Source organism: Lytechinus pictus, chromosome 1, assembly GCF_037042905.1.
Source record: "Lytechinus pictus isolate F3 Inbred chromosome 1, Lp3.0, whole genome shotgun sequence".
Taxonomy (NCBI): Eukaryota; Metazoa; Echinodermata; class Echinoidea; order Temnopleuroida; family Toxopneustidae; genus Lytechinus; species Lytechinus pictus.
In genome coordinates this window covers 32,322,190-32,466,368 of record NC_087245.1, presented here as the reverse complement: position 1 = coordinate 32,466,368, position 144,179 = coordinate 32,322,190, and the positions used below count along the sequence as shown (strand labels likewise).

The following is a 144,179-nucleotide window of genomic DNA, read 5'->3' as shown; positions in this document are numbered from 1 at the left end:
CAGTGTTACGGCGCAAGTTCAAAGATTCCAGGTAATTTACATCACTGCGGAATTCGACCTAATGAACTTGATTGTAAGCACACCTGTGCTCCAACAGCGACAAGATATATCACACAAATTTTGAGTTTCGCAAGGAAATGCGAAATATTACACTGGAGAGTCTATCAGGGCCCGTTCCAGATTTCATGAGCGATTAAGATATTTAAGAGGAATATATAAGAAATGACAAATCCGTAGCCTAAACAGTCGTGAAAGCATTCATTTCGATTTTGTTATTAATGGTATCCCTTGAGCGCGCGAACTCGCCAAGTTTACGATCTCACGCAGACCTGATCGTGACATCACAGAATCTATGATTATACGAGGTCGTGTGAGGAGAAATCACTTCAGTCCTGTGAAGTGGGAGTGTTCAGACAATAGTTTCTGACGATACCTCGTCAAGGATACTCTTCAAAGCTCTATCTCATCATCGGACGTTTCCAGCAAGGAGGCAAGAATTGCCCAATCGACGAACTGCAACTGACATTAAACGATTGAGAACTGACTTAATTAAGGAAGAGAAAAGCGCAGAAGACCAAATTTGTTTAATCGTCTGCGGTCAAATATTTATTCAAAATTACGACCTGATCAAGAACTTCGCCATTTAAACAACCTTTATTCAAGTTCGGTTACAGCGATGCAGATTCAATTCCAAGGATCATTATGACTTTTATGAGATAATCGAAATCCGGAGTCAGTGCCAGCTGCTAGAGATAGTTTGATATCTAAATGTATATGATTTCAGAGGCTCTTTGTTATTGTGTTGTGCATATTAATAATGATTAGATCGGAATGAACTCTTGGATAAAGTTTTAATTGCGAGTGAGTAATGCGACAATGTGACAATCGCATCTTGGTACACAGACCGACAGCTGCTCATTAAGGTCAACTCTCAACAGAATTGCTTGCATATCAATACACATTGGACGGATATGCTGTTAATGAGCGCTTGAATTTGAATTATTGGATTGAAAATTAAGTGCAGTGCAAGTGCAACACCCTTTTGAGTAGGCCATTTTTCACGATTGTAATGTCTCTCGTGCTGTTCATTACTGAAGAAAACACATTTGATGATTCCAGCTTGATCACAAACTGCTGATAGAATCTTCGATCATCGGACAGAGTAATATATATATCAATATTTCAAGCGTTGGATTGTGGTGAGTGCGATCGGAGCAGACGACATCGGCATGGAGTCAAGTCCGCTGCAGATCAGAGCAGGGGGGTTCTCTTCCGGCTACTGGGTTGCTTTGGCAACCATTCTTCTCCTTCAAGGTGAGACTCCTAACCTGTCCGAAGGGGGCGGGGGGGGGGTCAATTCCATAAAGCTGTTCGTAAAGTTATTCACGACTTTACGAACGTTTTGAAAATGTGTTAAGGGGTTAAATCATATTCTCGGTCATAGTTTCCGTCAGCTGACGTTTATATCAGCATGCGAAGTTGATAATTCATTTTATTTAAAATAAAGGATATTACATCTAACGCGGAGAAGGTTTCCCGGGGAAGGTTTACGGTTCACCATGTGTAATATGAAGAAGGGAAGGAAATACAGGCAGAAAGATTGAAATGGAAAGACGAGAGAGGCTGAAAAGAAGAAGACGGACAGTCAACCTGCTCGAAACGTCGAGTAACCTCTCTTCACTTCATCCTGCTAATACTCAAACCATCGCTATATACTCGAGCCATATTCAGCTAATCTCATCTGGTTTAAAGTCCTTTTCAGGACTTCACTCACTTTCAAGAAAAGAATACTTCTAATTTCTTCTTTTCATCCTATCTCGTCTTTTTCATTTCAATCTTTCTGCCTGTATTTCCTTCACTTCTTCATATTACACATGGTGAACCGTAGACCTTCTCTACGTTATAAACTCCACCATGCAAACCTACAAAGATCATCTGATATTACATCTATTCCCACTTGATTGCAAAAAAAGAGTTGTGATCAAACACAACTTGATTTTCGACCAATGAAATACATGCTAACCCCAGGTACAGGCGCCGGTTTTTTTTTTTTTTTTGGGGGGGGGAGGGGGGTAGTTGCGTTCAATTGTAATTCTTTCTGCAATTAACCCAATGGAAATGTTCCCATGAAGTATAGGAGAACGGGGCTCCATTGCATAAAAGCTACCATTATGGTAACTTTGCCATCCAGTGGTAACTTGCATGCAATCCTTGATTTTGATTGGTTGGTGATCAGCGTTACCATGGAAATTACCATTGCATGGCAAAGTTACCATGATCATGATGATAGTTACTTATATGCAACGGGCCCCAGGTACTAATCGTTCTTGAGAGTCAAGACCCAAGAGCCAATGATTAATTTTTGTAATGCAGGCCAGGGCCAGGGAACATTTCACGAAAAAGACTTGTCGACAGTTATCATAGTAGCATTGCTTGTCCGCCAATCAAAATGAAGGAAATCTGTCAGACTTGACAGTCTCGGGTTAAAAATGTTGATAAACACTCTCCTGACTGTGCTACAGAGGACACTCGGGCGACGACCCCCTATGATTTTGCAAGAAGTTAAAAAGAGGAGGGGGGAAGAAATTGAAAAATAAAACAATAGTTAGAATCCTCTCTGCAACTTTTTTTCTTGTTGCTATGAAAGGCAAGTCTCTGCTGAGTTTGAGAGTTCTCAAGAACATGCATCTTTGTCTCAAAAGTACGTATGAAAAAAAAAAATGTTTGGTACAGGAAATAAACTCGCTTTATATTCAATGCAATAATGAATTGAATTAATTCCCGGGATTATTTCCGACTAAAGGTCTTTGAACCCGTTAAAGACTACACCCGCATAATATAACGTGTGATCAGATTTCCTCACTCGTGGACTGAACACGCATAGGTCTATTTTTATGCGGGCTGGGAAAATCAAAATGAAGTCCAAAGTCCACTTTCAGACTTTTTATTTCACTAATTATTTCATGAATAAACATGATTCCTTGATGGTTGTACATTTCATGAAGTTGTATGTTTTGTTTTGTTTTACTTTGAAATGATAACGATTTGGGATAGAAAAGTCAGTTTCAAAGCCATTATATTTCATCTTGAACTGGCATCGATTTACATGAATTTGTGTATTCTCATTCAGCCTACTCTATAAAGATGAAGGCATCTATAATGATACCAACGGTGTACTTGTGCGCAGATAAATTGTTTTGTTTGAAGGCCAGGTTCATCCCAGATATTGATTCAGTTAAATCAATAACGTAAAATGAAACCAAGCAGTAAAGTTTTCACCGAAAACGTGAAGAGAAAAGACATCTTTAGGCATTTTGAACTATGGCTTTCGTCAGTCATTCATTGCATAGCATGAATGCATGCATAGTAAAGTGATAACATTTTGGGGTTTTTAGTTTTGATGAATGAATGATGCCATGGATATTATTGAATTTCACGACTAAGTACTACATTAATTTTATCACGTTTATGGTGTGGATGGCAAAACGCCCTATTTTCTAGTGCAAGTATGTAGCTATTTAACAAGAAAAACCCCTACCAAAATGAAATATCTCTGATTTTCTTATCTTTGTTTATTTATTGGGAGTATATAAACCACTTATTATGTATGAAATGGGCTGATGATTTCTTGATGTAATTTGTAGCTTTGTGATATGTAATCACAAGATTTGTATAAGCTATTATTTTTTTAAACAGAAATGGGTAAAAAAATGAATGCAGTGAGGTCGATATCAATACCAACATTAAAATGTCGTTACCCTTTTCAAGTTTTTTAGACCGTATGAAAATTCACAGATTCATAAGGGGTGGGAGATGGTACTCTTATATTGGTTCAATTGAAATCATATTAATACTAGTAGTCGACTTAAACTTTAAAGTAGCCCGTAGGCTTGAGGTAGTCTTAACATGCGAGACCCCTCTGCGTGATTCAAAGTAATGGAGGTCGATCAGTAACAGTTATAGCATATTACTGAGACAGTATAGTATAGACATGGACCTACAACAAGGTTCATGGTAGGCCTATATCGCCGTGATAGGTCCATGGTTTCATGAAGCTGTTCGTAAGTTACGAGCAACTTAACGAACGACTGGTGATCCTTTCTTAGGAACTGAATGTGAACACCAACGGAAATCTGGTGTGTATCGTTTACACAAGACAATGTTTACCAGTCGATCGTAAAGTCGCTCGTAACTTACGAACATCTCTATGAAACAGCCCCTGGAATCAATAACCTTCAAAATAATGCATTTTTATATTCTATGTAATATGAAACTGTCTGTGAAATTTCACAAGTTTTCTCCTTTTGGGGGGGGGGGTGGGGGAGTGGGAGATGATAATTTAGTGGTTCAAACCAGGGAGTTCCCTGTTCAAACTGTCTGAAAGTCAAAGTGATTGTACTTGGACTTGAACTTTAAAGGAGCCAATAGGCATGAGGTAGTCTGAAGAATCGAGACCCCGCTGAGTGGCTAAATTGAAGTCCGGTATGGCATAGCTGAGATACCGCAGGGGTTGTGTCCCATACCACTTGAGCACTGATCTCTCAATTACGTAGAACCATCTTCCAACACAAGAGGTGTGGTTGACAAGCAATCAAGGGATTGCCCCCCCCCCCCTTCTCTAAATTGATTTAAGTTAGAAGCTTTGTTTGTTTGTATTTGAGGTCGCTCCTACAGTTGTTGGTTCATTTGTTGTTGTTTTTTTCATGCATGGTGATGATTTTTTATTTGTTCAATTTTTGTTTCGTCAAATCATGTTGGCACATAGTCCCCTCTCCTTTTTAAAGTTATTTGTGATCTGGAGATGCCCGTGATAAGGTCCATCGTGATCATAAACGCCTCCTTTGTTAATCACCCCTTCCCCATGCACCCACATACACCCCCCACACACACACACAATTTTAGAAAAAATAGATGTCTTTTTTAATAGCACAATAAGGTTTACAGCACTACTTGACAATATTGGCTCACAAGGAATGTATTATAGAAATTACATGTCATTTACGAAAGTATTAGCCAATTTCATGCTGTTTCACAATGCTGATGATAATGATGATATTGATAATAATCATATTATTATTCATAATGATAAATATGATGATAATGATAGTAAAGTAGTAGAAGTAATGATGATAATACTGATTTATCATGATAATAGAAAATTGACAACAATAATAAAACATTAATAATCACAATTACAATCATTATAGTAATAATGATATGGTGATGATAATTAAAATGAATAATACATGTGTGTGTTGGTGTATTATGAGTTCAATGATCTCTGCTTTGTAAATAATAACCAATAAGCTTATAATTCTCGCTACACTCTAAAAACATTGAGTAGAATTTTACCCAATATTGGGTATTAAGGGAACATGCATGTTTGCTGAGTATGTTTTTACCCCACATTGGGCTATTTCAACGCAACATTGCGTAAAATTTACAAAATATATTTTTACTCAACCAAAATGCATGTTCCCATTTTACCCAGTATTGGGTTAACTTTTTTTAGAGTGTAATGTCGTTTTGACATCGCTTAAAAATTCTCTTCTGTATGTGGCCAATTGTTTACCATGAAACATAAACCAAAGAATCGTAAATTAAACCACTCATGAGTCGTCTTGATAAAATATTCTGGCTACGATATCATTATCCGAATAAGTTGGGATTTTTAATTACTTTCGGATATAGATAGATCATCATGGTGCAACAGTGAAAGTTCTACTGTTTCTTATATTTCATAAACATAAAGTGTAATAATAACAAAGACCGCCTCGAATACGTAGATTGATTAGGAGATTTGATATATCAACATCGTATATATTTTTCCGTTTCGAAAGTTCACTATAATCATTAAGGAAAAGGCGTCAGCGTTTTAAAAATGAAAACTTTATGTTTGTTTGTTTTATCATGACGTCCGAAACTTCCATTAGTCCAGTATAGTTTCGAGTCGATGATGTATGATTTAGCACATTCCTGTCAGAGTGAGATGGTGGACAAGTATTGATGGAATGAGATTTCAATCTTTCAAGAGTGATTTTTTACCTTTTTGGAGTGAAAGTGTAAAAAAAAAAGGGTAAAAAATCACTCTTGAAAGATTGAAATCTCAATCGATCAGGACTGGTCCCTCAAGTTCTCACTCTGAGAGGAGTGTGATTATGGACCAGATTAGCTCCTTTAATACTACAATTCATTTAACATTATTCAGGCCATATTCTGGTTCCTATCCATCTTGACATCATTATATGTCTTTTGTCATGTTTGTATGTCTCCCTAAATTGCAACTTGGCATCTCAGTGTGCAGAAATTCAAAGTGTGTCATGTCCCAGTCGTGGGAGGTGGCTATACAGTAGCTTAGCTCCTCGCCGTTACCCCCCCCCCCCCTTTCGACCCTTTGGAGACTAATGATAATGTTTAGGGTGGGATTTTGGGGTGAGATACACCCCCCCCCCTTTCTCCACCTCCCCCCTCTCTCTCTCGCTCTCTCCCTCTCTCCTCCATTTTTTTTTGTTCTCTTGCTCTCTTCTTTCTTTGTCGCATCTCAATTACGAAATCATTTCCCGTATTAATTGGATTTGTCAGTTCGCATAAACCCATTTTATCACCCGGTGATATTGTAAACATACGTCTAGAGCGGTATAATCAATCCAGAGTTGGAGGAGCGAGCCGTACACTGCAAAGACTCCGGTGTTGATTTAACACCAGCCCGGAATCTATATATGTCCACACCAGAGAAGTATTGAAACAACACCAGTTTGGAATCGAACCGATGCTGTTTTAATAATAATTGGTGTTGTGTAAACACCTATCTGGTGTTAGACCAAAACGAAACTGGTGTTGTTTAACACTTCTCTGGTGTGGACATAATAGATTCCGGGCTGGTGTTAAATCAACACCAAAGTTTTTGCAGTGTAGAGAGAATTTGGAAAACGTGCCCCTTTGCCTTCTTTATCATTTCCGCTTTTCATTAAAACACATTCATCGTCAAGGTAAACTTCCACTCTAAACTAATTATGATATAAACAGTTTTATTGTACTTTTACCAGTTATTTAACGAATATTTTGTTCAAATCATAAATTTATGCAGTAGAGAGGATGTGCAAAGGTATATGTCTATAATTAAGGTCATATAGCATTGTTAAACATTATTACCAAGCATTGAAGGGGAAGTTCAACCTGACAAAAAGTTTGTATTTACATTGCCCCAAAAAATATATATATTGGCGAATATATATTTCCTACATGTCGTATGGTAAAAATTAATGAAATTTCATTTTCTCAGAAAATTGAAAATGATTCTTAATGTACCTTCAGTATATCAATAGACAAATCATTTCACACCCGTTCCCAAAACAAAACAAAAATAAGTCATCGCGAACCATAAAAAAATGAAATTTATGCATTTTACATAACATAATATATGGGGCAGCTGCTCGTTCATGACGTCACAAATCCGAAGCTTAAAACTGTAAAAACTATTATAATCTTTAATGGATTTTCCTCAAACCTTCACCAATATTTTTTTTCTGCTATTCTTACAACAAACTTTTCTTCAGGGTGAACTTCCCTTTTAAGTAACCGTCTGGTTTCCATGGTTAAAGGGACTTGCACTAATTTAACATTGTCTTTTGAACTTTCTCTTTACTTGCAATTCAAAGTTTCAATATTCTTTAGAAAGGAATAAAGTTAAGAAGCTACATGGGAGGTATGGTAGCCTCAAACCATATCTCCCCAGCTACATTCCGAAAATACGTTCGTTCATCCGTATTTAGATATATCCATAGTCGAATGTTTCCTCAAGCTGTTTTCTTTTATACTCCATAATTCCTGATTTAGAGGACCTCTCACCGGAAGATGTTTTTTTTACTCTTCAATGTATACGAGGACCGGGAGATAAATTAATATAAAGAAAGAGACAGCAGTCATTATTGTAGGTCCTGCCTGGCATTGCGTGCGAGAGGTTCATCAAATTTTCATGTACACAGACGAACATGATTTAGGCATATGGTCATGTTGTGTTTGATAACAGAAAGACCGTAAATCTTTCATCGGCGCTTAATAATTTCTTTATTATATTACTGATAATAAAAGATTGACTTATGGGATAAGTCGGATGAAAAGAAATACTTGTTTATTCAATGGATCTGTAATTGTTCTATTCTCAGTATGCATGAACTATAAGTGTTATAATTAGGGATATTATTTTTTCATTCTTAGAATTCGATCATAACTTGCGCCTATATGTCTGCCAAGACTTTTGTAAGCTCTTATGTTCTCCAAAAAAATGGGTTTGCCAAGATTTTGACAAAGTAATATATAATGAAACCGCTTTACTCATGTATAGATGTATAAGATTCAACAATTTGTCGTATAAACTGATACTGATTGTACATTTTAAAGGTCTTGGGTTGATTTCATGACGAATTCACCGACAGGAAAACATACTTAATCGTAAATTGAATCACTAGAAACAATTTAGTTTTGGATCAAACAATATTCACAGAAATCTATCTCCGTTGAAGGCCAAATAAAATGGTTTTCGAATGGAATTTGGGACTTGTAGATTTATGAAACTGTCATTCTGTTTAGTTCTCTTATATATATTAAACATCGAAAGGAAAGTTAATGATTATTTACCATGATAAAATGTGAGACTATCTGGGGAATACTTACGGAAGCTATAATATCCATGCATGGTATCGGAAAACAATTTCATTATATATTGTCTTTTGGGGGAATAATGCAACTATTCTTTCGAAAGATGGCAAGAATTGGCAAGTCACTGTTCACTTTTCGTTGAACCCTTTCCACCCAATATTAAACCTATCGTATTTCGAATGTGGTGACGGAGTCAGCGAATCGATTAGATATGATAAAAATCTGAAAACACCTATTACAGTCTTTGCGTCACATATCTGACGATGACTCGAGTTTAAGATCAGATTAATCGATTCGCGATCTTTAATGTGAACTGGGCAAACGCTCGTTTTCCCGCCTCATTTAGAGACTTGTTAATCTATCATGCAGGTCTTTCCTCTTAGTAATAATGGGTTGATGGACGCAGTGGTTATGACAAATGAAACCATGCGGGCCGGTCATAATTATTTGGGAATTGATAAGTATCGATCAAATAAAGAGAGGGGTGAAACTTAGTTAATAGGGAGAGAGTGGGAGTCAGAGGTCGAAAGATAGACAGACCACGGAGATAAATGAACAGACAGGGGCTAATTAGAGAGAAGAATGGAGTGAGTAATAAGAGAGACGGAAAGATAGAGTGTATGTTCGTGTGAGGGTGTGGGTGTGTGTGTGTGTGAGAGAGATAGAAAGAGAGAGGGGGGAGAGAAAGATTTAGGGGGACACGAATTAAATAGATCGTTAATTTTTTTTACCAACGTATCATGTATATGTCAACCAAATAATATCCAATATGTATGCGCTAAATGACGCCTCGCGTTTCATAATTTTGTGGGGGTAAAGAATTGTTCTTTTTCTCAAACCCCACACTTTTGTGTTCATGAATTATAAATCAGTATATATTTGCATTTTACCTTCTTTTCCTATAAGTGTAAAATTGAATTACCCTGTAATATTGATGCATTAAAGTAAGCATTGGTTAAGGAAAAGTGATAATGAAAGCATAGATAAAAATAGATAGAGATTAATGAATTGCAAAATGAATAAAAGAAAACCCATTCTATAAACACACGCTCAATAGACATGTGACAAAACATTTTATTGCATAGTAACTAGCAATCTTTTATAACCTTGAATATTATACATCACGATAATTCGGTACTAATTTGTGTAATATAAGCAGATAAGGTCAATGCATGTTTGCAATGAGTCATGATCAAGTCGACGTCTTGAGTACAAAATGGAGACTTCTGATCGCATTTCTTAAAATATATAGGCCTTCAGTGCACTGCACTGTGTAGCAATTATGGGTTATACATTACACCATCTGATCCATGATTTGATCAAAATGCAGAATAGCTCAGAGACAGACCCTGCTTTTGCCATTGGGGTTTATTTTGGGTGGTGTTAATAAAGGCTGAAGTTTTAACTATACTCTTAGTTTTTTTTTACAAACTCGCCCAAAGAGCGGGAAGAGCGAGCCAAAATCGTAGGATATCTTATGTATTTTTAGTGGTTGATTACCACGAACAAGATGCGTATTTAGCCAAACAATTAAGCCGAACGCGAATCACGAGCTAAAATTTTTGATATGCTGACATTAACAAGGGACATTTAAAAGGACTGTGGCAGGGACATATGAAAGGATGTTATCTTACTAATCAAATAATGTATGCGCGAAGCACGAACTGATATTTTTTGATATTCAGACCTGAAAAGGGGACACTTCAGAGACTCATTTCTTAAATTTACGCAAATGATACGTGTTTCACAAAACGAATTATAAATATAGATATATAACTGCTCGTTATGAGTAATCCTTTTGGGGGAAAACTTTCATTTTTCAGTGCAAATTTCAACAAACAAACAAATGGTTAAAATCAACTTTCATTACAATATGGCCTTGCTAACAGTGTCATTGCGAGGAAATAATAATTGTTTGCGGTCATAAGTTTTGAGGGAGTTTTTTCATGACTGATGAGCATTTTTAACTGTACATAATGTATATATACTTAACATACGTAAATAGGGTAATGTGTATGATTCATTGTATGAATTAGACTATATAATAGACATGACAACTCTATATTATGAAGGACGTTATCACATACTGTAAAAAAAAAACAACACTGTTTGCTATAAGAATCACACAGTAGGTGTTTAAACAGTTTAAACCAGTGTTTAAAATCTTAAACAATAAAGTTTAATTTCTAATATTTAATTCTCAATAAATTAAGCATGGTTGTTGAGACTGTTAAACAACTACTCTGCGATTCATGTAGTAAATAGCGTTTTTACTATAAAAACCACTTATAAAGTCACATTCATCCAAATCCAGCATATATTATATTGCGAAGCACCTATCAGAGTTAAATAAAATAGATATACATGTATATTAATATTTATTTATATTCTAAAAAGTTTAAATGATGAACTAAAGTTCAAGATATTTGAAATTAAAATAGAGGTGTTAGGTGGTGTATGACAGAGTGACTGAGCTCACGCTTAGTCATTTGAGTCGCGAGGAAGTGAAGTGAGCGAGATTTTTTTTTAAATACGAAATGCTCATTCTATTTTAGATTTTGACAGTATGTTTAGAAAATAATATCACTATTTCGCTTTTCCGTTTTCTTCTCTTTCTATTCCCTCTTTTCCACTTCTGCCTTCATCTGCACGCCAGTGACTCCTCGCATACGCATAAAATAAAAATAAGGCGTACTTTAATGAGCAGAACCCTTTAATCATAGCTATTAGTAAACACAGTGGAAGTCTCGACCCCTTCTCTGAGTTGGCCGCGTTCCATCAGCTCACGCAGGCATGGGGCTGTGGGTGATTATCGAGTATTACCAATTGTTTGGATAAGAAGAAGACCGTGTACTTGAGAGTAATGACAATTTTAAAGGGAATTGATTACAGGTGCAAAATGGGCATAAATACAGTCATTATAGCCCTTATAAGCCTACAGGTATGCTTTTTGTACATTACTATGCTTATCCACGGCATTTTTCTCTACGATATTTTATAGATCCTTGTCCTTAACATGTTTAAAGCCCTAGCTTCTAAAGCTTTGTTAAATGGCCAGTAATGGAATTATACTCCAGTATCGTCCAACATTTGAATATTACAAAGATTTAGTGGTCATTGAAATTCAGTAATTGGATAAAAGAAAGCTACAGAAGGAGTTATGTCCTAAAATTCTCAGCCCTTTCCTTGTTTGAGAAGGGGATTTATACAAGCAAGACAATAAAATATTCTAACAATATAACTTGAGATGATTTCTTCATAGAGAGAAAAAAAACCGTTACAGAGTATATACATCACCCATTATTATACCATGCATATCCAATTGCAGACCATTAAGGGTTATTTTTTGAAGCTCGAATTTCTACAAATATAATGATAGCATACAAATATTATGGATGTTAACACTACAAACGAAATGCCTCCAACACTACAAACATACACATCTTTGTCAATGAACGTGTACAAAAACGTTAAAATGACCATCATAACTATGATTTTTGTTTACAAGGTCGCCTTCAACCTCAAATCATTCTGCGGCCCCTGTTATACAATATCACTCATTTATGTTGAAAGTTTGGCTGACCTTAATAATGACTGATAACCGAAATCGCAATTGGATGTATACAGTTACGACCCTACGATTAATACATTGAATATTTCCTAGAAAGTTTTATCTTTCTTATCTGAATGGATTAAAAGAGTGTAAACAGAACAGACCTACTTTTATGCATTGAAGATTAATGTTTTCTTTATGATTTTATTTTTCGTCAAGGTGACACCCCATGTCCTGTTTTATATATATATATATATATATTTATAAATGTGTGAAGTTATACATGTACTACAGCTTTTATATATATATATATTATATATTATATCCTACATAGATTGAATCCTGTATAGTGATTGGTTCAAGTAGCATCATGTGACCGAATATATTTCAACTATGATGTTGCGTGACGTCAGACCTCGATATATTTTTGGATATACCAATATTATGACGTCATTATTTCACAAAACTGGATATCTCGGCGCACCGGCTTGCGCGCTCTCTCTCCCGGGCGCGCAAGTCCAGCGCGATGCGTCAGCGCAGACACTAATCTGCGTTCTGCTGAGCGCGGTGGCTCGGAGAAAAGTAGGTAATTCAACGCAAGTAACCGGAATTTGCAAGCTCAGCGCATAGATTTTGGTTATAAATTATTAAAAGTAGGATATAAAACAAATATATCAGGCGTTTCATTCGAAAGCATAGTGGGAATTATTAATCCTCGGTTGGACTGGCAAAACTACTATATTTCCCTCGGGGCTTCGCCCCTCGGGGAAAAATAGTAATTGCCAGACCAACCTCGGATAAATAATTCCACTATACTTTCTCAAAGCCTGATATATTTGTTTACTATATATATTATATACTATATATTATATATTATATATATATATTATATTATATATATATACTACAGCTTTTATATATATATATATATATAATATGTATGTATGTATGTATATTTGATCACATATAAACATGAGTTTGATAAGTATTCCCTTTTGGATTGTGTAAATGTCTGAAATTTAGTTCAGTATTATTTCAAAGGATCAGTTTCAGTATTATTTCAAAGGAAATGTTTCCTAGGTAATTGGTTATATACCAGCTTGGCGTTTACCAGCAAAATGCTGTCCTGCCGAGTTCCTGCTAGTCTACAAATGTAGACCCACATCTGAAATGTGTGTACCACAGCTGATTCAAGGAGTCTGCATAGCAGACTAGGTCTACTGTGGCTGCAGATGTGAAATGGCTCGCTTCGCTCGCCCTTTTTTAGAGAAGCAAAAAATAAAAAGATGGGATGGGATGAGCGCTATAGCAAACACACAGTGGAGTGGACTGGTATGGATTGTCGCCCAAAAGGGACAAAAACAAAGGTATACACTTGAACAATGGTCAGAAGCTTACATGAATGAAGGTTTTTTTTATTCTTTTTTTTTACAAAATTTATTGTACCTCTTTCAACCTCAATTCCAAAGGAGATGATGTATGCATTATGTGGTAGCATTCACCCCATGGTACTAAGTGTGTACAATTTTAAGCCCAAAAGGGAGGGCACATGCTCCCCCTCCTCCCTTCCCCCATCGATCCACTCCTGTCCTGTGTTTTTGAGTGATGGTGTTAATGGCGCTCAGCATGACAATAAAGGAAGTCAAAAAATTTTATTGTGTATTCACTTATACAGTATTCATAAAAAAATAAACGTTAATTTTCATTATGTGAAGTAAATTGCAGGTTTTCCAAAGGGAAAATAATAGCAAAATCACATTTTCAAGCAGGTAAGAAATCCGAAAGTCTTAAGCATGTTGAATGCCACTCCTCTGAGCTTATGCTTAATGGTTTTTTATCATTAATGTGTCATCTTAATGGTAATTCCATCTTTAATAAATAATAATTCGATAACTACGTAATTACTTTAGCAGCTCTACGTACCTAATCCAATCTCTCCGGGAAGCTAATTGGATAATCATAGATTAACATCAAAATCTAGACCAAATAGACAAAATATTGTCATGGTTGTAGAAAACGGGGAAATGTGAAAATTATGAAGATAAGGCGACAACAAGCTTCTATAGGTACGACATTATAATCGCGTCTTTTCGGAGACGTAGCTCGGTAGGGGCTTTTAAACTTTAACTGGCAATTTTTGTCCAATTTTTTTTCTCAAACTGTTCGAATGGTGTGTATATCTCATATAATGTTCTTATAGTATTGATATATAATAAGAGCATATTCCAAATCTATATACTTATATGTTGAATGCGTTCCATCTTCAAAGTCTATTTATGTTTCCGATATTCCGTATCTTTAAGTATAATATTGACGATTGCGACAGCAGCAGTGGCAACATTATTAACATCATTATCATCATTGCCATTACAACAGCAACAGCGTCATCACTTTCATCACGACAGCAAACTGCAGCAGCAGCATCGTCGTCAATATAACATCATCAAAATTGTAATAACCATCATCACCATTATTATCTTTGTCGTCGTCCTCATCATCATTAACATAATCATCACCATTTTCATCATCATCATCATCGTCGTCACCACGATCATCACCATTTTCATCATCATCATCATCATCACCGTTTTCACCATCAGCAGCAGCAGCACCTCAATCATCATAATCATCGATATCTTCATAATTATCATCATCACCACCATCATCATCATCATCGTAATCATCATCATTCTCACAACAGTCCTTCCCCTCATCTTCACCATCATCGTCATCATGCTCTCTAGTCGAACTGCAGGTCGATGTCGGAGATCATCATCATTATCATTCCCCTCATCGTCATCACCATCGTTTTCATCATCATCATTGTCACCATATTCAGAACATTACTCCTCCTCACAACAGTCTTCCTCATCTGCACCATCATCACCACCATGCTCTTTAGTCGAACTGTAGGTTGATGTCGGAGATCATCATCGTCATCATCATCATTATCATCATATCATTCCTCCTTCTTATAACAGTCCTTCCCCTCATCTTCACCATCATCACCACCATGATCTCTAGTCGAACTGTAGGTTGATGTCGGAAATCATCATCATTATCATCACCATCATCGTTATCATCACCGTCAGCATCATCATCGTTATCATCTTCACCACCATGCTCTCTAGTCGAAGTGAATAGGTCGATGTCGGAGAACATCATCATCATTATCATCACCGTCATCATCGTCATCACCATCGTTTTCATCATCATCATCATCGTCACCATATTCAGAACATTCCTCCTCCTCACAACAGTCCTCCTCATCTGCACCATCATCACCACCATGCTCTCTAGTCATCACTATCTTTATCAACATCATCATCATCATCAACATCATCACTATCATCATCATCACCGTCATCACTATCGGTATCAACATCATCATCATTATCATGACATTTCTCCTCCTCACAACAGTCCTCCTCCCCCATTTTCACCATCATCACCACCTAGTCGAACTTTAGGTCGATGTCGGAGAACCAGGGAGATGCTATCCCGCGTATGTGACTGATACCGGGAAGAGACAGGATGATTAGGATGCCGCTGATAGATTGAATTTTTCACGTCTAAATCACAAACCAGCTTTCGAACTGTCGCTTCGGATTCACCCCGAATGCAGGATGAAGACCTTACAAGATGTTCGAATGTGGTGAAGAATGCGACAAGCAGAACTTGTCGATATTGCAGTACCGTCTGTTCCTTGCCCGGCAAAAGGTCCTTAACATTATGTTGATAACCCTTTTCTAGCAAGCAGATGATAACAATCATTTTTTGGCAAGCTCAGGATGTTTCATGCCAGCACGATGAAAAGCTATTTAAGCATCATTTGAAGATGAAATTTAGGGTACCGTTACCATGGAAACAATGAAGAATGGTGATGATGAGCATTATGATGAGTAAGGAGATGATGACACGATCCTCGGGAGAATGAAATAGAGAGAGGTAATGAAGGTTCTTTTCGATGTCACCATCCTGGAGAATATATTATGGCTTGGCCCCTCACGTACCTTGGTGAGCTCTTAACAATGAAATCACCTAACCTAAAGGCTTGCCTTTACTTTGTCATTTATTGTTGTGCCTAAACTCTGGAATAGTCCCCTTACCTCAATTGGAAATGCACTATGGCTAAACAGAGCTGGTTTGGGTTGAATACTATTTTTTCAACAAAACTTTGCCAGAATTCCTTTATCCTTCCATGTCACGTTATGAAGTGCCAAATCGCCCCAATGACAGGCTCGGTCGCTTCGATCCCTCCTTTCGAGTTTCTTTCAGAAAATATGCGTCCCCTCCCCTCCCTCCCCCGAAAGAAGCTTCTGCATACGACCATTAAATGGGTCGCCTGTCTATTTGTTTAAATTCAAAATGAAACTTTACCATTTTCAAAAAAGTTGTAAGTTGTAATGTGTTTTTGCAGAGATAATAAGAAAGGTTTTTCGTATCTTGTTAATTTTCGTTTCCTGTATACTTGCTACGCATTGCATTTCCATTAATATATTGCGCAATATGAATTTGCAACCATTATGATTATCATAATTATGACGCTAAAATGAATTACCTGAAATTAATTCATGTGAATGCTCTAATGTGCAAAAAAGGCGATTTTATCATGAATGCTCTTGTTTAATGTATTTCTCGTTTCTGTTGGAAGGTCGGCCAAAAATGCAAAAGTCATTACACCCTAGCTTCTATTCCTGCTCCCTGTTCTAACCTATTTTGTTGAAAAAAAATACCCATCTTTCAGTGCAAGATAAATCTAATCGTTCTACGTTCTTCGATATTTTTTCTTACTCTTTTTCTTCTTAAACGTCTGTTTATAATGATTTCATGCATGATGGGTAATCCTTTTATGTACTTCAATAATGAACCACCCTTATTTCAAGAGTATATTGGATTAGAGAGACACCCTAAGTGCACTGAGTCCCCCCCCCCCCCCCCACCACCACCACCACCACCATCTCCCTCCCCGCACTCTCTCCCTCTCTTTCTCTGCCTCTCGGCTTCCAATTACATCTCCCTGGTTGCTGCGTTGTTTTTATTATCATTAATATATGACATACAGACTGGGGGCTTTCGAATCGGGGCACTGTCCCCATCCTCCAAAAAGGGTACTTTAACAACCGGGGAGGGGACTTCAAAAAAACTCTCGCAAAATTAGATTTTCAATTAAAAAAAAAAACTATTTTGCTTGCTTGCTTTGCTCGCTTACGCCTATTTTGAAAAAAAAAACCCTACACCATGTTTTAACACTATAAACGTTTGTAAGGCATTACGCCATGATACATAGTTTGGGGTTAGCTGATTGATGATTTATAGTTGGATGCAAAAATATGATTGAGATAGAATTATACAATGAAAATCATGAGCACTGCTGACGTGACTGTGTTTTTTTCCCCCGGTGTAATTATTTCTTACAAATTATTGTGAGATTACATTGCGGAAGAAACTGAAGACAGCATGAATGCCGATAATCTCGTGCAATAAAGTTTTGGGATCATGGAAAAGAAAAAAAAAATCTGTCAAATTTAATCATCACGTCTATCTTCTCTTCTTAGAGCTGACTGTTTTGTACAATTTTGAAAGGGTTGCTCATACTGCTTCACCCGAGACAATATCACTCTTACAATAAGTTCATCACCTTAAAATTGCGCTTTGGGCCAGGATTATGTGCAATGAATCGCGAAAGGTGAAAGGGTAGGGCTATACAGTACATGAACTGTGTATTGTGGACCCCTTAAGGACGTTCCACAGTTAAAGTGAAATCCATGTCATTTTCACCAAACTTTGCACATATATACTTTAGAACCTTAATATTCGAAATATGCAAAAATTAACATAGGTCCATGTGCTTGATTTTTTGCTATAGAGCTTCAAAGTTCACCCAATTTGATGTTCTTAAGAATTGCGCATTCAAAATAATTTGGCATTTTTAGACCGCCCAAGATTACTACAATGAGTTTAAACCTCCATTACTCAGTCAAAATACATGAAAAAGTCATCAAATTTCGCAAGAGAGTTAATAATTGTATCGTTAGAATGGAGAATCTATTAATAGTGCTATTTGTTTGCAATTTTAAGTTTAACAGCACTGTCAGTTCTTAAAAATGGCGTAAAAGATAACAAAATCCCAATCTAAAAAATGTAAAATTTCAGTAACAAACTACAAACGTACAATAAATGCTGCACTTTATTCAAAATCCATGTCATTTTCACCAAAATTTGCAGAGTTGTAGAGGAAGGTATACCTAAGAGGTACAAACATTAAAAAATAGGGGTTCATGTGCTTGTTTTTAAACTATCAGCATTTTTATTAGAGCAAATGTGCTTTTTAAAACACCAAAAATGGGCCGAATGCTTAGTATCTATGTGAAGAAAAAATCAAAACCACTCTACCATTTATTCAAACTCGGGGTAATATTCGTGATTCTTGGCAGCACTGCAGAGTAAAGTATTTTTAAATTGTAGAGAATATTTTTTTGAATGGTCCATGGAATAATTCAAATTTTTTGCTTCATGAAATAACGCATCGGATCTGCAGTTAAAGTGCAGAAGATGAGAAAAATCAGCTCATACCCGCAGCTAATTAATCACCTGTTCATCCATTGTGACGTCAGCGCGCAGAGTGTAAACTATGCGCAGATCATAATGCGCACAAATATAACTGTGGAACGTCCTTAAAGTGGCGGATTTAGCATGATTGTTGAGGGTGGAAACACGATTCGCTCGCTGCGAAAAGGGTATTAGAAATCGGGATGCGGTATGAAAATGCATTCATCAAATTGCTATATGCTCAGTAAAAAGGGAGGGGACAGTTTGCCTCAACCCTTGCTCGGGATCCGCCGCTGGTGATTTAAGAAGTCCTGGTATTCACTCCTCGGTAATATTGAATGGGCCATCATTCATTCCATTTGATCCATTGCTCTATGCCAATATTACGTGCATGTATGTGATTCCTTCAGCACCACCCAGCCATGTAACGACGTTTCACACGATCCTATAGACGGATAGAAAACATAAAATGGAAAATAAATCTTTTCCGGGATAGCACATAATGGATGAAATTATTTTGAATACCAACAGGCAAATTATGATATTCGGGATGACTTTTATGTTGTTTAAGCCACATCTTATTCTTCATCCGATAGAATAACTTCTAATAATGCCCGTTTGACTTAAAGAGCAAATATAAATCAGCGGGTTTGTATATATATAGCACCACTTCAATCCCTCCACTATACAAATCTGACCAGGTTCCTATCCCATAATCCAACATTCTGATCAGTGTAGTCTTGTTTTATAGACTTAAATGGATTTGACGCCTTAAAGAAATCACATTTGTTATTATTTTGTGTAAAATTTTTATAACGTACTAATTCACAACCATGATACACAGCAAAAACTGTGGTGTTAACCGATGTACATAGAGGACCACACCAGTTATTTCACACTGGTGTTAAATTTAAAGTGTTAGTTTAACACCTGTAAGTGTTATTACAACACATTTGGTTGTTACATATACACTCTTTGGTGTTATGTTCAATCTCTAGGGCGTAATTTTAACACCTCAGGGTGTGGTCCTCTATTAACTCCAACTGGTGTCAGTTTTAACACCACAGTTTTTACATTGTACATTTATACCGAAATGACCATCCCCCTTATTGCATTTTGTGTAAGAATGGACCGGATGTCCAAACATATGAAATGGAAGGAAATCGTTGTATTCCAACCTTTGCTTGTTTCTTTTTTATCCACGTTTTTATTTCAATGAAATAGTATGAAATTACTGCATTTTCTGCTGCATCCGCATGTGTCCCAAATTGGACGTGTAACTGACGGACTAAACAGACTTCGTTGAAGAAAACATCCGACAAGTCATTTTATGACCCCCTCCCCCCCCCCCCCCCAATGAAATCGAATTACGCGAATCGTACCTCAGTTGAGGTACCCAACACTCAGAACATTCTGATTCCACATGTGAAAGTAAGTTCAGATGTGATAGATATGAACATCATATACAGAAACAATGCTTGGATGAATTCCAAAAGTGAAATGATTCAGATTCATATTATCGAGTCATAAAAACAATGGATATTTGCCCTCCGATGGCAGTTTAATATTTCAGACATAAAAACTTGACAAATATTAAACATTGAAAGAAATAAACGTGTATTGGAATGTGAATATTAAAATGTGTTGCAATACATGTATGTCTAATGTTATAGTACTTACAAAAGGAGTAGTCTTGTCTATTTCGCGTTTTATGTTTTAAGGCCACCGCACACCTTACGACCCGACCAGTCGCCGACTGGCTTGCGACTGGGTGAGGGGAGATGTGACGTCACAGCGCATGTCAGCTTCAGAGTCGCAGACCGGTCAGAGACAAGTCGCAAGGAAAATTGGAAGGATTTGACATGTCGAATCCTTATGACTGGATCGCAAGCTCAATCCAAATTCCAGCCAATCAGACAACAGAGTTGCACGACGCGTATGTGATAAACAACGCGCATACGCAGTAGTAAACGCATTCTCTTTGTTGTTATGCCAAAAAGCAAAAAGCGCATGCGTGAGTCGCAAATCGGATCGCAAGGTGTGCGGTGTCGTGGCTTATGACTACCTTGCGATTCATCTCCCTTCTCTCAGTCGCAAGCCAGTCGCCGACCAGTCGGGTCGTAAGGTGTGCGGTGGCCTTAAGAAAGAGAGAGAGAGAATGATATACAAAATGTGATCATCATCTTTTTTTTTCTTTTTTGAGGAAGAGAGACAAAGAACAAAAAGTCAAGTTTGGAGAGATAATACATTTTTGTTTGATCTTTTCATTTTTTGATTTTCAAATGATTTTACCACTCCACTCATCCAAACCCCACCCCCAGCAATCCAGGATCTACATCTGGCGTTATAAACTTTCATATCGCCACACTTATAACTCACTAAAATTAGATTTAAAACTAAATCTTGTAGAATGAAATTTCATTATGGTTGATTAATAATTCTTAATCTAATATTTGTTTGTTCTCTAAAAACAGGCGCTTAGATTAATTTTTAATCTATTCAAGATAAAGTGCATCTACTTGTTATTTTTTTAAACTCCCACTATTATGATGGTGCTTCTGATATACTAGTAGGTAAGGACGTTACTCGATATTGATTAAAAATACTGGTTGTATCAGTGTTCACTTTAACGCACGCAAATTCAGCTTATTCGTCATGTTTTATTGATATAGCGATCGAACAATATGTGTTTTTTATTTTCATTTTCCACCCTACAAACAAATAGACCTTACTTTTGTTAAGTAAAAGTTTCCGTTATTTTTTTTTATCAAATTTATATTTAGGGGATGCTAAATATAAAATAAATTTATTAAAAAAATACTGTATATTGTCTAAGATGTTTGAGGTGTTTTTTTTTTGGTGGGGGTTGCTTTGTTAGTTTTGTTAATTTATTTTTAATTTCTACATCCATTGTTACAGTTGGCACTCTTTATTCCATGAATGAAGGAATGAATCACGGATTGACCTGAGCCCCCCCCCCAAAAAAAAAAAATAATAATAATAATGATAGTAAACAAACAGATAATTTAAATGATAATGATAGTATATAAATGAATAAATTATTTTAAAAGAAAAAATGTTAGAAGCAAAAAGCAGTTTCTCCTTAACATAAAAATTAACAAACTTCAGTAAAATAATAAAGACAATTTTTTGAAATTAGGGGGCTTGGACCACCTTGGGCCCCCACCTCACCTGACTCCGCGCCTGTATTCCATGGAATATTAGACATTACACCCATACTGGACAATATTCCCTGTCTATTCCTCCTAAATATAGACATCATAACTTGATTGTTTCCGCGCCTCCAGTATTGATGGACTTCACCTTACGCTCTGGTAAATGCTATTATTATTTATATCAGGCAGCACAGAGTGCGTTGAACCAGGGTTGACCCAGATGTTTAATAGTTAAAAGGAGGTGTATGTAATTTTTTTTATTTTAAAGAAAACAAAACAAGAAACGGAAGAAAATACGTATGGGGCAAGAAAATGTATGATATGACTTGTGAATTTTTAAATAGCATAGAAGGGAGAGGAAAAGTTTGAGGAGAGTGATTTCCGAAAAGGAATCGGTCTTAAAGTGTTGTTAGATTACATTAATGATGTTTATTTATAATAAAATTGATAGGAGATGGGAATATATCCACCCCGTGACGCATATACAAACATGAATGGGGTGTGGTCTTTATATTTCCAACTATAAAGTGATAGTTTTTGTATCAGCAATAAGCTAAGTGCAAGTTTTAATAAAAAGTTCTTGCTGATAAAACACCCATTTTCATTTTCATAACAGCCCTTTCCATTCTCATCACCGCCTTTAGTAAATGAAAGTTTATTTAAGTGTATAGTGCGAGAAAATATTTCATACTGTTAGTTGCTTGATTTCCTACTAATTACTTAGTTTTTAGTGTTATATTTTATAGTGATATAAGTATTCCCTTATTATTGGTGATATTTATAAACGAATTGTTCTCGCAATTGTCTACGTGCAGCCCCACATGATAAAGTTCGTTTCGCTCGCTCGAATATCCATAGCTTTAACTGGTAACCATGTTTACAGATTTTAAAAGAAAAGAACTAATTCGTAATAGGATTAACTTCTAATCGCTTTGAGTAAAATAACTTAAATACGATAGCTCAGAGAGTATCTTGTATAGAGATAGCCTAGAATTCGGGATAAGCCTCTCGTTTTTTTGTTGTTGGGGGGGGGGGTCAGCTCAATACTATTATCACCTCAGACACTGCCGTCAGAGGCAACAAAAACTCTTCTAAACCAGGGCCGCCCCATTTCACAAATAGTAACAATAAATTTCATATCAAACTCAAATTGCTGTCAATCGTAGGCGATGTGAATTCTAGATCAATGCCAATTTGAGTTTGATTCGAATCCATCCGCATCTCTCGCAACACTTTGTATATTCATGGATGAGAGTCTCCTCATTGCTTGTCATAATGATTTTCAAAATAACACGGAACCCTCATTTTATTACTAGAATATTGAAGCTTCATATAAGAAAAATCGAGATTTCGGGGGGGGGGGGGATTATCCGTCGTCGTCACCGTCATTGAGCTTAGAACACATCCGAGAGGAAGCCGAATTTGTTTTGAAAGAAATCAGTCGTCATCAGGTGATCAAATTTAGAAATCATTACCGACAAAACAACCGAGCTCACGGAAGAATATTACGGTAAATTTACCAAAAAATGTAGAGAGGTAATTTCTAAAAACTGTTAAAGGTTCCAACCAACACCGAGGAAATTTCGATCAGAGAAACCCTCGGCAAATATATACCCTGGGTATGAGAATCGCAGTCATATTTATGACGTCATCAAACTTCTGAGTAATGCTGGGACAAACTGAGAAAAAAAAACAATCCAGAGCTACCCTGGATGGGAGAAATGCAGTCATATTCATGACATCACAATTGCTTCCGAATGAACCTGAAACAGAATACTGTGACCCCCGCCGATCCACCTCCCAAGAATTCTGTTCGACACTCGCGTTTATCATCCCATCTCGCGTATCTCCGAGATGTGATATCAGAAGTATGATAACTCATAAAACGGTTCTTTTCAGTTCATTGCCCATCGCTAGGGATAGCAGATATCAGAAAATAGACTTAGAATTACCTTTTAGCTGCATTCCAATAATTGAGAAAGAGAAATAGGATGACGTTGCACTCCATATAAATCGCAAAAATGATTGTTGAGTAAGTTGAGTCGCGTACCTTTTATTTGTCACTGTTTCTTAAACTGAAATTGCATCACATTGCATGCATGTGATTAACATTCAATATAGAATACAATTATAGCAAACCGGTAATTTGTCACTTGCGAATTTCCGGAATAATATACGTGTATTGTTATAAGAGTGTTAAGGTCTTTTATTTTCTATTATTGTCTATCGTGATCCTGACTCTAAAAGACATAGACACCGAGAAGAAAAAGCTGAGCGGAATCTGTTAAAGAAGAATTACATTTTGACTGAGGAGATTGTGATGTGCCTATATGATCTGCAAATGATTGCTTTTCCGTGAAAAGTATTTGTAAAGTCATGGGCCATATGCCCCTTTTGAAATACTTTTTGTGATATTTCTTTTTGCAACATCACTTTAGCACGTATATGCATATTTCAAATATATCTCATCAAGGATATCATAATTATCATGTTTTATGATGTCAACCATGGGCTGCGATTTCGTTGGATTTTGGTCCCGGGTGGTGGGGGAGACGACCCACTCCTCACATAAGCTGCTGTACACAATTCGAAACTCGAGGGGGTAAACGTCCCCCCACCCCCCCTCCCCGATCTACGCCCATGATCTCAACCTACCCAATATGTCATATCTCTATCTCTCTTTACATAAATTATCAGTGGCGTAATGGGCCAACAAATTTGAGGGGGCCATACATGGCGTATGGGGCAAAATTTCTTAAAGGCTGCGAGCGAGTAAAAATTTAAATTTTTAAATACTTTTTTTTTCAAATATATTACATAATATTCAGAGAATAATATTATATTTCACCCTTTTTTGTTTCTTTTATTTTCGTTTTTTTTTCTTGGTTGTGAATTTTTGGAGCGGGGGGTCCATATCCCCATCTGTACGCCAATGTATAAAAGCCGAAAAAAAACCATTAAAATCCTTTCTCCTATTTTTAAGAGAAAATTTGCCAAGGCCGCGCGTGACTAAGCCACACTGAACGAAAAAGGTTGACAGGTTCACATAATTTGACTGATCCTCTCATGAACTTCAAGTCACCTCCAGTCATAGCGATCACTCAATCAAACAAGACACCCATATTATCAAACCCCAAAACAAAAGATAATAAAAGATGAGAACAGATACTGTGCTGAAGTGAAAATTTTCATCAAAATTTCATTAGGCTACCGGAATGGATATTTTTTGGAAGCGCGTGTGCGAGATCCCCTTGGAATACGTCACCCCGTGAAAATAGCTTTCCTTCCATCTTGTCCTGACGCAAGTGAAGATTTTAATGATTATGATTGATAAAATGGAATCATTGACGAGAACTTTGCAGGTAGATAAAAATACAATTTAGGTCTTGAATCATATCTGGTAAAATGATCTCAGTTTAATGCACGTCATGTTTAATTATGAGTATTAGAATCAAGGAGGAGAAGGTTAATCAGGGGCACAACTGGCACGTTCGCCCACTTGACTCAAAGTTGTACCTGGACCTATTCTGTATTTAAAGGGATGGTCCAGGCTGGAGATTTTTATATCTTAATAAATAGAGTAAAATTCACAGAGCAAAATGCTGAAAATTTCATCAAAATCGGATAACAAATAACAAAGTTATTGAATTTTAAAGATTTGCATTATTCCGGTGAAACAGTTCTAGGCATGTCTTTATGAATATTCATTAGGTGGGCTGATGATGTCATATCCCCACTTGTTCTTTTGTATTTTATTATATGAAATTAGGTTTATTCAAAAAATTTCTATCAAGAACTAAAACAATTGGATTGACAACTGATTAAGTACATCGGCTATTTATTGCTGCAACTTATTTCATCATCATGGAGACACATCATTTATACATTTATGAAAAATGAAACAATTATGATTTCATGTAATAACTTAAAAAAGAGAAAAGTGGGGATGTGACATCATCAGCCCATCTAATAAATATTCATGAAGACATGCCTAGAACTGTTCCGCCGGAATAATGCAAATCTATAAAATTCAATAAATTCGTTATTTGTTATCCGATTTTGATTAAATTTTCAGCATTTTGCTCTGTGAATTTTATTTCATTTATTTAGATATAAACATCTTCAGCCCGGAGTATCCTTTTAATGACGTCATTTTATTCGAATGTCGATATTGTACAGAACTGACCCCTGTCAACATGAAGCGCTGAAACTTTCCGTGGGGCGACTCTTGGGACTCATGTTTATCAAGTTTTCTGATCTTTGGATAGATGGCAATCGACCTGCGTGACAGTTTACGTGCAAACCATCTCTGCAATATCTAATTAGAATATTCGGATGAACTGTTTTCTATTTTATTCGATCAGTGCCTTTTGGAAACGCGTATTTAGGAGATGAGAGGGTATCTAACTTCCCTTCAATGCCAAGTGGATACAGCCTTCCTCACCCCCTCTTTTATCTGTTTCATGTCCCATCCGTATCAGTCAAGTCTAGGAGCGATGGCCCACTTTTCTTCTCAAAGTCATCTCTAGAACTGTAACCCTAATGTAGAGCGGTCAATGACGTGTTTTATGTTTCACTTCATTTGTCTGTAACACAAAGAGCTAAAAGCAATCTTACCATCAGTGTCATATAATCTTTGCAGTCTAGTTTTAGCAGTTTTTGACTGAACTATTGATTTGCCAACTACAGTGGTGGCGAGACCCTCGAAAACCCGTTGTCCCGAAAGGGGGGGGGGGGGGTTCGTGGTTTCTCCCTCACACTCTTCGTATAACGCGTATAGGCAACAATTTTTTTTAATGTGCAGAACACTATATCTTTATTAATAGACTTACGATTGATGTAAACAGGAAGATTAAGCATATGTTGTAAAATCTACTAGAGGACCAAGTCTATAGCATCACAAAACTTCCGTCTTTAAAAACCTTAAATTAGTGTACTTGGGAGGGTCCATTAAGCCCCCCCCCCCCCCCCCTGCTCCAATTTCAAAATGTTAATAGGTCCCAGACACATGACACCAAAGATACCAATCACTTTCTCCACGAGGTTAAGAATAATGTTTTATTTTCCTCTGACCATATTATCATTGATTTGTAAATAATACAAAGAAAAGGAACAAATACCGGAACTTATTGGCAGGAACGACGTTCTTCAGTTTCACGAGCATGACTATGAGAATAATGTGCAATGTTTGCTAAACATCACCGCAACTTAATTCTGTTAATCTTTTAATGTTTTGCAATCTTATCAAATAGGTTGGTATATTGTTGCATGATGTTATATGAAGTGTATTTATTATACATGGATCGAATAATAATTGCAGAGATGATAACATTCTGATCAGGAATGTAATCTGATAATGTTGTGGGATACAATGTTATCGTCGATATCTTTCCTGTCTGAAATGTGCCCAGGGGCCCAAATCTCATATGAATCGGTACCCGGACTGACCTGGAGGCCTGTACCCCTCAGCCACCACCTTTGTTTTACCTTCTAAACGATTTACTTAAAAAATATATATATAATTTTAAGTTTAATGGTTTCCATTTTCTGTTTCTTTGATGAAAAAAAACATATCAATATTTTTGTGAGGGTTTTTTTTCAGCCAGAATTCGTGGCGAACTTTGCCATACGCTCACTTGCCATAATTGTCCAATATACAATTTATGACATTTTAAGAAGTAATAGACTTATATAGTACATAATTTATGAAAGTGGGCAAGAACTACTAACCACCTCCCTTTAGACAGATATTGCCCTCACATTTCAATTATTCAGACCAAACCGGCAGGACAACAAAGACATTTCAAAATCAACAATTCGTGTAAATGGACAACAATTATATGTTATCGAAGTTTAAATTAGTGTGCAATATTTTGCTTAAAATACATTTACAGTGGTTATAATTATGCACGCCGTCATGAATATGCAATAGGTCGGCTGATTGCGTCGTGTCCTTACTTTCCATTTACTTCTGTTATTACATTACAAAATTGTATTCACGTGTGTACGATATGTCTCCATTGTAACAAAATAAGTTACTGCAAACGGTTGTCTTGCGCACTAATTCGTAGTCAATCTTTTTTTCTTAGGACAGACTTCAAATTATGTAAATGACTTGTACTAAAACGCAAAAAAGCGTGGGGATGTGACATCATCATCTTGAGTGTTGCATTTTCATTAATACCTGCATAGAACCGTTTCACAAAAGTAATGCAAAATTTTAAAATTTCATAACTTGTTATTCCCTGACCCGATGAATTTTCAGTCTTTTGTATCTCTATCTGTTTGAATCATGTCATTTTCAGACTTGAGTATCTCTTTAATTACCAACATTTATGCTCTTACATTATTTAAAATGCTCTTTCCAAAAGTATGTATTGAAGAAACCACCCCGTCCAAAGAAATAAGTATATTGTTGACTTTCCGTGAATGAACAATTTACCATCGATCATACGTGAAAAGAAACCTGAAATAAATATCCCTTATCATTTTTTCATTAAAAAAACTGCATGATAATGAACAATAGAGGGCATTCTCACAAATTGCCAGATCCTGATCAGTGGCGAAGAAGGCAGAGATTTCAATTAGAATACGAGCATGACCAATTATATTGTATGTGTAAACACGGAGAAACGGTCATAATATGATTAATTGCTTCCCGGAACATACCATAGTCAGGCATAATTATCTTCTCATTTCCGTCTAATTTGATAATCCATTACTTCGTCTAGACAAGTGCATGTAATGTCTCGAATCGATATATTTTTCAGAGCTCCGGCATCTCTGTATCACTTTAGTAAGTAAGATGGGAATATTCATGTATAGCTTTCCAGATATTTATTTTCCTAACATGTCCTAAATTCAGCAGAACTAGAGAGATACTGATTTTAATCAAGCTAGGTCACCAAATTGAGATAATCGTTACCAAAATAAGGTTTGATTTTACGAAGTGTGGTATCAGTCCAAAGATTTTGATGGGGGTTGAATGTTCCAGCTATTTAGGCCTAGAGAAAAGATCGTTAAGAAAAAGAAATGCATTTGATGAAGTCAATTATAACTTGGTTTTCTTTATCTTGGATGGTCTGAGAAAGACCCTTTACCCCTTTTCACACACCCACCCACACACACACACACACCCTCGCTCGCACCCTCCCTCACACACACACACACACCCGTACACATAAATTCAATCCATGCACGGCATGAATGATTTTGTTTCGGTAGGATTATCCTCTTTGCATTCTTGCTATTTCCTAATAAATGAACTTGGGATGACAATCGGGGGATATTCAGCTGAAATGTCCATACGTTTTTCAGGTGTCGGGATGAGGGTGTGCGTGTGGGTGCGATTGTGTTAGGGTGCGCGCGCGCGTGTGTGTTTGCTTTATTTGAAAATCATCCCTTTTTAAAGAATTCTGGAAAGGAATATCATCACTATCGATTTCTTTCAATCCCAGATGGGGATACTTGGCCGTAAGAATTCACGGGGATTCTTTCCGAAACATGCAAATATTATTAGGCCTACAGTGACGAGAAAGCTTCTCACATTCATGACGTTAGCTAAATGATAGGAAACTTTATCAGTCGCGACGGGGACGGATTCAACAACATAGAAAATCTATTGTCAAAAGCCCTTCATACATGTATAACAACAAAACAGTCTTTGTCGAAGATTGGTGAATTAAAACAGCAGTTTCGTTCTTGACTCTGGACAAACGACATATTTGCAATTTTTCGTCAGCTCAGGATCGTGCGACGATCAGCTGTCCCAGTTCACCAAGTTTTGACAAACACCTCTCAGCTGTTCATTGTCATTTGATGGTCAATTTCAATTGATTTCCTATGTTGTAGAATGTGGAAACCCGCCTATACCACGACCACACACATCTTATCCTCTTGTAGTGTGAGAGATTGTTGATGTCGATCTATTGAGCTATCTGTTTATTTGGTCAGTTTGAATGAACCGTGACATCGGCTTGGTGACCTTAATATCCAGCTATCGAAATGTCGAGGTCGATTTCATTATAACTGATTGACGCCCCCCCCCCTTTTTTTCTATCTATTTCTATTTGACATTATCCCACTCTTGATCTTTAGTTTCTCGTGAATTTATTAAGTTTTAATATAGAAATTAAATGATCACGATAGATTTTATCTCAAGTATAAAGTTTCCTAGCCAAAAGTTACACCACTATCGTGTTATCAAGCTTTAGAAATCTTAGAATCAAAGACTTCATGTCGGTAATAATATTTATTCTTCATCACTCGCCTCGACTTCAACTGACGTCATCAGATGGCGCTTGCGAACCGATTATCAATCCATGTCTTAACGATTTGATATGGAAAGTGTTCCCGAAACGAACACGATGGATCACTTTTCGCTGGATCCTTCATCCAAATTAAACTCCCCATCCCCGCCAATATCCCAGGCAAGGAGTATTATTCAGGTATCAGCAAACAGTCAATATTGCCCGGTATGTTACATTGATTGATGGCGAGGCGTGTGTGTGTATTTGTACAAATCTTTTTGACGTCTAGGTATTTATTGAAGACGCGGTTGGCAGAACATGTCGACTGAGTCTTAAAACGACCAAATAAACGACTCGTGCTTTTAATAAACTATTGCATGTGAGATCAAAGGAAGGTGATGCATGTGACCCGCCAAATTACATGAATTCCAATTCAGCAACAGCACGAATGAAATGTGACATGACCTTGTAAAATATTGAAATAAATAACAATTTGCCTAGATAATTGACCTGTCTTTTTTAAAACAAATATCGATTATTTTAGTTTGTGCGTCGATTAGCCGACATGATACCTGGGGGGGGGGGGGGGTTCTGATTCAAAATGAGAGGGTTCTGTTGCCTTTTGACAATATTTTAGGAGAATCTCACTTTTTTCATAAAAAAATAATGTAAAAATTATAGGCCAATATGGGAAAATCCTATAGGCTGCTTTGAATATCGATTTGGACTGAAACGTTGATGAAAAGGAAGGCGATTTTGACGCTCACGCATGCGCAGGAACCATGCTCTTTATAAAAAAAAATCGTCCTTAACCAGTCCAGTTTTTTTTTCAGCTCGCGCTACGCGCTCGCTCTATTTGATTAGTGAGAAATGTATTATATTATTGAGTCACTGCAAAATGATGTCCTGAACAATTAATTAAAAGTTTCAACTCGAGCTTGCACGAATTGCTTAGTTATTTACGCATTATTCATATAAAGTGTCTAAAATGTCTAGTTTTAAGATTTTCAGCTCGTGCTTCGCATCAATTGTTTGGTTAATACATCCATCCACTTCATGGTTACAATTGCGTTTTCAAGACGAAATATGCAAATGTTCATCTCGCGCTTGGTGCTCGCAGCGATTGTTTGGTTAATCTATCAATCCTCATCGTGGTTGCAATCGAGTTTTCAGGTCGAAATGTATTTTTTTCTGCTCGCGCTTCGCGCTCACATTTTTGGATTAATGAGATAAATTATATCAATGGATCACTGCGAACTGTCTTTAACATGTCTTTTTACAGGCCAGTACATTAAACATTTCAGCTCGCGCTTCGCGCTCGCATAATATTTATTTAATATTGAGGCCACATGAAATACTTTATCTCGTTTCTAAGAATGAACATTAATAGGACTAACCCCAAAAAAATCTGATATGGGCGGCCGCGACGGGAAAATGTGAATGAAAATATCCCCCCCCCCCCTATCGATTAAAGCTGGAACTGCCTTTACATGACGAAAGAAAATGTGACTAAGGAGAATGAGGAACTTCATCATGACACATGGTCTTCGGACGTCGGTAATCGGTGCCGATACTTGTCGGTAATCAGGGCCTCCACCCCCCCCCCCCGGAAAAGTCCTAGCGACGCCCCTGCACACTGTCTTTCTAAACAAAGTGGTCTTATCTTCACTGCGTGGGCACAATGTGAACATGCTGTTACAAATGAATTTCACAGCGTTACTAGTTTCTTTCTTTCTTTATGTTTAAAGTGAATATAGAGTTGTCATTCTGACATAGTGAAGTAGTAAAATGTGTGAACCGTTTCACTGTGTGGCAACTACTCTGTGATACCAGGGAGTTGTGACACATTGTGTTCACACCGTGTTCTTATAGCTGGCTATATTAACACACTGTTAACTGTGTTTCTTTCGGGTGGGGATTTTAATTCGAGATTTAGAGAGGGCGCCACTCCATATCTTCCAACAAGACCCATTTTTATTCAAAATATAATTCGATTATCAAATGTCTGACATCTCTTGATACTTCGGTTTTCATTCAGTAATTTTTTGTTCTTTTATATTTTTATGCTTATGGAAAGTATGAAAAGAATGCACCTGCCACGATTAGGCCTTCTCTGGTCAATAGGCCTACCGCTCTTCTCCCTTTTCGCCATCACATCCATGATTTTAATAGTTTGAAATTAGACTGCACGAAGGAAAATTCAACAACACTTTTGGCGCATTCAGTGACATAAACAAAGTGACCCTCATGTTAATACCTGATCAAATTCATCTTCTCCTGATTACGTAATATATTGCAACTCATCATGATCTCATTCGGCAGCAAGGTTGTCCTCATTTTCCCCTTTCTTGTTTATAGGGGTTGTTAAATGAGTCATAAGGTCGCAAACACCTGCTGTAATTCTGTCAAACTTTTTCATTTTTATTTCTCTCTACTCTCGACTCAACAACCGTCAACATGCAAGTTTTTTGTAAGGTTGATTATAAATCACCAAAACGGGAGTATAGCTAGGCCAATCAGTATCTTGATGTGCACAAATGGCAAGTGCAATTATTTAATGACTTGATATGTGAATGGAATATTGTAAAATTTGTTCCTAATTCTCTTCATCAGTACTGCTCTTCACCTTCAGATTGCTCGTATTCCAGATACGATCGAGAAGGTGAATATTTTTTTTTATTATTCATCTTTTCCCCGATTGGTTAAAAGTTCATGTGGCATAAATCAAGTCCCCTTGCATTTTGGCCTACTCCCAGCGGTAAATTGCCAATTCGTCTACTGCCACCCCGTCACCGCACCACGTGGTCTACCTTCATTTTTACCTTCAGTAAAGTCACTAAGAGCACATACCGCCTTCGCTAGGGAATTCGATTTCAAATCACAGTTTTCGAGTGAGAGTGTGAAAGGTCCGATGATTCTAAAGAGGAATTGCAATCATCAATATGATGATTCAAGATTCACCTGTGAAAAGGCCCATAGACAGACCACATAATCTTCTCTTCACCAGTGCAGAACACTATTATCATAATCATCACTACTTGTCTTCACAAGTCACCATCACACTTCACCATCAACACCATTGATCACCGTCAACAGCAACACACTTCATCTTTCCCCAAATAAACGTGAAAATAAACCAATTTTCAAAATGGAATATAGTTGCTGTTGTGGCAAAAAATACGTTTGTAATAATTAAAATCGATTTTTTTTTTAAAAGGGGAATATAATATGATTTATTATAGGATCTATACGATAAGAGCGTAGGACTAATTTTCTTTTTAAAAGTATGAAATTCTCAATTTGTATCGTGCTAAATCAATCAGTGCCAATCACCATTTTTCATAATCAGTCATTATCGGTGCCCACCATGAAAGAATCACCGTCAAATTGACAAAACTTCCAGACCAAGTTCTCATTACGCAGTCACATTTACCAAACACACAAGATCGGTTGTTTAATACTGAACAGTCTAGATTTAGATTTGAATCTAAGTCTAATAGCTCGGTCACATTTGCTCTACGGCGGGCGTACGACGAGTCGAAAACAGCCGTTTTATCCATTTTCATTCAAACCACCTCTCTGTAGCCGGTACAAAAAATGTTCACGGCTGAATTCGACTCACCGTACGGCAGCCGTAGAGCAAATGTGACCGAGGTATAAGAGATATGAATTCAAATTCATTTCGGTGAACTTGAACAAAATTAAAATTTAATATTTGAGACTTTATTCTAAATCTAAACTGGTAACTAATCGACAGCCCATCTCCAAGTTATCCAAGTCCTCGTCATTTAGAGTAAACGCGCACACGTTGAAAGAGTCTGACATAAGCTAAACAATCCCCTTCATTATTCATACATCGCATCACTAAACTAAAATACATAAAACTATTAAAACACACGAGAAATAATGAGTACTGAATCAGTAATACTGCATACATAGTACTGCTTGGTTTTTTTTGCACTCTTATGTTGAGAAGTGCAGTTGATTTTCTTTTTTTTTTCGTATATTTTTATAGTTACAAAATATATTTAGTGTCCATATCAAACAAAAATATGCATAATCCAAGTTAAAACGCGCGTTTTTATCATTATGTATCATAGATTATTCTTTTTTTTAAGATTATAATGCAATCATAAGTTTTATCTAAAGCAATTTACTTATAAATATATATAAAGATACAAAATCGTGTGCTTTTGCAAGAATGTTATTCCGTTGTATCACGGATTGGCTCAAAGAAATTTTAGTTGAACAAAATTAGTGAACTAAAGGGAACTATTTTTTATTAAGTTAGAATAAGTTTGGATGTTGATTTTTTACCCTCATTATCAACCTCGGATCCAGAAGATAATGTCAACCTTTTCTCACAACAGTTCTCTCTCTTTACTTTTGCCCAAGTTGAGGCAGGTTCAGGACATATTTGATTTTATTTTCTTTAACAAATTGGTAAACATGGTAAAGTGGTCACCAATATGGGCAAAGAAATCGACATTATGTCGAGTGTTTGAGCAATTGATAACCATAATGGGACTATTATCGGAGATCGATAGCTAGATAATTCCTGATCAACCTAACTGTTCCAGAATTTTCCCATTTAATAAAGGTGACCCACTTTACCCACCCCGTTATTGTGCTCAACAGAAGTAAAACGAAAAGACGAGTTGTTTAGAAGCATTTCCTGTGAACGATGGATGGGCCAGACTCATCGTATTCCTGCTTGCTGATCCACATCTGTTGGAAGGTTGAGAGAGAGGCAAGGATAGAGCCTCCGATCCATACAGAATATTTCCTCTCAGGAGGAGCGATGATCTTGATCTTCATGGTTGGCGGGGCAAGAGCGCTGATCTCCCTCTGCATCCTGTCTGCGATTCCTGGGAACATGGTGGAGCCTCCAGACAGGACAGTATTGGCGTACAGATCCTTACGGATGTCAACATCGCACTTCATGATGCTGTTGTAGCAGGTCTCGTGGATGCCAGCAGATTCCATTCCAATGAAGGATGGCTGCAAGAGAGTCTCTGGGCAACGGAATCGCTCGTTGCCGATGGTGATGACCTGTCCATCGGGAAGCTCGTAGCTCTTCTCGAGGGAGGAGGATGAGGCAGCAGTCAGCATCTCCTGCTCGAAGTCAAGGGCGACGTAGCATAGCTTCTCCTTGACGTCACGAACGATTTCACGCTCAGCTATAATGGAAAAAATAGAAAAATTATATTAATTTTACTTTTAAAATGCAAACAATCTTATTTTTAACATTATTTCGATATTTTGTTAATAATATTTAGAAACTACATGCACATATGTTCTGCACATTATGCTATGCCCAATCATACAATTTTCATGTCAGTTTTGAACAAATTCAACTTGGTTGTTCTTTCCTTTTTACTTAAAAACTTATCTTCTCGCAATAAATTTCCTATTAACGTAATTTTAAGTCGAAATAAAGAGAAATTAGTTCACGTCTTACCAGTGGTTGTGAAAGTGTAGCCACGCTCGGTGAGGATCTTCATCAGGTAGTCGGTGAGATCACGTCCAGCCAAGTCCAGACGGATGATGGCATGGGGAAGGGCGTAACCCTCGTAGATGGGAACGGTGTGGGAAACGCCGTCACCAGAGTCGAAAACGATACCAGTGGTACGACCAGAGGCGTAGAGAGAAAGCACGGCCTGGATGGCGACGTACATGGCGGGTGAGTTGAAGGTCTCAAACATGATCTGCAAAAAAACAAAAGAATTGGTATGTTCCCATTAAATCGATTGTTTTCATTAGAGTTATCAAGATTTGTTTATTACCTCGATCGTTTCTTTGTTCTAAATACCTTTAATAAATCTATTGATAATTGATTGCGGTTTAACGACACTCGCTAGTACCAACTCAATTGTTACATTATTCCGCAATTTTGCCTTAAATACTGTGTCAGAAAATGACATCTTATTCTTACCTGTGTCATCTTTTCCCTGTTGGCCTTGGGGTTGAGGGGAGCCTCGGTTAGGAGGACGGGGTGCTCTTCTGGGGCAACACGGAGCTCATTGTAGAAGGTATGATGCCAGATCTTCTCCATATCGTCCCAGTTGGTGACAATACCGTGCTCGATGGGGTACTTCAGGGTGAGGATACCTCTCTTGCTCTGGGCCTCGTCTCCAACATAGCTGTCCTTCTGTCCCATACCGACCATGACACCCTGGTGACGGGGCCTACCAACGATGGATGGAAAGACAGCCCTTGGGGCATCGTCTCCGGCGAATCCGGCCTTCACCATACCGGATCCGTTGTCGATGACAAGAGCGCTAACATCGTCGTCACACATAATTGTTTGTTTTCTTTATTTCACTGAAAGAAAAAAGGAAAATATGAAAGGTTAACTCAAAAAATATAATAATCTAAATGGCAAAATCATGTACTATCATTCATTACTTCAAATTGGAAATTTAAAACAAGTTTCCCAATTTATTGGAGCAGCGATTGGAACCAGCAACTAGACGCCAATCCCAGGGACCCACGTCAGAACATGCACCGCACCCACCAGCGCTTAGCCTTTAAAACAAGGCCCTTTATTTCTGGTGATATTTATATCACATACCTACCGACTGGAAATAAAGACTATTGGCAAAAAAGGCGAGTGAGTGCGAGGATTTCGAATTCAGTCACAGGGCCTTTAAGACCCGGATTTAGATTTCTTACGTTAACCATCGTTTCCGAATCCGAATCGCTACCTGATCTGAGCGTATTGCTCGCATCAGTGAACCCTGTATAAGCCTGTGCCACAGAAGCGAAATCGGTCCCATGACGTCGTAGACACTGACGGTGTGGATTGGCGCATCGGCATTCATACATTCACGTCTTCACCAGAATCCAAAAGGCCTCACGACTAAAGTCGTTCACTCTCGCGCTCACTCGGGTATCTCTAATTCTCCTCGTCTGCCGCTAATCTCGTCTCAGTCGGGGTCTCAGCCTTTGTTTGACGAGGAATAGAGCCAAGTCGTGAAGCCTTGTCAAAAGGCTAACCAGCGCCACTGATCTGAATACTATATGGGTGGGCGGTGAAGCGTCGCGGACTGAAGCCATCAGTGTCCGCCATCTTGGGACCATCAACACAGCGGAATAGGCCGTTTATTTTTTACGTAGTGAACGGGCTTGCAATGCCTTTTTCCGTGTTTTTGGCTTTTAGCTTGGCAGAAAATAAAACCCGATATCATTTTGACAAGGCTATATGCCCCTCCTCCATACGCATATCTTTTATTGCTCAAATAGTTATGAATCTTTTTTATAGAAGCCTTAATTTATGAGCCCGTTTTACTGTATTTATTATAGGGTTATCGCTCCCTTCTTTCTTCCCCTGCTCTTCACTTCATTTGTTAATTTTCAGATCAGTGACCAGCGCCCGCCTACGCACAACGAACAGGTTGCTCGCGCATGAGCGCTATTACATTGAGCATGCGTGTTTGAATGATTCTCATGCCACGCCCCTTATCTGGCTGGGCACCGTTGAATCGTGGACCATGGTTGAATGACCTCTTTGGAAAAACCACTTATGCGTGCAAAATAATGCGGGGATCCGCCTTCCAACCTAGCTTCCTACTACCCAGGAAGGGATCCAGGGAAAACGGTTTTGCAATATGTAGACTTGTAACGGTTGAAAAGATGGGTGCGCTTTTGTTGTTGCCTCTGCCTCCAACATAATTAGCGAATTATAATCCTGAAGGAATTTATATCTAGAAAAGCTTTTGATGTTATCTAAGCCTACATTGAATGAATATGGGAATGACTAAATAACAATGTCTAACACAAACCTAGGGCCAAAGATCTTAGACCTACTAATCGTTATTAGTGAATTACATATAATTGTCATGCATCATACACAGTACATATATCGTCGGCTTCAAAAGTACAAGACGAAAATGAGGTGCGATCAAACCAGCTGAAGGTAATATAAACTTGGATGCAACACAATTGATTTAAATTTCAATAAATTTTATAAATGATTCGTTCGAAAATTATAAAATTATATATGACACAGTCGTAGATAAATCGTCAAACATTAAATCTTCAATGTTTCTACAAGTACACTAAGTGATAAAGCTACAGAACGCAGCCACACAAGTGCCACACCCTATTCTACAATCCGGAAGTAACATTTACATCCATATATTTCCGCAATTTTGTATCTTCCCACAAAGATTGAATAAAAAATCTCACTTATTCAGGTTTGCGATTGAAAATTCAACAAATTTATTTAAAAAAAAACGATCTCAAAACACAATCCGGACTTTGGCAGAAGCGGCAAACCTTCGGATGGTTGAGCGCGTAGAAGCGTGCACAGTGATACGCAATTGAGGAGGCGTGGCACATTCTTGTTCGCATCGAACGGGTACATGGGTGTGTCCCCACATGACGTGCAAAAACCGAGCAAAGACATGAAAGATCTAGCTCAAATAAGACAGGCATGTCGATCATTAACTTATAATACATTTCTTACAGACATACGTATACAATATATTTTCAAAAAGTACAGATTTAAGCAATGGCATACATGACTGATAGAAAACTTCTACGATAACCGTCGCTGATAAAGTGTGAGGCATTGGAGCCAAATATCGAAGTAACAATATCCATGTAAGGAATAACCACTGACTTGCGTTGACAATCAACTTGCCCTATGCGTGCGATGTGAGTAAAATAACATCCCCTAATAGAGCTAAGGAAATGGTAGGAAATTCTCACAAGACTTACCGAAAAGAGAGAGAGAGAATAGGTTACACCACCTGTGTGTTTGCTGGTTCGAAGTTGAAATGATGCTCAGATGAAGAAAAAGCAGCAAACAAGTATTGTAATAAAGATCACAAATTTGGACGCATCGTACGCCTCGGCGCATTAATCGCCTCAGAAAAATACCCGGCATTTTTCTCCCTTGAATGCATCACTGATCTGAAAACTATCAGATCAGTGCAGTGGAATGCATTCGTACAAGTGGCCGATTTAAAGGGATGGTCCGGGCTGAAAATATTTATATCTAGATAAATAAAGTAAATTCGCAGAGCAAAATGCTGAAAATTTCATCAAAATCGGATAGCAAATAACGAAGTGATTGAATTTTAAATTTTATCAATAATTATTTTGTGAAAACAGTTATATGCACATCGTCATGAATATTCATTAGGTGGGCTGATGATGTCATATCCCCACTTTCCCTTTTCCTATGTTATTACATGAAATTCATAATTTTTTCACTTTTTTCATACACGCGTAAATGATGTGTCTCCATTATGATGAAATAAGTTGCGGCAATAAATAACTAATTCACTTAATCGGTTGTCAATCCAATTGTTTTAGTTCTTGGTAGAAAATTTTTGAATAAACCTAATTTCATATAATAAAATACAAAAAAAGAAGTGGGGATATGACATCATTAGCCCACCTAATGAATATTCATGAAGGCATGCCTAAAACTGTTTCACCGGAATAATTGAATTTATTACCAAATATCACTGTCAGGTACAATTACATGGAATAGTACATCACATATAAACAAAACATTTGGTAATTGGAGCTAACATAATAGCAAGATGCTAATCGAGGTTAGCCCCAAATAATGTCATTATCATAATTAAAACAATAATTTTAACTAAATCTCAATATTGTACATCAAATTCAGTACTTTTTCAACTTATTACTATTGCAGAAAATTGCGATCATTTTTAGTGAACATATCACTATTTACAAGAAAAAATATCTTAATTATTCACAAAATCTTTATATAGAATTATTTGTTTTCAGGCAGTATTTACCATTCCAAATTAATTATAATCTTCCAGTATCATAAGTTTTATAATGTAAATCTTTAAAATTCAATAACTGTGTTATTTATTTTCTGATTTTGATCAAATTTTGATCATTTTGCTCTTTGAATTTTACTCTATTTATTGAGATATAAGAGGCCGGGGCGAACATCAGGGCATTTTTTAATCTCGAGCCCGAGCAACTGACCGGCCGATGAAAACTATGCGCTAGCAAACCGTACAGTAGCAAGGCGTTTTGAGCGTGCCTACAATTATTTGACCGCCATTTCTTGAAATATATGATTTTATGCAAAGTCGTTATTCTGTAATAAAAGGTTCAGGTGATGATGAAGACTTAATATTTTGCCGATATTATCGATATCAAACAATGTCGCAGACTTGGAAGACAGAATTGCCATCGTGAAACGGAAAGCGCTAATTTGTCGCCAATCTTCCTATCTCGGAAGAATGGTCCTAGGACGTTCCTACGTATCGCTCATCTCGTCATGCAACAGGCCCCTGGATAAGCTGGTCCTACCTGGTATTTTGTTTTCAGACCTATCTGACCATTTCCCCATTTTCGAATTTTCAACGAACTCTTTTCCACCACGGTACCACACCCATTTGAATAATAAACGTTAAACACCAAATAGACTTTAAGTCATTGTGTGAAGATTTAGCATCTGATCCTCTGTGAACCATATCCAATCTCAGCGTAACTTACGATACTTTTATTGAGGGTTTGAAAGATATTATTTCCAAGCATTCAAGGATATCATCCCGTAAAGATAGAATAAGAGCACCCCAAAAACCCTGGATTACAAAAGGCATTCTTAAATCCATTTGTAGGAAGGAACGCTTATGTAAGCTGTATTCAAAACTGAAAACCCATAACATAAAAAAATTCACATCCTATAAAAACAAACTTATTCATATTATACGTGTCTCTAAAAACTATTTTGCTGCAAAACTCAAATCGAATTGTCATGACTTAAAGGAAACTTGGAAAATACTGAACAGCCTGCTCGGTAAAGAAAGATCGAAGCTTCATTCATCCGTAAAGATGGCATGTGGCTCACTGAACAGAAATCAATTGCGAATGCTTTTAACTCTTGTTTTTTGTTAAAGCTTGTTGTTTTGATAATCCGAGGTCCATTGGATATTTTCGTGATTATTAAAAACCAGTGAAACTCATTCTTTTCTTCTTTCACATATACAGACAGAAACGAAATTTTGAAGTTATCTTGCTCTTTAAAGAATAAACATTCATGTGGGGTTGATGAGATATGTCACCATATCTTGTAAAAAAAAATGATTAATAGTTGAACCTTTACCCCATGTGTTTGATTAATCCTTTCAATCTGGAATGTTTCCATAATCAATGAGTGTTTCAAGAGTTATACCCCCATTAAAAAAGGGTGTCAAAAACGATTTATCAAACTATCGTCCAATATCATTGCTGTCGACCTTTTCCAAGATTCTAGAAAAATTGATGTACAATCGATTATTTACTTTCCTCAATAAACATTCAATTATTTTTCTGAGGAATTTGGATTTAGAAAATGTTATTTTGCAAAGTCAGCTTTGTTTTTGCTTCTGAACTTCTGTAGAAATTTTACGAAAAGAAAGAGATAGCTTTGAGGTATACGTTGGACATGGCAAAGCATTCGATTGTCTGGATCACCAAAATCTTATTTTTAAAAAATGTTGTTTTTTCATAGAATTAGAGTTATTCCCCTTTTTATACGACAAGGTTTGCCTCAAAGTAGTATCCTGGACCGCTAGTATTTTTGTTGTTTATAAACGACATTGTTGAATATTCAAAGAAATTACATTATGTATTATATGCTGACGACACGAACCTATTGTATTCACACTCTTAAAAATGTTGGACAACATTACTGTCCACACAACAATTGGTTAAAACCTTATCCAATTCTGGGTGGTTTTAAACCAATAATGTGTGCTTTGAGGGAAAATTGTACAGCATTGGTTGAAAACTACCCAGAGTTGGAAAAAAAATTAAGCAATTGTTGTGTGGACAGTATGTTGCCCAACATTTTAAGCGTGTGCAGGTAAAACATTTAAAGACTTGATTTCTGAAGCAAATGTCGAACTGCAGAAGATTGCTAATTGGTTTTATGGCAAATAAATTAAAATTTATGAAACGAAAACCAAACTTATGATTTTTAATTTTGGCAGAAAAATGATACTTTTATTGAAGATATAACTTTGAAATTGAACAGCAAATATATCGACCAAGTTCAATTTGCAAATTTCTTAATAGGGATAACAAACTTTCATGGGGAAAATATATTGAAATAATTTCCAAGAAGATTCGATGTAATGTTGGTGTTATGTGTGAACTATGAAATTTTTAACAATTTTTCTTCCATGCTTTCTTTGTATCATACACTTGTATATCCGAACTTATTGTATTGTAATCTTGTATGGGAAAGAACATTTTGATAAAGTTTTATAACCCCTTTTCATACTTCAAAAACGGGTTATTCATTTATGCTGCAACGCCACCTTCAGGGCACATACATCTCCATTGTTTAAATCCTTGAAATTACTTAAATTTGCCGATATTCTTTCCCAAGGCACATATTTATTCATGTATAAACTAAAATATTATATGTGACCACATACATAGGCGGATCCAGCTTTTTGCGAAAGGGGGGGCGCACTGCCGAGCGGCGCACAAATTTTTGCACTTCACCGGCGCCATAAAAGAAAATGTTGAAAAAGGTGTATATATATAAATATATATGTATATATATATATATATATATATACATATATATATTCATATATATCTATATGACTCATGAGATAGAGACACATCTCACCAACAAATTAATGCGAGCGCGAAGCGCGAGCTGAAATTTGTATAGTATACTGACCTGAAAAAAGGAAAAAGGTGCCTGTTTGGGACTGTTTGTAGTAACTCATGAGGAGGATACATATCTCACTACACAGATAATGCGAGTGCCGAGGGCGAGCTAAAATTTCTTTATATTCTGACCAGAAAGGTTTATATTGTAAGCATTTTGGTACCAATGATTAAGATGGGTATCTAAAAAAACAATAGATGCGAGCGCGAAGCGCGAGCTAAAAATTTTGATATTTCGATCTGAAAAAATGACAGTTTAATGGACGTTTTTAATAGAGAACAAGATTATATCCAACAAAAGATTATTGCAAATTGAAGCGGGAGTTCTTCTGATTAGAACTGAAAACGGGACATTCTATTCACATATATTTCATCATGAAAAGTATGGGGTTTTGCTACAGAAATGATGCGAGTGCGAAGCGCGAGCTGAAATTTTTTATATTCCAATCTGAAAAGCGGACAATAAGCACGATTTTAAATAAAGAACGAGTTGTGTAGCTCTATCTCACTTGCTGATTTCTGTGTAACATTACCATCTTATTTTATTTTTGCACATGCGGAACTATTGGGGGAGGGCAAAACGATATGTTTGCCCCCCAAACCCAATATTTTCATTGGTGGGGCGATCGCCCCTGCCCCCCCCCCCCGGATCGACGCCACTGCATATACAATGATACTACAAGTCATCATGAAATATTTGTAATACATCACCAATCCAGGTTTATATATTATCATTCAATTTTCATGTACATGATGTTTATGCCTATATACAGACTTATATATTGTGATGTTTTTCACTAAATCTAATGCAATTTGTAATGATGAGTAATTTTTATCTAATTACTTTGATGAACCTGGATATAATGCTTATGAGCTGAATTCAGAAAGAGATCTTTCAAGACAGAGCTTTGGAAAAAGTTCTTCAGTTTTATAGGTATCGTTATCTTTGTTTTAAACTTCTTCCTGAGTGATCAGATGAATGATATTTAACTTAATGGAAGATGAAAATAAATCAAATTTTGTGGCGTAAACATTTAAACGTTAAAACGAAGGTATTGACAAACTGTATTTATACATTGAAAATGATGTTTAGTGGTTTAAGGTCTAACGAATATACGTCTGCATGGTTGCGTAATTATACACTCCCGGTATAAGCAACGTTTTGGACTAAAATATCGAATCATCTTCATAAAACACTAGAGTAGCTGTCTTACACTAAAGGCCATAGAGGTGGCACAATGTGGAATGTGTAAAGAAAAAAAGTGACTGACCTTTTTTTACTAAAGCATTGGAAAATAAGATCAAAATTAAAGGATTTGCTCTACACTTTTGTATGATTCTGGGATTTCTTAAAATAACAAATTAAAGATTTCATGACATCTGTGGGCAACTGTCCCGCCCCAGTACACTCTGTAAGGGCATGCGATAAGCTTTGTTATTCGTTATGACCATTCAACAATAAAATGTATAACCAGCTAGGTGCCGCTGATCATTCTTGACCGGCGCCGATGATTTGGTTGGCAATAGGCCCTTCTTCATTATTCTACCGGCGCCTATTTATTGGAGCCAGGGGACGCTGATCATTCTTGACCGGCGCCGATTTAAATTTAGGTGGCGCCGGTTAAGACAAAGGCAGCGCCGATTTGTCTTGACCGGCGCCGATTTAAACAAGTAGTGCTGATTATTTTTACAGACATCACGTAAGATTCAGGCAGCGGCAATTCATAATCGACTTGCGCCGATTTAGAACCAGGAGGCGCCGATTATTCTTGACTAGCGCCGATTTGGATTTAGGTGGAGCTGATTATTCTTGATCGGCGCCGGTTAAGAACTCAGGCAGCGTCGATTTTTCTTTACCGGATCCGATTTATTACCAGATGGCGTCGATTATTCTTGTCCGGCGCCGATTTAGATTTAGGTGGCGCTGATTATCCTTGATTGGCGCCGGTTCTGGCAGTGTCGATTTTTCTTGACTTGCGCCGATTTATAATCAGATGGCGCCGAATATTCTTTTCCGGCGCCGATTTAGATTTAGGCGGCGCTGATTATCCTTAATCGGCGCCCGGCGGTTAAGAACTCAGGCAGCGTCGATTTTTCTTTACCGGCGCCGATTTATAACCGAATGGCGCCGATTATTCTTGTCCAGCACCGATTTAGATTTAGGTGGCGCTGATTATCCTTGTTTGGCGCCGGTTCTGGCAGTGTCGATTTTTCTTGACTTGCGCCGATTTCTAACCAAATAGCGCTGATTATTCTTGTCCGGCGCCGATTTAGATTTAGGTGGCGCTGACTATTCTTAATTGGCACCAGTTATATGCAGGCAGCGCACTGCTACCGGCGAAGTTGTTGGAAAAAAGGTAGTTTTCTTTTCTTTCCTTTATTTTTATTTTTTCAAGCGGCGCCTTTTCTTTCTTTTACTTTTTTTTTTGAGCGGCGCCGCTCAAATATTAGGGGGGGCGCGCGCCCCTTGCGCCACCCCCCTGGATCCGCCGATGACATAGTTTTTATGACAGTTTTCGTTTGAATTCCGATTATCACACAATTAATGCAAGAAAAAAGGTGACTTTCGTCTTCCAAAATTTTCAAATTATTTTGTATATAATAGATCAATTAAATTTCAGGGATCAAAAATTTGAATTCTCTAAACAGTAATTTAAAGGGTACTACGAATTACATTTCATTTAAAAATGAATTAAAGAGCACAATACTTGCCACTTATTGATAATATTGAAACTATTTTTAATGATTCTGATGATTTCTTTAATGTTCGTTAATTCTTAATTCTTCTGATGAATTTATTGTTATATTTCTATTGCTATTTATTTTATATTTTATGTATCTAATTTTATTGTATTCTCATTGTATTTCATTATTTTGTATGTTGAGGGTTGTTTGTTTACAAGTTTTTAACTTTTTTGTTAGCAATCCTGGTATTTCATGCACTACATTGATTATATCAATGATTGTATCTTGATTTTATACCAAATAAATGTTAATCTGAATCTACATGAGACTAAAAAGGGAAATATGAAAGGCTGCGTGTAAAAAGGCGAATTAATTTATTTTATTCGTCAGGTATCCAATTTGTCTTTTTGTTACCGCTTTTTTTTTCATTCATCTTCTTAACACCAATCTAACAATTGTCAATGATTAAAAGCAATCTCACACCGGCTCCCGGTTCATGTCAAGCCCAAAACAAACAAGGCTCTTTATTACAAATCAACTTAAAATTAGAAATAAAAGTGGTGGGGGGACAAGATGAAACTGTTACTTCTATTTTAATTAACTGATCGAATCGATAGTTTGAATTTGGAGAAATTTTTTTTTGCTCATGATAATTATTCCACTACCTTTAGATGGAAAGCCTGTACCTATACGTCATGAAAATGAGTATTAGCAAACACAATGGAAATAAGTGGCATCATAATAGGAAAAAAGTAACAGTTTAATTTGAGGCGGATTTGAGGATATATATTACAGCTAGCACTCAATTTACTTAGTAAAGTTTATAAAAGACATCACTAATGTTTTCCAAATAGGCCTATAGTAGTTTTGTAATATTTTTATACTCGTATATTCCTATTCGTTTAAAGTTTTTAACACTTTTATAATGGGGCCTATATATCTCAAACTTTCACAGTTTTAAAAAAAGTGGATAGAGAAAGAAGTGAAATTGATAGGGGAGGAAGTGCACAGTTGATAGTCGAATAATTTTTTGTTTAAATGAGCGTAGTCCTGAAAAAGACGGTAAACCAGAAAAGGTTGAAGAGTTGAAGAGGCTTGAGTAGTTGATAGATGAGTAGGCCTACTCTTGCTCTGCATTCCATTCGCCGACATAGCATCTTCTCATTTATCCAATAATCCAACTACTCAAGCCTCTTTAACTCTTTAACCTTTTCTGTTTTACAGTCATTTTCAGAACTACACACATTTTCAAGAAATATTATTCTAGGACCTACTCTCAATCTTCCAATTTCTCGCCTAACAACTTTACTTCTTCGGAAGAAGTAAAATTGATAGGCGAGAAATTGGAAGATTGAGAGTAGGTCCTAGAATAATATATGACGACCTCGAGATGGTATGGTTTTTGGGCTTGACAGCTATGACATAGATTCCATATGTTGCTCGAGTAACTAGCGTTCACGCGCGTTAGTGATATCGGGTCCGGTCGGAGCGTTTCTGGGCGACCGCGCGTTTGTTAGCCGGCACAGCCAGCATGTATTGGGGAAACCACTTTCAATTTGCCATTTGGTTTTAGCCTGAAATGTATTCATTAAAAGGTTAAACATTATCACACTGTAATAAGATGGAAAAGGGGCTTATCAAAGATATGTTTCACAGAGGGACATGTTCGTCAAAAGACGCGAGGCTTATAGTCCAAGAGCATTAGGCCAAAATAGGCTTAAGAAAGGAAATTTCAGGTAACACGCTGATTTTTTCAGGATAGGTCCAGGAATATGTATAGCATAACATACTAAAAGTCCTCATATATCCTCCTTGAGGGTTTTCCGTAATCCAAGATGGCGTCCAAAATGGCCGCCATTACAGAAAATGGCCATAACGCTCTCATTATCCGACCTAGACATCAAATTTTGGTGCTTATTCCATGGTTTAAAGGTGTAAAAAGTGCTATTGACACAGGTTAGAGTGAACATAAGCAGACCAGTATACCTAAAAATCCAAGATGGCATCTAAAATGGCCGCCAAAGCCTAAAAATCCACAATTCATTTATTGCTTAGTATCTTTAATTCTGTTTCTATTCAATGGTTTTAAGGGTCAAGTAGTACATTTGGACAAGTGACATGGTCAAGTATGTCCAAAAATCCAAGATTGCTTCCAAAAATGGGGTCTTAAATGGCTTCTATTACTTACAAATGGACATAGTACATTTGATATCTTCCAGCTGGATATACGATTGTGGTGTCTAACCATGGTTTGAAGGGTCAAATAATACATTAGGACAGGTCTAAAAGACACTCAGTGGTCCAGTATGTCCAAAAATCCAAGACGACGTCCAAAAATGGAGTCTAAATTGACTACTGTTACTAAAAATTTACATACTTCATTAAAAATCCACCCGAGAGATATGATTGTGGTGTCTAAACTATTGTTTAAAGGGTCAAATAAATACACCAGGACATGTAAAAAGGACCGCTAGTGGTCCAGTATGTCCAAAAATCCAAGATGGCTTCCAAAAATGGTGTCTAAATTGACTGCTGCTGCTGAAAAATTGACATACTTCATTAAGAATCCACCCGAGAGATATGATTGTTGTGTCTAAAACCATGGTTTAACGGGTCAAATAATACATTACGAGAAGATAAAAGGACACTCAGAGGTCCAGTATGTCCAAAAATCAAAGATGGCTGCCAAAAATGGAGTCTAAAGTGGCTGCTATTACTTACAAAGGGACATTATTATAGTTTACATCCGCGTGAGAGATATTACTAATATTTTGGTGTCTATAGTTTCAGGAGTCAAATAATATTTTGGGACCCCTCACAATGATATGTAATTGTCCATTTTGCATTAAAATCCAAGAGGGCTTCCAAAATGCCGTGTAACTCCATTTACTTAAAAACGGTCATACTTCATATCCACCTGTGAGAAGTGAATTGGCAAATATAGGACAAGTAACAATGATGTTCAGCTTTTCATTATGTGCAAAAATCCGGTGCCAGGTAAAAATGGCAGAGGTAATAATGGCAGAGGTGAAAATGGCAGAGGTAAAAATGGCAGAGGTGAAAATGGCAGAGGTAAAAATGGCAGAAGTAAAAATGGCAGAGGTAATAATGGCAGAGGTAAAAATGGCAGAGGTAAAAATGGCAGAGGTAAAATGGCAGAGGTAAAAATGGCAGAAGTAAAAATGGCAGAGGTAATAATGGCAGAGGTAAAATGGCAGGGGTTATAATGGGAGAGGTAAAAATGACAGCTCTAGGTAAAATATGGCAAGTCTTAAACCCCCATGCAATGAATTGTCAAAAAAGCCCCCGCATGTAAAATCCTGAAGATTTTTCCACATTTTCACATTGGTACAGATCCATTTAAGCAAATGACGATATAACTGTCGAAAAATATTTCCGCTTGAGTGAGCACCACTTACTTTTGAAAAGTTAGTGAAAAATGGGGTGCTGGTTTAAAAAAAAAAAAAGCCGAGAAAAAAAAGTTTTCACTCCAAAATGAAAGGGGATTTGGTGAAGGGGGAAAACGACACAAAAAAATATTTCAACTAAATGAAGTTCTTTTAGGTCAGAAAAAGAATTACAACAAAAATAATAACAATTAGATAATATACAATGTTTTTTCTTCTGTTTGAAAAATAACAGAGATTTGTATCAAATCTCTACATTTTAGTATACCAAGCTAATTACCAAGAGGGTGCTGCTCATGGTGTACAAAATACCCAACAGTACTTCCGCTTCCAAGGGTTATGACCATCAAAGCGTTTATAGCATATTGGATGCAGTGGTAAAGTTTCAGGGTCTTCTTTTATGCAAAGAATCTGAACCAGACGGTCCCCCTCGATCGACCCCAAATTGGTTTACCAGTCAAAGCAAGATTATTATTAATTTTAATAATCAGTTTCATATTCAGTGCCAAGCCTGGGAACGCATGCTTATTGTCATTCAATTATTTAAAAAGAATAGCACAGACGACATTACATATAAGGACACAATATTTAACCACAATCATTCGTGACAATTTCAACGTCTAAGCTTTCCCCGCTATGTTCTATATGTTTTTCCCCGCCCCCTAACCCTCTCTGTCTCTCCACCTCTCTTATGTCTACTCTTCCTCCTTTTTGCATCGGTAAACCTGGCGAAACTTTAGATATAAAAAAAACAGCCAGACAAAAAGGAATGTTATAAAATGATGAATGAGAATAGTGCAGTTTCATTTTGCTCCTGATAAATTGAATGAAAAAATATCTGTCGTTTGATTTCTTTTTGAAAAGCGTTCACGGTACACCTCCAACGAATTCGTAAATAGCATTGTTAGGCCGATGAAGACATAATGATGATGAAATGCCTAACCGTGACAAGCACTTATTTAATGTATGTACATGCGGGGGCTTTTTGACAATTCATTGCATGGGGGTTTAAGACTGGCCATATTTTAACTAGAGCTGTCATTTTTACCTCTCCCATTATAACCCCTGCCATTTTACCTCTGCCAATATTACCTCTGCCATTTTTACCTCTGTCATTTTTACCTCTGCCATTTTTACCTCTGCCATTTTTTCCTCTGCCATTTTTACCTCTGCCATTTTTACCTCTGCCAATATTACCTCTGCCATTTCTACCTCTGCCATTTTTACACCGAGCCAAAAATCCAAGAGGGTAAAATAAAAATAAAAAAATGCCTGCTGTTACCTGTTCCTGAAACCATAAGTCATAGGATCAGTTTTCCCCAATGCATTTAAGCGTTGATACCGCAATTATTCCTCACAGGTGGATATTTTATGAATTAACACTTTTTTCAAGTGATGGGAGTTATTAAGACGCTGTTCATTAAGACGCCGTTTTGGAAGCCATCTGGGATTTTTAGGCAAAATGGACAACTGCATATCATTGCTAACAGTCAAAAAATATTATTTGACCCTTGAAAACATAGTATAGACACCACAATCATATCTCTCAGGTGGATTTTTAATGAATTTGTAATTTTTTTCAGTCACAGCAGTCAATTAAGATTTTATATTTGGAAGCCATCTTGGATTTTTGGACATACTGGACCACTGGCTGTCCTTGTAACTTGTGGCAATATATTATTTGGCTCTATAAATCATGGTTTTCACACCAAAAATCATATCTGCCAGGCAGATATTAAATGAACAATGTCCATTAGTATGTACAAACAGCCATTTCAAACTCCATTTTTAGAAGCCGTCTTCGATTCTTGGACATACTTGACCACTGACTGTCCTTTTAACTTTTCCTAATGTATTATTTGACCCTTTAAACCACAGTATAGACACCACAATCATATCTCTCAGGTGGATTTTTAATGAAGTATGTCCATTTTCAGTAACAACAGTTAATTTAGACTCCATTTTTTAAAGCCATTTTGGATTTTTGGACATGTAGGACCACTGACTGTCCTTTGAACTTTCATAATATATTATTTGACCCTTTAGACAATCGTTTTGACACCAAAATCATATATCCCAGGCACATATCAAAATAATGAACTATGTCCATTTGTAAGTAAAAGCATCCATTTTAGACCCCATTTTTGGAAGCCATCTTGGATTTTATGACATAATGCATTATTAGACCCTTTAGACCCCAACATATCATCTCCCAGGTAGATGATAAACTATCTCAATTTAGACTCCATTTTTACAAGCCATCTTCGATTTTTATGTCAATTTTTCAGTAACAGCAGTAAATTTAAACTCCATTTTTTTAAGAAATCTTTGATTTTTTTACGTACTGGACCACTGACTGTCCTTTTAACCTGTCCTAATGTATCATTTGACCCTTTAAACCATGGTTTAGATACCACAATCATATATCTCCAGCAGATATTAAATGTACTATGTCCATTTGTAAGTAATAGCAACAATTTAAGACCCCATTTTTGGAAGCAATCTTGGATTGTTGGACATACTTGACCACTGACTGTCCTTGTAACTTGTCCAAATGTACTACTTGACCCTTAACACCACTGGATAGAAACAAAATTAAAGATACTAACATTAGTAATCGATAAATTGTGGATTTTCAGGCTTTAGCGGCCATTTTAGACGCCATCTTGGAATTCAAGATATACTGGTCTGCCTATGTTCACTCTAACCAGTATCAATAGTTCTTTTTACACCTTTAAACCATGAAATATGCACCAAAATTGGATGTCTAGGGTGGATGACGAGTGGGTTATGTCAATTTTCTGTGAATGGCGGCCATTTTGGACGCCATCTTGGATTGCGGAAAACCCTCAAGGAGGATATATAAGGACTTTTAGTATGTTATTCTAGACATATTTCTGGACCTATCCTGAAAAAAATCAGCTTGTTACCAAAAATTTCCATGTTACACCTAATGCTCTTGGCCTATTACTATGATAATGTAATTGCCCCGTCAGGGGCGAAATTTTTTCATTTTTGACAATGGAAATGACAATTTTTAGGCAGAAAAGTGCCTTCATCGTTTACTTTTGTCCTTAAATAATTTATAATTTTTCTACTTTTAGGCGGGCACATTGGGGGGGGGGGCAAAATCTCGTTTTACCCCCCACAATTTTATTTGGGGGGGGGGGGCAAGTGCTCCCCCCTGCCCCCCCCCCCCCCCCCCCCGCTTCCGGCGCCCTTGGTGGTGTTTCTGACATTATTTCAATACTTTGTTTTCATCGCACTGAGGAAAGTGCTGCGTCGTTAGGTAGGCGGATGTGACGTCACTCCGTCCCGCCTATACTCGCAGTTCTTTTTAACTTCTTCGGAGCAGGGTTGTTTACGAATTGCAAATTATCAAGCGTTACATTCGATCTCTCCATTTTTGTATTGTATCGTATTTTCCTTTCAGTTTTCGCCAAAGGTTTTAAATATGGCTCGAGCATTTTTACTTTCCATCATAGATTCCAACGTGATCTTATGTCGATGCATGAATTAATACTTGTAACTACATATTCAGAAAGTCGTATGTTATCATAATGTTCAAAGCGTCGTTATGTGCACATGCAGTGTGATCTTTTTCACATTATCCTTTTCGTGGGAAGGAGGAATTAAAAGATAAAACATAATTAAATGAATCTATAAATATGGAACTTAGTATTATACATTGGGATGCATTTTTTAAAAAAATGTGCTATATAGGCCTACAGAAGATTTATCAGTTAGCAGTTAGCTTGACTACTCCTTACATTCCCTCTCGCGACCTTAGATCTGCTAGTTCATCCTTACTTGCTGTACCACAATCTCATAATTCATGGGGATCGATCATTTCAACATGCCGGGCCACTCTTATGGAATAAACTTCCAAAAGAAACCCGCAATATTTCTTGTCTCACCATTTTCAAAAGTTCTCTGAAAACCTGGTTATTCACACAAGCTTTGAAGTAATTATTACCCCCCCCCCAGAAGGTTTCCTTTTTCTTATTTTCTTTTCTATATCGCGCCATGAACATTTTTTTAATGGATACTGGCGCATTACAAATGTTCACATTTTTATTATTATTATCAGCTCGCCTCGCTATTAACTATATTCCTTTTCAAATGTTGAAATGAATAATACATTATACCTCATACAGTACAACTTCTCACCCTCTCTCTCTCTCTCTCTCTCTCTTTCTCTCTCTCCTGGGGCATATAGCTAATGGGGGCCGGGGCAGGGTGAACAACTATGTATGAAATGAATGGGATTTTGGGGGAAGAAAAAGAAGATTGCGGAACAGGAATAATTCCGCAACACGAGAACAAGGTGTCGCCATTTGGCGTCAATGCAGTAGAGAAAGAAAATTCAGACGAAATAAAAATTCAGCTCAATTACCACTTAACTATCAGCTGATTTGTTGAACTCATTTTGATGGTAGATTCCCAGCAACCGTATTATTTACACGACGTGAATTGTAGAAAGACACTATACCTCAAAGCTCATCGAACCTTATTATGCCCCCTTTCGCTTCTTTGAGATTCGCAATTAAAACTATCAGACCATCCCAAATCCTCTACCTAATCCTGCATCAACAATAAACTGTCAAGAAAAAGGTACCTGCAGTGAAATTAAAGGCGCCTCATTGTGCAATTTTGAGTGAGCCAATCTCGGTAAAATCGAATTTTCAGGGTGTATTTGTTACCTCAGATTTCATTTGCATTTCATGTTTTTCATGATCATTTTCACTATCATCATCATCATTATGATAATCATCACGATTATTATCACCATTGCAATAATCACTTAAATATATGCATAAATTTATTCCCATGATGATCAAGTTATCAAGGAGATCTTATTTAAATAATACAGACAGCGGCGTAACAGGGGTCGGTGGCCAGGGGGGGGGGGGGGCAAGAGCCAAAAATTTCGCGGTCATATCATGGCATGAACAGGCGTAATGGTGTAATGAGGCGACTACTTTGAGAAGGCCAGATATTGTGTATCGGGCAGAATTTATTTTTAGAAAAAAAAATGCGAGCGAGCAAAAGTTTTGACCTAAAATCCAATTTTGTGATAGATTTTGACATGATATCCAGAGAACAATATATTTCACATGTCTTCTCTCTTTAGATTCCTTTGTTGGTCGGTACGCCACTGTGAACAGGATTCTTTGCGGCAGTAGCGTGAAGAGTAAAATAAAACGATGGGCGCAGTATAGCACATGTTCTAAAGGCTGCTTTAAATAAGTCCCGAGCGAAGCGAGCGAGAAAAAAAATCACCTTTTCATGAGAATCTACTTTTGAGCTATATATTCAGTAAATAAAATCATATGCTACACTTTTCCGTTGCTTTTCTTTCCTCCTTTTTTTTTAATTGTTTGTAGAACTTTTTGGGGCCATGGCCCAACCCTTCCATACGCGGTGCTGTGCGGTTGGGATCATGGGCGGAGCCCCCGGAACTTCTTGATATCAAAGCCATTTAAACCTCGCAGTTTGCCGCTATTTTAATCAAATTGCGGGCATATACAGAATATAGCTTTTACACAACACATTTATTTAACCCAGTTGCGTTTTGAGGGGGGCAAAACAGCAATGTGGGGAAAATTTGTAAAAAGTCGCCAGCGTGCAAAGAGAGATTTTTCCATTATATTAAGCAAATTCATTGTTTCCATTCATTTCATTATACGTTGTGTCGTATAATTTCTTTAATTCCTCTTGGGTGTGGAACCAAGACCCCCCCCCCCCTCGCCTGTATGCCAGTGATTGAACGTGGTTGAACATGGGCGTTGTAGAGCCATTTGAAGGTTATAAATGAAGAGCCCCTACTGTGTGGGGTCTGGGGCAAAGGTATAGCTTATTTGAATAACATTTATCGAGCTTATATCACAATGTTGTATAATATGCAGTCCTTTTTTCTTCCCGCTCTTTAATTTCAATCATCGGCAGCCCGGTCATGTTATTTTTTTTTCTTGTCCCTTTTCTTTGTTTTCCAATTTAGCTTAACTAATTACATTCTACCTTCGTTTCCCGCTACTGTTTGCCATTTTGTCATCTTTTCCCACCGTGCTATTGCATTACATATGGCCTATTTCAGAATGATTTGTTCTTTCTCAAATGTTCTTCTTTCGTACATTTTCCCGCTTTCCTTCCTTTTCCATTAAAAAAAGTTTGTTCTTCGTTTTCTTTTCACTTTTTTCTTTCCCTTTCCTTTTCCCCCTTCTCAATCCTTTTTCTCCTTTCCTTTTCCCTTTCCTCCCCCTTTCCCTTTCTTTCTCCCTCCTTTTTTTTTCTTTTTCCCGTTTTTCTTTTATTTTCCCGGTGAAATCCGCCAGGGGGGGCAACTTGCCCCCCTCCCCCCCCGCCTGTTACGTACGCCACTGAATACAGATAGACACTATACCTCAAAGCTCACCGAAGTTTTTTAATGCCCCCTTAAAGGTCAAGTCCACCCAGGAAAATGCTGACTTGAATAAATAGAGAAAAATCAAACTAACATAGTGCTGAAAAATTCATTAAAATCGGATTTAAAATAAGAAAGTTATGACATTTTAAAGGACAAGTCCACCCCAACAAAAAGTTGATTTTAATAAAAAGAAAAAAATCCAACAAGCATAACACTGAAAATTTCATCAAAATCGGATGTAAAATAAGAAAGTTATGACATTTTAAAATTTTGCTTAATTTCACGAAACAGTTATATGCACATCCTGGAGGGTATGCAAATGAGGAGACTGATGACGTCATCGACTCACTATTTATTTTGTATTTTATTATATGAAATAGGGAATATTCTATTTTTCTCCTCATTGTCAAGTGAATAAACGATTAATTCCCCCTGAACATGTGCACGGAATGAGCATTGTATAATACTATATGATTCAGTCAAGTTGGTTCTTATTGTCAAATCTATCAAAAATATGAAATATTGTATGCCGATTTGATGAAAGTTTTAGTGTTATGCTTGTTGGATTTTTCTCTTTTTATTCAACTTTTTGTTGGGGTGGAGTTGTCCTTTAAAGTTTCGCTTATTTTTCACAAAACATTGATATGCACAACTAGGTAAGGGTGACTCAGTCGTTGATGTCCATCAGTCTCTATTTTTTTATTGTTGGTTATTATTGTTTATATATATGTATATGTATATATATATATATTTACATATGGTTGTTTTATCGTCCAACTTAATGGAAATGCATTTTGTTTACATGCAAACATACAAATTACAACAGATTAAAAAAATATACATAAATCACGGAGAAACAAATACAAAATATTGGTGTGCACTTAATCCATATTCATTCTTATACATAAATTGATTACAAGAGTATAATGAGATCATTAATCATTTAATTAATTTTCATTTTTTATTACTTGAAGCATAATTCACATATAAATTCACAACTCTACTTTGGCCATTACCACGTTGACGATGATATTATTATTGTTTATTACTCTAGTTGCTGGTGCTATTATTATTCATTATCATTATTTATTATTACTCTTACTACTACTATAATCACTCCTTACATTTGTGTCAGTTGTTTGTGTTTATAAGGAGACATGGAAGGCACGAATGAAGGATAAGAGCAATTCTGTAATTTGATTACTTGTTCTCTATTTAATGGTTCAGAAGTCGAATTTAAGTTTCAAGTTTATTTTCAATTCTACAAAACATTATACACGTCATCAAAGAAGTAACAATGAATTAGCAATAATCAGAATGCAGAACTGAGATGAACTATATATTTAAAAGCACAACCTGTAAGACAGATCACATGTGAAACATATATACAGTGCAAAGATACATAAGAAAAGTAACATACAGTACGGAGCAGTGAGTTCAGATGCGCACGTTGGACACGCCCACTAACACCATCGGGCCCAGACCAGTCTTTTCTTGGGTTGACATTGTAATTGTAACTGACAAAAGTAATTGGTGATTTGAAATAATGTAATTTAATTGAAAAGTAATTGTAGTTGAAAATTTCTTCAATTACGTAATTGTAATTGAAATAAGTAATTGAGCCCCGGCCAACCCTGATTATCAAGTCTTATCCCGGGGTTTCTAATATATCTTATGCTAAAATGATGAATAGTATATACATCCAAGAATTTGATAAATGACAAGCATACTAATGATTGTTTTCTTTCTCATTACTCTTTCACAGTTTTACGTGTAGCACCATTTGAAGCAGACAACCACGGTAGAGAATTTGTGTTCGCAATACCACCAAATTACGTTGGTGATCTGAGTCGACCTACTGTTGGCATAATGGTAATGGCCGCTTCAGCCAACGTCACTTCCGTTACGGTCACAGTGCCCTTGAGGAATGTGGGTTTCAACTTCTCCGTGGAACCTGGATCTGCACCATATGACCTTGTGCTTTCTCCCGACCTTGCCGGCACAACCGGTGAAGCAAGGGTAGCAAACACTACAATTGTAGTGAGGTCTGACTATGATGTCTCAGTATCAGCTTACAATTACAAAGCTTACACCATGGCGATGTTCGCTGTGATACCCACCAAGCATATGGGAAAGGAATACTTTATCGCGACTGTAACCCAACCAAGTGGGGGCGTTGTTTTGATGTCAGCATTTGACGAACCCACAGAGGTGTCTATAACACTAACTGGTAGTGTTGGATTTGATGGCCAATGGTATTCTCCTGGAAGTGTACTTGTATATGTCTTGAAGCCATATCAAACATTCCAACTTGAACCCCTGCGTGACGATATCATCGGAACAAGGATAACAGCTAATGCATCGATTACGGTGACCAGTGGGGGTCTTTGTTCTTTCGTGCCAAATAACAATGGCCGTTGCGACCAAATTGCTGAACAGCTAATATCCTTCGACCGCTGGGGACATTCATTTCTGCTGAGCCCGTTCGTCAATCGGCTGTCCGGATACCAATACCAAATCGTTGCCGGTAGGGACAACACGAGAATATCTCTTGGGTCTCACGAAATAGTCCTGAACATGGGAGAGCATTATCTAGGGGGAGTTACCAGTCAGATCATGACTTCGGTATCGGCATCCAACCCGGTGATGGTAATGCAATACTCCAAAGGAACGACCACAGACCTAAAGCAGGGTGATCCAGCAATGCTCTTAGTCACCCCTTGGGAGCAATATGTTTCACATGTGGAATTTCCTGTATTGGACCTCCCCGCAGCAGGGATATCTACTGTATATGTCGGTGTGATATCTGAATGCAATGCATCTCAGAACATAGAGTTTGGCAACCATAAATATAATGAGGTAAGTGATATCTAAACACAATCCATAATTCTGGAATGACCAGATGGGCAGGAAAGGATTTTTTTCCTTCATGAAGGCAAGGCCATACGAGTCCTATAGTACTCAGAACATCCCAGAAGTTTTTCTTTGCACACGCATGTTTTTCTTTATTGAAATTGAAGACAGAATCCATATGCATCAAATAATGAAACTCCTAAGACTTGGTGGAACTGTCACTTGTTATTATGAAACCCAAACACCAGGTAGTCTTATTTACTGTGGATGTGGCTCAATTGAAGTTGATTGACCAGAACTCATTCAGCAGAAATTAAGATTATTAAGATTAAGAATTAAGAATCTGATTAATGCATATACAAGACTCTGTAAAAAAAAAATGGTTTACCAAATTCGAAGACAGCACTTGTGCTCCCCTTCAGGTCAGTTATCAAGTGACACTCAGTGTACTGCTAATAAACCATGGAGCTACCTCCATGAATAAACCAAGTGTTGTAACAATCTGATAGACCAAATTATTAACTTCAATGAACTGATTCATGGAATTCCCTATACTAAGGCCTCCCTGCTGGAAAGAACACACAGTCAATACAATGTGTTCTTAAAGTCAACACACAGTCAACTGTATGAATACAGTGTGACCACAGGTTGAACACAGTGTGTCCTCACTGTGAACATAATGTGGGCACAGTGTTTAAGGTGTATATCATACACAGTTGTAACACAGTCAAACATTTCTCACTGTGTGACTTTACTTATTCACTGTGTGATAATAGCACACACACTGGTCACATCGACATGTAGTAGGAAAACTACTCTAGCAACTCTATGAAATTCATTTGTCACAGTGTGTTCACATAGTGCCCACATATTGAAGATATGAACCATTCTCTGAAGAAGAGAGCCACTGGCCTTCATTCACAGTGTGTTCATAGAGCAGGGGTGTGAGTTTTCAGATTTTTATCTGATTTCAGATATTTTTTGGTTTGATTTTCAGCTTAATTTCAGTATATTTTTGGTTTTCCTCTGTACAAAAAGTATGGGAGCTCTTTTTATTCAGACTTTTTCAACACTCTTCAGCTTTTTTCAGATCTTTTTATTTGTGACCACTCACACCCCTGATAGAGTTCCACACCATGAAGATTTTCACTCTGTGGATTTGTTCAGCACTGTATGATGTAATTTTTTGTGTAAAAATCTCTTCCATATTTCCAGAAAATGGGTAAATGGCCTCTGTTGTTTTTCATAGATAACCAGTATTGTCACGTCCAAATATTATGATGATGATAAATGTGATGGGTTGATGTCAAGGTGCAGTCATTCATGCCAGAAAGAATCAGTTTTTCAACACTATGTTTTTACATATTTTGGTCACACTGTGTCCACAGTCATTCCACTGTAATAACTTAAAACATGTTCTCAAACTGTGGCACACTTTTTTACAATTTAATAACACATAGTGACTTATATGATATTAAATAACATTAATAACACAAAGTGACAAAAGTAAAGAGAACCCCACTTGATCATAGTGGAATGTTGAATGTCTATTTGAACACAGTGTGATTAATATTATTTTCCACTCTGTTTATGTCACTGTGAATTTTTCACACTGTTGGCATACATACTCTACTACAGTGTGAAAACATGTTCCAATTGTTATCACACTGTGTTTCACAGTGTGGTGATTTTTTTTTCTGATACGGTTACATGCATGTTTCCAGTTAGGTTTTTCTCGTCTTCATTGTTTTACATTACAACCCCATATAAACATCTGAGTAAAAAAAATTTGCCTATGGTTTTTGCTTTCTTATCAACTCAATGAATTAGGTCCCATGGATCATCGAGTACGATTACGTAACAAGCGACAACCGACAGATCTGCAATCGTTGGGCAACCGTAGAGGGCGGTAGTCATGTATTTCAAAGTGTTTCAGCAGAGGAGGCATTATTTACTGTCATCGTTTACGGGGTTGGAGAACGCTTGGGTTACCTGTACAATGCCGGTTTTAGTATGCATCCAATAACATGCATCGATCTGAGTCCTGCACCACCACACCAGGCTGTTGAAGTACCCTGTTCAAGTCTGCGCAGAAGTAAGTCGCAGTGTTTTCCGCAGTGGTGGGGTTGGATTTATCTGTAAACATTACTGTCATATCTGAAGGCATATTTTTTAGACCATTGTACTAAATCCATTAGAAAAAGAGATAATGAGATAGACACATGTTGTGGCTTAAATATAAAAATAGTTCGTACTACTATTAGTTATCGCAAAATAAAACGGATTGATACTGCGATACAGTTACTCCAAGTCTTAAAAGCCAACAATGGAAAAACTTTGGTGTTTAAAACTGACAGTAGTTGGTGTCCATATAGGACCACACCATGAAGTATTAGAATTACACCCTAGAGATTGAAAATAATGCCAAAGAGTGTATAAGTAACATCCAAATGTGTTGTAATAATCCCCATAGCTATTGAAATAACACCAAACATTTAACACTGGAGCGGTACAGTTTTTGCTCTGAAGTCATAGATATTGGAAAAAACCATGAGGTATATTCAACAGCCGGCAAATATGTTTGTGTTTATGTATATTTACTGGGCTCCGTTGACTATTCAACCATTGCGTATTGAAATATATTGATCTTTTTGCCACCTACAGGGACATGTCCTTGGGAAAGAACTGAGTCATTTCATGGACCGCTAATATGGAGTGAAGCCACCGAGAATACCAGAGTTCCATCAAATGTTGTATGTCCATTCAACACTCTTAAAGGTTTGTACTACAGTTAAATGCCATACTCAGTAATGCAAAAAGTATTTATCATTCAAGACATAGGTTTGGAATGCAATTGGATTGGATGCGAAATAAATCTTTCACTGCAGTTTATTGTTTAATTCAAAACGATCTGAAGTGCCTCGCCCAATCAAAATCAAGGAAAGTAGTCAGATCGGACAACTTTTCAAACGTAAATGTTGACGAAGCACTCCCCGCCAAGAAAAGTTGTCGTATACAATAACTTTCAAACATAAATGTTGATGAAACATGCTCCTTGGAACTGCCCTTTTCATTTGCAGGCTATCACATCTTGAAATTGAATTCATCGGTCAGATGATTGAAAAAAGAATATTAAGGGTACATAAGATGATATCAAAACACACTAAATTAGATAACAAATATATTTTTGTTTACAGCTGGCCAACCGGTAGCAGAACGACAATGCCATGGTAACCGTAGAAAGGATGCCTATTGGGGAGAAGTGAGTGTACAAGAGTGTGGAGAACGCACAGCTGAGATACAACCAACAGACCTTGCAAAGGTAAAGCTTCCATAAAAAGTACATTATGATAATCATTAATTAAATATCATCAACAAAATCTAGGTAAAATACAGTCTATCAACTTTGGTTTGGTAAATTTACTAGGGTTTCAGTTCTGTAAGCCATCAAAACATCTACCAAATATAAAGGTAATATCAGAATTCATTCAAAGTTATTTTCTTGAAGTAGAATACCTGTCATTTGCAGATGGACTTCTTCTTTTTTATGATAATCAATAACAATCTTGTCAGTGAATAACAATGAAAATCAATACCTGCATAATGAAAACGTTTTCATTATTTTATCTATTATCACATTGGTGAAAAATGTACTAATCAAGGTCAAGGAATAAAATTAAAAATGACCAAAATTAGGCAACAATATTTGAATTGAATATAGGATCAGTAGGATCACAAGAAAAGTCATACTCCAGTAGAAAATATACATTCCTAGTTGAAAAGACAATTAGTTTCCGTTCTAAATATACTCAAACTGTAGGATTGATCCGTGTAGCATCAGCTAATCTAGATGAATTTTTGATGATTAATTTAACTTTGCTTATTTCACAAGATCGTAGTCGATGAGGCTAACGTAGCATTGGTCAGTGCCGTCTTGGAGGAAGTCATCGGTAACATCAGCACTGCTGATGACGAAATGGTTGGTGCTATTTCCAAGACGCTGGAGAACATCGTCGCTGTGGCTTCTCCATCACCTCAGGTAAGGTATGGATAGACTGGGTGGTGTAAATGTTTGTCTAGTGTCACACAGTGTGAACACACAATGTGAAATTACCTTTTCACTGTTAAATGTAAAATAAATGTACAAAAATAAAATAAACAAACAAAAAACAGTGTAAATTACATTTTTAACAAAGTCCACAATGTGGGCACTCACACTCTTCCACAGTGTGAAATTGTCTTTACACTGTTTGATTTGATCATTTTAACAGTGCGGATCACATGTTCACATCGTCCACTGTGTGAACACTCTGAACACTCACATTGCTGGGGTGGCCATAGTGTGGATTGTCATCACACTGTTAGATTTGAGCATTTTAAGAGTGTGAATTTCATTTTTATTTTAGTCCACAATGTGAACACACTGAACACTCACACTTGTGAGGTGGCCATAGTGTGGATTGTCTTCACACTGTATGATTTGATCTTTTTTAACAGTGTGAATTTATGTTATTAACAAAGTCCAGAATATGAACACACTGTGAGCTTTCACACTGCTAAGGTGCTCACAGTGTGGAACTGTCTACACACTGTTAGATTTTAGTGTAGTGTTAGCTACATTTCCAACATAGTCCATAATGTGAACACAGTGTGAACACTTATAGTGTTGAGGTATCCACTTTATGAAATTATCTTAACACTTAGATTTCAGCATTTTAATAGTGTACATGATTCACATTTTCATATAGCCCATACTGTGAATGCTCACACTGATCATGCAGGTGGCCACAGTGCGGAATATCTTCACACTGTTTTATTTTATCCTTTTGTGTAAAATAACACACTGTGAACACTCACACAGCTGTGGTGACACATGCAGTGTGGAATAGTCTTTACACTGTTAGATTTGAGCATTTTAACAGTGTGAATCACATTTCCACCTAATCCACTGTAAGATAACACACTGTGAACACTCACACTGCTGTGGTGACACATGCAGTGTGGAATAGTCTTCACACTGTTAGATTTGAGCATTTTAACAGCGTGATTCTCATTTTCATATAGTCCTCACTGTGAATGCTCACACTGCTCATGCAGGTGGCCACAGTGTACGGAATATCTTCACACTCTTTGATTTGATCCTTTTTAACAGTGTGACTTACCTTATGACAGAGTCCACTCTGTGAACACACTGTGAGCACTCACACCTTTGAGGTGGCCACACTGTGGAATTGTCTTCACACTGTTAGATCTCAGCATTTTAAGTGTGAATCACATTTTCACGTAGTCCACTGTGTAAAATAACACACTGTGAACAGTCATACTGCTGTGGCAGACACATGCAGTGTGGAATAATCTTCACAATGTTCGATTTGAGCATTTTAGCAGTGTGAATCACTTTTTAACTAGTCCACTGCGTAAGATAACACACTGTGAACACTCACACTGCTGTGGTTGACACATGCAGTGTGGAACTGTCTTCACACTGTTATGTCTGATCATTTTAACAGTATTAACCACATTTTCACCCAGTTCACTGTGTAAAATAACACACTGAACACTCACACTGCTCTGGTGGACACATGCAGTGTGGAATAGTCTTCACACTGTTAGATTTGAGCATTTTAACAGTGTGAATCACAGTTTTACATTAGTTCACAATGTGAACACACTGCTGAGGTGGCCACAGTGTGGAATAGTCTTCATGCTGTTAGATTTGAGCATTTTAACAGTATGAATCACTATTCCACTGTGTAAAATAACACTTGTGAACACTCATACTGCTGTGGTGGACACATGCAGTGTGGAATAGTTTTCACACTGTTAGATTTGAGCATTTTAACAGTGTGAATAACATTTTCACCAAGTCCACTGTGTATAATAACACACTGTGAACACTCACATTGCTGTGGTGGACACAAGTTGTGCGGAATAGTCTTCAAACTGTTAGATTTGAGCATTTTAATAGTGTGAATTTCACTTTTATTTAAATCCACAATGTGAACACACTCTGAACACTCACACTTGTGAGGTGGCCATAGTGTGGATTGTCTTCACACTGTTTGATTTGATCTTTTTAACGGTGTGAATTACATTATTAACAAAGTCCACAATATGAACACACTGTGAACACTCGTACTGTTGAGGTGTCCACATTGATACATAGGGTGAGGATGGAGTATGTACACCCTGCTGGAAAGAACACAGTGTCACACACTGTGTACACAGTATCAAACAATTAGGAACACAATCACTTTCTCACAATAGCGCCTTTTATAGTGTGAATCACATCTTCACGTAGTCCACAGTAACTGTGAACACACTGTATGACACTGTTCCTTTGAGCAGGAAAGAACAACAAAGGGTATAACCCAATCCCTTCCACCACCCATCTTAGCTCCCTACAAACAACCTTGTGCACCCTCATACACAAACACCTGTACATATATAAAATCACAAACTTGTATTCTTGTTTTATCTCTAATACAGTGCGTCCCACAAAAAACAAAACCGAGATTTATCGATGATTAATCACAAATACAATAGACAAATGACCTACCATTGTAAAGCTTAGAATCTCCTCTTTCATCTGAAATTACTTAGATTATTTCTCATTCACGCATGAGTGAGCAAAAACAATTTGAAGAGGGGATACCAAAAAGTCATTTGGCGGGCTGTATCTGGGTTTCAAAAAGAAAACCACATTTTTAAAAAGTTCAATATCTGCTTTTTAATTTGATACCTCAATTACAGAAAATGGTCAAGAAATAAGATAGTTCTGGTTATTTGAAATAAGGCTTGAATTTCAATAATTTCATAAAATGAAGAGGTTTTACAGGCTAGCGTTCAAACTCACTCGACACTCCGTTTTGTTGACGATCAGCCATGCATGAAGTCTTTTGTTAACCATGCGATAGCTTCTGTGGGAAACCGGTGAAAACACGTTTATTTCATGAAATTATGGAAATACAAGCATTGTTTCGACAGAACGTAACTTTTTTACTTCTTGACCATTTTTTTGTGATTAAGGTATCAAATTAAAGAGCAGATATTGAACTTTTTAGGCATGTGATTATCTTTTTAAAATTCAGATACCCCTCCCCCCCCCCCCCCCCGCCAAATGAGTTTTTGGTATCCTTTCTTCAAATTGTTTTTGCTCACTCATGCGTGAATGAGGAATAATCTAAGTAATATCAGATGAAAGAGGAGATTCTAAGCTTTACATTGGTAGGTCATTTGTCTATTCTATTTGTGATTAAGTTATGATAAATCATCGCTAAATATCGGTTTCGTTTTTTCTGGGACGCACTGTATAGTAGGATACTAGTAAGTATTCCTGAAACTGTTGGGGATGTGTATGGTTTCCGAGATATCTGAGATCCAAATTTGTGCACCTCCCCTCTTACCGTCTATACATTTTGACCTTTGCTACTCTTTCAACCAATTAAAAAAGTTTTCTTGTTTTTTATGGAGAATTTGTAATGTCACATATCATCTAATTCTTACAGGTAACCACAAGCGTGGTCAATGCAGTGGGTAGCCTGATTGGCTCTCTCGAAGACTCTGAGTCCAGTAGTCCAGAGCTGGCCGCATCGTCCTCCAGCGTAGTGACTTCGGTCGAAAAACAAGTGTCTCTAACCCTGCAAGATCGTGATGAGTTCATGTTGACAGCAGAGAATATGATCGTCCAGGCGGCAACATTTGATAATGCTGCCATGGGGAATGGGATCGAGTTTGGCGGTGGTGGCGAAGCGGATTCAATGGCTTCTATTCAGCTACCTTCTTCCATCTTCAGGCAAGCGGGGCCAAGTGTTGAAGGTATTCAGAGCACAGGTGTGTAATAGATTTGAAATAACAACAAAATTTAAAAAAACATTTCACTGAAAACTCTAACAAAAACAGATGTTATTTTATTTTTTTTTTTTCACTTAATTTCACGAAACGGTTACAGGCATAATATGTGTGATATGCATGAGAAAGTAGATGATTCTTTACTTATTTTCTCATTTGATAATGCAATATGAAATATTGCAAAAATGGTAGATTTGATGATCAAGATTCTTGATAGGATAGTAGAAAGTGACAATAATTATGATTCACCATGTTCAAGGTGAAGCCAAACCAGTCAATAATCATTCACTACATATTGCTAATTTTTGTTTTCGTTATTGCATCGTTCGTTGGATAATAGGGACCAAGGTTCGGTTCATAACTTTCAACGGAGACTCACTCTTTAGATCGGCCAATGGATCGCAGACAAGTGGCAGCGTAATATCAGCAGCAATTGAAAATATGGATGTACAGGGCCTTACCGAACCAGTGGTTATCACCTTCAATGCACGTAATGTAAGTTAATTGATATTTTCATTTTCAACTAATATCAAAGAACCATGTCTTTTCATACTGCCTACATAAACTTATGTTCTTCACAGGAAGTATTATAATATCCCTAAAGGAATTGTCCAAGTTAAAATATTTGTTTATCATATTCCGCTCACTAAAGTACTGAGAAGAATTATGAGCAATTTCATTGATGATGTCGGGTTAACTTAAAAAATATTTTAGCTTTTATTAGCAAATATATAGGCCTACCACTTTTAATATAGCGATCAGTGGCAAGAATCCTACGGAGGATATTGAAAAACATAGAGCGATGGGAAGGTATAGTTTCCATAGAGTACCGAAGTGTGACATCAGTTGCCATGGTGTCGTGGCGGGCTGGTTCTAAACAGAGTCGAAGCTGACGATCGTCTGTATACATTTGCATGATTTTGGCTCATTTGAAAAAATTGGTTGCAAGCGACCAAATTCCGATAGCAGTCGTTTTCTCCTATGAGAAACACATGCTTTCATTCAGTGGGTTCATTAATTGTTTAGAGCCAGGCCACCTGACACCATGGCAACTGACTTCATCGCTAGAACACTTGTGTGAAGGTTACGTGCCAAAGTAAGTAGTCTAAGGCATCATTTCGATGGCATGGATATCCCACCGCTGCCATAATAATTCCTGGCAGAAATGTTCTCACTGTGAATGAACGCCTAATGTCCAACAACAACATTCTGCTATCTATTGCTCATGGTCAAGTGGTCTCAGGCACAGATTAAAACTTTACGCTGCACTGTCACAAAGGCACAGGTTGGAATCCTGCTCACGATGGCTAATATTGATAATAGTTTGTTTCATTGATCAGTTATAAGTACCAATTGTTCCTTTGAATTTAGACCAAACAGAAATGGCTTTCTACAATGGAAATATAAAACTACTGAATAGTCACTTATTTTGACGGCTAGGCAAAATAACTAATTTGGCGGATCTTCTTGATGATAATGTTGCATTGAATACTGAGCTAATGCTATAGAATTTAAAACTGTTTTATTTCAATTGTTTTGAATGATATTCATTGATGCTTTTTTAGTCAGTTGGAGGAAACAGTACTTTGAACCAATCACGATGCGTCTACTGGGATTTTGATTTAAGAAACGGTGTTGGTGATTGGTCAGACGCAGGATGCAATCTTACTGACGTCAGAGGAGATTTTATTACCTGTTCGTGTAATCATTTAACCAACTTTGCCGTTTTGGTGGTAAATATGGCTGAAATTACTCTTCAACTTGACCCGCATGTGGTTCTCAAATAATATTTTATCTTATAACATATGTGAGACCAAAAACAGTTCAATGATATATTTATTCCAGTCAGTCAAAATTCACAATGATTTATTGTGTTACATAACAGAAATAATTCAATTAATTGCACAATTTTTTATGATTGCAAATGTGCAGCCAACCAAGTTCATAGAAAATCAAAGAAATAATCCTTAATTTGAAGGTATGTAATTGGGATGGACGAGTTAGCACATTTCTGAGGTAAATGTTTAGAGTAAATGAAAGAAAGTGGAGAACAATTACAATTAGGCCAGTTCAACATTGGAACATTGTTTTTAGCAATTTTTTAGGTTTTATGCTAATATAAGATGAGATGTTTGTCTTGTATTGTTTAAAATTACATCATCATGTTGTAGATTATGGCAACTCACCTCGCAAAAATCATATTTTCTTGTTCTTGTGTTAATCATGGTTTATATTTACATGTGATATTTTGTTTATTTTTCAATTTGGCACCAGAGTTTAGGACCTTCAATTTTTCCCAATTTACATGCCATCTTAAACATGCATGAACATTGTTCAAAATGCAAGTCTAGTTAAAAGCAACCGTAATGTCTTCTGAATGATTTAAAGCATGTGCTGTTACTCTAATTTTTTCCAGAATATGGCTTAGACATGCAATTTATCTATTGCATCACATCACAAGAGAAAGAGAAATGCGTGAATGCAATTCATTGAGAAGAATTTGGAGATAAACTTAAACAAAACATACTTTTCTCTTTAAGATGATTACTACTTTTCTCTTTAAGATGATTAAATATTTTCAAATATTTTGTCTTATTTTAGGATATATCTGGCCAGCATGAAGTTAAAAAGGATCAGTTTTACTTTGCTCTAGATCTCCTCAGTAAGATCGGGTGTGCAGTATCAATCGCATCACTTGTACTGACTATCATTGTTTTCCTAGTTTTCAAGTAAGTTTTTTATTTTATTTTTGTAATCAATATGGAAAGTATTGTAAAGTTACCAAAAAGTAATTTCTATCAACAATGAAAATTTCATACATAGAAATATTAATGAAACATTATTGTGTATTATAAAAATGGAAATGAAAAAATTTGTATTTCTTTCAACGAAAAGTTATTTTAAAGCCATTCCTCGAAAATCGCCACTTTATAGAACAAATCTTTCATGTTTTTCAGTACTTATAGGGAATTAGGAAAATGACCTACACATTGCAGGGGTGGGTTCAAAACTAATGCCTAAAATAAGATTGTCATTTTTTAATCCCATCATCAGGTAGAATAATTAGGCAAGTTTTTTTACATTTGCATGGAAAAAGTACACACAAAATCTTGGGGGAACCTGTGACATACCTGAAATCTTCTTCAGGAGAGGCGAACTTTTGTGACCCCCCCCCCCCATCTATGCTAGTGGTGAAATGTGGTAGGCACCCATATGAATTAAATGCTTCTCTTTACATTGGGATTCCCCTTCAACATCCTTGAATGATAGATGCCTGAATTCTCTTTCTTGAGTGCTAAGACGTCATTAAATTTGAAGGTGATATATTTTCAATCTTCCTTTTATTCAAATATCTGGTCAAATGAAGCGTAATTCAATACAAAACTTGATCCAATGAAGTTTTGTTATATACAGTCATTTTCATTGAGTATTTAATCATTATTGATGTACTGTTGATTTTTTCCCCTTGGTAGACGTCTACGAAATAGCCGACCCCGTCGAATCCTTCTCCATTTCTGTGTGTCCATGCTCTGTCTCTACCTTGTGTTCCTCTTTGGTATCGACTTCGCAGCACACATTGACATTGCATGCGTGACCGTGGGGGCGCTTCTCCACTACTTCATGCTCGCAACCGTGTTGTGGATGGGCGCGGAGGCACTCAACATGTACGTGATGATCGTACGTGTATTCGACGAAGAAGGCCCGTGTTTTCTAACCAAGGCTTGTGTGATAGCTTGGGGTTAGTATTTAAAATGTAGACAAATATATATATGGTTGAATGATGACAAATAATGGAATCAAATTTCAATTTTACTATAGTATTTCTTCAGTTCATGTTGTTTCTTCAAGCTTGGACTGTATAGTCTTGTACAATTTGTGCAAATAAATATGTGTTATCAGGAATAGTACATATATATTCATTTTCTAATATATTTTTTATAGGTGGTCCATTGGTTGCAGTAGGGGTTACCCTTGGTCTTCGAATGGAAGACTATCTTCATAAATCATAGTAAGTACACAAGTCTACTTTTCATATTCATCTACTTAAAAAGGGCAAAAGCTAAATGCACTTATTCACATTTCACCTTTCTTGGAAGGGGAGTCATAGATCACATATTTTGGAGTGAATATTGATTAGTTTGTGAAGGATTCTCAGAAAAGACACGAGTGAAATCCATTTCCCTCTCAAAAAAGTTGCATCATGGATTTTGGGGGCTTTTGTAATGGAATTACTACACATCATTTTGTTTTTGCTTTTGATATACCTTTTCGATTTCCATCTCATATTTTTTATTTCCATCTCTTACCATGCTGTAACTTTTTAATGGAATAATTTTGAGATATATAAACAAATTGGAAATGGCAGGGTTGTTTGTTCTTTTGTTCATGTATATTGAACATTGAAATCATGAATATTTTTTTAGTTACTCTTCCTGAAATTCAATAATTTTTTATGATGGAGATGTGTAAAAAAAATTAACAAATTTTAGGTTGTTTTCTTTCAACTTAGAGATTTAGCACAAAAGTAGTTTCATATCAGTGTTAGAAAGCACCTTTTACAAGCATAATCTGGAGTTTGTTCTGATAAAATAGATCAAAATTAATAATTTGCGGCTTGTGATTTTTAAAAAGTGGCTTTCTTGCATGGAAAAGGGAGACATATAGGCACCGCTTTTTTATGGCAGTGGCTGCAGCAGTAGCATTGTCATCAATGTTATCTTGATTTATTAACCTTAAAGTCTGAAATATCATCATAACTTTGAAAATTATTGGATTTATTTCATGAAATTTGGACATAATAGTAATCAAGTGTGACTGATCAGTTTGCATGAGTTTCAGGTCACATGATCATGGTTAAAGTCATGAGGTCAATGAACTTGGTATTTTATTATCAAGTGAATGGTGTTTTATATTTTTAAATTCTTCTATCTATGGTGCTTTCGAAGTAAGCACTGCTGCTATAATGAATCGCATCATGCAGGCAAAAAGTGTCGTTCTACTTAGATGTATTATCATTCTTACAAGTTATTTATGTATTGTATGATTATATTTCATGGTTGTTTCTGTACCCCTGTACATGTGGAGTGCTGTGGCCCAGTGGAATAGTCTTTTGACTTTGAAACAGAGGGTCGTGGGTTCAAATCCTAGCCATGGCGTAATTTCCTTCAGCAAGAAATTTATCCACATTGTGCTGCACTCAACCCAGGTGAGGTGAATGGGTACCCGGCCGGTAGGAAGAAATTCCTTGAATGCTTGAGCACCTAGGCAGACCAGCTAAAGCCAGGGTAATAATGATAATGGCAGGGCTTGCTAGGAGAACAGTTTTCAGGACTGAAGTGGCTTAATTCCCTGGGTAAATAAACCTATATTATTATTTTATTATAAGTTATTTTATATTATCTGATTATATTTCACAGTTGTTTCCTGACCCCTGGACTGAGTTTCTACCTAGGGCTCCTCCTTCCTGTTGGGCTCACCATATCTTTCAACTTCATCATGTTCTTTGTCGTCATTCGACGGCTATGGACCGCTAACCTCGGTGGCAACGTTCCGCTGGAGAAAGAGGATAAAACGGCCCGTTATCGTCAACTCCGCACCAGACTGCTGAACGCTTTCTCAATATCGGTGCTACTCGGGCTAACCTGGGTGTTCGGATTCTTGGCAATAGAGGATGCTACGTATGTTTTCCAGCTTATCTTCTGTGTCGCAAACTCATTACAAGGTATACAATCAGGTCGCCCCCCCCAAAAAAAAAAAAAATTGTTATATTTGATTTGTTATTTCAAGATTATATTTCATCCTTTATCTTGGTATATCTTTATGAGAAGAATCCAGAATTTTATATGTATCCTGGATAAGAATTTGACCATGCGCAATATGACAGTACTCCTCAAATCTCTAATGCTATATGTTCCCAAATCCTGAAGATGTTTTTGACCTGATAGGTATACCATAAAGCTGTCTATAACTTACAAATGAATTTATGCATGACCGGTGACCCTTTCTTGGGCGGAATGATGTATCCATATGCATGAATAAGAACCTGAGCTAACATTGTTCAGTTGTGTATATAGTATCCTGTAATTAGTAACCATCTGGAATAAAATTATTGGAAATGGTTTTTTGACTGATTTGAGTAGGTATGGGTGTCAACATTTACCAAAAAAAGTTAGGAGGAATACGGGTTGGGGAAAGTGCTTTTTTTTTCAGGGTCAAAGGTCAATGACCTTTTTAAATATACTGTATCATGGTATCTCCCAGATGAAATATTACAGGTTGGTGATCATGGTGTCAAAATGCACAGATTCTTACAAGAAGATCAAATAAAATAAAATCAAGTACCTACAATGCTCATTCACCCATGAAATTCAAGGTCAAAACCTTTCAGAGGTCAATGACCTTTTTTACATTATATACCATTTGCGGTATAATGGTATCTCTGAGATGAAAAGGCGCAGGTTGGTGATCTTGATGTCAAAATGCAGAGGTCCTTACAGGAAGATCAAATAAAATAAAATTGAGTACCCAGAATGCACATTAAACAATAACATTCAAGGTCAAAGCCTTTCAAAGGTCAATGACGTTTTTTACATTATATACCATATACTGTATAATGGTATCTCTGAGATGATCAGGTACAGGTTGGTGATCATGGTGTCAAAATGCACATATTCTTACAAGAAGATCAAATAAAATAAAATCAAGTACCTACAATGCTCGTTTACCAATGAAATTCAAGGTCAAAGCCTTTCAAAGGTCAATGACCTTTTTTACATTATACATATACGGTATAATGGTATCGCTGAGACGAAAAGACGCAGGTTGGTGATTTTGGTGTCAAAATGCAGAGGTTCTTGCAGGAAGATAAAATAAAATAAAATTAAGTACCCAGAATGCACATTAAACAATAACATTCAAGGTATATCAATTACCTTTTTTTAACATGTATCATACTGTATAATAGTATCTCTGAGATGAAACGGCACAGGTTGGTGATCGTTGTGTCAAAATGCACAGATTCTTACAGGAAGGTCAAATAAGATGAAGTTAATCACCTAGAATGTATATTAATCCATAAACTTCAAGGTCAAAGGTCAATGACCTCTTACATAGGCTATATATTGTCTAATGGTATCTCTGAGATAAAACGCTGCATGTTGGTGATTTTGGTGTCAAAAAGCAATTTTTGCAAGAAGATAAAAAGGCACGAAACAATCAAAAAGAATAATCCTTCACCTTTGATATCCAAAGTAAAAGGTTAAAAGTTAATGAATATTTATATATCCATGCATGATTCCCCCAAAAAGAAATTAATCCATTATATTCACATTTTATTTGTGAATAATAGAAAGAAAGATAGCTATTTGTAATGAAAACTTGGATGTTAAATAATTTCACTCTGAAAAAAAGGATAAGTAATTAATGGCCATGAAGAATATATTTCAGGGTTAGAGGTCAATCAACTATGTCAATAACATCAGGGAATTTAAGTAAATAGGTCGATAACTTTATTTTGGCATGTATGTATAGTGATTCTGATGGGAAAAAGACTGACCTGCGTGGAAAATGATCACAAATTTAGTAGTTGAATCCTTGACCAATGATGATATCAAAATACAAGTTCGAGGTGAAATTGAGATCAAATAGCACTTTTTAATATACATTGTAGTAATGCTTTGCCAAAAGTGTAAAAAAAATCCTGTATGATATATTTTGAAATGGTGAACTTGTCTAAAGTAGCAGCATTTAGATATGTATTTTATAAATCTAAATCAAGGTACTAATTTCTCTGTAGTAATAGGTCACTATAAACCTCGAATGCTACAATACTATAAACTATTACTTAATCTGTAAATGGAAGGATAGCTAGGCCTAACTCTTATGGCAAGCATCATCTGAGAACATTTCCATATAGCCACGGACAATGATGAAGAATTAAAATAAGGCGATCATTAGAGCTGCAGCTTTTGTCATAGTAAATGAAGTTATGTGTCTCAACTTCAGCAAAGAGTAATTAAACTCTTGAAAACCTTCTGACATTTTCAAGACTTTGATCTGGCCCATTCAATGAAAGCCTAACATTCTGTCAAGGGATATCAGACCAGGATCTATATTATTACTGATATGTTGCACAGCTTGATTCTCAAGAACTGGAAGTGTTGCTGTAGGAGTTTTGTTAGGTCGATGGATATGTACTTGTAAGCTATTACCTCCTTTTGAATTTCATTATTATATGCCTAATTTGAGCATGATAACAATCAGTTGTTCTAGACCAAATACATGATCCTTGTACAAACTGATACCTAGTAGAAATAGCATCATGGGTGAGGTACGACAGAGAGCAGATATGGAGTTTTGTCCTGCAGCATTAGCATTTTAAGAGATTCTGGCAGCTCGCAATGAGAGGTAATTATAAATAATACGGGAATTCATCTTTGGTGAAGTTGAGATACATGCCATTTACTATGACAGAAGCTGCAGCTCTAATGACGGCCTTCATTTCATCTTCATCATCATCCCTCTGCTGTTTTGAAATACCGTACTCTCAGATGATGCTAGCTGTGACATGAGAGTAAGACCTATCCTATCCATTTTCAGAAGATTAAGCTAATAGTTTATAGTATTTATTTTAGAATTGAGGTGAGCGGCCTATCGCTGGAGAGAAAAAGACACGAAAACCTTGATTTAGATATGATGCATTAAATGCTGCTACTTAAGATAAAAATCATTTCAAATTATATACTTGATTTTATTCATTTTTTTCATTACTTTTGGCTACGCATGGCAGTATATGAAGAAGTGTTATTTGGTTATCAACTTGTTTTTACTAAATTTTCACTGATATTTTGGAAAGAGTTCATTGACCTCTGACCCCTAAATACATTCTCCATGACTAACTGAAATTATGAAACCTCCATGTTTTCATTACAAATTAGCCATCTTTATTTACATTATTCACAAATAAAATATGAACACAAAGCAGGATAAATTTTTGGTTATTTTTATGTCATACAGATTTTATATATATATATATTTCCTCTGATCTTGGATTTCAAGGGTGAAAGTTACTTATTTTGATGTTGTTTAATCTTCTTGTACAAATCTTTGCATTTTGGCACCAAGATCACCAACCTGTGATGTTTTATCTCAGAGATACCATTATTATTATCTTATGTTAAAAAGGACATCGACCTTTGTCCTTGAATTTTATGGGTGAATGTGAATTCTCGATGCTAAATTTTATTTCATTTAATCTTCCTTTAAGAGTCTGTGTATTTTGACAACAAGAACACCAACCATGCGCCATTTTATCTTAGAGATACCATTATATAATATGGTATATAATGTATAAAAAGGTCATTGACCTTTGACCTTGAATTTCATGGGTGAATGTGCATTCTAGGTACTTAATTTTATTTCATTTGATCTCCTTGTAAGAATCTGTACATTTTGACACCATGATCATCAGCCTGTACCTTATCATCTCAGAGATACCATTATACAGTATGGTATATAATGCAAACAAAAGTCATTGACCTTTGAAAGGCTTTGACTTTGAATTTCATCGGTGAATGTGGATTATAGGTACTTAATTTTATATTATTTGATATTCTGGTAAGAATCTGTGCATTTTGACACCAAGATCACTAACCTGCGCCTTTCCATCTCGGAGATACCATTATATAAACATGTATGAAAAGGTCATCGATCTTTGACCTTGAAAAAACCACTTTCCCCAACCCGTATTCCTCCTAACTTTTTTTTGGTAAAAGTTGACACCCATACCTACTCAAATCAGTTGAAAATCCATTTCCAATAATTTTATTCTAGATTGGCTATTTTGGGGTCTAATTTAGGGATACTATATAGAGTTGTGCCTATATCTGTACAAACCTCTTTATGAACACCCAGCCGTTCAAAAAGGCAATCAAAAACTGGTAGTCGAGGACAATCTTCCATGATTGCCCTTGATCTTTCATGATCAACATTGCTCTAGTTATTTTGAACCAAAATGCATGAGCAGGGAGGAAAAAGCATTGTCAACCATCAAAGTTAGCTCGTAATTGGAAATAGGATAGAATCATGAGTATCATTTATATTTGTCTCCAATACTCAGGTCTCATGGTCTTCATACTCTTCTGTGCGCGACAGGATGATGTCCGAAAATCAATAAAACCGCACTACAGTCGGATTACCGGCATGCTTCCACTGACCGGCCGACCAAGCACGATGACCAATTACTCACTGACCAGCCGCTCACCGGGCGAGAGCGATGAACATGGAAGAAATCCGCTACGAACAGCGCCACTATCAGCTGGAGCATATACTCGCAAAATGGCGTCATCGTCAACTGATGAAGTTAGGATGATCTCGAATAGTGATCACATCAGTGAGTTCCACGATTAGACTTATAAATACATGAATGGAAGGAAATTGACCCACTGAAGAAACACATCCTCAATGTGTGCTATGAAGAGAGAGACTTGGCCAAACTGTTGATTTGACCAGGATGTGTAAGATGATGTTGAAATACTTGCAAGCCTTCATATCTATTGGTCCGGCTTGGATTTCCGTCATGTTAACCTCCGCCAGATGATGTTGACTTGCAGAAAGAACTGTGATCAATGCCCTCATGAATACTTAACTAATGTCATGTTTGAAGTGAAATATACATGTTTTCATCATGATTCATGAGATCCTTGCTGTAATTCTCGCTATGTAGGATTTCATAATCATATATTGTACCCGAGCACTTTGATAACAAAATATAGTATTCATGGTACTGCAGCACGTTGAAGGCTTATTTACACAAAAATACAAATCTTAGAGGTGAAGAATAGTTACCTGCCTATTAATGGATTAGAAAATTGAAATAGCCATCCACTATCATTGACGAGTTTTATGGCAGCAGAACAAGAATCCTCTTGTTGCACCTATAAATGTTTTTAACAGAAATATGGCGCAATAAAAATGCTGTGGATCATCATCATCACCGACAAGACAGTTGATCGTTTATTGCTTCGCCAGACATTTAGACCTTCTCATCATTTGAACTCACTGCAACCAGACGCTTCACTTTGTACTACAAACAAGTGATTTTGATACTTGATTTGAGGTATTTTACGTTCGAATGGCAGGGACATTTTTACTACGGACCCCCTGTGGCTAGTAAGTTTGAAATAAACCAAACGAAATTACTTGTTGAATTCTAATCTCAATGAGAAAAGTTGACAAAGTATGCAAATTTTGATGAATAACTCTGAGATATTGATGGTGAAGTTTACGATAAAGTATTTTTTTGAAAAATCTCTATTTTTATTTTATTCATTTTCCACCAATTAATCAAATACAAACAAATAATTCATTCTGAAATAGTATAAAATAAATGTGTATACTTGAAGAACAATCTAAATCTTATTGGTAGTCAATCAACGTGAACTATTATGTACATGTCACCATAAAAAGGTGAAAATTACAAATCTGCATGATATAAAAAAAGGTTTGTCCTCTTAAATTCAGACTATGAATAAGTGATTGCACTAATTTTTTTATATGATTCTGTTATTGGACACTTCATGACTGACCACGTAAAATATAGGTCTTGTTCTTGTCTTTATCAATTTTTTTGCAACAAGTGATAAATATCCTCTCTGTAATGTTATCAAGTGTTTCATGCTTCCTATATTGGAGGAAATGTTTAGATTTAAACTGATTTGACTTTGAAAATATGTATTTATATATCATTCAAAATACTTGTAAAAATATGATATAACCCTGTTTATTTTGTACAGTGTATGATTCTCTGTCTATATGTACAAATTATTTTCCAAATGCAGTAAAACTGATAAAAATATCAAAGTGACTAGAGATTATGAATTTCAGATTCTATTTCGCTCTATAAATGTATTTAATACTAGAATGTAGCCAAAATATTGGCTTCGATGAAATAGCTATTTGCTTTAAAATGCATCTATTTATTTGTATTTGTTGTGTGAATCAGATTTGCTTGTATAATTTAGGTTTTATGATCACTCTAAAGCTTCATGAAATGTAAACTTAGTATTATTACTTAAATATCCATTTCACACATTTATTTTCAGTTTAATGAATGTCTCAACTTGTATTAATAATATACAGTTGTGTAATTATAGATACGTAATCTTTTTGGAAAGCAGGAAATGTGTAGATATCTCATAAGAAAGATAGGCCTAGGCCTATAAAGATTAATAAGTAACAAAACTTTAAGAATTTTAACCCTTAGAACTGGTGTGATTTGACGGAAAACTTATTTTTCTGAACATTCACGACTCTCTTATTTTTAAAAGGTAAGTTACAAACTCCTGCCATTTTCCTGATTATTAGTTTTGTTTTATGTGAAAATATTTTGCTCATTTATGTGAAGCCTGTGTACATAGATGATGAAAGTATATGCAATATATGTGTAAATAAAGTTGTATTGAAAATTGATAAACTCTTAAAAGATTTATCTTTGTGTGTGGGTGGGTGGGTGTGTGTGTGAGAGTGGTGTGTGTGTGTGGATGTGCTGTGGCTGAGTGGTCTAAATTCAAAGGCATTAATCTACATTCAGAAGCATCCATAGAAAAAAAATATTGACAATGAAGGAAGTGATATTTGTTTGTTGCTGGAGACTGATGATGATGATGAAGATGATGGTGGTGGTGGTGGTGGTGGTGGTGGTGGTGGTGATGATGATTATATGATGATGATGATGACGATGATGGTGGTGGTGGTGGTGATGGTGATGGTGGTGATGATGATTATATGATGATGATGATGACGATGGTGGTGGTGGTGGTGGTGACAATGATAGTTGTGATATTGACGATGATGATGAAGAAGATGATGATGCCAATGGAAGTTTTTACGGTAAACACCATGTACATGTATGTAGTCCTGAAAAGGACTGTTTGTTTTTCTTTCTTGATTGTATGTTAGTTCTGAAAAGAACTTTTCAGAGCTAACATACAATCAAGAAAGAAAAACAAAGTAATTTTCAGGACTACATACATGGTGCTTACTGTAAAAACTTCCATTATTCTCTCCACCATGGTAACCTATAAAGATGATGAGTTGTTGGTGATGTTGGTAATGATGGTGACAATGACTATGATTATGCTGATAATAATGGTGATGACGATGATGATTGAAGATGATGATAATGATGATCATGATGATGATGAACGTGATGATGGAGATTGATGGCAAGGATCATAATTGGGGGTGTGATCAGTGGCGGATCCAGGTCGGGGCACGTTCAGTCCATCCCCCTCCCCCCCCCCCCCCCCCCTCTTGGAGAGGCACAACAAATATTTTTAGGTGATTTTCTTTTCTTCTTAAATTTATCCTGGAAGAAAATTTTTGAAGTGAAAACTTCTTTTATTTTGCCTGTCAAAAATGTCCGGTACAAAAATGGCCCCCTTTTGGAGACTCCTGGATCCGCCCTGTTGATGATGATGGTATTTTATGACTGACGATTGATGCTGACATGAGATGATGAGAATAGCTATAATAAACAACAGCAATGATGGTGTCGAGGCAGTATTAGTATTCATTTTGGCTATGGTACTGATGATCAGGGATGGCTCTACAAGGAATGGTTGTGGTTACCCCGCCCCCCCCCCCTCCTCGGTGCCGGGTAAAAATTGCATAGGTAAAAATGGCAGAGGTAATAATGGCAAAGGTAAAATTGGCAGAGGTAAAAATGGCAGAGGTAAAAATGGCAGAGGTAAAAATGGCAGAGGTGATAATTACAGAGGTAAAAATGGCAGAGGTAAAAATGGCAGAGGTAATAATGGCAGAGGCAAAAATGACAGAGGCAAAGATCATGACATGCTAGATCAGCAAGGAAAATATATAGCCTTTCCAGTTAATATCAGTCATAATTATTGACCTTGAATGGACTCCTATCGACAAAATGAGTATTATGAACTGATGAGATATTATTTGGATCATTTTAGGTCTATACTTTATCGTTGATATGATTAAACTCAAACATTTTCATGCCAAAATGATTTCAATTAGTGAGTGATGAAAGGATTTATCTTGGCCAGTTCGTATAGTAGAACAGCACTTCATCACATACATACCAAACGAATTGTAATGTAAACACCAATGTGCGCTACCAATAACACACTGACATAGACGAGTTCGGGATTTCTTTGAACCGCTTGCATAACTTGGATCAGAAAAATAACAAAACGTTCTGTAATAAAAGTAATTTTTCATATTTCAACATCATACTGGATCCGAATAGATATTGATATGATACGTATATAGTTTAATGTAAATGATATAATAATCAGATAATAGCAACTAGTGTTCATTTTTTTCAGAGTAATACTTCATTGCAGCTAGTCCAAGTGGATATCAGGTTCCTTAACTAGTTTCTATGGTAACGGTTACCGCGTGAATTTTGAAATGTGTAGCGGATCAGGGATTTAAATCTATAGGCGTTTCTTCGGTACCATTCTATCGACCTGTTTTTAAGGGTAAATCCACCCTGACGAATGGTTTACTGTAAAAATAGCAGACAAAATATATTGGTGAAGGTTTGCAGAAAACCTTTCAAAGATTAAGAAAGTTATTAGAAGTTTGAGTTTTGATCTGTGAAGTCATCTACTAGTAACTACCCCGTATTTTATGCACCAAAATGCCTACTTTTCAAATTTTGTAATCAGTGGTTCATGATTGCTAAAAAAAACTTTTAGGAGCGGATATGAAATTATTTGTATGTTAATATACTTAAGGTACAAATGAAACCATTTTCATTTTTTTAAAATGAAATTTCATTGATATGTTTTTATTACACCATATATGGGGAAAAATGCTCGCAAATGACGTCCCCATTAACATGTAAAATTTTAGTAGCTTTTTAAATCTTTGATGGATTCCCTAAAACCCTCACCAATATCATTTAAATAAACTTTATGCCAGTGTGAATTTCCCCTGTAATGAATTAAACCCCCATTCCACAGAGATCAAGACCGCTGGAAGACCTTTGAAAGACCATGAATTTTGGTTGATCTTTCAGAGGTCTCTCAATGAACCTACAATGGTCTTTGAGGTCTTACACGAGTCCTGACCAATCTTTCAGTGGTCTTCGTGGTCTTCATGGGCTCCAAAACTTTTTTATACGGTTCAAAACAGTCTTACAACGGTCTTACAGGAAAATGGTCTTTCAGCAGTCTTTCAGCGGTCTTTCGATGAACTTTCAAAGGTCTTAATAGTCTTTCAATGATCTTTCGACAGTCTCTCAAGATTTTTGCGGAGATCACTGTGAGACTCATGAGAGATCATTGAAAGATCATTCAAAGATCACTGGAAGACCAGGCAAAGTCCATGGAAAGAATTCTGAAAGATCACTTGTTGTATAAAAGATCTCTGAAAGACCATTGAAAGATCTCTAAAGGACTAGTCTAAGCCCAGTAAAGGGGCCATTCCACAGAGAGCAAGACCGCTGAAAGACCTTTCAAAGACCATGAATTTTAGTCGATCTTACAGAGGTCCCTCAATGAACCTACAATGGTCTTTGAGGTCTTACACGAGTCCTGACCAATCTTTCAGTGGTCTTCGTGGTCTTCATGGGCTCCAAAACTTTTTGAAACGGTTCAAAACAGTCTTACAACGGTCTTACAAGAAAATGGTCTTTCAGTGGTCTTTCAGCGGTCTTTCAGCAGTCTTTCGATGAACTTTCAAAGGTCTTAATAGTCTTTCAATGATCTTTCGGCAGTCTCTCAAGATTTTTGCGGAGATCACTGTTAAGACTCCTGAGAGATCATTGAAAGATCATTGAAAGACCATTGAAAGACCAGGCAAAGTCCATGGAAAGAATTCTGAAAGATCACTTGTTGCATAAAAGATCTCTGAAAGACCATTGAAAGATCTCTGTAAGACTACTCTAAGACCAGTAAGACAAGAAATATCCATCAGTCTTTCAGAGTTCTTTGAGGGGTCTTTCTGAGCCATTCCACAGAGATGACAAATTTCAGTGATCTTGAAGACCGCTGTAAGACCTCATCAATTGTAAATCTTTCAGTGGTCTTTCAACGGTCTCCGTTTTGTGGAATGGGGGCCTAAGACAAGAAATATCCATGAGTCTTTCAGAGTTCTTTGAGGGGTCTTTCTGAGCCATTCCAGAGAGATGACAAATTTCAGTGATCTTGAAGACCGCTGTAAGACCGCTGAAAGACCTTTCAAATACCATGAATTTTGGTCGATCTTACAGAGGTCTCTCAATGAACCTACAATGGTCTTTGAGGTCTTACACGAGTCCTGACCAATCTTTCAGCGGTCTTCGTGGTCTTCATGGGCTCCAAAAATTTTTGAAACGGTTCAAAACAGTCTTACAACGGTATTACAAGAAAATGGTCTGTCAGTGGTCTTTCAGCGGTCTTTCAGCAGTCTTTCGATGAACTTTCAAAGGTCTTCATAGTCTTTCAATGATCTTTCGGCAGTCTCTCAAGATTTTTGCGGAGATCACTGTAAGACTCATGAGAGATTATTGAAAGACCATTGAAAGACCAGGCAAAGTCCATGGAAAGAATTCTGAAAGATCACTTGTTGCATAAAAGATCTCTGAAAGACCATTGAAAGATCTCTATAGGACTTGTCTAAGACCAGTAAGACAAGAAATATCCATCAGTCTTTCAGAGTTCTTTGAGGGGTCTTTCTGAGCCATTTCACAGAGATGACAAATTTCAGTGATCTTGAAGACCGCTGTAAGACCTCATCAATTGTAAGTCTTTCAGTGGTCTTTCAACGGTCTCCGTTCTGTGGAATGGGGGCCTTTAGACATCACAAATTTTAAGTCTTTCAGTGGTCTTTCAACGGTCTCCGTTCTGTGAGAGTGATTTGACATGAGAAGGTCGTGCATGTAAGTCCAGGAAAAAATAAGAAATACCAACTCAAGTGTTATCATTTTTACCTTTGCCATTTTTACCTCTGCCATTTTTACCTTTGCCATTTTTACCTCTGCCATTTTTACACCGGTATCATGGTGGTGAACAAGACATAAATGGAGAGAATAAAGATAGAGGAAAGAATAAAAGATACAGGAAATAAAAAAACATGGAGGCCGTATAGGGTATAGGCCTAGAACTATATATCACCTTTATTTTTAATGCCACCCAGGATACTAGTACGCACCTATGACTTGGCTCCCATGTCAAAATATTATTATTATTTTATTCGGCACTTAACCAAAAACAAGACAGCGTGTACAATGCAGTACAAAAATACAAATATTTTTTAGACCTTTTCTCAACCAACCAGGTAGCCTGGGTAGGGAATAGGTCAACTTAATGGCCATGGCCCACAGGCCTTCCCTTCCACACCGGATTGGGTGAACAAAGATCATTACATACAATAGAGTTACAAAATGGAATAACATAATAGTATAAAACAGGTAGGTTGCACAAAAAAGGAACTAATTTATGTTTAACATAACCAGGAGGAACATATATTTGATTAAAATAATCGAGCCAGAATTAATAGGGAACAGTTGAAATAAATAACTTTACAACGCATGAGATTAAAGATATAACAAAATCAGAATATTAGGCACCGTTTGGAAAAATGAAGCTTGAAAATGTGCTGTGGATCTTTAGATATATTTTGATTTATCTTTCATTTTATTTTATATACTTCAAAAATACATTTTTTTATTCTTTGTACAGTATAGGCCCATGGAGAATTCCTATGTTTGTGTATGCATGTGCCAAAGTAGGATTAAAAGCGAGCAAAACACGTGTCGGTGATGAGCAATAAAATTAACTTGAATTGAGTTGGCCAAGGATGTCACGTAAATATGAAATAGAGAAGACTATGAAAATAAAAACGGAGGGAGCATGATGGGCGGCGAAGCAGAGGAATATCTTATGTGTTTGTGCCGGGGACGCAACAGTAGATGTCCCCACCCCCCCCCCCCCATAGAACAATTAAAGGATAATCCTCTGCCCCACCGCCCATTCAGGACGGTTATAATCATAAAAGTGACGTCAATTCCATCTTGACGAGAGAGTGAGGGTAGGTTGCGACCCGGGTTGCGATCAAGCCATACACTAAACCCCTCAAAAAAAGTTTGGAAATCTGAGTTTGGCCATTAATTTCTCCAAACTCCCAATTTTTCAAAATGCATATTTGACATCATTCAAAAGATCATTTGATTTTCTTTAAAATGATACCATGCTTGTTATGATCATGCCATCACAAAAAGAGCAGGATTCAAAAGTGTTGGATGAGGTCTGAATTGAAAAGCTGCAAAACGAGCAAAAAAAAGTTTGGAAATCTTAGTTTCTCCCAACTCCCAATTTTACACAATGCATATTTGATATCATTTAAAAGATCATTTAATTCGCTTGAAAATGATAACATGCTTGTAATGATCATGCCATCATGAAAAGAGCAGGATTCAAAAGTGTTGGATGAGGTCTGAATTGAAAAGCTGCAAAACGAGCAGAAATTCTTGTTTGTGTCTAGAAATGAAAATCCATTCAAATCAAGCCCCTGCTTCTTCATTTTTTATGTTTTGTTGTGGTGTATGTAGTGATGGTTCTGTGAGATAACATGGTTTGAGTCGTGGTTTGAAATACCCATGCATGTTTGTTTGTTTGTTTGTTATGTGTTTGCTTGTGCAGAGGTGTGTTTGATTCCATGTTAATGTTGATGATAAGGTACATGAAAACAGTTAAAAGAAACCGCTGAGAAACTCACTCATCACCACGGAAAAAAGAACAGTGACTTTAGTGTGTCATTTTGCAACTTTTGAATTTTGACCTTGCCCCACATTTCAAGGTTGCATGTGAACCATAATCATATCATGTAGGGTATCATTTTAAAGAAAATTGAATGGTCTATTCATTGATATTAATTACACATTGATATTTACTAAAACTGAGGAGGGATTATCGATCAAAGTCAGATTTCCAAACTTTTTTTGAGGAGTTTATATACTTTTGTTTTAATGACACTAGATATATAGGTTACTCGGAATACTAGCCATTTCCTCTCCATTTTCTCCACTTCTTATGATCTTCCTTCTCCTTTTCTACTTTCTCTCCTCACAAGCTATTTTATTTCTTCTATTCATCCTATAAATTAATCTCTGTCACATCTTTCTTTAGTTATCTTTTATTTTTCATTTATCAGCTTTTCTTCTCTTTCATTTTCTTTTATTTGGAGTGTCTTTCTCTCTCCTGTTTCTTCTTCTTTTCCCAATTTCTCCCTTTTTTGATCTCCCCCGCCCCTCAGGCGCGTAGCCAGTGGGCGGTGGGGGCGGTCGCCCCCCCAAAAAAAAAGTCCCAAAAAAGAAAAAAAAAAGAGAAAAAAGAAAGGAGAAAAGGAAAAGCGAAGGGAAGAAAGGTAGCTTTGTGTGTTTTTCTTTTTATTCTTTATTTTTTTCTCAAAAGAGAAACTCTTCAGTGCTCTATTTTAAAATTTATATATATGAATTTTGCTTCCGCGCTGCGCGCGGTTAAATGACAATATTGCAGTTCTCCTTTGTTTCCCTAACCTTTTCTCTAACCCTGTTTTTCGACCTCAGCTATGTGTTTCTTGCCAGTTAAAGTTAAATGTATACATTAGGGCATGGAATAAGAGTAAGGTTAGGCCGAAGTATATTTAAGTTATCTTTTTTTTTCAAATTGATCGCGCAACTTCTGGTCGGGTCGACTTCGGGCGGGTAAAATCTTTATATCAATTTCTGCCGTCACCTCCATATAGGCCACTTCTCCCGCTTTTCAGCACATTACTAAACAACCATAATTTGGGGGCAAACAGGTTCCTAATTTCAAAAGAGGAAGGTACAAAATTCGTGTCATATTAAATAAAAAAGTACAATATTTTTTAAATCAAATTCTATTAAAATTTCCCTGCACATTCATTTCCTGTCCTGTTTTGCGCCCTCAGTTTGAAATTTTGAATGACACTTAAGTTTCTTTATCATTCAAAATTAAGCGCTTCAGGATAAATCAAAGAAATTATACATCATCCTTTTTTATATAATTTCAATAAATCACAGAAGTTTCAACTTTTTGCGCACTATTTTCCTTGTAATGAAGTTCAATAATCTTAGAAAATTAATTGAATGAGAGCCGATGGGGTAGAGATATATGCATTTGATGAAAGGTCCGCACTTTGAAATTTCAGAGTTTCATTGCTCTGCACGGGGAGAAATATCTTCCTGGCCCGGAAAATACCCTTCTTGTTTTGCGAGTTAAAGATCTGCACTGCCGCTAAATTGTTTGTAATCAAATCTGATCTTTCCAAGGGAAGCATTCAGTATTATATAGGGAATACCCTTATCTCGGGACCCTTTTCTTTAGAAAAAAATTGATAAAACGCTTTAGCTTTCGCGCTTCGTGCGGGGTAAATATTATTTTAATTTCCTCCATTTTATCCCTTTTTGTGCATTCACAATCACTTTTAAAAACAAGGTTCAAAATCAAAATATAGTCAACTGAATTGGAGCTGATATAGGTACTAGAGACAGGAGAGACGGCTCCTTTTCATTTTAATTTAAGAAACACCGAAAGCACCCCCTAGGGAGCGCGCTTCGCGCGCTCTGTAAGTGTTGGCCCGCTTCGCGTGCATTTACCGCCCCCTCCAAAATGAAATCCTGGCTACGCGGTTGCGCCCCCTCCACTAAGTTTACTCCTCTTTATCTTTGCATTTCCTTCCCGGCTTTTTCTTTTCCTTTCTCTTCCCCGATTCCACTTCTTTCTATCACTTCTCTTTTTTTAATCTTTTCTATTTTTCCTTTTTTTCTCTCATTTTTTCGGTTGTTTGGTGATTCTGCGTTATGCAATTAGCCTCATCATATGTCGTGTCTATATAAGAGCGTAAGTTTTCTTTGAAGGGGAAGTTTAACCCCAGAGCAAATGGACAGGTGAAGATTGGCCGCCAAAAAATATAATGTCAACGCGTGGAAATTTCTTCTTCTTTTTTAATCTAAAAGCCAGTGAAGGACAAATTTCCATATATATTTCATAGACTGGTAACTTTAAAGTAAATTGAATTGAATTGAAGCATAGAGGTCTTAAATCTCCTTGATTGAAGTAAAGTGAATAGTTCTATAAGCGGGCATGAAGTTGAAATTCTTCACTTCCCAAGTTCCCCTGTATCCAAACCGAAGACAGTCAGGGAATTCCCCCACAGATCGAAGAATGACGTCACTACACGCTCGGAAATGGCGCCTGCATCAAATTTGAGCTGAACTTGAAGTTGTTGAGCTTGTTATAATCATGGAGCAGGAAACAAGGAAACTAGTGAAGAAACTGACACAATTTCAGGTACCGGTCTTTCTGTCACATATTTATGTCGAACGTTGTATGATGTCCAATAAAGCTGAGCTTTGCATGGTTTGTGTTCCCCTTGGCCTGGGGCCGGGCCTGGCTTGGCTGCACCGCTAACGTTAGACGGCTGTCTTCCCCACCGCCCGGTGCCGGCTGGAGCAACCTCCTAGTACCACTCTAGGCGACACCCCAATACTTACCCGTGTTAATAAACTGGGACTCCACTCACGCACATTTGGGCCGCCCTAGCTTGGAACTAAGCATCAATATCAATTTAAAATATATATCTACAAGTTATGTATAACCTATTTACTACTTTGATAATGTTTAATCGGTACTCACCAGTTCTTTTGATGTATTTTCTCAAGAATTCCCAAGGATTTGTCCCAAATCTTGCGACAAACCACGTCGCGGTAGACAGCTGTAGGCCTACATTCTTTTTTATTTATAAATAGAGCGCCCCTTACGATAGTTGTTAACAACGCGGCCAAATCGTTAGGTTTTTTGCACTGTGTCCAAGGCGTTTTTATTTTGTTTTATTTTTTACTTTTTAATAAATATTTTGTTAAATAGCGATTTTTACGTCAAATATTAAATTTATATCACAAAATATTTTTAATTGTAGAGATATATATAATATCATGCAATTATTTATTCTATATATATTTTATAATAAAATTTATAATTGTTGCGGTCTTTAAAAAAGGATAGTCAATAGATCAGGTGATGATAAATAAAGAAAGAAAAGGAAGGGAAAGAAAAAGAAATAAAAAGAAAAAAGAGAAAAGAAAAGAAAAGAAAAAGAAATAAAAAGAAAAAAGAGAAAAGAAAAGAAAAGAAAAAAAGAAAAAGAATACAAAAAAGAGACAAAAGAAGAAAAATAAGAAGAAAAGAAAAAGAAAAAAATAGAAAAAAAAGAAAAGAAAAGAAAAGAGAAAAAGAAAAGAGAAGACAAAAAAGAAAAGAAAAAAAAAAAACATGAACAGGAAAAAGAAGGAAAAAAAAGAAGAAAATAACAGAAAAGAAAATGAAGGAAAAAGAAAAAAAATATTAAAAGAGAGAAGGAAAAAAAATTATAATAAGCTACTGAAAATGAACAAAAGCTGTGGCAAAAATAGTCAATCCTGACTGGTTGCCAACCAAGGAAAGAAGAAGAAGAAGATGACTACACGTATCACGTGATCTGAAAATCAGCTTCATACCGCTTTGATCGCACTCGACGGTGACCGCACTGACTGCCAAGAAAAGATCGAAAAAGGACTCAAATGTAAGTTTCCCTTTATTTTATTAAATCTTAAGTAGAAATAATATGATATTTAATGGGCAATCTTTTAATAAATGATAAACAAACGAGAAAAAAAATTGTATTTAGGGAGTAATATCATACTTGGGTGCAGGAAACAGTAACGGTTCTACTTCTAACCTGTTTTTAACGCATTGTCGCCTATGAGGTCCATACATGTAATGTTTGGACCTCATTGGTACTAGGAGTAGGTATGTGACAAAAAAAATGAAAATCATCAAATATGAATAAATTTGGTATCACTTGAAAGCTCTTAAAAAGACCTTTAAAATGATACCAAGAACTTTAATTTTCATCAAGAAATTATAAAGTTATTCCAGTTTAAGTCGCACATATTGATCCAAATTTGTGGTCATTGTCTGTATGTAAAGTCAATGGAGTACAGAACCGATTTTTGTGACCATTTTGTGACCATTTTGAACCCAAGTCTTCAACAGGCTCTAACTTCTTTGTTTTTTAACCCTATGAAGTAATTTAGGTATCAATGGAAAGGTGAGAGAAGGCTCAATTGATGTGCATCAATTCATCTTGTAATCTTTCTTATTCTGTTTAAAATAATTTCTTCTAATTAATTCTAATTAATTATGCAAACAGAAAATCACAATTACTCGCCTCTTTATTTTGCCAAATGAAGGTGATTATGATAGATAATTCATATAATTTAGTTGGCATCAAAACAGCATCATGTAGATAATTTCCTAATAAATTTGTCTAAAGTATTGTTTTTGTAATTTCTAATGTATTTCTTTGTTTTTCTGATATAAATTACAAGCTCTTTTTCAACTTAGTATTGTAATTTTGTATGTACAGGGGTCCTTTTTTACATATAAAAAATTTATTTTGTACTTTGTATGACCAAATAAAAATATGTGTGTTTTTTTCTGATGTATTTGATTGTTTCACCAATTCCTTATGTATTCTATTGTTTCAACAATTTGTTATAATATGTAGCTTTTGATTTGAGAGACAATGGACATGTGATTACATTTTTTTAGAAGGAATGAGCAGCTGAGTGTAAAATATGTATGTAGAATTGTATGCAATTTATTTCAAGTATCAAGAAGGACGAAAATGAAGTTTTAATATATTCTATCAGTTGTCAATTTCTTAGATTTGTATACATACATTGTATTACAAAGGCCCTGTTTGAGCTCTCTTTTTAAAGAAAAATAAATTCAAATTATTAGTCGAAGCCAAAAGAAAAGGAAAAGAGTGGTCTATTTCTTTCAAAACAAAACAAAAAGCAACCAGTAAAAATATATAACAAAGCTTTAAACAACAAAACAGACATCAAAGCTCCAAACAAGCACTAAAAACAAGAGAAACAAAAGTGACACAAAAACTTGTACCAATCCCATCCCCATTTTCCAATTCAAAACACAACCCCCACCTGCACCCCTAAAAAAAGAAAAGTGAATAAAAAAATAAATAGTACAATTAATAATAAAGAAAACATAAATACAGGAGTTAGACCCATCTGGAAATGAAATATCCTTTCCTCTGAGTTTTCATGTATTTTCTCATAAGAGTGAAAAAATTACAACAAACAAAAATAAACAACATCTAGTTTGTGCATTTTAATAAAAAAATCACATTTAAGATATTCTCCTTTCAAAAGCAAATCCAGTCTCCAAGTATTGAAATATGACCCCCCCAAAAAATGAAAAAATAAACAATACAATAATTAAAAAATGAAACTTTAAAAAAATATATAAAAAAAGAAACTAAATAATAAACATAATTTTTGCATTTTAATTAAAAAGTCAACATTTATGATATTCCCCTTTCAAAAGCAAATCCAGTCCCAAAATAATGAAACATGATTGAAAAGTTTCAAAACTTTTTTTTTTTCTACAAAAGAAAAAAAAAACACTATAGATTTTGCATTTTAATTTAATAAGTCAACATTAATATTCCACTTCCAAAAGAATCCAGTTTCCAAATGATAAAACATGATTGAACAATCAAAGTAAAACATGTTCATGTTGACTCTATAACCTTAGGAGGAAAGAATGTTTTTGTGACAAAATGTATATATTTAAATCAATATCAGAATAACAATCTACGGTATAATGACAGACATTTTCAGAAAAAGGCACAATATTATCAAGTGAACAATTTAGATCCAGTTCAATCCAGCATGAACGACTCACTATCGACCACTCCCGTCACCAAGCCCTCCGCATCGGGTACCGGTAGCTCGACTGCCGAAAGACCGTCGCGAGCCCACCGCATCGGGCAGCTCGACTGCCGAGAGACCGGCTGTGACAAGGGTAGCTCGCTTCGCTTATATCTGGACTGCGTCACGATAGAATCGTTTGATTTGACATTTTTTATATACTTGAATATATTCTAAAACAATTTAGATACATAATTGGATCGTAGTTCTACTTACCATAAAAAAATTTCGATCATTTGCGCATCCAAAAATTTGATGAACTTTCAAGCTCCGATATCCACACTTCACAGGCGAGTATCCACATTGAAACTTATATGTACAGAAAGAGCACATTTTCAACTGTCTGTATCAAGGCACGAGATTGCATCAACTATGTGCGCATGCGCATGAAACCCCATTTTCGATGAGCCGCCCAGACAGAGGCGATGCCACTTGCAGCAAAACCCGCGCGAAAACCGTGCAGCCAAAACCAGCGCTCGAGATGCGCCCGTATTCGCACATACCTACTAGGAGTGCCTAGGCCCTAGTACCGTAGATATAACTTTCAAAGCTGCCGCGGCGCGGCTGCGAGCTGTGGCTTGAGCCTGTCCTGGCCTATTCTGAAAGCTTAATCAGCGGTCAATTTAGCGCTCAATTAGCATTTTGGTATTCTAAAAAGTCACTTAAGTGCTCCTTTCCTTATTTATTTGGCAGCGGTGCGTTGCGCGCACTTGCAATAGTACGTGTTATGATCGCGCGAAGACTTAATTGAGTAGGAGGCAACGTAGCTCAGTCGGTTAGAGCGCCTGTTCCGGAAAAGATCGTAGATCTCAACGTGCGTGGGTTCGAGTCCCGCAGCATGCCGGAAGACGTCTAACAATAAAACTGATGCTAGCGTTGTGTGTTAACGTGCCTCACCGCTGTGTTCAGTGCGGGTGTGAATGCAGTTGGAAAACACTCCGTCCATCGGAAAGGACGCAAATGTTGGTCCCGTGTATAGGAGAGTCACAACCTATGCACGTTAAAACCAATACACTATTCGTCAAAGAGTAGGGTGTTCACCCGGCGTATTGCACCTGCCGGTCCCCGGTACTACAATACTGCAAGAATCTTCAGGATTGAAGGAGGCAGTGTAGCTTGAAGAAGAAGAAGAAGTTACGAGACTTGGTATTCTGAAATTTTGAAAAGTCTCATAGTCATAGCACTCAATTAGCGGACATTCCAATGGGGAAAAATAATGGTGATAAGATGTCCATTAACTCTCATCATCTCTTGCTAATTGTGGCTTTCATTTCTTGTAAATAACATCAAATTGGTTTACTACTGTGACCAAAAGTAGGAGGAAGGAAAAGAATTAAGCAGAAAGTAAGAAGGTTTTAAAGAAACGAGTATAGGCCTAAAATAAGGAATAGGGACTATATTTGGTAATAAAGAAATTAGAAAAAAGGGAAACAGAAATTGTGTACATATTGGAAATATAACTTTATTATTTTCTATATTTTCTTTTATTATTAGCATCATACAGTTTATTTTTGCTCATTATCTTGACAGTTTATTGAGATTACCAAATCACGGTAGGTGCAGCAATGTTCAGGGATGAATCAAAATTTGTTTCTGATAATACAAATAAGAATAGACACCTCTAGTATTTAAATGAATATTCTCTCATAGAAAAATGTACAATAAAAAATTGTGAGTGAGCGATGCCATCGTTTTCCCCATCTAAAATATCATAACTTTTGTACTTCCGATTTTGAGAAAATTTTAGATTTATTATGCTTGTCTGATTGTTAAAATCTTTTTATTCAAATCAGCATTTTGTTGGAGCAGATTTCCCATGTAATAAAATGAAAAGTATGTTATATTTAAAATAAGCAGGAGACAGAGGCAAATAAAATATTTTACAAGAAAAAACAAAGAAAGCTACAAAATAAATGGATTCAAACAGGTGGATGTGAAAATCAAAAGAGTTCGAAATTAAAAAAAAAGAATGAAAAAAAAAGAAAGATGAAAGAGAAAGGGGCAAGACAACAATTAACTTCAACAACATAACGAATTCTAAGCTCTGATGCAAAAACTTTTAGCATTATTTTTCAGCAAAAATTCTTTGTATCAAGATTGCAGCGCAGTGCACCTGCAGCAGCTCGGTGCTGCGCTGCAAGCCAGCAAAGTGAAGATACACTGCACGCTAGTAAACAATTTTACATCGTAAGAGCGCATTTGATTGGCCAATTTAGATCAGTAGAGGAGTGGCCTAAAGGGAGTTAATTGAGCACTAATGGAGTTTTCAGAATACGAATTTGGGGGTCTATTAGTGCTCCATTAATGGGTAACTTATGAGGAAACTTATGAGACTTTCAGAATACCCCCCCCCCCCTGTGTATTAAATATTTGTTGGGAAAGAGTTCCATTTGCACCCCCCACCAAAAATAACAAAAGAAAGTTGAGACTTCCTTCGGCTTCCGCTTCGTTCACTTCAGATTTTTCTATCAGTATCATTTTTTTAGTACTCTTGCTTACATACTTACCTCGTTTTATCTGCAGTCAACTCAAGCAAGTCAAGAGACCTCTTCCCGCTATGCTAGCGAGAGCGCTGATAGTGATACCGGAAGGGGTATTTTAATGATTATAATCCGATAGTTCGACTAGTCTATACTCACAGACCCTTTACTGACTAAGTAAACCGATCATCCGATGTCTATGGACTCGAAATTTGACGGAATAAAGCCATATTTTGGTATGTATTTCCACTCCCCCATCATATATGTTCTTACCTCAAGTGATGTTCATGTAGGCTCCACTCCACTTCACTACCGCTACATCTACCTGAACATCAAGGTACAAAACTCGCTCTGATACTCTGAGTGACAAAGGTGGAACTTAATGGGGGGAAATATAAAACTCGTGCAACAACACGACCTTTACAAACAATAAGAAATAATATTCTCACATTTCACAAAGTTTGATTTCTTTTCCAAGCTTCTATCAGTCTCAAAATTTGTGATTTAGAGCCAGTATCGGTTTCCTCACACGTAATAATCCACTGCCGATTCCAAAACATCGCAAATTGCGCATGCGCGGAAATCGCAACTCGATTCATGAATATAGATCAGGATCGTTTCGCATTTACATCAGATCTCCATCTATACTCCTACTCATGAATATTCAAAAGTGAGCAGGCACCGCCAGAATTTTAACTCCACGAGAAATTAAATCTTGAGCGGTACCCAGGCAATTGGCTTAAAACTTGCTGCCCGGTCACCGAGCAAGCTAATTTTGGGGGTTGTGACCATATCCCAAACACCTAAATTATGTAGTTTTCTGCCATAATGCAATTTTTTGTCACGATCATGCAGTCTGCAGCTGGAGTCTAAAAGGGGGTCATTATGCCCCTCCCTTCCAGTACTGACAAGACTCAATACTCCAAGAATATTGAAGGGTAAGGTCCTCTCTGCGGGACTTGATAATGAGGATTCGATGCCTCACCAAATAGCAACAGTGCACCTTTATATGGAGTGCATTCATAGCTCACCACAGCTTTATGTGATCTTCATTGCTACATTCATTTTCTCTCTGTTACAGGAGGGTTCGGAGAATCTAAGACGGACCTTTCAGTTTGTGCAGTCAAACTTCAGATTCCATCGCTATCTGGATCCTGACAGTCACAAAATTACAAGAACATTGAGTGGGTAAGTAATTCAATTTAATTGGGCAAAATGAATGAAAATAAAACGATTAGACCAACTGGTAATGAGACGAAATGGTCAAAGACGAAATGGTGTTTGGACCAAATGGTTATTGGCCAAATGGTTGTTAGACGAAATGTTGGTGAACGAAATGGCATTAGACAAAATGAAGGTTGACCATGTGGTGGGTGGACGAGTTGGCAGTAGACGAATTGGCAATTTACCGGTTACAATGTATCACCGCATAAATGCCACATCATGCTCAGAGGATACACACTACTGCAAATTAGTCAATGAGCTTGTGCGTCAAATAAAATGTGCATCAACATATTAGCATGACTCTATATCACTCTTAAAATTTGTGAAACATCCCCCTGGGCCCCATTGCATGATATACAAATATATCAGGCTTTGAGAAAGTATAGTGGGAAATATTCATCCGAGGGTGGTCTGGCAATTACTATTACAATAGTAATATTTCCAATCCAACCGCGAGGATTAATAATTCCCACTACGCTTTCGAAGGAAACGCCTGATATATTTGTTTTATCCCTTCTGTAAGTGAGAACTGTTCTGTAACCAATCTAGACCAAAACGTTAGATCGTCCTGGCTAAAAAACAGACGGTCTAGACCTAGCGCCTGAGCGAATGCTTTACAGCTCCTGGGTAGGCCTGCGTGCAGCTTCTACCCGACTCTGGTTAATGAGAGGTCCGCTGAGCTGCGCTCCTGCTGCTTTTTCACTCAAGTCAAATTGCAACGCGCTGGCCGGCTAACGTTAGTTGCATCGGATCTTAATTGACTCACCTTGCTATGCTTCTCTCAATCTAATGTTCCTGTATGAAGTTGCAGAATAAAGCGATCCAAAACTCTCGATGATCAAAAGATGGCCGTTTCTGCAAGTGCAAGCGCACTTGAGTAGTGCATACCGACCCAGCGCAGCTCGCCGAAACTTTCCCGTGCATGCATGCAGCGCGTATGGTCATGACTAGCTGAGCTATAGCGCGTCGCACAGCTCGCGAATCGAGGGGGGGGGGTCAAAAAAACGTATAGTTAATTTTTCCCTAGGGAAAAAATTGACTAGATGTGACGTCAGCAAGGAAAATGAACTGTTTCATGGCAAACATTTTCGTAGTAAAACTATGCTTTTTCTTCTTGTGTGTACACTCTCAATGCGACAATCTTTAAGAATGGGATATAAAAGTTGCTATTATGGTAACTTTGCCATCCAATGGTATTGTGGTAACTTGCATAAAATCCTTGATTCTGATTGGCTGTTGATCATCATTACCATGGTAGCAGATGGCAAAGTTACCATAATAGTAACTTTTATGCAACAGTGCTGGAAATTTAATCTCCATACTTTTCTTCCTCCCTCTTCCTAGAATCAGAGAGAAATTGTTGATCCATTCCCTGGCGGAGAAAGCTACTGCACTAGATAGATCGGTGAAGGCATTCCTGGAATCTCCCCTTTCGGAGAAAAATAAACACACTAAGGTAATAAAATACGCTTATGACTGCTGCGATAATTGAATTATAAATCCCTGTTTAAAAATGCAAATGAAAATCCTGATTTTTATGCCCCCGCAGACGAAGTCCGGAGGGGGCATTAAGCGTTCCCCCTGTCTGTGAGAGTCTAAGTTTGAATTCAGACTCCGCAGGTCAAAGGTCACAGCTCATTAAAATATGCGAGTTGGTTTCCGATAACTTGTTGAAATATTCAACGGATTAAAAAAAAAATTGGTGTGTAGGTAGATGACACCAAAATACAGGCTAAGTTTGAATTCGGAGTCCGCAGGTCAAAGGTCACAGCTCATTAAATATGCGAGTTGGTTTCCGCATGATATGTTATGAAATATTCAACAGATTTAAAAGATTGTTGGTGTATAGGTAGATGACACCAAAATACAGGCTAAGTTTGAATTCGGAGTCCGCAGGTCAAAGGTCACAGCTCATTAAATATGCGAGTTGGTTTTCGCATGATAACTTATGAAATATTCAACGGATTTAAACGATTTTTGGTGTGTAGGTAGATGACACCAAAATGCAGGCTAAGTTTGAATTCTGAGTCCGCAGGTCAAAAGTCACTGCTCATTGTATGTGCGAGTTGGTTTCCACGTGATAACTTTCGAAATATTCACCAGATATTAAAAATGTTTGGTGTCTGGGTAGATGACACCAAAATACAGTCACGTCACATCAAATGACCTGACTGTCATATCTTCTGTCCGAGATTATTATTGAAAGGGTGAGTCTTTAGGTCAAAGGTCTAAATTTATTCATTATATACATGTATGCATATTGGTTTCTGCACGATCAATCATATTGAATGAATTTCTGATCGCGTTAAGCAGGGGCATCTGTCAAATTTCTAGTTTTTCTTTTGAATTGTATGTCCAATATGGAGATACTTGACTGCAGAATATTATGATTGCAATCTCAAGCTTGTTTTTATTATATCAAATCTGCATTAATGTCTCTACCAAACAGCTTCTAATAATCGTATATGCAATCTCTCTAGACGTAAATCATATTAAGTGTAAACAGTGCATTCTTGGTCTTCTGACTGCAGCATTGTATACATGTATTATGTTTTTTATTTAATAAACTGAAATTGAATTGAATTTATCCTCTTAGCATATACTATTGTTTGATTCAGTGCTTATGAGTCATTGAAGTACTGTAATTAAATTTTTATCCATTTTGTAAACGATCAGCATTGCTACTATGTCTTTTGAGTCATTTACATCTGCACTATATTGTCCGAAGCAACTAAAATTCAGGCTAACAGAATAGTTTCCCTTGATGATATTGTGTCCATTTGTTTGTGCTGTTTAACAATAAAACTATATGTTTAACAGTAAAACTATCCGGCACTGAATGATAGATTTTATTCAGTCATTAGGGCCCACATATATTATAAACTTGTTTTGTCATGTTATTGTTTTCATGAATAATGGCACAAGTTTACCAAATAAGCGATATGATTCAGGCTTAAAATGTTGTTATGAATAATGGCATTGGTTTTGTATTGAGGGACATAATGCCTATCATCCATTGTTGATACAAAGTAAGTCAAAGATATATTTAAATAAGCGTTTGGTACTTAAAGTAGGAAAATAGCATCAAAATCAGAAATACTGAAGCTTTCCAACATGGTTTTATCCGAATAAAATAACATGAATGCACAGAATTCTAAAATGAAGCAATATACATATAGTGTGTATGTTGTTGACAACTCAACATTCAAGAACATTGGCTGTCCATGGGTTTTTTCAGTTATATTATAGGTGACACGATATCTGCTCCAGCGACAATTGCTCCAGGCTTTATTTCGTGTTAAGATATAGGGTTAGGGTTAGTGTTGCAATAGGGTTTTATGTTAGGTTTAGGGTGAGGTTTAGGATAGGACATAGTGTTAAATCATTCCATTAGTGTGTGGAATTTACAATGGAGCAAATGTCATGGAACCATATTATACATGTACTGTATACACTGTTTCGTTCTGTTCATTCACACGATTTTAATCCGATGAGTGCATGTTGAAGAGCTTCAGTATGTCTGTTTTTTTATTTTCAGATAGATACATGTATCTATATTTCTATTTTTTCAATTATTTTTGTCATAGACTGAGGGTCACTATGCAGTGCTGTCACTTTTGCTCAATTTATCAAACTCTCCAATCAATGCTGCATTTCAAGAGAGAGAACCAAAGCATGAGGCAGGTAAGATATGAAGATGAAATGAAAGTTTTCAATTCACACTGACCAAATCACTTTAAAAATCATGTGTTATCTATTGTTATGTGTCCATTATCACAAAATCTTGTTTAATTTGGATTTTTTTGCATTATTTTTTTCATAGTTAGTAAATTTGAATGTGCATACATGTAGGATAACTACATGTAAATCAGCTGTATGCATATACTTATTTTTCTTATCAGACCTTAATCATTTTTTCTTTTTCATTGAATTATTGTGAAGGGTTATTGAGCATGATGATCTATTGCATTGTATATTCAGAGGTAGAACAGAAAATTTTGAATATTCAATGTCACAAAGTCAACACTGCTTCTACGTCAAATTGCATAATGCAGACGAGGCTGCCAGTGTCATTCCACTTGTTAATGGAAACCCGATTTGGGTTGCATTCGTTATTGACAGTGATTGTTTTCAGCAATACTTGTCTTCACAATTTCTGTCTAGCTCCTGAACCCAAATTTGACTGGACTGGTTACCTACTGGAAGGTCTTGAACCTTTAAAATCATTCCAAGATTCTTCTGAAGAGGTAAAGTTGTTCAGTAGTAGTAGTAGTAGTAGTAGTAGTAGTAGTAGTACTAGTAGTAGTAGTAGTAGTAGTAGTAGTAGTAGTAGTAGTAGTAGTAGTAGTAGTAGTAGTAGTAGTAGTAGTAGTAGTAGTAGTAGTAGAAGAAATAGTAGTAGTAATAGTAGTAGAAGAAATAGTAGTAGAAGTAGTAGTACATGTAGTAGTAGTAGTAGAGTTAGTAGTAGAGTTAGTAGTAGTAGTAGTAGTAGTAGTAGTGGTGGTGGTGGTGGTGGTGGTGGTGCTGGTGCTTGTGCTGGTGGTAGTAGTAGTAGTAGAAGAAGAAATAGTACTATTGGTAGTAGTAGTAGTAGTAGAAGTAGTAGTAGTAGTAGTAGTAGTAGTAGTAGTAGTAATAGTGGTAGTAGTAGAAGTAGTAGTAATAGTGGTAGTAGTAGTAGTAGTAGTATTAGTAGGAGTAGGAGTAGTAGTAATAGATAGTAGCATTACATATTAATACAAATATATTTCAGGAATACCTTTTCTTTTTTTTAAAGGAGTGGTCAGATGAAGAAGAAGTCTTTATTGCTGATCAAAGTCTGACAAGAGAGGGAGTCCTTCAGATTGAGCCTCATCACCACACCTCTTCAAGAGTCCCTGGAAGCAGCAAACTGTATGGAACAGGTTGGGCAGAGCTTAGTGACAGTGTGGTGATACAGTACTGGCAGGGGGAGCAAGACTCTACACTCCATAGTGATCATGTGACACATCACATGACCAGGCAGTGGTAAGAGGCCATAGAGGTGGATTAAAATAAAGCTAGAGCACTGAGTCATAATAGCATGCACGGAGCTGCGCTGTGCCTACCATGTAAACTGGCTGCCATTCCCTAACCCAGGGAGCTCCCGCCCGCTGCGCGGGCGGGAGCCCAGGGGCTTACCGTGTATTTGACCATACTCACGGGACAAGGGTGATTTATGGTCTAAATATTTCTCCAAATGAATTGTGAAAACAGAAATTATGCACTTACCACGATTATATGGATGAAGGTCTAACGAGTGGCAGTTTCCTGACATCTGGGCACAAACTGGAACCTCAAAAAAACGAAAAGTTCTCTCCTTCTACCACAGTCTCGATCGGCCATTTGTTACGATTCATAACAAAAATGGCCGATCGAGACGGGGGTAAAAGGAGAGAACTTTTCGTTTTTTGAGGTTCCAGTCTTGCAACTTGCAACAGTTGGTTAGATCTATGCCCAAATTCTTCATGGTCACATTACGTTGAATGTTCTGTTTTTAACTCTAAATCTGACGAAAACTTCAGCTCGCGCTTCACGCTTGTTTAAAAAAAAAACAATTGGAATGAAATAAATTTAGTACCAAAATATTAAACAAAGCGAAACCAAAGATTATGCACATGTTAGAAGACTGCATGTATACCCACCTAAAAATCATATCTGTAATTTTCACAATTCTGAAAATGTCTTATCATGGTTTGATAAGACCACCTCGATCCCTTCTCTAGGTGAACAAACCTTCATTGGTGTCAACAGCATTGGGAGCATCTTTATGCAAAGCCATGCAACATTTCGTACATTTACATTCTTGAATAATGTGTCTACTAGAGTACCCTGAAAGGTAATGTAAAACATGGACAAGGAATTTTGTTGGCTTGCTAATCAACTTAGCAAATGCTTGCATGTCTTTATTGTTGTGAGACACTGCTGCTGAACGTTTCTCTGTGAATAAGGTTTTTATAGGTTCGTCGATTTGAATAGCAGTAGCAATACTTGAAGGTGTTACTTTGTTCTTCATCAGGATTGTTCATAGTGCTCATTTAAATTGGAGGCAACTAGGGCTGTTATTCCACCTTCCTCTACGACGAATCCGCCTGAAGTACATTTCAAGATGATCTTATAACATCTTGAATGTGCGTTCGTAGCAAAATGGTTGGGTCCCTGTCAAAAGATCCTCCCACACCTGCTGTGCTGAATCTATCGTGGTCACGAAACAGTTCTTCAGAATTGCCCATTTAAATTGGAGGCAACTATGGTTGTTATGCCACCCTCCTCTATGACAAATCCGCCTGAAGTACATTTCAAGATGATCTTGTAACATCTTGAATGTGCTTACGTAGCAAAATGGTTGGGTCCTTGTCAGAAGATCCTCCCACACCTGCTGTACTGAATCGATCTTGGCCATGAAGCCGAGCCATGCGTTTTTTCTGCGACCTTTAACCAAAGGTTGGCCTTGAGCGTCCTGCAACTCACTCAGGTATTTCTTTGTCTTTAGAAGCCACTTCTCTCTGTTAGAAAAGTTTGACAAACGCGTAGGTTGTTTGTAGCCTTTTGCCTTTGGACTCTTTTAATTAAAGAAGTCAAATAGTTTGTCAACTTTCTGTATGAAATCTGTTGTCTTCTCACTCCCTGCGAAGTCTTTCAAGTCATCTTTCAAAAAGTCAATCTCATCAGCAACCAACAAACTCGGTGCCTGCACCGCTATTTTCACATTTGTCTTATGTTGCTCCCGCTGAATGTGTTTAGACTAAGTTTGTTGGCAAGGTTCAGATCGTCTTGCAGCTGCACCTTGTTCAATTTCTCAATATACGACCATTTCATTTCTTCTCCATCATGAAAGTTTGTTCCCATTGTAGCTAGACATTTTCTAACCAGTTTTGCAAGATGACGTGCATCAAATATGAAATTTACTTTTTAATTCGGATCTGGAGGGTGTGGGAAGTAGTAAAGATTTCGTATCTTCAGGATTGAGAGAGCAGCTCAATAACGTTGCTTTATAGCCTGGTTGGCATAGTTGCCATCGCATGTTACACCATGCACAACCATATCTGCCTCTGTCAATGCGCAAATCAGTTGCTTCACAATTTCAGCTTGCGCAGCACCAGAAAGTAGTAAGCTACTGGAAATTTCCAGTTATCAGTTGAACCAATTACTGTGATGACGATTGCTTCTGTGGCAAGACTATCCTCAGATGCTGAGAGGAACTTTCCACAATTGACGAAACCTGCATAGTTTTGGGGATCTTACACAGTTTCCTTCTTGAGGGCCATTACATCAAACATGAGAGTGCAGTGTTTCTTGAGAGGGTCTTTGGATTTTGTCTCTTCCAAATGTTCTCTGACTTCAGATAGAAATCCTGGTTGGCAATTCAGACTAGCACTGATGACGACGACAATTTTTCAATTCATATTTTTTGTAGAATCCAAAGACAAAAGAGGATGCCTCAAATTTTGAAGTGTCCAGACACCCAACCCCCCCCCCCCCATCCTACTCATAATTAATAAATAAAGTGCGGGGCTATCTCGGGAGATCTACCCAAAATAAGAGTATTTTGTATCATTTTTCAGCGTTTTGTGGCTTAAAACGCTGTATGAAATACTTATGAAAAGATAATCCATTTCCTTTTACTCTCTGGTTGTTGCAACCTACAGTTGCACAAGATTCTGACATTTTGATACTTTTTTAGATGACGATTATCTTCCCATTCAAATGTACTGGCTGCGGTTGGTGTGTGTACTTTGCTGTGACGCAGCTGCCCGGATACCCTCACAGTTGCCCGGTTTGGTAATGGCGGACGATCTCCAGTATCGGTGCGCGATTTGCTATGAGTCAGCGCTCTAGCTTAATTTAATCCACCTATATGTAAGAGCCCCCTTATGTTTTGTCTGTAATGAGCTTTGATATTGGATGTAGATTTAGATGTGCTGGCACCAGACTGTGAAAAGGAGTGAAAATATCTGTACAGATCTTTGGGGCTCATCCAATTAACTCTGTGTTACATTTGTCAAATTGCACATTCATAGAAATTCACTGAACACTTTTCTCTATTCCTATTTATATTAATAGGGAGGACGATGCTCTCATAATATTTTGGGGTCATGAGGTCAAAGATCACAGAGGTTATTACATACATTGAAATATGTTGTTCTTATAATAACTCAAGAACTGTTTGAGCGATCAAGTTCAAACTGGTTCATGTTTGCTTATTTGAAAGTTGGTGATACATGTATTATTAGATTTAGGGGTCAAAAGGTCAGAGGTCATTATTTGAAAATGTTAGAAATGTATGTGCCGAGATTCCATCTTTTTTTTCTTTATTATCAGTATTAATTTTCTTTTGCTTTTCTTTCTGTAGTGACATAATTTTCTGTATTTAAATGATAATAATAATAGGCATTTATATTGCGCCATCTATCTAGAAATAATCTATTCCGATGCGCATTGTTGTTATCATTATTACCCCGGTTTTAGCTCGAGCTGTCTTTCAGCGCTCAGTGCATTCAAGGAATTAATCCTGCTGGGTACCCATTCACCTCACCTGGGTTGAGTGCAGCACAATGTGGATAAATTTCTTGCTGAAGGAAATTACGCCATGGCTTGGATTCGAACCCACGACCCTCTGTTTCAAAGTCAGAAGACTAATCCACTGGGCCACAACGATCCAATATGTATATAAACATGTACAAGTGTGCCAGTTATTCAGGTGTGGTTGGGTTGTCTATCATTCCCATTAAATAGGGAGAGAGAAAATTTTCTTCCAACTTTTCCAATTATTAGCACATTATTGACATGGTCAGTCTGTTCTGTTACGTACTTTTGTTCTCCTTCCCAGGTGTGAAAGGGAGGTTTCTAGTGAACCGTTCATTTCTGACATACCAAGAACTACCATGACAGAAACACAGATCATCAGAGAAAGTATATGGTAAGTTATAACTTGATAAAAAGTAGAGTCAGCAAAAAAATAATTTCATGAGAAAGTCTTTTAAAAACAAAGGTGAGTTATCCCCATAATATGGTAGATCTAGATCTGGTTTGATATTTACATTTATAAATGTAACCCTGTGGAATCATGAAGACTCATGCATATGACCACACTGAAGACCACCAACACATATTAGCACATGTGGGACAGTGTGTTGTTATTGTTGTTATTATCATTATTTTTATCATCATCATCATTATTATTATTTATTATTGGAAAAATACCCGACATCAGCAGCCAGTTTCATAAAACTTGTTATGATTTTAAAAAATTAGCAATAACAGATAAAAGCTGCTGAAATCCTTCAATCTGATTGGCTGATAGTAAATTTGTTACAGAAATTTTGAATTTGTTGTTATAAGTTTTTATGAAACAGCACCCTGGCTGGGATGCTTTGCATGTTTTGGCCATTTCTCAGCAATTACAAATTTTCTAGCAGAATCATTTGGCACATATTTTTAATTCATACATATTAATTTCATATTAATTTCATTTGATTTCGTTTGAACTCATTTTCTGATCATTCCCACAACTGGCATTTACATTTAAGATGAAGGTTTCAAAATCTTTGTAAAAGGTTGCAACTTGCAAGAGAGTTCTTAACCAGATTGCATTGACCCAAACAGTTTTTCTTGTCGCAGAGAAATTTTGAAGATGTTGCAATGGGAATACCTCACCAAGTACAAGACACAGCTTTGCGAGAGAAGTAAATATTTTGGCAGTTTTGATTCAAAGGATTTGATTCTATGTATGGATTTATCCTGTCCTCCAGGATATAAGTGCTACATCAGTTTCAAATTGTAATGTGTGTTTATACAGGATGCTTTTAGGAGCTGGTAGATCGTTCCTTTATCAGAAGAGAGATGATTGTCACGTGGCAAGGGACGATGTTCAAGTAGCACATCTCACTCCTGTAAGTGCAATATAGCTCAGCAAAGTGTTCTTTTTCCTGCATCATTTCATTTTCATCATTTCAGTATTATTATTCAATCTAAATGAAAATGAAATCCATATTTTTATTGTTAAAAATAGAAAATTCATTTCGCCAGATCAATGTAGCTCTAACCCTTACATCATTGAATGCCAAACAAGGTAGCAGCAAGTCCCATCTTCTAACGTCTTTGGTCTACCAACCGAGCCAACACACCATACTGGACTGTAGGAGACTCTCTCTAAGTCGAATCTCTTTGGACAACAGATATGTGTTTTGTTTTGGCAAAATTTGACTTAGAAGATGTTATTAACACATGTTTTGCATAATCTGGTCTGAAATAATGCTTTGAGTTAGGTTATTGTTTGACATACAGAAGGATGACTAATGCAGAGTCTACTGTACATGTATATTCATTGACCAAATACTGCATCATTCATTTATTAAATAATGACTATGTTCCTTCTTTGGAAGATCACTCCCTGACTCTCGATGGGACTTTGTAAGTTGTCTTTGGGCTATTGCCATACATATGAAAATGACACATCTGAAGCTTCAAAATGATGTATAACTTGTTTAAATGTATCAACACTACCCCACTCAAAGTACTTCATTTATTTAATGTAGAAGAAATTCATAGAGAGATTCAAAGAGTAAGAAGGGAAAATGCTTGAAGTTCAGGATTCAGTCAAGCTAGAGATGCACACACAGTACAATCTTGGTAAAACTTCTTAGCAGTCTAGGAAAAAAAAGTGGTGTCAAAGAACTCTTGGATCTTTATTTAACTTTAAAACTTCAAATTTTGATAAGCAAATGAAGAAGATTCATTTGTACTTATATTAAGCTAATTTATATCGGCTGTTTACAGAAACCAAGCATGACGACTTATCTCTCTATCCGTATAAACCCCCCCCCCCTCTCTCTATCTCTCCTCCACCCACCCCCCACTCTCATTACAGACTTCATTACATGGTATAACCAGACAGCTGGCTGAACTAGGCACAAAGATACTCCAGTTACAGTCATTCATTGACAGGGTGCAGTCCAATCCAATGAGTTACTGTACACCTCGGAAACCTTGCCACCCATCAATCTCCTCAGAGAAGGAACTAGAGTCACCAAAAGGTAATTTCTTTATGTAAAGCTTATAGTTATGGACGCCTTGGAAAGCTGGCTTAAGCCTCTATATTCAGATCCAAAATCTGCCCCTGCTCTTTAGGTTGGCTGGATCATGTCTTGGTAGGTCAGCATTGAACTTGTATTTGACAGGTTCACATCTCCAACAATCACTCATTTACTAAATCATTGTTATGGTTGTTCCAACATTCATGTTGTTTTTTATGTTTTGTGATGAATTATCTGATATTTCAATTTATGAAGGCATTATTTGTACACACATGTATGTTTTGAGAGTAACCAAATCTAATTAACTCTCGGCATAGCACTTTTGCCAATTGGCACCCAATAATAGATATTCTGCAAAGCTGTACTGTCACTGGAATATCAAGAATTTTTCCTGAACTTTTGATCAATTCATTTCCACCGGTCATCCCAAATATTCTTCTTAGAACTAGCCAATGAAGATCCCCAGGCCGACCCTTTGACGGCGACCGACACCAAGCCAGAAGGTCCAGGCAAAACTCAGTTGCTTCCTGATATCCTCAGAGATGCCAAGGTCCAGGATTCTGCAGTGAAAAAGCGCTACAACTGCCAGACCTACGAAGCATTTGCTGACGGTCTTGCAACGGTTCTCCAGGAATTCCGAAACTCACTCATAGAGGTGGAGAAGAAGGTCGTTGCTCAAGGTATGAAGGGGAATCCAGAAAAAGGGCTTTAATTTGCATCCACTTGCCTCTTATCTCATGAAGTGTGCAATTGATTGAATTCGAACTTGATCATTAAAAGCCAATAATGACATCGTAGATTGTGTGGAGAAAATTGTTTCAGTTATCACTTCCAGACAGTTTTGAATGATATTAGTGTAAAATAAGCTGATAAGTTGAGCCTGCAATATTAAAGATTTGTGTAACATCTGGCTCTTTATAATTAAACTATGGTTTAAGTTAACTGTAGTTCAAAATACAGGTCAAAGACTCTTCATTTGGACAGAGTTTGATGTCCAGTAGATGTTCTGTGGTACAAGCATGATATCTTCCAAATTTGTTTCATCCCAACCAGTCTCGTCATTGCTTCTGTCATCGCTTGCACCTTACACATTTTCTCTGCTCTTTTCTAGATGAGACCTATACACTGTGTATGTTCAAAGACTGGCTGTTGTCCACATGGGGTCAAAGACTTCACCTAGCACACACCATGTACAAACAAGGCATAGAAGGTCCCTCTGAGGATCTTTCAGCCCACAGGGTCTATACGTTGCTTCATGTTCTTCATATGGCCATCAAAGAACAGTTTTGCCTTGCTTTCCAAGACAAGAAAGAGGTAAATAAAGGATGAAAAATTGATGCATCTATGAAGTTATATTTCATGATTGCATTTTGTTGTCATGCCAATAATTATATTAATGATAATAATTCATTCATAGATTGCATAAACTATCCAACAATAAGTATATATCTTTGTAATATAACAGTTTCCTGATATGCCTGTAATTATTTAAATATATGTGATAGTTTGTACAAATTGCCAGTATGTGCAAAATGGATTGGCATGATTTGAGCAGAGCAATAACTTTTACTATTGCCCTGCTCAGAAAATAATTGGTTTATAAAACAAATATTGACTACCCTTTTATTCGGGTATAGTAAAAACTCTCACTCAATGAAATTGAGACTGTAATAGTGTACTATTTTCCCTTGACCTTCGGTCTCAGGGGAAAAGGTAGGCCTGTAGATCAGTTTGGGGCAGTAGTATAGTTTTAATATTGCCCTAAAAAGCAGTCAATATTTGTATACTATTGTAGGAAATGTATCATTGAGGGCTTCAAGGTACTCTCAATGATACTTGCAAAATGGTGTTTACTACGCTTACTCTCCTAGCTTGATCTCCTGTGGCATCTATGGACGGTAACAGCGGGGCCTTACACCAGCTTCATCACTAAATGGTTACAGCATGGGATCTTATCTGACCCTGCTCGAGAGTTTGCCATTCGCAGGTGAGCCACATCCTTCTAGAATGCACTTAATTGTTTAGGGTAGGCCTTAGTTGAAACGGGCGGTCCACCGGTGCACCCCAAAAATAAAGAAGTTCATGAAAAATTCAGTGTCACCAAAGATTATGAATTATCAACCAATTAGGCCTTTATTTCCTTATCTAGATCTATATATCAAATTTTTCACGTGATACTGTTATTTCCAGACCATGGTCAAACAAGTAAAAAAATAGTAGTATGAAGCAGGATTCCTCAATTTTCTTGCTTGAATTTATTGGCCCGAAACATTTTAATCCTGGCTTAGTTAGTAATGCTTAGTCTTTTGTGACGCTGAATTTCTTATGTAGTTCTTTGTTTTAGGTTCCTTAGGTTTTTTTTTTTTTTAATGCTGAGCGGTCAACAGTAAAAGAAAAACGGGATGACTCGGGCGACCTGCATTATTAAAAAATGATTGATATTAATTGATACTGTTGATATTATCTCAAAATTTTTGCATCAAATGTTTCATTCAAGACAGTATCATTCCCTACAAATTGTGGTTAAACTTTTTATTTTGATTGGCCATTATGTACTATTGCTTTAGTGTCTCTTCATGAAATTGTTTCCTGGAAAATTCAAACTAAATCTTCAATTACTTGAAGGAACCCGGAGATACACATCAAATCAGAAAGCTACTGGAAGAAGGCGTTCAGCTTACAAACCTTACCAAGGGACGACACAGATGGGGCTCTTCTTTCCGTGCCAGCGAAGACCAAGAGAGAGCGGAAATCATCAGTCAAGAAGAGCGTGCCGAACGCAGTACCCGAGTTCCTTCAGCCTGTCCTGTCACACATTCTGTTAGCAGGGAAGTCTATGGAGATCCTTGAGGCGACAGGCAAGCTGACAAGAGCAAGACAGGATGTCTTAGGAGGTAAGGTTATCACAGAAAACCCCAACACTTTCAGATCTCATCAAGGGGTCACTCCATTAAAGAGAAGGATTCACCTTACAAAGAGTATCCATATAAAACTTGAAGTCACGGTTGGTGATCGTTTAGGTCATGAAATATATAAGGTTAGGACAGAAGGGTTGTCCATTCGGTTATGAGCTGAGATCAAATGGTCTTCAGCTCAGGAGGTGTAAAATTAGATAAACAGAAAACTCCTGAATCATGGGAGATTGAATTATATGGAATTTGTTAAAGGCTTATTTACTTGCAAATAATAAGCTGTCCATCATGCAAGTCCATCGGACTTATGCAAGAAGTACTTGGAAAGCACAATTTGTTTTGAATTACCATGTCTGTGACATTTCTATGTAGCATGTGTCGGTCCTTGACATTGGTTGTTATTATTCGCTTTACAGAGCTATTCCAGTTATCCAGGCCTGCAATACTCCAAGGGATGCTCAAGGATACCCAGACAAGGAAGCCAGACACCACCAAGGCACCTTGCCCAACCTCAGATAACGTTGCTGAGATGGTTCAGAGGCAACTATCCCTCCGGGGCTTCAACGATCCCCTGATAGCCCATGGGATCAATCACGCTGCTTCCGATCCCGATAATGCAAGACAAGGTCAGAGACAAGTTGAAGAAGGGATAGACAGGAACCCAAAGTGAGTACTTGGTGGTGCATCTTGCCCAGTGATCGGCATTATGGATATGATGAACTTCATTTTTCATCCCGTTCCTGACAAGATACTTGTTGATACTTACAATCTCTGTCAACCTCACTTCCTTCTCACTTTCTTCACGCCTTTAGCAACAGAGAACCACATGCTCTCTTTGTTCTACATCTACTCCTTTCTGTGCCATTCCCAAATCCAGAAAACAGGCTGGCTTCAATTCTTTTCAATCCCTTGCCCCATGTCTTTGGAACAAACTCCATCCAACTCCACAAAAAGTTACCACACTTGGCCTCTTGAAAAAGCATTTGAAAACACGCCAATATAAGTATAACGGTTATCCACTTTATACAAAGTTTGTATCCTCTTGAAAAGGCGGTATATAAATCCATCTTTAACGGGTCGCGTCAAATGAATATCTATTGACCTCTTGTGAAACCTCATGAGCTTTTATTGGGAGTAAATTATAATTTGGTGACTGACAAATCACTGAAAATACCTGTACAGCTGCATCTTTGGGGCTTAGCCAATTAACTCTTTGTGTGATACATGTGTTGAATATTTATATCATTTCACTGAACAATCGTCAGAATTAATTTTCTCTTTACTCTTTTGTATTAGATAAACTAGAAAATTCTTTCTATATATGTCCATATCATGTTTAAAATTTTACAAGCTGCAATAATTACAGCTCTTATATTTGATTCAACCACCTAATACAACAACTTTTCAGTATGGTAAGTACAGAAATCAAAATGATTCAATACAATATGATTTTCCCAGTGAGTGTATGCATTTATCCATGAGGATTACCATTTGTGTGGATCCCTTGTTTGTAATGTTTTTCTGAAAGGGTGAATTATTCAATCATTATTGTTATTATTCTTATTATCATTGTTGTTTTTGTAATTGTTATTATATCATTCATCATTCACACTGATGTTTGTTTTTCCTAGTTTGTCGAAACCCTTGGAGTTGGTATTATACCGAGACCTCTACCCAGGCATCATTAGTCGATGTCAATCAGTGTTTTGTCAGTTAGCCACTGTCTTCAAAACTGACTTCAACCTCCAAGATCATCTGCTCTCTCTTAGAGTAAGTATTTGTCATTGTCATGATAGACCACGGTTCCATGACATTTGCTCTGGCGACAATTGCTCCGCTGTAAATTCCACACACCAAAGGAATGACCAAATTCAACCCTGGATTTTACTATACCCTATCCTAAACCTAACATGCAACCCTATTGCAACCCTAACCCTATGTCTTAGACGAAATAAAGCCCATAGCAATTGCCGTGTCACCAAGACCACAGACATTTCATGTAGCAAGACATTCGCTCATGCGACAGTTACTCCTCCGCTAATTTCTCCTAAGATACAATGTGAAGTTACCTTGAAGTTTCCTTGATGGCCACATCTCACTATCTTCACGACGAGGGTGTACAGATGAGTGTGGCAGGGTTAAGGAGGCTCTTAGAGCCCACTTAAAAACCCAATTTTGATAATTGTATCTTAAAATGCAGGAGTATGTGTGCCTCAACTGTGGACTGTGGGAGTTTATTTCATTGATTGACAACCCTTTGGCTAAAGAAGTATTTCCTTATATCCAGTCTAGAAGGTTATGATTGTGATAGGATTTTGGGTTAGAATGAAGTGAGGAATAGGATCGAGAGTTAAGTTCAGTTTGAAGTTCGGATTTAGGTTTGGCTTGATGTGTGCGTTTTTAGTAGGAGCAATTGTCAGAGGAGCCAACGTTATGGAACCTTTACATGTCCATGTTTGTGTCTTTTGCCAATATACTCCATGGTTCACAAAATGACTGTTTTTATTGAAATTTTCAGTCAATAATCATAAAAAAATATCAATTACATGACGATTGCTCTTTCAAGTGACTTTGAAATTTGTCTGCTTTTGGTATATTGACTATTATTTTAGCTACTGTCAAATACTAACGATTATAAACACTTTGTTACTCTTTCAGTGGATGTGATGACAGAAATTACTTAAGAGGGATATATGAATAATCATCAAATCACAAATGCTTATGTCAGTGACTTTGAAAACCACCTTGATTGTTTATCTTGAATGACCTCTTAATGCTCCTGTGCAGAATGCAATTGTCAATTGGTCTATTGTTGTCATTAAACAGCATTTTATTTCTTTTTCTCGTTCTTCATGAAATTCTTTTTAAACAGCGTTTCTTTCTCCTTGAGGCCGGTGATGTGATGTATGATTTCTACTCCGAGCTGTTTGATAAGATACGTCGGCATGAGTCTTGGCAGGATACGCTAAACCTCAACTACCATTTACAAGAAACACTGAGTGTCAGGTACCCAGAAGAAGCTGCTAGGTATGTTTATAAAGTACAAAATTAGACAAACATGGTTAGTAAAGGACTTAGTTGAAAATGAACTGGGATTAGAGCAATTGGGATGAGACCAAACTACAAGAAGACAAAGTGGGTGTAGACCAAGCAGCAATTTCCCATCGAATCATATGCACATTGTATGAATCATATTGATATTAGCTGCAGTATGTATTTAAAATTGAAATTTATCATAAATGAGCAATATGTGTTGGATTTGGCCATAACAGAGGCAAATATTTCAGCTGCATATTTTGAGAACAAACTATGAATTTCATTTTTTTTTAATCTTGGAAAAGATCTAACCAGGGACCTTTTTCATGAAGACTTTATACAGCTGCTGTAAATTTGCAATCATGGTCACTACCGTGGAAACCTTGATTGTGATTGGCTGCTGAGCCCTGTTACCATGGTAGTTGCCATAAACAGTTGTAAGTCCTTAATGAAATGGGCCCCAAACAATCATTATGAGCTTCTATTCCTGAAGAAAATATGGAATTGACCTAGCTAATGTTAGTACTTGTGATCCAAGGATAAATATCAACACAATTCTTTTTTATAATTAAGTATTTATGAAGAATATAAGAACATGATTATTCAACACAAATTTACAAATAAAATCAACACAGTTTCTTGTATTCTCATTTGATATGTAATTTGTCTCCTAATTCTGACTAGGATAATCGTGAGTGTAGAGCCTGAGAGACTGACGGGGAAGATGGCTACTCAACCAATTCATGCACTAGACTCTCTCACCTTGCATTATAAGGTAAATGCCAACTACCCTCCCAAAACCAACAATGAGTTGCCAGGGAAGGTTCTCCGTAGATATCCAAAGTAACAATCAAGTCTTCAAAAATGTTTTTAGAAATTAACATTAGCCTATCTGAAAGAGTGATTCTTCTTTTGTATTGTAAAAAATTGTAGTTGTAAAGTTGAATAAAAGAAAAATATTGTATTGGCCTGATTTCTGTAATGTGTTAATTTATCCGTTTCATATGTTTTATATGATGAAAATGATGAAAAAATGATAAAAATCCATATTTTATTTTTCGAAATAGACATGAAATTAAATACTCTGAAAATTTGCTTTGCCCAATTGACCGTGGGCCCTGCAGCCACTGTGCAGCACCAGAACGATGAGGCTCTATCCCTTTAATCGTTGAACGCCAAACAGGGTAGCAGCAACTCCCATCTTTTAACGTATTTTGGTTTGACGCGGCCGGGGTTTGAACCCCTGACCTCCCGGTTGTGAGACGGACGCTCTATCAACTGAGCCAACACACCGGTTGGTGTTATTGCATTAATGATTAAACAGTACCGGTTTTATTCTTTTACAGGTCCCATGGCCGGTGGATATAGTGATTCATCACCATGCATTAGATATCTACAATCAAGTATTTAGGTTCCTACTCCAAGTAAAGAGAGCTCAGTATTGCCTTCAACAATTACGGTTTCCAGGTGAATATATCGTAGCCTCAATTAAAAAGAGACCTAAATACAAACAATATTTACCAAAAAATATAGAGATAGATATACAGTAACTCTTCCGAAGTCGAATTTCTTCGGACCTCACAAATCTGTTTGACTTGGATGAAATTTGACCAAGGAGATGTTATTAACACATGTTTGCATAATCTATGGCCTGTTTCATAAAAGTTGTTACAGTAGCAATGATGCAATGACGGTTTATATCAATTTGATTGGTTGATTGTAAACTTGTTTAATACAGGAATTGTTTTAAATTAGACAATTATTCGACTTATGGAAGTTCTACTTATTCAAAATCTCCTTAATTCAATATTTACATAATTTTGTAGAATGAACATATAAGAATTTAGAGTATAAGGAGACTAGCAAAGGCCAAGGGCCTATCACATTTGTGGATAAGAATTCAATTCAGATCCATTCAATAAATTGCGATCTTTGACAGTTTTCTATAGGAACAGTAATAGGGAGGTGTGTGTGTTCTAAATGAAATAGAGTCTTGCAAGTTGCGCATCAAGTTTTACAATCGCGTGATTAAATAAAATCTGTACGAGAAATTAGTATCATTCTTTCCTTCCATCCTTTTTATTCAGTTTGATTTCAATTCAAGTTTATTTCAGTCAGTCAGTCATAAAATTACATAAATATACAGATTTAGACAAAAACATTGGATAAGGAGCCTCCCAGGAAGTTTGAGAAAATAACATGTAGGTTGGGCACCATCATGCAAAACAATTTGAATTCAGAAAAAAATAGAGTACAATTAAACAACATAAAAAAGAAAATACAATTATAGTGTAAATGCAAGAAGAGATTGTAGGGACCTACAATGTGATATTCATTGTTTAATATGGCAAGATTCATGTATCGAGAAAACATTTCATCTTTTAAGAATTTTTAAAAAGAACCTATTTTTATATTTTTCTTTGTTAGATCTACTTATTTCAGTGAATATTGGACACTTGACTGAAGATAGCGACCTTGGGAGACTGGATAGAGGTCAAGCAGATGAGGCTCTTAAGGAGAAGCTACCTCTTATCCATCGTCTTTTCATCCTGCGCTTCCGACTCATGCACTTTGTCAATGCTGTGCATAACTATCTCATGACGAGGGTAAGGATTTAGCCACGAACGTCGGTCAAAAACTGGTCCCATTGAAAGGGTTAAGGCCACCGCACACCTTACGATTGGTCTGCGACCCGATTTCAGAATAAAATGTAGAATTTGATGCTAATATTGAGACTCGGAATATCTTACTGTGTATTGTTCGAAATTATCGTACGAATACCTATGTTCAAATCTGTGACTATGCTATCATCCTTCTTAGAATAAAAGCAAATTTAATATCTAGTCGTAATGACGTCATAGCAATCGTACGATTTGAAACTAATTTGGCCTTTACTCCAAAATAAAGGTTTGCAATCTTTCAAAATGGTTATATTAGTATATCTTTCAATTAATTTTAACATCAAATAAAATGATATGTTCCATTCACATTTTCAGAAAATGAGCAAAGTGCGATTTGTTCCAAAATCGGATCGCGAACAGTCGTAAGGTGTGCGGTGGCCTTTAGGGATGGTATGAACTTTGCTGATGAGTGAAGAATGGTTTAAGGATCAACTTCAAACTTAGTTTATGTACACATGTAGGAGTGACAATGATTGGATTAGATTTTGAGTCATATTCTTGCGATAACTGGAGAACCATTTGATGTTTCAATCTGGTTCAGGTAGCATGTGTGATTGATGACAAATTTAAACTGGTTTGACCTAGATCTAATAAATTTCACTATTTACATTAAAATGTTCACATGATATTAATAATAACTTTGAAGCCTTAGATGAAATATAAAGAAGTAAGGAACGATAATTGGTTTGCAAAATTTCTCTTTTTTTGGCTTAAATTTATGGGCTTTTAATCTTATTACATTATTTTGCAATTATTGCACTGGGTCCTGAACAGAGCATTACCCAGTTTTGAAAAATGACCATGATGACGTATCACAAGGTACGCTTATGTCATGCATGTATAAAGATACAGGGTTCCCAGCCCATCAGGGAAATTATTTTACTTTTTCCAGTCAGGGAAAAATCAGGGAATTTGATTTTAAAAATACCTCAAATTAGGGGAAAATGCCTCAAATGAGCGAAAAATCAGAATTTTGATCGGCCCAAAAGTCAAAAGCATGGAAGTCAGTCAGACTCTGTTATATTTTGTTGCATATCAAAACAACATCCATTGAATGACTGGTTATGGTGGTTTTTTAGTGTAGCTAATTAGTTTAACATTATTGTTTTTAAACTGAAAATACATGTAATTCACTGCAACAACTTATAAACATGTGAAATTGGGAATGGGTTAAAAAAATTATCAGGGAATTTGTAAACTTCATCAGGGAAAAATCTGGGAATCTTGAAAAGCTCGGAACCCTGAGATAACTTCTCGATCTTGTTGTGTGGCCTTTCCTTTTGATCAGATCCTCTACAGCACCGGTCTGGAGTTCTCTGCTGCTCTGGACCAAGCCTTGGACCTGGACCAGATCCTAGCTGCTCACAAGTCCTACCTGGCCAAGATATCGGAGAGATGTCTGCTTCACCACAAGGTTAGCTTCGTCAGAGAAGCCGTTTCCAAGGTCCTCAACCTTGCTGTCACCTTCCAAAGACGCTGGGATGCAGGGGTACATACTTTCAGGTAAGACTACTTAGATAGATAGATAGATAGATGAGATGAGAAAGATAGATAGAGAGATGAGAAAGATAGATAGACAGACAGACAGATACATTCTTGCAATATTTTACTCGTGCATTAAACAAGAGCCACACATGGTGTGGAGCGTTGTGGCCCAGTGGATTAGTCTCCGGACTTTGAAACAGAGGGTTGTGGGTTCGAATCCCAGCCATGGCGTAATTTCCTTCGGCAAGAAATTTATCCACATTGTGCTGCACTCAACCCAGGTGAGGTGAATGGGTACCTGGCAGGAATTTATTCCTTGAAATGCGTGTGCGCTGTAATCTTAGTAATTACGGCTGCCAAGCTACAGCTGGGGTAATAATAATATCCAAGTCCTTTGGAAGCGCATAGAGACATTATTCATAATCGTGATATGCGCTATACAAGAACTGTTTATTATTATTATTATTATGGTCACTTCTGCATGTCTTTGGTAATATTTAAATCTTTGTTCTTTTCATTTAGCATCGAGAACGTGGCCAAGGCTGAAGAAGAGTTCTTCAATTGCAATGAGTTTCTCTCTACCTTACTTGCAAATATCATTAGAAGAGGCACCTTTCCTCATTGTAAGTAATTCTGAGAGAATTTGATTTTGCTTTATTCCTTCATTTGCAAGTCAGAAGTATCCACACATACACCTAAAATGTTATGTATGTTTGTTGTTGTTGTTCTGGCATATCTGCCAACTTTTGCTGAAGAAAAATAAAGAGTCCATAGCGTGTGAACTTTAGGCACATAACGCTCACAAATGGAGTGCTTGCGCGTAGAGTGCTTGAGAGGGGTTTCGACCCTAGCCAAAAAACAATATGGCATAGGACTCACAAAAATAAAATAACCTGGGGAGTGTTTCATCAACATTTTCATCCGACAAGTTATCAGATCTGACATCTTTCTCTGAAGTTGATTGGCTGAGAGGTACTGTTACTATGGTAACTGTCGGATAAAGTGGGACTTGTCGGATAAAACGTCTGACAAGTCCTTTCATGAAACACTCCCCTGTACTCCATGGATGTGTTGGCAACAGGCACCCCACAAAATGTTATAAACATAAGCTTAACTTAATAATGCTGAAAGGATATTATTTGTGTCTTTTATGTTTATAGTGGAGGCTTTGGCTCTATCTCTGTCTGGTGCAAAACCTAAACATAAGTCTGGAGACCAAGATCAGAGACACTGAGGAGACATGATCAGGATTGCAGACAGCAAGAGACGTTCTAATGGTGTCAACATCAAAAATGTCTTAGTAATTTTTGAAAATAACATACCTTGGCGGATTTTTTGTTTGTTTAGACACACCGGTCATACACCTCAAGCACTCTTAAGGAATGGATATACAGGTGACACTGCCTAAGCAAATTCTTTTAATTCTTTTTGAACCAAAAAGTCTTGTTTTACTTTAATCAACTTAGAAGAGGTATACAGTATATGTTGTGCATGATCTGGTTGCAAATTGCTTCAACTTTGGTAAATATAAAGCTTCAGAGCTGCCAACCTGTCACTGTCAAAAAAAGTATTTTTCAGCTTGAAAAAACATATTTTTAGGTCAAAAAGAGGATTTTCCCTGTTTCAGAATTTTTCCTTGTAAAATGCTCTTGCAACGATGTTTCTTTTATAATAAACACGAGGTCGGTGTTATAAATGAATGAATGAATTTAGTTAAAAACACTAGGTAAAACTGGTTGAGTAATTTTAGAAGTTCAGATTTGAGCAGGCCAGCATCAAGTTTATTATATTCAGATGGATTGACACAGCAAGGGAAAAAAAATGAATGTAATGCACTCAATATCAAGATACAAGCATCCTTGAATTTTGAATTTTAGGTGGTATACTTCCACAATTTTAGCACCAAACATAATGGAGAGAATAGCATTTGGCTACATTTTGAATAAGTTTTTAGAGCCATGCATCTCTAATTTTCAGCAACTGAACACAAAGTTAATTGTAAGTTTATGCATGCCATTCATAGTCATGTAGCACATTATAAACAATTAATGGACATAAAAGACATTATGCAGTGTTTGAGCATGCAATGAATCACATCATGAGCAGAAGTACAGGTACAGGACGGTACACATTGTACAGAAGTTTCCCTAGTGGTATAATAAATTGAAAAGGTAAAGTTAATGGACAAAACAATCTGTGATATTCTTTAGATTATATACAGACATGAAGTCAACACCAATATGTCACTACATGAAAGAAAGCTGAATAAGTGTCTCTGATAATGCAAGGGGTCCTTTCCTCCTTTTAAAAACAGCTAAAGAATGTCTCTGATAATGCAAGGGGTCCTTTCCTTAACTTGTTGTAATCAGTCAATTTAGCATGTATTGCTGCTGCTTTCCCCACTGGTTGCTTTACTGATGTGGAAGCATTGCCTTTTTTGCTCTCAGATGTTACAGCCTCCTTTCCACCGTTTGCAACAAAGAGACCTTGTGTACTCTTCTTTGCTGGGGGATCTTTGGTGACTTTGGATGTTTCTTTCCACAGTGAACTGAAGTGACTTTCTTGATGCCAGGTGTAACTATGGGACCTTTTTTGGACCCAGAAAGTAACGACACTTGTTTGGGTGTAACTTTGTCCTTGCTTTGCATGTTAGACCCAGTTTTCTTTACAGAGCTCTGTCCAGCACTAGCAGCAGATGTTGACTGCTTATCTGCCTTCTGTTGTGTCGACACCTTTTGCTTCTTTGTGTTTCTGTCGTCATTGTCTGCCTTGTTTACCTTCAGCATGTACCTGTGAACTATGACCTGCTTTTCCTGTAGATGATGACTGCTCACCAACCTTAGCCTTCTGTTTCTTAGGTTGATTATCTTCTTCAGTCTTTGCCTCCAAGCTGAAGAATTCTTTGAGAGGTACCCACTGCTCAAGTAGCCTTCCTACAGCTCTTTCCATGGATAACCAACGGGTACACACGTGTTTGAGAATTGCATGGTTTTCACCTCCACACATCTGTTGTACTTCTTTGAAGGATTTATGTCTCTTGCTTGACTTTTCCAAGTAGTAGAAAACTGAAGTAGATCAACTGGTGAGAATGGCAACACATTTGCTCCCACGCAGGATATCAGAGCGCACGTACATGTACATTCAGCTCATACACAATCACTCTCAACACTAAATTAAAGGCGCACACATGAATTAAAGCATACTGAAAATTCGGAAGAATGTATTTTTGCTGGAATTAACATACATATGGATTTTACACAAAAAAACATACAAATACGTACAAAACATATTTTTTGGGAGCTCTGCAACTTATGGAAGCCCGACTTAGGCAAGTTTAGCTGTATGTGCACATTAAATTAGAACTTTGCCAGTTCCATCTCATTTCATTCCTTATCCTCACACTAAGTCTGAATATGAAGACAAATGATAGATATCTGTTGAAGCAACTATAGCCAGATCAGCATGCCATTCTCGAAAACCATATTGATCAGGTATCCGAAAGCAGCAACTTAACAATGAACAGACTTGGGTCGAGATATCTTACACAGAGATACCGGTTTAACATTGAGCCTTAATTGAAACACTGTTATGATTTGAAGTGCTTCAGACATCCATATCATTAGGGAGTTTTCGTAACCGCAACGTCGATGCAGAACGCTTTCAAACATAGAGAACATATTGTCAAATGCCCTTCATGACAATGAAGTCTTTGTCAAGAATCAAAACGGCAGTTTCATCCTGGAATCTGGACAAACGCCATAGTAGGATGAAACTGCTGTTACGATTCAGCAATTTTTGACAAAGACCTAACAGTTTTTTATTGTGATTTGACTTGCAATTTCAATACATTTACTTTGTTCTTGGATTCATTCTGCATCGTGGTGCCAAAACTCCCTATTATGTTAGCAGGACTTAGTCTTATTGTTTATTTCAAGATTGCTACAATTGACCTCTAATAGAAAAACAATAATTTCATTTGAAAATAAAGTAGATTACATTCAGTTTTTGTAAAAAAATTATATATACATGTACATTTGTATAAAGATTAATAAAATGGATCAATATTTGTGAACTTAAATGGTTGTAGTTGTGTTCTCATCTGTATGAATAGATAGATTTTGATAAATGTGTGCAAAGAGAATAAGTGGTGTGCTTCAAACTAAGCAATTACAAAGGAAAGAGTAGTATGAGAAACTCATGTGGAGAGAATCAAGATGACCACTTCACAATTAGATGTAGAGAGATTTTTTCAAATGATCTTTCTTTTTTTTTCCGATTGGATATGTACTCGATTATCCATTATCCAGGATGTTATGTATGCCTGCCTGGTATACCAATCTGTGATAATCTTTCCTAATATGAACCACAGCATCACATTCATATACCAGGGGTCCGTCTTACAAAGACTTGCGATTGATCCGATCAATCACAACTATGGAAAGCCAGCAAAATCGACATATAAAATGCATGTTTGCTCAAATTTTTTTCTAGATATGAATGTATATCCATAAATTCATTGATTTCTTGACAGTTCAGTGTGTTCTCCCTTGTTTACAAAGGACATTTTGCACATTTCCTGTAGAAAAAATTATGACACAGATAGATTTCCATAGAGTTACAATTGATTGGATCAGTCGTAACTCTCTGTAAGACGGGGCCTAGATGAAACAATTTGCAGGTTAATTAACAAGTGGTAAATCTTCTATTACATTGTCCACTAAAACCAATTTTTGACTATCATTTGATCTGTTGCCATGCAAAGCCCAACATAAACAAATAGATGGTCATGCTCATCTCAGTGATTACAAAAGAACTAAAAAAAGCAGTGATTGTAGAATACTGCATGCAGGGTGCTACATAACTTTTTAGAAGCACTTGCCCAGTTGGGCGAGTAAATTTTTAAATAGTTGGAATATACTTGCCCAAAAATCTATTTCACTTGCCCGAAAAAAAATCAATGAAAAAAAAGTTTTACCTCTTCAAAAGAAAGTTTTGCGATTTTATAAACCATTGACCTTTTTCTCTCTTTTGACATGAACTGATCTACTTTGTTATTGCATTTCTTTTTCCAAAGAGATTTTATCTTGCCTGCCATGACCAAAATTAGGGTCAATATATCCTATCAACCCTAATATTGGTCATTCTACTGAGAATTTTGCTTGCCCAATTTGGGCAAGTAGTTTTGGTCTTTACTTCAAAACACTTGCCTGACTCTAACTTTTACTTGCCCCGGGCAATCGGGCAAGTGCTTATGTAGCACCCTGACTGCATGTACAGTATATTCAACCCACTGGAGACCGGCATACATATGCTTTAGCATGCATATGTGGGCATAGTCTCAAACAGACTAGGGGAATAGGCCATAATGATATTTTCTTTGTTTATCATAAAACTGGAACGTTATCTGCAGCTTCAATGATAGTCCCTGTATAAGCATCGCTCCTGTCGCCTCGCAAGCAGGCAAGCTCTGCTGAATGTTCCCCAAGCTTACAAACAAACACTGGTATAGCGCCACCACTCTGCGAGACGATGCTGCACGCCGATGCTATCTTTGCCTTGATGCCCCCCGTGACATCATGGTCTAGCTGTCGGGTTGCTATGCTGGTTGCTACACTGCCATCTTTTCTAACATGGATCCTGGGAAGGAACTTGGCTTCAGGGTTGGTCGGAGGCTTGGTGAATATGCCCTCTACATCTGATAGGAAGACCACTCTCTTTGGCTTGAAGAATTCACATAATACCTAACAAAATCAAAATAAGATCATAGAAAAACAATTCAATTGACAGTAATTGACAGTTGTCATTTATGAGTGAAATGCCTGTAAATCTGAATTGCTTGGGATCACGAGCAGATCCTCCATCATAATCATCACTATCATCATCATCGCAATCATCATCATAATCGTCATTATCATCATCACTATCATCATCACAATCGTCATCACGATTATCATCACTATCATCATCATCGTTATCATCATCATTAATATACTCACTTGGATAATTGTATCGCCACTGAGTATAGTACATCCCAGATCTTCCTCTAACACACAGTCCCCATGTAACACAGGTAGGAAACCAGCCTCTAATAGTTCATTGACCTTCTCACAGTCGCTTGACCTCACTTGACCTCTTCCTTTCATCCTCCATCTCCCACAGGGCTTAAAGATAAAATAATCAAATAAAGAATATGAACAAATACAATTTTGGTATATTTGCTTCGATTGTCTTATGTAAATTTTGAACATCACTAGGGCTATGATTGTAAGTTTGGGAGATATGTGCATCATTAGTTTTTACTATGTTTCTCCCCATAAAAATCATCTCTTCATGGCTTTTGGATTAAATAAACTTGATCTGAAAAATGTGTTTTCATTTATACAAAACATAAAATGTTAGTATTATACTGCTATCATATTACCTTTCCTTTACTTTTATAGTAAAATTTGAATATATCACTCAATTGGAAGTTTGGAACAGACTTACAGTACTAACTGTTAAAAAGAAAAAAATCTTAAGAAAATTCATCTCTTCATTCCTCTACATTATTTGGAACAACTTCATTTGATATGAACAATTTGTTTCCTAAATTGGAAACAAATTGGAAACTTTTCAGTTAATTCTCTCTCTGACTAATACACATTCAATATTTTTAAAGTAGAAAATTAACGAGTTTTGCCAATTTGAGGAGCTGTGTATATCTATGAGTTCATACTTACAGAGAATCCAACTGCATGCACTCCTTTTTCTACCAGAGCATCCACTATCATATGATTCAACTACAAACATGATTTTTTAAAATGAAAAATAATGATTAGGCATAAAAATATTGACAATAAAAATTGTCATATTACGAGAATCTGTAATCTAATTGTCCACTCTAACTGGGGTCCTGAATCTTACACTTTTTAAATGGTTGGTCAAGACTGCATGCAGCTGTTGGTAAATCTCTTGACCAAAGAATAACTTATCATCCGAATAGGGGGAGTGGACCAATTTAGTTGAAGGAGGAATGTTGTCAATGAGAAACCTATAAAAAAATAAATTATAAATTAATTTGGAAAACAAGTTTTTCTTTCATAAGAGAAGATTGTAAACATTGTATATCCTGTCACTTCCAGGAGAAGTATTGATAAATCATTTGAAAGTTTGAAATTGGTTTGTCATTTGCCATACTTTACCCCCCTCAGAATTATTTTTTCTTTTCTTCTTATTTCCTCACTTTTTTGTTTTAATATATGTTTATTTCTAGTGACCAACATCAACATTTATAATTACATCAATCACATAATTATAAAACTATTAAATGACAAATGATTTTATACATATGAAGATACCAGTAAGATCCAAGAACAAAAAAAAATATTTATGAATCACATCCATTAATATAAATGTTCCTTCCATTCTTCCTTGACCTTTCACTGAAACAAAAATATATAATAAAGGAAAGGAAACAAAAATTCAGCGGGTACTGTTACACCCTTCCCCCACATCCCCTGGTTTTCAGCAAGGATACCTTTGTGACAGAGTCTTGTTCTACAGAACCCTTCTTTAACTCGTAGCTGTTCATCTGATGAGAGAGAAGTGTATCCTTTACTAACACCATATTCACTGGCTTGAAAATGACCAAAGGATCTGCAAGGAAAAAGAAGAAAAATCAATTTATTTGCTTTTCTAGACTAGTTCTCAACTTCTCACTTTTCATCAGTTTTACTTTCAAACTTACCATTTTATCACTTTTAGAAAAGTAGATGAGTAAAACTGAAGTGAAATGAGTGGATAACTTATGTAACGCCACACTAATTACACTCACTATTCAAATTTAGTCGTCTGCAGAAAACTAAACTTGTACATTAAGAACCAAAAAATTGTCACTTATGAAGAATTGTAGCTGTTAAATTTTAAGAATTAAAGATTGATAAATAATGCAAAACATATGGTTTATCTCAGGGGCTGCATGGAACGGTTTTGAAAGCGGGGGAGGAGGTTAACGCGGAAACCCGAACACAAAGATGTCCCTGGGGCTAGGGGGGGGGGGGGGTTTGGGGGCTGGGGGGACGGACGCTAACCTAGCATAATTTTCTGTCTCTGTACAAGTATGCACTGTGTCCCTAAGGACATCGACCCAAACGTTGTTTGGGCTGCCACAGAAATGTGCACTGTTGTTTGTGTTCTGAAGCCCATGTTTATGCAGCAAGTAGATCCAACAAAAGCAAACAAGGATTTATGCATATTACGTTTGCTGCACCAGACCATATGCCCACTCATTCAAAGAACAAGGTTATGTTATAGGCCTAGATCTATAACCTTGTTCTCTGTTGTTAGGACTCCTACGGTCCTTGTGTGGTAAAATAAGGTTGGCAATCAATGTCTGTCTTATTTCCTCAAATGCTTGATTTTAATTTTTTTCATACCCTCAGGCTCAGCATTCCATCTGTCCGACAACTTCATAACTTGCCTCAGGCTCAAGACTTAATAAGTTAAGTAGGCCTAAATTGAATTCTTTTAATTATTTTTTTCTAAAGTAAAGATAGACTTGTTTTGTGACAGTTAATACACACTATTACTTTCCACCAATGGAAGATAGTCAGAACCTTCCGTAGCTACATGTACACATGTATTGTACACATGTATTGTACACATGTATTGTACATTCAACACAAGCAAGTCAAGTGCATATGCCTACCCTGGCCCCGGCCGGCCTCGCCGGCATGGATGGAGTTACAATACCGTAGACCTACCCTGCTCCATGTACAAGAATGAACTTTCCCTTTAGCTTACTCAAAAGCTCTGCTGTTTTAACGAGGTTGTCAGAGTTGATCGTCTCTAGCTCCAATTTTTTGGTGATAGCACTACCTCCAACCTTGACTATACATTCCATATTTTTATTAACAATATAAACAAATAAAATGGAGAGTTTGTTCACGTTGCTTGACTAGCTGACGACAAAAAACAATGGTGACTGTATTATTGCAAAACAAAAAGGAAAACATACACTGCGGCGAGAGGCAGCCGCAGAGCCAATGGCAGTGCTCCCCGGTGTCGGGGGCGGGCGCCGTGCTGCAACGGCCTGCTGCCTAGATCCAGCCAGCGCAGCAACTTAGTCAACGCCAACGGTAGAGGAAATGCTGACGAACAAAATGGTGTTTTTACAGCGATTTCGTTCATTTCTACCAAATGCAGTCATGAGAGTTGGTGTCAGATATTGTTCATCTGGTAAGAATATTACAAGGCAGGTGGGCCGTGGGGGCTAGGGGCGACTCACTAATGACACTATTTTCCTGGAAACTTTTTTTATTTTACTCACTGAAATTTGAAAAATGAGCATGCTGAGTGAGACTGATCATTCATTGTCATTGACTGAGTGGTGAATGACTGTGTTTTGACAATCTGTTTGCTTAAATGGATGGTCCGGGCTGAAAATATTAATATCAAAATGAATAGAGTAAAATTCACAGAGCAAAACGCTGAAAATTTCATCAAAATCGGATGACACATATTAAAGTCATAACAAAGTTATTGAATTTTAAAGTTTATCAAAATTGACAATATTTTGTGAAAACAATTAAATGCTCATGGTCATGATATTCATTAGGTGGGCTGATGATGTCACATGACTCACATTCCCACTTTCCTTTTTCTTATGTTAATTGTTATTACACGAAATCATAAATGTTTCATTTTTTCATACATAGGGGCCTATGCATGATATGTAAATTATGTGTCTCCATGGCATTATGATAAAATAAGTTGTAATGCACTTAATCAGTTGTCAATCCAATTGTCTTAGTTCTTGGTAGAAAAATCTTGGCATTATCATGGTTTAAGTCACCACTCCATTCACTGCCGTTTATTTCGGTGACTCATCTCCCATTGACTTTGTACACGACGAGCGCACACACACGAGAAGTGAGGTGACTTATTTCAGGATAAGGCCAAAATCTTGAATAAACCTAATTTCATATAATAAAATACAAAAGAACAAACTGGGGATATCATGACATCATCAGCTCACCTAATAAATATTCATAAAGACATGCATGCCTAAAACTGTTTCACCGGAATAATGCAAATCTTTAAAATTCAATAACTTCATTATTTGTTACCCAATTTTTATCAAATTTTCAGCATTTTGCTCTGTGAATTTAACTCTATTTATTGAGATATTGATATCTCCAGCCTGGACCATCCCTGATCTAGAATCTAAATAATTGCTTGATTTTTTGCTCAACAGCCAGTTTCAAAAAGACTGCCTTGGCCCCAAACTATTTGTTTTTAGTAATTTCAATTAATTTAAAGTCTAGATCTAGTTGAACAGTTAAATTTGAAAGACTTTTGTCTTATCCTATACCGGCCCCCTATCTAGCATGTCTATAAGTTGGATTCTAACGTTTGCGATTGGAGATCTATGTGGGCTAGATTCTATGAATGAAAGATATGCCATTATATGTACATAATGTAGTTCTAGGGATCCTCTAATTCTCTACCTAATTGTTTTTATTTCAAGTTGAGCAGCTGTCAAAAAAAGAAATGTTCTTGGTCATGTATTGGTAGTTGCAGACTGCAGTGCAAGTGTCCGATGTCTGCACACTAGCTGAAATTCATTCAACTTTGACTGGAAAAACCTGAGTGGAGACTTATCATGAATTTCTTTCATCCTTGAAAAGTTTTAGTTGATTAACATTGACTATGTTGCTGAGGGTAGACTAGGTGTATGTCAGTGGATTGTATCACTGAACACTTCATAAATTCAATCATATCAAACAATTTTTTTTTTTAATTCATCAAACTTATGATGGGGTGACCATAACTTGTGCACATTTTGAAAATTATCATGAAGTTGATTTTCAATCAAAAATTTCTCACAGTTCACACAAAATTAATCGAAATCATGAATACCAAACGGAAGGCAAGATCCCAGAGTCAAATTTGTTTGACAGAATTATAAAGTAGGTCAAGGGTTTCGCTGGTATCGCAATCTCAAAATTCCATGACAATTGACTGTGCGCGCTCGGCTGAAAAAGTATAATAAAAAAAGTGTGACCTTAATTTGGGCATGATGGTTTTGCAAAGATTTAGAAAAGAAATCAAGGAGACAAAGGTAAGATAATTGTATCAGATGGAAATTAAAATGCCATAAATTTGGTTGGTATCACATTTTACTTACATTTTTGGAGACCTCTGCTTGCAAACTTAGCGATTTCTCGAAGCTTGTTGATATTTGCCAATGTTTTACCAATATTTTCACTAATTGAGAACCTACCTTCAAGAAAATTACCATACTGGGTAATTTTGGGTCGCTTTTTCTGTTGGTGATAATATCAGTTTTTCCAGATTTTGATTAGATATTGAGATATTCGACTGTGCTCAAAAATTAGGTAACGCAAGAATTAAGGTCACAGCACCATACATAAATACCTACAAAAATATAGATGTAAAATTTTTGCCGAGATCATTCTTCTTTTTTGTGATATCAGCTTGCGATCACACCCCTTCACATGTGAAATATTTTGGTCACTTGAAAATGGTATGGTATTACGGAATGTGTGTTTTTTGTGGGAAAAATTCAACAATTTACAAAATCACTGATTGGCTATTTCAACCATATTTTATTGTTTTTCAAAGTTTTAAGTGTATTGAAATTATTTTCTGATGCGTTAGGAAATACAAGGCCGGTTGGTAATATAATCACTATATATATTCTTAAGAGAAATTGTGCCAAACAATGCCATCATAATCAAATTTTGACTGAAAAAAAAAATGAAGCCTTGTTGGGGGTACTATTAGGCAATTATTAAGAGACTAAAACCCTCTAGTACGTATTAACCCATGAGTCTCACGCTCTACGACTTAGACCGCCAACAAGTTATACAAGCTCGATATTATTATCTTAAATAGGCCAAACAAACTAGAAACTGAATGAAATGTTATTTTAAAGATGTTCTAGATTGTGTGTTGCATAAACATAATCAAGAGCTCCTTGAGTTACAGGGGAAGGTCACCCTGAGTTTTTACTTTTAATAAAATAAAATGCAGATAAACTAGGCTATCATAGGCTCAAGTCACTCAATGCAGACCTGCCAACCAGTACGTTTTTGGCGTATTTAGTACGTTTTTGCAACCAAAATACGGCAGTACGTTTTTTCTTTTAAAAATATGTTTTTGTAAAAAAAAAATATATATATATTTTTTTTTTTACAAAATCGTAATTTATTGAGAAAAATCATCTCTAGTCTCTATTTCATAAAACTTACACAAATATGGTTATTAGACCAATGTAATTTTAGGTAACTTGTTGTTTTTTCAATCATTTTGTTAAAACCAGGGTGAGATATACACATGTTTAAATGTTTTTTCTTTTTCATCTGCAAGAGCAGTGCGCATTTTAGCTTGCATGCAGTTTGAGCGCCGCGATGAGCGAGTGCGCCACACATTTTATTATGAAATACACTTTTTTTGGGGAAAATACACTTTTTTTTATCACAAAATACACTTTTTCATTTCCAGAGGTTGGCAGGTCTGTCAATGCAAACAGGGTAGTGGACTGCAAATAATACGGAACAGATCGGTTACAGCCCGATAGACCGCGGGTCCGATAGACCGCGGGTCCGATAGTCCGCGGGTCCGATAGACCGCGGGTCCGATAGTCCACGGGTCCGATAGACCGCGGGTCCGATAGACCGCGGGTCCGATAGACCGCGGGTCCGATAGTCCGCGGTGTGTGTAAAATTATGTTCAGGATATAGTGAGATCCAATGTCATCAAGAGGTCAAAAGGCCAATGATACGAGTCCATGGGGTTCTATAACGATGACCCAACGGACAATCGCCCCCTGACATCTACTTCAAGGAAAATATTATCCCCATATTTTTATCGTCAGGGATTGTTACCCCCCCCCCCCCCCCCCGGAAATTTACCCTCTCGACGCCATACGGAGCCTCTAAAATGCCATCGACTTGACGACATGGCGAGATACTTTACCTTGCCCTGTCGACTAAATAAGCTTATTATGTCCACATGGCGCGATACGTTATCCTGCCAAGTCAGTCCACTTATAAAAAGTTATATGTCAACATGGCGAAATATTTTATCTTGCCAAGTCGACTTAAATAAGTTACATGTCAACATGGCGATATATCGGGACTTGTAGGCCTACACTTCATATCTCGCCATGTGGACATATCGATTTGACAAGATAGAATATATAGCTATGTCGAAATAATAAGCGTATTAATTACAATTAGGCGGTGGAAGCGGGGGGGGGGACCTTTCCCCCATAAATTTGAGGTGGGGGACGGTCCCCCCTAGATTTTTAGTTGAGAACCCTTTTTTTGGTTGTCAATTTGTTTTCTACGTCCCCCCCCTAAATTGAGGTGGACCCCCACTAAAATATTTTTGTCCCCCCCCCTAATTTTGGTTGATAACCTTTTTTTTTTCTTGTCAAAAAATTTTGGTGGTCCCTCCTATAAATTTTGGTTGATTTGCTTGTCAAATTTTTTACCTGTGTCCATCCCAAAATTTCAGGTGGACCCCCCTAAATTTTTTTTCTTCCGCCGCCAATGATTATTTAAGACATGGCAAGATAAAGTACCACGCCATGTCGTCACGTTGATGGCATTTTCAAGGCTCCGTACTAGGGGTAATTATCCGGGGTAATTGTCTGGAGGGTAAATTTCCGGGGGGGGGGGGTAACAGTCCCCGGCGGTAAAAATATGGGGATAATATTTTCCTTGAAGTAGTTTTCAGGGGGTGATTGCCCTAATTGGGTTATTGTTATAGAACCCAGGCGCGGATCCAGGATTTCGTGGGGAGGGAGGGGGGGGGGGGAATTCGACCCTTTTTTTGGCACCCATGTGTACTTTTCGAAAAATGGCGCCCACTCCCTCCCGGTCAGGCTAACTTAAGTGCCTTAAATGGATTTTGAATTATCTTATAATCACATAAAAAAAAACAAAGACCACTTTTTCATCTGTTCTTGAAAAAAAAAAATCCATGAATATATAATGTAATATAAATAGGAGCGCGAAGCACGAGTGATTTTTTTTTTTTTTTGGGGGGGTTCAATTTGGTTTAACTTGTAACCAGAGTAGGCCCTACTAGAATATTGTGTGAACGGGAGCTGTAGTTTCTGTACTGTACGTTGTTTTAGAATACTAAATAACCTCTTGGGAATAATGCAATCTCGAAGCAATCGACAAATTCTCCTCATCAGCGGCGTATTTATTCAGCATGGGTGCACGGGGGGGGGGGGTGGCGACGGCACCAAGTTAAAAAAATAAATGAAGTGGGAGATGGGTAGACGTTAAAAAAATCTGAGATTTCATTCTTAAAAACACATTGAGGTATCTCACAAGGACTAAATAAATAATGAGTACACGAAGCTCGATCTGATTTTTTTTAAAATAGATTTTTCATGTATTATATCCTGAAAGCCTAAGTCAGGGGCGGACCCAGCTTCCGCCAATAGGGGGAGGGGTCATTTTTTCACCCATATTTTCCCCGATCGGCCGCTCAAAGTTGATTTTTTTTTGGTTTCTTTGAAGGGGTTGTCCCAGTGCCGTAATGAGCCAACAATTTCGAGGGGGCTCGATATGGTGTATCGCATGAAATTAATAAGAAGTTGCCAGTGAGCGAAGCAAGCAAGCAAATATTATGACATTTTTATTACAAAAATACAAGGTTGTGATAGATTTTGACATAATATTTGGAAAATAATATTATATTTCATCCTAATCCCTTTCCTTTTCTCTCTATTTTTGCTTAGTCTTGATTCTCTTTTTTTTTTTGGGGGGGGGGCAAAACGCCCATGTCCTAACAGTCATTTCCTAGCTTAATTTACTTTATAAGCAACATAAATGTGTAATAATCTCTTAAGCCCTATGTAATCTAAAAATGAAATTTCATGTATTTTGTCCTGAAAATTGAACATTTTGGGCAATGTTTGTGAACCTGAACAGGACGCGTATGTAACTAGATAATTACCACGAGCGCGAAGCGCGAGCAGAAATTTTAAATATTCGTTCTGGCCTGGTCGAAAAGGGACCTGTTAAGGATGTTTTGCAGTTAGCCATTAAGACGATACATATTTCAACGATTAAATAATGCGAGCGCGAAGTGCGAGCTGAACATTTTTGATATTCCAACCTAAAAAGATGAGATTTCAAATCCCCCAATGGGACATTCGATTCATGTTTGTCAATCATGAAAAAGCATGGGTAATTTTTGGTATCTTCTTACAATAATAATGCAAGCGCAAAGCGCGAGCAGAACATTTTTGATATTCTGATCCGAAACTGGATAATTTTAGCACGTTGTGAATAAGATCAACATTTGTATCTCAAAAAACATGCGTGCACGTGTTTTAGAGTTAGACAGAATCCTGGCAATCTGAATACATTTCATTTTTCATCATAAAAATCAATAATGCGAGCGCAGAGCCCGAACTGAAAATAATATTTGAAATTCCGATGTGAAAAGGGTCAATTTAAGCACTGTTTACAGCACTGTGTATATAGGGAAATTTGATAGCACTATATAAATAATGCGAGCGCGAAGCGCGAGCTGATATTTTATTATTATTTTGACCTAGGATCGAGACATTTTAGGCCTAAGGACATTTTGTCATCATATAAGAATGATGACTATCTTCTATTTCTTTTCCTAAAACTTGTCAATATTTATTTCTGAAAAAGGGACAATTTAGTTTTTATGAATTCATACAAATTTTATTTCGTATTTATTAATCTGTTAAGCCTAATGAGTGTGTGAAATTTGTTGACAATACATGAGGCCTGAAAACCTGATATTTCAAGTATTTTTGTAATCATGAATAGGATTCTTTGGTTGATATATTTTTAGCAAATAATGCGAGCGCAAATCGCGATCCGGAATTTTTTAATGGGGGGATTTAAGTAGTTTAATTGTTATAGAATTAATAAATAGGTATACATAACTCACCAATCAAAATGCGAGCGCACAGCGCTAGCTCATAGGCCTTTGTTATTTTTTTTTACAATCGAGACACCTGAAAAGGTATATTTAGAGAATCTTATATGAAATACAAAAAACTATAAAACGGACATTTATTTTCCAGAGCACTTAAAAACATAAATTGGTAAATAAAACAAAATAATGAAAGATCGATGTCCGAGCTGAATTATGTTTTGTATATTGATATCAAAACTTGATATTTTAAACTACATATCAGCATATTGAGCAAGATATGTATCTCATCGAACAGGCAATGCGAGCGCGATGCGCGAGCGAAACTTTAATATAGTGACATTAAAGGTCAAGTCCACCCCAACAAAATGTTGATTTGAATCATTAGAGAAAAATCAAACAAACACAATGCTGAAAATTTCATCAAAATCGGATGCAAAATAAGAAAGTTATGACATTTCAAAGTTTCGCTTATTTTTAAGAAAATAGTTATATGAACGAGCCAGTTACATCCAAATTAGAGAGTCGATGATGTCACTCACTCACTATTTCTTTTGTTTTTTATTGTTTGAATTATACATTATTTCAATTTTTACGAATTTGACGATTAGGACCTCCTTGCCTGAACCACAAAATGTTAAAATAATGGAATTCCACGTATTCAGGGAGGAATGGAACTTCATTTCACATGACAATGACGAGAAAATCAAAATATTTCATAATTCTCATAATAAAATACAAAAGAAATAGTGAGTGAGTGATGTCATCAGTTCCCTCATTTGCATACCGACCGGGATGTGCATATAACTCTTTTGTGAAATGAAGCGAAACTTTAAAATGTCATAACTTTCTTATTTTACATCCGATTTTGATGAAATTTTCAGTGTTATGCTTGTTAGATTTTTCTCTTTTTATTCAAATCAAATTTTTGGTGGGGTGGACTTGTCCTTTAAATATTTTCAAAAATTGTTTTCCAAGTCTTCTCCTTACCTTATTTCATTCACTCGTCTTCCTCCTTTTATGTTTCGTCTTCTTTTTTCTCCTTTCTTTCCCCCTTTTTTATTTCCCCGTTTTTCCCATTTTATTTGCTCTGTCAATAGGGGGGGGGGGGGGGTTGCCCTCGGGCCGCCTTGATCCGCCTATGTTAGTAGTTGTTATGATGAACACGAAGCATATCTGTTAAGAAATTAATGCGACCGCGAAGCGCTAGCTGAAAACTTTTTTAATGATGAAATGAAAAATACATTTTCAGTTGTCAGGTTAGAATATCAAATATTTTCAGCTTGTGCTTCTCGTTCGCATAAAAAACTGTAAGGTCGGGATGCGCGTATATAACTGAACAATTTATTTATGCCAGCGCGAAGCGCGAGCTCAATTTTTTTATATACTGACTTAAGAAGGACTAAGGTATAATTCTTATTCTAATTGCTTGTCCTTTTTCTCTTCTTTTTTTTCTGTTTCTTACCCCTTTTTTGCGCCACCATGGGGGGGGGGGCAAAATCTTTGCCCCCTGGATCGGCCTATGTATGTTGACTTGAAAAACACTAACACTTACATGTGGGATTGATGCAGAGGATGCATACCTCATTAATCAAATATTGCGAGCGCGTAGCGCGAGCTGAATTTGATAATAACCCTTTTTTGTGACCCTCAACAGGGTATCCATCTCGCTAAACAGACTTAAAACTCGAAAACATTGTTTTTGTCTGTTATCGTAAAAACGGGATATTTTAATTTAGCCGCATTAATTTAAGTTTTTTGGTCAGGACATATATTTCACTATAAACAGGCAATACGGGCAATGTTGCGCCCCCGGTCGAAAATGAATTTGCATGAAGCCCCCTAAGTTCAAGGTCAATTTGGCGCCCTCGATTGAACATAAACTTGGCGCCCCCATGTGAAATATAACTTTGCCCTCCCTCCCCCTCTCTGAAACATGTATTTGTCGCATTATGGTCAATATTCAAATTAGCGCTCCCCTAGTTCGAACATCAATTTGGCGCCCCCCCCCCTCCCAGTTCAAACATCAGTTCGGCGCCCCATAGTTCGAACGTCATTTTGGCGCCATCAAATCGACGTCCAGGTCAACATCCCTCTTCCGTTTCCCATCTCCTTTTCTTTCTTTTTTTTTCTTTCTCTTATCCTCATTCCCCTTCCTTCCTTTCTCTTTCTTTCTCTCTTTCTTTCCCCCTCTCCCTCTTCCCTTTTCTTCTTCTCTTCTTTTCCTCCTCTCTCTCTCTTTTTCTTCTCTTTATTTTCCCCTTTTCTTCTCTCATTTCTTGTCTTCCTTTCCCCCTTTTCTTCTCCTTTTCCCCCATCTTTTCTTTCCCCCTTTTCTTCTCCTTTTCCCCCATCTTTTCTTTCCCCCTTTTCTTCTCTTTTTTCTGTCTTTTCTTTCCCTCTTCCTCTCTCTTTTCTCGTTTTTCTTCTCTTCCTCCCCCTTACTCTCTCTTTTTTTCTTCTCTTTTCCCATCTTCCTCTCTCTTTAAATATTATTCTCTTCCTTCCTCTTTTTTTCTTCTTCTTTTCCCCCTTTTCCTTACTCCGTTCTTTTCTTTTCTTTCTTTTCCCTCTTCCACTTTTTTATCTTTCCCCCTTTACTTCTCCCTTTTTCTTTCCTTTCCCCCTTTTTTTTCTTTTAATCTTTTTTCTTCTTCTCTCCCTCCCCCTTCCTCTCTCTTTCTTCTCTTCTTTTCCCCTCTTCCTCTCTCTCTCTTTTCTTATCTTTCTTCCCATCTTCCTCTATTCAAATATTCTTCTCTTCCTTCCTCTTTTTTTCTTCTTTTTCCTCCTTTTCCTTTCTCCTTTCTTTTCTTCTTTCCCTTTCTCCTTTCTTTTCTTCTCTTCCTTTTCCCTCCTCTCTTTTTTCTCTTCTTTCCCCTTTTCTTCTCCCATTTTCTTTGTCTTTCCTTTCCCCTTTTTCTTCTCTTTTTTTCTTCTCTTCCTTTCTCCTTCTTACTCTCTTTTGTATTCTCTTTTCCCATCTTCCCCCCTCTTTTTTGAGCTGGGGGTTGGGGGGTGAGGCAGTTCCCCCTCGGCCCCCCCCCCCCCATGGATCCGCACCTGATAGAACCCCATGGCCTTGTATCATTTGACCTTTGGACCTCTCGATGACATTTGATATATCTGATCATAATTTTACACACACTGCGGACTATCGGACCCGCGGTCTATCGGACCCGCGGACTATCGGACCCGCGGTCTATCGGACCCGCGGTCTAACGGACCCGCGGTCTATCGGACCCGCGGTCTATCGTGATGTCCCCGTCAGATCAGTATCTCTTAAGTCAGAGTCTGCCTTGATCTGGAGTTGAGAGTGAGGTTTCACCATTTTTTGGCAGAGCCTACAATTGTGGTTTTCCAACAAAGCTGGCAACAGTTTTTTTAAGACCCCATTTGAAGCGCAAACTGAGTTTGAAAAAGTTATACCAAGTGAAAGCTAATAAGCTATTTTTTCAATTCAAATAAATATTTATTTTCTTCCATTTTGCAAATGTCTACATTTTTTGAAAACATATCATCCTACAAAACTTAACAATGCAGACACATACATCTAAATGCATTCTTTATCAGGGGCGGATCCAGCTTTTTATAAAGGGGGGGGTTGGGGTGGTATGCGAGGGAGCGTAGCGACCGAGTCCAAGCGAGCGGAGCGAGCGAGGGGGGAGGGTGTGGGAGGGGGGTGTCCCCCCTCCCACAGTAGGGAAAATTTTTGAAAATCTGTGTGTGAAAATGGCGTTTTCTTGCATCTAAAACACCACTCTTTTTGGTATAGAGGTCGTTGCCAAATTAACCCCCATGAAAATTTGTAAAATTAAGTTGCATTTTCCTGCAATGTAAGGCCAGTTAACAACACAGATACAAAGAATTGGGGACCTTGGAATAAGCACTGTTAGCCTAATACTCCCAAAAAGAAATAATAATAATAATTATAAATGAAATAAATACATAGAAATAGAATAAAATAAAATTACAAGTTTAAAAAAAAAGATAAGATTTTAAAAAATGGTCCCCGGATTTTTTTTTTTGGGGGGGTTGCAACCCCCCCAACCCCCCCTCTAGATCCGCTTCTGTTTATCATTGCTTTTTGTCTTTGATATGCAGGGGCCCATTTCTCAACACCTGGACAAGTTAGTCATATCTTTATCCACAAACCACGGAGTTAGCTCCAATCTTACTAAACCCCTTTCCCAAAAGGCTTCCTAACTAGAATACCTTCGATGGATTCAAGTCAATTTTGTTACTATGTGAATGTTAAATTTGATGAGATAACAATATTTTTCACTTCAAATAATGACAAAATTCTGACTAGAAGCCAATAAATAAGTAATAAATGAAGCAGTTTTAAAAAGTTGATATCAAGGATCCAGCGAGCAGAGATGTGTTTCTGGCACTGATCTGTATATTAAGATCAGTGTGTTTCCGGTCATATCTGAGTCACTCCACAAGCTTGCATGTGTTTGTTCCGGAGGTTACTAAAATCACCCACTGCAGTGCGAATGCAGTACATGAAATTTATCCTGGGACTGTAGCGGGATAACTTTCCTACTGCTAATGCATTTATAGCGGGTTTATAGCAGTATCGCTGTCTTCCAACAGCACCGGGATAAATTTGAAAACCACTGTAAGACGGTATGAGACAAAATTCGACTTAGAAGATGTAAACAACACAATCTTGCACAAACTAAATTAAATAATTCTTCAAGTTACGGAATTGTTCAACCTTTTATGGAAGGTCAACCTACATGTATGCTGAGTCTACTGTACGGTTTACTATTTTCATCATCAACATCAGTTTATTTTTCATTATAATTGTCATCATTTCTCTATGTGCTTCAGAATAAAGAAAAAGAATACTGAGTTCACTTTATTGAATTGAATAAGTAAGTTTTCAGAGTTGTTTTGAACTTGTCTCCTGTATCAATCGTTTGTGATCATTTTTTCACCATTGATAGGATCTTTGAGGAGGGTAGAGGTGGAGAGAGAGGATAAGATATGCCTGATAGGGATAAACAGACCTGACGTTAGGAATGCAGTCGACCCAGAGACAGCCAAACAGCTACAAGTGGCATTCTGTCGATTTGAGGAGGACCCTGAACTGAGTGTCGCTGTCTTATACGGGAAAGGTATTAAAATATAAAACTATTTCGTAATTAAAATTTGCGCTTGAGCAGATGAAGGTCGATGGCTGTAAACCGGAATAGGGCTTTTAAGATCACTGGCATGAGCATGATTATATAGGTTATTTTGTATATTTGTTATCCTATTCAAAGAATAAAAGCAAAGTGTTCATTTATATTTATTATTTGGCAACAGGTCAAGTATGAGCCAATTATCTTAAAGCAGAGATGCCAACTAGTTCTGATTGTCAGTATTACTGACAAATACTGATGGTTTTATACAAAATACCGATATCTGAAATTTTATGTGTTGTCCTGTGGTATTTCTTTGAAAATACTGCATTTCCTCACCAAAATACTGATTTTGAACAGCAGCTCTGTTAAATGGCAATTCCATAAAATATGTACGTCCAACCCCATGTATGTGAGACCTTCATGAAATTTTCTGTCTCTGATTTCTGGTTCTTACGACAGTAATGTAATGCTCTCAAATGATCGTGAATAGGTCAGTTTATGAAGTGAAGTAAAACCTGAGAAAAATGGGGGTCGGATGTACAAAAAGCCCGACTATTTTCCGGAATTGCCCTGAAGATAATGTAAACTTATCAGTCAGTGAGGAATAGCTACCTTTTTCAGCCTTGCATTCATTAACGTAGTCATAGCCCATGAGAGAGCTATTCAAACTCCTCATGTTCATCGACAAAGAAACCACTCGGCTGAGGCATCTAAAATTTTCATCTCAATTCTGCTTGCTGAAACTTCAAGGAAATGGAATTTGTACCTGATGTCTTCAACATCAATTAATTGAGTATGATTGGTGTCAGAGAGTAAGTAGTGTATTTATACAATCTGAGGAGCTGCTCTTTCATATTTTATGACATTTGAAATAAAAAATTCTAAAATCTCTTAATATCAAACCTCGAAATTGGATTACTTTTTTCTATAAACACTGTAATTCCAAACTTCTCTTATGATGTTTAATACAGTAATGACATCTTAGCATTATCATTTCTCTCTCAGGTGGAAATTTCTGTGCAGGATGGGACTTGAAAAATTTAGCCAAGCAAGACCCAGAAACGGTTCCCGACTACCTACAGCCAGGTCCTATGGTAAAGAGACTTTTGAATTTACAGCATTATTGGCAAATTATTAGAATATCCAATTTGGCGCCAGCTTGCAGGAGGGTGTTATGGTTTACATGACATGTATCCCTGTTCATTGTTGGTCAGGTAGTATTCTCATGCGCATTGTACTTTTCAGGTAGTGTGCGCTTGAGCTACCGCTACCGCCAGGCGCACAGGAATTGAAATCACAGCGCATGTGCGACCTACCGTCTTTCTCTCAGCCAAGTAACAAATTGGTATTTCTCAATATACTCCAGTCATTCCAGATTAATAACAATTTACAGATATGTGGCATTTTATCTGTTAACCCTTTGAATATGGAATTTGTCATTTCTAATAGGCAGTGTACACAGACTATCAGGTTGGGTTAGGCAACTAGTTAATGGAGCTTTGCATGCAATTCAAGACAGCAGCATTTGACAAATCTCCTCGACCGGGTTTTTCCATAGACAGCCTTTAAATGAGGACAACATTCTGCCATATGATCCACCCAAAACTTGTATTGATTTTTTTGTATTTCCTTGTAAGCAACTCTGTGTGAAAGTCTTATAAAAATTTAGATAGTTTGGGTAGGCATTTCATATTTTGATGATTTATCATGTTATGATATTTTACTCTGTATTTAGAAGAGTAGTAGGAGGATAAGAAATATTTGTGAATGAAAACATTTTTTTTCCTAGGGCCCTACTTCCATGCAGTTCAGTAAGCCTGTGATTGGAGCCGTGAGCGGCTATGCAGTTGCTGGAGGGATGGAGTTAGCTCTCATATGTGATCTGAGAGTAGCGGAGAAGAGTTCAATCATGGGCGTCTTCAATAGAAGATTCGGTAAGGAGTTCTCTTATTTACAAATTCAGCATTGGGAAGGAATTCTCATGAATATTTTATGACAATTCTTAATTTTGTATTTTCATGATGGTGACATTGATCAGAAATTACCTACATGTACGTTGTTTTTAAATCATGGTTTGAATCCATTCATCATGAATATTTCATAACTGTGTTGCTGTTTATGCAGCACAGTGAAGCAGTATGATGGATATTTTTTCATTGATTTTCTCAAGTACAATGGCGTACCTATACATGTATCAGATCACATGACCAGAAAAAAGAGCAAAAATTTAAAAAGGGGAGAGAAAAAGAGAGATTAAATGATATGCCCCCCTCCCTTACCCACCTCTAACTCAATTAGGTCCTCATTGTCGTTTGATTATATCCTTCTCATAAACAAATTATTTATGTTTTCGTTTTAGGCGTTCCCCTTATTGATGGCTGTACAGTCAGACTACCAAAGATAATTGGTCTATCAAGAGCCCTGGACCTGATCTTGACTGGCAGACCGGTAGATGCTGATGAGGCTCTCAGTATGGGACTAGTCAACAGAGTAGTACCAGATGGACAAGGTAATATACACTGGGAGTAATTTCATGAAGGCCTAGCGTCCTCTGGCAAGGCATTAATCCACACCTTGCCACTTTCCAGGGAGTCGAGAAAGGGCATATTGCTATAAAAGAACACAATACAGAACATATTCTATTCAAACAAAGAAGTTTGTGTGTAGGATTATCATATTAGCGATTTTCATGCCCCCGCAGACAAAGTCCGGAGGGGGCATTAAGCGTTGCCCCTGTCCTTCCGTCCGTCCCCCCACTTGGTTTCCGTGCAATAACTCGAAAAATATGCAATGGATTTTTGAAAAATTTGGTGTGTAGGTAGATGACACCAAAATACAGGCTAAGTTTGAATTCGGAGTCCGCAGGTCAAAGGTCACAGTTCATTAAATATTTGAGTTGGTATCCGCATGATAACTTACGAAGTATTCAACGGATTAAAAAAAATTTGGTGTGTAGGTAGATGACACCAAAATAGCAGTCAGTCCGCAAGCCCTGAAAAAGTAGCTTCTTTTATCCAAGTGATATTCATGACAAGAGGGTTTTTGCATAGTTAATGAGCTTGGTGCGAACCAAAACACCTCTTTTTATTCGGCCATTGCTGCTCTAAATATTGACCAAATTTCATGTTTTTGGTATCTTTGTAAAGAAGAAGAATCATTCTTTTAGGTCATGTGTTTGGATTTTTAAAAGAATGTTGTAATATAGGAAAAACTTTTGATCTAAACAGGAAACAAAATATTTTTTTTCATGCAACAAAAGTTGTTGTTTTCACACTTAATTTCTGTTTGGGCACAAATGATTTTTAAATCATGATAAAGCTGAAGATCTAAGCTTTAATGTGATATAATTTTTATAAGAAGATGTATTTTAGATGGGTCAGCAGCCAGCTTTTCATAGGCCAAGTACATTTTGCAGCTCAAAAACAAGAATACTGCGCTCTGATTGGTCATACAGACCACACACCCACGCAAATTCCAATGTTCCCCACACTGGGCCTCTGCAAGGTCACACTCACCATGTGGTAATCTCTTCAAATTACCCGCGCCTGTTTGTTTTGAAAACAGTATTCAGCCAATCAGAACTCTTGATTTTATATTACTCAGAAATTTCAGAAATCTCGTCTTGCATCTTGATGGAAATAACTGGCTGCTGACCCATCTAAAAGATGCCACATATCAAGAGTGACATTGTAAGAAAGTATAGAGTTTGAGCTTTCTGATGATATAAATAATGTTGGTGCCTAAAACACAAAATGTTGCACAATTTGCAAGTGAAAACAGAGGAAGAAAATTCTGTTTGATGCATCTTTTCAGGTAAAAAATTCACATATTTATCAAAATATTTCATTCAAAAGAAATGACCAATATAAATAGTAGACCGGCCAAAACGATTTTTTATACTTTGGACGGCAAAATTTGTTAATGCTTGCTAATGCTTGGCACCCCAGCTAATAGTCTTGCAAAAATACCCAGCAATCGCGTACGGCCGGATGCCAAGCGCAATTTTGCGTGAAAGTGTCATTTTTAGCGTAAAATCTGAAAGAATGTCGAAAATCACGCATTTTGATATTTTGACGGATTATTTTAATATTTTTGATTATCTTTGATATGCAATTATTTTTATTCAGAGTTTCAAATTATAAGTCTCATAAATATGCATTTCAAATTTGAATATTACACACACACATATGGCACAGGGAAACATAAAACCGCGATTTCCTCAAAATAAAAGTTTGTGAAAACTATCAATAGTTTAAAATTTTTTACGCAACTTAAATTCTTCGATTTAACTGCGTTTATCCATCAAATGTATAGTAAATGTCCTAATGTCATAAATATTAAAAGAATTTTCAAGTAAGATGGAAGATATCTCACTTTATGTTATCCGAAAGGAGACAATGTGCATTTTACCAGGTGCGCATTTTGAAAGAAAAATTGAAAATACCGTACATTATGTACATAATTACATGTATAAGTACATACTAAAGCGAGTTTTTAATTACGTGTATAAGTGCATTCTAAAGCGAGTTTTTAATTGAATAGCACAATTTGTCAATTCTTTGCATCCCAGCTCAAATTCTTGCGGAAATACTGAGGAATAACGTACGGGCGGATGCCAAGTGCACTTTTGCGTGAAAGTATCATTTTTAGCGTGAAATCTGAAAGACTGTCGAAAATCACGCATTTTGATATTTTGACGGATTATCATCATATTTTTGATTATCTTTGATATGGAATTATTTTTATTTAGAGTTACAAATTATAAGTCTACTAAATATGTTTTTCAATTTGGAATATTACACACACATATATGGCAATATGACATAAAAAATCGTGATTTACTCAAAATAGAAGTTTGTGAACACTATCAATAGTTCTAAGTTTTTTTTTACAACTTAACTTCTTCGATTTAAATTGGTTCATCTATTGAATATCGATCGTTTCGAATGTCACAAATATTCAAAGAATTTTCAAGTAAGATGAAATATTTTCCGAAAGGGGGCATGCAAAATTTAGTGGGGAGGGGGGGGGGGGCATTTTGAATGTAAAATTGACGATCTGTAAATTATTAACATAATTACATGAATAAGTACATACTTAAAACGAGTTACAAAATTTCTGGCCGCAACTGCCTCTCCCCCCCCCCCTCCCCCGCTGCCTAAGGTCATGTGTAGTATCCGAAAGGATGGAGCTGAAAGTATCCTGTTTTCAAGATAATATACCACTAGCGTAAAGGGGGGGGCAGACTGCCCCCCCGACGAGTCACAACTCATGCAGGGGACGTACCCCTGCCCCCCCCCCTGACGATTTTTTTTTTCTGGTACAAAATCCTTTATTTGTGGTTAAAAACCTTTTTTTTTTTGCTTGTAATTTTTTTTCGCGGACGAAATATCCTCCAAAAAAATTGCCCCCCCCCTTTGGAAAATCCTGGGTACGCCGCTGTAATATACCCCAGTATTCTGCTTGCGATTCGAGCGTATATTTTATTGTGGTTTAGCGAGATAGGCACCCTACACGGGATTACAAAAATATGGCAAATAAATTTTCGACTCGAGCTTCGCGCTGGCATTAATATATGAGATAAACAACTTGCTATCTGTTAAAAAACAAACCTTGCTTGAAGTGTCAACTTCTCAAAATCCAGTCGCATGCAGTCCATTATTAAATAAATGTGAATATTGTATGTCCAATCTTTAGCTCTTAGTCTCTCCCAATTTAAGCTCACGCTTTTGCGCCAACGTTTTTGTTATTAAAGTAAGATATTCATCTTTTTCTACATTAAAAACTTTTTTAAAATCCTTCGTTTAATTCGACATTTTCAGTTCACGCTTCTCGCTTGCATCAAATGCTATAATTAAATACTGATCATTGTTCATGATTTGACGATTTTTGTTTTACCTCATTTGCTAAGAAAGCGTGAACGCTTCTAAGCAAGCAACCAGATGACCGATGGCTTAAGGTACTCTCCGAGGGACCTATATGATTAAAATGCCTTACTACCATTTAAATGCCTTACTTGGCACTAGCGCGCCAAGTGGGAATCGAACCCAGGCCACCGGAATCCGAAACCCCCTCACTACCGATCGAGCTATCGCGCCTTAGAATGTTTCGTTTCTAATAAAAAAAAAAAAGAAGCCAGCTCGGCTTGTGCTGGATTTTTTTAAAAACAGATACATAACATTCTTTATTTCAAAACGTCATCAAAATGTCCAGTTTACGGATTGGAATATAAAATTCAGATTGCGTTTCGCGCTCGCATCAATAGCCTATATATCATTTTTTTTTAATATGTATTAAATGCTCCGTTTTCACGTCAGAATATAAAAAATTTCTGAAATTTTTAACATTACATTACATGTTCATGATTACACTTACGAATTGTGTAACTTTCTAACTTTCAGCTCTAAATTTCATGGCATATTATAAAAATGCTTGCGCTTCGCGCTCGCATTATTCAAACGGGCCTAGTCAGATACTTAATCGTGCTTGTGAGAATAAAGCTAATATGTACTTAATAATAAATACTTGATGAATCAATCTATTTTGGCACCCCCTGCAAAATACCAAGCCCCGCCCCCGTGCTCCTCTGCTGACAAAATCCTAGCTACGCTGCTGGTGAGTGAGCTGACTGACCAAGTCTTTTAAGCAAAAGCCTTAATTTAGGGAAGAATTTGTGTTTATTAATTTAAAAAAATGGTTAAAATTACAATATTTACATTCAATTGAGGTTATAATGAATTAATAAATATGTATAATATATATATAAAAGAATAAATAAATAAATAACTAAATGACCCCCTCCCCAACAAGCTTTCTATTATTTTGCTTCTGTTGTTTTATGCCTTTTCTTGATTTTTTTTTTTTTTTTTTTTTTTATTTTTGGGGGGGGGGGGCAAGTTTCCCCTCCCCCTCACTTCCATGCATCTTCTATCAAAAGGCTTATGTCAGTGTCCGTAGCTCATTTTCCCAATTTTAGAATGTAGAAGGCGTTGTTTCATGCAACTGCGGTCTCTTTGATCAGTTAATTGAACAGTTCATTAGACCAGAAATTAAAATAGATCGGTCAATAACCATTTGCATGAGCTAAAAAAATTTATATGTGGAGAATGATGTTTGAAATACTAAAAGAGTAGGTTCTTTAAGTTCACATTTTAATTCTTAAAGCTCATTTCATCACATGTATTGCCATGTTGGGAAATGCAGTCGCACGACCATTATGACAAACAAATCTAAAGGCTAATGACCAGCGTCCAGCGTAGATATTGTAATTTATAGATTGCATTTCCCAAATTGGCATTGGCAATACATACATGTATGTCCAGGGCTGCCCAAGGTCAGGCTGTCCGGCCCCCGTCTTAGACTACGATACATAACAGCA

At 36.8% G+C, this 144,179-nt stretch overlaps 5 protein-coding genes across 8 annotated transcripts in view; 3 read left to right on the top strand and 2 right to left on the bottom strand.

The window, feature by feature from the left end:
• Positions 1 to 33,889: 33,889 nt before the first annotated feature.
• On the bottom strand, positions 33,890 to 40,602 carry LOC135154389 (actin, cytoskeletal 2). Of its 4 annotated transcripts, none has more exons than XM_064100529.1 (5): positions 40,497 to 40,602; positions 38,913 to 39,192; positions 36,124 to 36,512; positions 35,650 to 35,896; positions 33,890 to 35,368 (listed from the first exon to the last, which is right to left on the bottom strand). In XM_064100529.1, the coding sequence occupies exons 3-5, from the start codon at positions 36,487 to 36,489 to the stop codon at positions 34,851 to 34,853; spliced, it is 1,131 nt and encodes a 376-aa protein (XP_063956599.1). In that variant the 5' UTR covers positions 36,490 to 36,512; positions 38,913 to 39,192; positions 40,497 to 40,602; the 3' UTR covers positions 33,890 to 34,850. The 4 variants fall into 4 exon arrangements, with proteins under 4 accessions (XP_063956599.1, XP_063956603.1, XP_063956610.1 ...); XM_064100533.1 differs by having other exon boundaries at positions 38,913 to 39,176; positions 40,497 to 40,584; XM_064100540.1 differs by lacking the exon at positions 40,497 to 40,602 and adding an exon at positions 40,314 to 40,468.
• A 16,510-nt stretch (positions 40,603 to 57,112) lies between these two features.
• On the top strand, positions 57,113 to 77,444 carry LOC135154382 (adhesion G-protein coupled receptor G6-like). Its single transcript, XM_064100525.1, has 13 exons — positions 57,113 to 58,211; positions 60,036 to 60,300; positions 60,870 to 60,983; positions 61,403 to 61,527; positions 62,098 to 62,244; positions 65,714 to 66,038; positions 66,397 to 66,551; positions 67,622 to 67,789; positions 68,658 to 68,785; positions 69,530 to 69,795; positions 69,999 to 70,065; positions 71,474 to 71,778; positions 76,174 to 77,444. Exons 1-13 carry the CDS (start codon positions 57,222 to 57,224, stop codon positions 76,461 to 76,463), a joined length of 3,345 nt encoding a protein of 1,114 aa, XP_063956595.1. The 5' UTR covers positions 57,113 to 57,221; the 3' UTR covers positions 76,464 to 77,444.
• A 9,782-nt stretch (positions 77,445 to 87,226) lies between these two features.
• LOC135154373 (gamma-tubulin complex component 5-like) lies at positions 87,227 to 119,800 on the top strand. The gene is made up of 22 exons (XM_064100513.1): positions 87,227 to 87,364; positions 94,411 to 94,517; positions 95,898 to 96,009; positions 98,141 to 98,237; positions 98,718 to 98,800; positions 99,334 to 99,563; positions 103,405 to 103,494; positions 104,374 to 104,467; positions 105,445 to 105,610; positions 106,054 to 106,290; positions 106,722 to 106,924; positions 107,482 to 107,597; positions 108,236 to 108,504; positions 108,939 to 109,188; positions 110,154 to 110,292; positions 111,395 to 111,549; positions 112,243 to 112,333; positions 112,905 to 113,025; positions 113,986 to 114,164; positions 115,528 to 115,742; positions 116,247 to 116,347; positions 116,885 to 119,800. The coding sequence occupies exons 1-22, from the start codon at positions 87,317 to 87,319 to the stop codon at positions 116,956 to 116,958; spliced, it is 3,177 nt and encodes a 1,058-aa protein (XP_063956583.1). The 5' UTR covers positions 87,227 to 87,316; the 3' UTR covers positions 116,959 to 119,800.
• On the bottom strand, positions 118,912 to 124,673 carry LOC135154376 (uncharacterized). Its single transcript, XM_064100519.1, is given in 6 exon segments — positions 118,912 to 121,465; positions 121,721 to 121,885; positions 122,444 to 122,503; positions 123,241 to 123,253; positions 123,255 to 123,359; positions 124,466 to 124,673. Coding segments are annotated over 6 exon segments (840 nt in total). The 5' UTR covers positions 124,606 to 124,673; the 3' UTR covers positions 118,912 to 121,108.
• An 11,213-nt stretch (positions 124,674 to 135,886) lies between these two features.
• LOC135155356 (enoyl-CoA hydratase EchA19-like) overlaps positions 135,887 to 144,179 on the top strand; it is a 20,639-nt gene continuing 12,346 nt past the window's right edge. The window contains exons 1-5 of the mRNA XM_064104280.1: positions 135,887 to 135,896; positions 136,622 to 136,792; positions 137,807 to 137,895; positions 138,591 to 138,735; positions 139,161 to 139,310. Of these exons, the coding sequence (XP_063960350.1) occupies positions 135,887 to 135,896; positions 136,622 to 136,792; positions 137,807 to 137,895; positions 138,591 to 138,735; positions 139,161 to 139,310 (565 nt within the window). The remainder of the gene's footprint in view (positions 135,897 to 136,621; positions 136,793 to 137,806; positions 137,896 to 138,590; positions 138,736 to 139,160; positions 139,311 to 144,179) is intronic.

Excerpts from the sequence above, each read along its gene's own strand:
- LOC135154373 (XM_064100513.1), top strand. The coding sequence starts at position 87,317 with ATGGAGCAGGAAACAAGGAAACTAGTGAAGAAACTGACACAATTTCAG. Across the intron at positions 98,801-99,333 it reads TCCAAGATTCTTCTGAAGAG|GAGTGGTCAGATGAAGAAGA; the intron begins GTAAAGTTGTTC and ends TTTTTTTTAAAG. Across the intron at positions 115,743-116,246 it reads GCAGGGGTACATACTTTCAG|CATCGAGAACGTGGCCAAGG; the intron begins GTAAGACTACTT and ends CTTTTCATTTAG.
- LOC135154382 (XM_064100525.1), top strand. The coding sequence starts at position 57,222 with ATGGTAATGGCCGCTTCAGCCAACGTCACTTCCGTTACGGTCACAGTG. Across the intron at positions 60,301-60,869 it reads CTGTTCAAGTCTGCGCAGAA|GGACATGTCCTTGGGAAAGA; the intron begins GTAAGTCGCAGT and ends TGCCACCTACAG. Across the intron at positions 70,066-71,473 it reads GACTATCTTCATAAATCATA|TTGTTTCCTGACCCCTGGAC; the intron begins GTAAGTACACAA and ends TATATTTCACAG.
- LOC135154389 (XM_064100529.1), bottom strand. The coding sequence starts at position 36,489 with ATGTGTGACGACGATGTTAGCGCTCTTGTCATCGACAACGGATCCGGT. Across the intron at positions 35,897-36,123 it reads ACAGGGAAAAGATGACACAG|ATCATGTTTGAGACCTTCAA; the intron begins GTAAGAATAAGA and ends GTTTTTTTGCAG. Across the intron at positions 35,369-35,649 it reads CTACACTTTCACAACCACTG|CTGAGCGTGAAATCGTTCGT; the intron begins GTAAGACGTGAA and ends TTTCCATTATAG.